At 36.8% G+C, this 144,179-nt stretch overlaps 1 pseudogene; it reads left to right on the top strand.

The window, feature by feature from the left end:
* The first annotated feature begins 31,789 nt into the window (after positions 1-31,789).
* LOC109557875 (protein ILRUN pseudogene) lies at positions 31,790-116,086 on the top strand (annotated as a pseudogene).
* The last annotated feature ends 28,093 nt before the right edge of the window (positions 116,087-144,179 follow it).

Genomic DNA, 144,179 nt, shown 5'->3' with positions numbered 1-144,179 from the left:
ATTCTAAGACAAATTTGCTAACTAACAGACTTGTGGCTGTATGGCAGGAAAGACACGATAATGACTTAAGACAATGTGTCTCATGAAGATGGATAGATTTGAGATGTGTTTTGAAAGTAGTATTAAAGGAATTTCTCAGTCGTTGGATACAGGAATTGATGAAATAAAAAAGTAGCAAGAATGGTTCTTGGCTTTTGATTTGAGCCCCAGACTGAAAACCACCCAAATATTCCTTCAAAAGGTAAATAGTTAAAGCAAAATGTAATCCATTCATACTATGGTATGCTGCTGCTGCTAAGTCGCTTCAGTCGTGTCCGACTCTGTGCGACCCCATAGACAGCAGCCCACCAGGCTCTGTCATCCCTGGGATTCTCCAGGCAAGAACACTGGAGTGGGTTGCCATTTCCTTCTCCAATGCATGAAAGTGAAAAGTGAAAGTGAAGTTGCTCAGTCATGTCTGACTCTTAGCGACCCCATGGACTGCAGCCTACCAGGCTCCTCCGTCCATGGGATTTTCCAGGCAAGAGTACTGGAGTGGGGTGCCATTGCCTCCTCCTTACTACTACTCAGCTATTGTAATGAAGCAACCATTCATGCAAGCAACAGCTTGGATGATGCTGAATTCAGGGGAATTACTTTGAGTGAAAAAAAGCCAATTTCAAAAGGTTATATACACAGTGATTCCATTTATATAGTGTTATGCAACAAAATAAACAGAGGTGAAGATATACTGGTAGCCAGGGATTATGGAAGGGAGCAGGAAGGATGTAGCTGTGGCCTTACAAGGGTTTTATGTATGATCCTAGAGATGAAAATATTCTGTGGCTGTGATGGTCACACACAAAAAAATCTATACATGAGACAAAATTTCATAGAACTAAATACAAGCACAGACAACTGAATGCCTATAAAAGATGAAATTTGAATAAAATGAGTGGATTACATTGATAGGAAATGTATGGTTATAACCTGTAACTATAGTCATGCAAGATGGTATAATGAGGAGGAAATCTTGAATAGTAAACAGAATTTCTCTGTATTATCCTTTAATTGTATATAAATCTACATCTCAAAATTAAAAAAAAAATTAACTCCTGGCATTATGAAGAGAAGGTAAAATTGGATAGCTATAATATCTGTGATCTCAGTGAGAAAATTTATGGAAGGATAACTGTTGGTTTTATGGATTACATCATTCAAATAACTCTTTTAAAATTCTCTTCTCTTGGATTGTGGCTGCTTGTGTTACAAACAAAAATAGAAGTGATTCCCTGGAGTGCCTATCTCTGTTCCCTTAACGACACTTCTTTCACCTTTGCCTTGAATTTCAGCCACAAGGTGAGTTCTGTAAGTGCTTTCATATTGTGGGTGATGCAGCACCTGTAACAAAGTCACCCGGTATGTTAATAGAACAATGCAGAGTCCTACACTACCCCCTGGGCTACTCAGAACCTGGGTGCATAGCAATTACCTCCAAGTAACAGTGTAAGGCTGCTTTTAAATGATTCCAGCACTTTAGTACTAGATGAAGTACCCTATTTATAGGAAGGAAAGGAGTAAGCATCATGGTTGAGGACATGCTTTGAAGCCAGCCAGGCATATGTTGGCTTTCTCTATCCATCACATCTTAACTACTGGAATTCCCTCAAATGTATTGACTTTTTAAAATCACAACTTCTTTTTTTAAATACTAATAATAGCACATGATTTGGTGAGGAGTCAATGTTAAAAATTTGTATTGCTTGGAAAATTGACTGAAAAAAAAACTACACAGTAATATCCTTACCTCTTCACCTCTCACTCCCTCTATCCATGTAGGTATGGATGGATGGACGTATCTATTTGTGGTATTTACTTTTCTTTTTCTATAAATTTGATATGTAAATGCTTATGATATGTTTCCTATTTTAAACTGTAAACATTTTAGGACAAAGACTTGGATATTTGTGGGGTTTTTTTAATATTTCACTAAGGTCCTGGATGCCCTGTTCTTGCTGTTGTTCAGTTGACTTTTTAAAGATATTAACCAACATTTTCATCAACAATCAAAGTTAAATATTAAATTTTGTCTAACATTTTTACAAATATTTTTTCACTCTGTGTACCAACAACTACTTTTAATATAAGAATGCTTTTTATCACTTCCTCTTAAATTCAGACTCTATGTAAGTTTAAGATATTTAATTATAGAAGAAGGGATCAGCAGTAAGTCATAAACAATAAAAAACTATGAAAAGCACCAATAAAACTTTGAAGATTATGTCTGCAGTGAACTATCTTATTTGATAATCTTAACTAGGTAAAAAAAAAAAAAAAACTAGAAAAATTGTTTTATAAAGAAATGCTTTCCATATGCTAGAATTCTTTTTTATAGAACTCTTATTCAACACATGCTATATTTTTAATATAAATTTAATTTGTTCAATTCAGTTCAGTTACTCAGTCTTGTCCAACTCTTTTTGACCCCATGAATTGCAGCATGCCAGGCTTTCCTCCCTGTCCATCACCAACTCCCAGAACTTGCTCAAACTCATGTCTATCGAGTTGGTGACCATCCAACAATCTCATCCTCTTTCATCCCCTTCTTCTGCTGCCTTCAATCTTTCCCAACATTAGAGTCTTTTCGAATGAGTCAGTTCTTTGCATCAAGTGGCCAAAGTATTGGAGCTTCAGCATTAGCCCTTCCAATGAATATTCAGGGTTGATTTCCTTTAGGATGGACTGCTTTGATCTCCTTGCAGTCCAAGGGACTCTCAGGAGTCTTAGTCAGCACCACAGTTAGAAAGCATTATTTGGTGCTCAACCTTCTTTATGGTCCAACTCTCACATCCATACATGATTACTGAAAAAAAAAAAAAAAACATAGCTTTGACTAAATAGATGTTTCTTGGCAATGTAATGTCTCTGTTTTTTAATATTCTGTCTAGGTTTTTCATAGCTTTTTTCCAAGGAACAAATGCCTTTTAATTTTATGCCTGAAGTCACTACCTGCAGCGATTTTGGAGCCTAAGAATATAAAATCTGTCACTGTTTCCATTTCCATTTTTTCCCTATATATTTGCCATGAAGTGATGGGACCGGATGCCATGATCTTAAATTTTTTGAATGTTGAGTTTTAAGCCAGCTTTTTCACTCTCTTCTTTCACCTTCATCAAAAGGCTCTTTAGTGCCTGTTCACTTGCCACTATTAGGGTGGTATTATCTGTGTATTTGAAGTTATTGGTATTTCTCTCAGCAATCTTGATTCCACCTGTGATTCACTCAGCCTGGCATTTTTCATGATGTACTCTGCATAAAACTTAAATAAGCAGAGTGACAGTATACAGCTTTGATGTACTCCTTTCCCAGTTTTGAACCAGTCCATTGTTCCATGTCCAGTTCTAATTGTTGCTTCTTGACCTGCTTATGGGTTTCTCAGGAGGTAAGTAAGGTGCTCTGGTATTCCCATCTCTTTAAGAATTTTCCACAGTATGCTGTGATCCACACAGTCAAATCTTTAACATTGTCAGTGAAGAAGATGTTTATCTGGAATTCCCTCACTTTGTCTATGATCCAATGGATGTTGGCAATTTGACCTCTGGTTCCTCTGCCTATTCTAAATCCAGCTTGAACATCTGGAAGTTCTTGGTTCATACACTGTTGAAGCCTCCCTTGAAGAATTTTGAGCATTACCTTGCTAGCATGTGAAATGAGCATAATTGTATGGTGGTTTGTACATTCTTTGGCATTGCCCTTCTTTGAGATTAGAGTGAAAACACATTTTCCAGTCAGTTTGCTGAGTTTTCCAAATTTGCTGACATATTGAATGCATCACTTTAACAGCATCATCTTTTAGGATTTGAAATAGCTCAGCTGGAGTTCTATCTCCTCCATTAGCTTTGTTCATAGCCATGCCCACTTGACTGCACATTCCTGGTTGTCTGGCTCTAGCTGAGTGACCACACCATCATATTTATCAGGGTCATTAAAACCTTTTTTGTACAGTTCTGTGCCTTCTTGTCACCTCTTCCTAATCTCTTCTACTTCGGTTAGGTCCTTGCCATTTCTGTCCTTTATTATGCTCATCTTTGCATAAAATGTTCCCTTGGGATCTCTGATTTTCTTGAAAAGATCTCTAGTCTTTCCCGTTCTATTGTTTTCTTCTATTTCTTTGCGTTATTCACTTAAGAAGGCTTGCTTTTCACTGGAACTCCGCATTCAGTTGGGTATATCTTTGTCCTTTGCCTTTCACTTCTTTTCTCAACCCTTTGTAAGGCTTCCTTAGATAACCATTTTGCCTTGTTGCATTTCTTTTTCTTGGGGATGGTCACTGCCTCCTGTACAGTGTTACCAACCTTCAACCATAGTTCTTCAGGCACTCTATCTGGATGCTCTGGTTGATTGAAAAAGTTCTTGACTGACATCATCTTTAGTTATAGATGTTGATAAATTTGGAAAAAGATTAGCATGTATGTACTTTGTCCAATATTGTGAGAAGGAATTAACGAAATTCATGAATTATTTCTTTGCTATATCTTCTTATCTAATGTTCAAGTTCAAACCTGCATGTTTGTCACCAGGATTTGATATTGACTTATCTTTCTATTGACTTCCCTGGTGGCTCAGACAGTAAAGCGTCTGTCTACAATGCGGGAGACCCGGGTTGGATCCCTGGGTCGGGAAGATCCCCTGGAGAAGGAAATGGCAATCCACTCCAGTACTATTGCCTGGAAAATCCCATGGACAGAGGAGCCTAGTAGGCTACAGTCCATGGGGTCACAAAGAGTCGGACACGACTGAGTGACTTCACTTTCTTTCACTTTTATCTTTCTAGAACACTTGGGCCTGTTTTTTTTTTTTTTGTCATTTACCTTCTCTCTAAATTGGCCTCAAAAGAAATGTAATTATTAATTAAATATTGACAGGGGATAAGCCATTATATTCCAGCATCTAACTAATATGCTGTTAAATATTATGGATACATGAAAATTAACTCCCTATTTTGAAATAAATAATTTCTGTTATTGATTTTATCTCATTTTCGAGCTTACAAAAAGTCAGGCATATTAACTCAGTTAAATGTGAATATAGTCCTGACAGAACTGGAGGGTTTACCAGCTCTGCACATCTTGGCACACACATTTGTTGAAAACAAATATTTTTTTTCCCTTTCTCATTCTGCTGACATCTTAAGAACCACTATATTTATAGAATCATTGTGGCAAATTAGTCTCTAAATGATGTATGAAATGAAATATCCTTGCCAACTTCAGATAATTAACTGGGATCTGCTGTGCTCAGTTACTTTTTGAATGTGTATTTGTGTTCAATTGTATTTATCGTTCCTCTTTTTTTTACTATATATGTATTTAACTTTTTTTTCAAAAATTAATCTAAGATATTGGGGTAATCATTTAGACCTGATAAACAATTATTGAGATTAACTTCAGAAATTATATTGTGGAATATAAATGCATCCACATATTATTTATGTGCAGAAACACAGTTTTAATTTATTTAGGTTACAGCAACTTCCCAAAGTCACTTAGGTGAATTATGTGCTAGGTATGTAAATTTATTCAAAGAATTCTGAGCCACATTAACAATACCTGAAAATTCTTGCACTGTACTAACATCAAAGAGCTGAGTCACACATGTTTAAGATTGATATAAGATCCTTGAGTTTCAGATTATCCACAGGTTTCAAAATTAATTTTCAAAGCATTAAATATATTAAACCATAGAGATTTGAAAAAGAGAAATGCTCTTTGAACTTCAACTTAAAGTTTGAATAATAGCCTTTTTTCATTGTAAAAAAAGATGCTGATTTTTTCTGAAAATAATGTGACATCATTAGTCACTATGGATATTTTCAAATACCCCAGAAGGATAAATATATATTTAATGTAACCAAAAATATAAGTAAATGTCCAAAGAAGAGACTCTGTTACAGATACGGCAAGGATTCATAACCATTTATCCTCTTTTCCTTGGGCATATTTTAGTTTAATTCATCTTTTCTCAGGGATACAAGATAAAGGAGAAATGGAGTTAGCACCCTCTAGTCATGATGCAAGGAATGAAATCTTAATATCAATTAATAATTCACAATTTCTACCTCATTTCTTGTTAGATTTCAGAGGAGAAGTATTTTCTCTCTTTTTAAAATTGAAATATAGTCAATTTACATTATTGTGTTGGTTTCTGTGATTCAGTTTTATATATATATATATATGTATACACGAACATACTATGTATATGTATGTATATGTATATACACACACTCTTTTTCAGATTATTTTGCATTACAGGTTATTAAAATATAATGAATATAGTTCCCTGTGCTATACAGCAGGTCCTTGTTGTTTATCATTTTTATATAAACTGATTTGTATCTGCCAACCCCAAACTCCTAATTTATCCCTCCCTACCCTTTCCCCTTTGATAGCCATCAGATTGTTTTCTATGTCTCAGAACCTGTTTTGTAATAAGTTCCTTTGTATCATATTTTAGATTCCATGTATAAGATATCATAGTTATTTGTCTTTCTCTGTTTGATGTACTTCAGTTAGTATGATATTCTCTAGGTCTGTGCATGTTGCTGGGCTTCCCCAATGGCCCAGTGGATAAAGAATCCAACTGCAATGCAGGAGACACAGCAGATGTGGGAGATGCAGGTTCAATCCCTGGGGTGGGAAGATCCCCTGGAGGAGGAAATGGCAACCCACTCCAGTATTCTTGCCTGAGAAATCCCATGGACAGAGGAGTCTGGCAGACTACAGTTCATGGGATCACAAAGAGTCAGACATGACTGAGTGATTAAACACTTATCCATGTTGCTGCAAATGGCATTATTTCATTCTTTATTATGGCTGAGTAATATTCCATTGTGTATATACACACACAAAATCTTCTTTATCCATTCTTTTGTTGATGGACATATTTCTGTGTCCATGTGTTGGCTGTTGTAAATAGTGCTTCTACTCACATTGGAATGCATGTACATTTTTGAATTTGAATTTTCTTCTTTTCTGGATATAAGTCCAAGAGTGGGATCACAGGGTCATTTGGTAACTCTATTTTTCATTTTTCAAGGAACTTCCATGCTATTTGCCCTAGTGGCTGCATCAATTTACATGTCTGCCAACAGTGTAGGAAGGTTCCCTTTTCTCCACATCCTCTCCAGCATTTATTGTTTGTAGAGTTTTTGATGATGGCCTTTCTGCCCAGTGTATGATATCTCCCAGTGTGTGATATCTGTAATTTTGATTTGCATTTTTCTAATAATTAGTGATGTTGAGCATCTTTGCATGTGCCATTTTAACCATCTGTATGACTGCTTTGGAGTAATATCTGTTTAGGTCTTCTGCCCATTTTTCATTTTTTCTTTTTTTCCTTTTGAGCCGCTTGAGCTGTTTGTCCCTTTTAAATTTATACAGACAAACTGTTCGATGCATCTTGAGAGACGTAGGTTGATGTCTGTCCCTACCTTACGTTGGATTTCCCATGAAAAAGATTTGGAGAAGAAATTCTTCCTAAGGATTTATTAATAATTGGAGAGTGCTCTTGGGAATAACTTCTGCAAGGAAGTAACAGAAGCAGGCTTGAGTGGAGGAAGCTAATTTCCAGTGCAGTTGGAAGAGAAAGAAAGTGATATTGTTAGTTGCTCAGTGGTGTCCTGTGTCTGACTCTTTGAGGCCCCATAGACTGTAGACTGCCAGGCGCCTCTGTCCATGGAATTCTCCAGGCAAGAATACTGGAATGAGTAGCCATTCCCTTCTCCAGGGGATCTTCCTGACCCAAGTATCACACCTGGGTTTCCTGCATTGCAGGAAGATTCTTTACCGTCTGAGCCACCAGAGCAAGCCCACAATTTAATGAGAGGTTCTAGAATTGGGACAGCTCTTAATATTTGTGCCAAATTGAGGCTAGCCGGATAGGTCTGTATCTCCCCACACTGATTTGCCCCTGGAGAGAGTGAGACACAGAGTGACACAATTCACTTTGGCCAAGTGCAAGTCTCTGTAAGCATCTCAGCTGGGAGTCACTGGAAGCCTCAATCTCCAAAGCTTTAGTGTCCCATTCCTAATGGTCAGAGGTGATATTATATAGTACAAAGTCCTGCCAAAATCAAATGTTCTGTAAGATCTTATGCAATGGTTCTGTTTATTCCACTTTCAATAGGAAAGGATAATCCATACCTGTGTCATATTTATCCAAGTCAATAAGGATTACTGCATGTTCAGGGTATAATGTATTTGTTGTAATCAGTTAATCACTATGTGGATAATTAGCCTCTTCACAGAATAATGTTTGATTAGGTGCTCAGTATTGATTTCTGTTTCTGTAAGATCTGAGATTCCGCAATAGCAGTAGCTAAATTCAATTTGGAGAATGGAAGGCTAACAGTTGATAGCTGTTAGACTCTATTCCAAAGCACTTTAGAATCCACCTCTGGTCATCATGACTACTCTATTCATGAGTCTGCTCTTGGAGAGCTGAAGAAAGGGGTGGGCTGACATCAACTGAATGAGTTGTTGGATCTACATAGCTTTTTAGGGCCTCTTCCATGTGGGTTGCCTTGTACCCACCCCCATAAGGCCATCCATATAACTCTTGTCCACGCCTCCTTATCCTCCCCCACCCTCTTAGTCTCCTTCAAGGCCCCAGTCAGCTAGCCAAGCAAGCCATTTACTACCCCTTTTATTTCACATGCATACTGATTTTAAGATACTTCTATGTAGCAAGTCAATGAGTAGGTGTGACACCTAAGTAAGGCTCAGCACTGTGGGAGGATTTCACCTCATTATAACCTTTCAGTGCCACCTCTGATTGAATGTTAATGAAGTAGCAATACACTTTTTTCTTCACACCTATACACAAAGCCATATCATCCATGAACTGCCCTTAGGTCATATCCTTTTCTATCATAAGAGACTTCTTCCCAATATAGATACAAGCGTGAGCTGAGAGAGCTATAATTTGAATATTTTCAAATACAGATATAAGGATTATGTAATCTATCTTCTAGGTTTATTGAGAGAAAAAATGAGATAATGAATATGTAAAATCTATTGGAATATCAGAAACTATGCTATTATTTGTTTTTTTATCATATAACAAAATGAAAATGATATTATGATAAGCAGAGACTCAGTAACCAGATTAGCTACAATAACATTTGAGATCTTGAGCTAATATAGAAAAAAAGAAAAGGTAAACATTAATATGCTTCCCTGGTGTCTCAGAGGTCAAAGAGTCTGCCTGCAATGTGGGAGACCTGGGTTTGATCCCTGAGTCACGAAGATCCCCTGGAGAAGGAAATGGCAACCCACTCCAGTATTCTTGCCTGGAGAATCCCATGGACGGTGGAGCCTGGTGGGCTACAGTCCACGTGGTGGCAAAGAGTCAGACACGACTTCACTTTCACTTTTCACTTTCAAACATTAATATATATGCTAGGTGTCTACATATATTGTCTTAGAAGACTCAAGAGTTAATAAAAGAAGACTGTGTCAAAATGTAAAGTGACATACTGCTTCTTTCATCAAGGAGATCTTGATATAAACAAACAAATAAATAAAGGAAAGATTACTGCAACAGTTGCAAGGAATAATGCTTCCCGGACAAAGCTCGGTTAAGTCACAAATTTTCTTTGATTCTTTACACCCAGAAGAAAGGTGTTTAAGGCTATAAATGCATATGTTCCCTAACTAGTCCTGTATGTTGATGATCAGGTGAATTTCTCTTTGTAGATTAGCTAATCAATTATACACAGACACACACACTCACACATAGAAACACACACACACACACACACACACCCTACTGCCTACAACTTCTTTCCCTATTTCTAGCCTGTGACCAAATCAAAATTTTGTAATGCATGTGGATTTATAGGAAAAGTAACAGCATGTATAGCTCCAATATATTTTGCTTTAACAGAATTGAATAAAAGTGTGATGAGAATGCCAGATATTTGATACTGATTTATATTAAATAATATTACCATATGTGCATTTCAAGAGAAAAATCCCTTTACTTATAATCAATTTGTATGAATAGTTTACCTTACTATTCTTATTTCAATAATACTAAGGTTGAATAGCATACCTTAGGTCTTATTGGCTAGACAGCTTGTTGAGAAGTGGTATGAAATCCGCTTGGAGTTTATCATTTAAATCATCCTCAAAATGATAGACTTGTATGTGTATAACCAGATTAATGATATCTGTCTGAAGCACTGTAAAGTTTATGGTTTGGAACTGATGAACTCTTAGGTTATTTGCTCTTCTAGAATTTGAATACTGATACCTTTAGTTACAAATAATTCTCTCTGATCAAATGGCTTTAACTCAAAGAATCAAATGTTCAGTCTAAATCAGTGGTAAATTGCATTTGATATTTTTTATTACAAACCTTTTGACATTACATTCTGTTTCCACTACAAAGATTTTAATACTTGCCAGGTTCAGTTAACTGATTTCTGTTAGTGAAATTAGAGAGCCTATATTTTATATTCTTACAATGGGTGATTATGCCAAGATAGATGTTATTTTAATGGTTTGGTGCATAATCTGGCAGTCAGAAGAATGTATCATATGTCATTTGGCAACAAGATCTTATATATAGCCCGTTTTTCTGTGACTTTTAAAATATAGTTTTCTTTAAGTCTTACATCTACATATTGCATCTGTAAGTTTCACTCTATACTGAAATTCATATGAATGAAATATTAAAAATAAAATATAAGAAGTCATACTAAAACTAACATCAATTTTCTTTTTAATCCCCCTGTTTTCTAAACTTCTATATACTGCTTTTTATAATTGTATTATTTATAAACAAATATTGAAACAATTTGGGGTTTTATTGAGATTATATAAAATGATTTTCTTCTGTCTAGGTTTCTAAGCCTACTAAGGAAGCACTGAGACTTCCAATTATGTCAACCAATTTAAATGAACACCATTGACAAAGTATATTTAGAACACAATCTAGTATTTTATGATCACTAAAAATTGTATTTCATAGATACACAGTAAACAACATTTTAAATGAAAGTAGTTTTTCTATCGGAGAAGGCAATGGCACCCCACTCCAGTACTCTTGCCTGGAAAATCCCATGGACGGAGGAGCCTGGTAGGCTGCAGTCCATGGGGTTGCTGAGGGTCGGACACGACTGAGCGACTTCACTTTCACTTTTCACTTTCATGCATTGGAGAAGGAAATGGCAACCCACTCCAGTGTTCTTGCTTGGAGAATCCCAGGGACAGCACAGAGTCGGACACGACTTAAGTGACTTAGCAGCAGCAGCAGCAGCAGCAGCAGTTTTTCTATTTCCTTATAAAAAGAAAGCTAGTTGCAGTTGCCTATTAATAGGTACCACAATAAAGAAAATATCTCACACCTGTTATTTTCTCGCCTAAACAAAAATAAAGTATAGCTACTCCCTGCCTGGTAAATACACTTTTTCTAGAACTACAAAATACGACTTTCAGTGGACATAAGCTAAATCTTGAGTTCAGTTCCTAAGGTACTGTTCCTGGAATCTAATATTCAATCAGTTAGTGAAACAAAGCCAATATAGATATGCCTATTCTTTTAACAGAAGGAATAGACTTACTGGGTGAGCAGAACTAACAAATTACCAAAAATACCCAAACTAAGTCTAAACTAAAAAAATCTACACCACAAATAGGATATAGAATTACTTTGACTGTAAAGACTCTAACATGAGTAATCCACCAAGTCTTAATGAATGGACTGAATGGAAAATTTTTATGATATTGCCTACCATTCATATTATTTTATAAAACTAAAAATTATTCTTAAGTAAATCACTTTTAAATGAATTTAGGACTATTTAGAAGCAAAACTCTAAACTATCTAAACCAAAAGAGACTTTTGAAATTGAGGAATATAAAAGTGTTGAGAGGAGCTCGGGACACAATATTTCCATTTGCTTTTGCTAAGATTATCACCCAAGTATTTTAAATGTTATCTACAATATGCTATATCAAAGAGAATATTAATCTATTTTCACTCCATTAACAATAAAGGTATTGATAGAAAATAATATAAAAAACAGAATCTATCCTTTCTTTGAACATGTACATTTTTCTATGAGACAAACTGAAAGTTTTAGTCACTTGCTTGTGTCCAAGTGTTGCAACTCCCTGGATCCTAGCCTGTCAGGCTCCTCTGCCCATGGAATTCTCCAGGAAAGAATACTGGAGTGGGTTGCCATGTCCTCCTCCAGGGGATCTCCATGACCAAGGGATCGAACCCAGATCTCCCATTCAGCAAACAAATTCTTTACCGTCTGAGCCAGTAGTGTTATGCTATTAGACTGAAACTCATTAAGGATAAGGACGAAGGTCTGATTTTGTCCTTAAGGACTGTAATGCTTATTTCAACAAATCACTACTTATTGGTCCGGCCAGTAGATGATCTCTAAAGTCCTGAGTATTATTGTAAAATTAACCTAGGGATTAAAAATCCCCGATATCTGCTGACTCATCATCATCAGCCATCTGGGAAGATGTGGTCTTCTATTATTCAAGTATCCTAATCCAGATAGGCTTTCATTTCAGTTCAGTTCAGTCACTCAGTCGTGTCCGACTCTTTGTGACCACATGAATAACAGCATACCAGGCCTCCCTGTCCATCACCAACTCCCGAAGTTTACTCAAACTCACGTCCATCGAGTCAGTGATGCCATCCAGCCATCTCATCCTTTGTCATCCCCTTCTCCTCCTGCCCCCAATCCCTCCCAGCATCAGAGTCTTTTCCAATGAGTCAACTCCTCACATGAGGTGGCCAAAGTATTGGAGTTTCAGCTTTAGAATCAGTTCTTCCAAAGAAATCCCAGGGCTGATCTCCTTCAGAATGGACTGGCTTTCTAAATTCCATATATATGCGTTAGTATACTGTATTGGTGTTTTTCCTTCTGGCTTACTTCACTCTGTATAATAGGCTCCAGTTTCCTCCACCTCATTAGAACTGATTCAAATGAATTCTTTTTAATGGCTGAGTAATACTCCATTGTGTATATGTACCACAGCTTTCTTATCCATTCATCTGTTGATGGACATCTAGGTTGCTTACATGTCCTGGCTATTATAAACAGTGCTGCGATGAACATTGGGGTACACGTGTCTCTTTCCCTTCTGGTTTCCTCAGTATGTATGCCCAGCAGTGGGATTGCTGGGTCATAAGGCAGTTCTATTTCCAGTTTTTTAAGGAATCTCCACACGGTTCTCCATAGTGGCTGTACTAGTTTGCATTCCCACCAACAGTGTAGGAGGGTTCCCTTTTCTCCACACCCTCTCCAACATTTATTATTTGTAGACTTTTGGGTCGCAGCCATTCTGACTGGTGTGAAATGGTACCTCATAGTGGTCTTGATTTGCATTTCTCTGATAATGAGTGATGTTGAGCATCTTTTCATGTGTTTGTTAGCCATCTGTATGTCTTCTTTGGAGAAATGTCTATTTAGTTCTTTGGCCCATTTTTTGATTGGGTCTTTTATTTTTCTGGAGTTGAGCTGTAGGAGTTGCTTGTATATTTTTGAGATTAGTTGTTTGTCAGTTGCTTCATTTGCTATTATTTTCTCCCATTCTGAAGGCTGTCTTTTCACCTTGCTGATAGTTTCCTTTGATGTGCAGAAGCTTTTAAGTTTAGTTAGGTCCCATTTGTTTATTTTTGCTTTTATTTCCGATATTCTGGGAGGTGGGTCATAGAGGATCCTGCTGTGATGTATGTCAGAGAGTGTTTTGCCTATGTTCTCCTCTAGGAGTTTTATAGTTTCTGGTCTTATGTTTAGATCTTTAATCCATTTTGAGTTTATTTTTGTGTATGGTGTTAGAAAGTGTTCTAGTCTCATTCTTTTACAAGTGGTTGACCAGTTTTCCCAGCACCACTTGTTAAAGAGATTGTCTTTAATCCATTGTATATTCTTGCCTCCTTTGTCAAAGATAAGGTGTCCATATGTGTGTGGATTTATCTCTGGGCTTTCTATTTTGTTCCATTGATCTATATTTCTGTCTTTGTGCCAGTACCATAAGATGATAACAATAACCCTGTGTTCGAGACAGCAAAAGAGACACTGATGTATGGAACAGTCTTATGGACTCTGTGGGAGAGGGAGAGGGTGGGAAGATTTGGGAGAATGGCATTGAAACATGTAAAATATCATGTATGAAACGAGATGCCAGTCCAGGTTCAATGCACGATACTGGATGCTTGGGGCTAGTGCACTGGGACGACCCAGAGGGATGGTATGGGGAGGGAGGAGGGAGGACGGATCAGGATGGGGAGCACATGTATACCTGTGATGGATTCATTTTGATATTTGGCAAAACTAATACAATTATGTAAAGTTTAAAAATAAAATAAAATTAAAAAAAAAAAAAAAAAGAATGGACTGGCTGTATCTCTTTGCAGTCCAAGGGACTCTCAAGAGTCTTCTCCAACACCACACTTCAAAAGCATCAATTCTTCGGCGATCAGCTTTCTTCACAGTCCAACTCTCACATCCATACATGACTACTGGAAAAACCATAGCCTTGGTTAGATGCACCTTAGTTGGGAAAGTAATGTCTCTGCTTTTTAATATGCTATCTAGGTTGGTCATAACTTTCCTTCCAAGGAGTAAGCGTCTTTTAATTTCATGGCTGCAATCACCATCTGCAGGGATTTTGGAGCCCCAGAAAATAAGTCTGACATTGTTTCCACTGTTTCCCCATCTATTTGCCATGAAATGATGGGACCAGATGCCATGATCTTAGTTTTCTGAATGTTGAGCTTTAAGCCAACTTTTTCACTCCTCTTTCACTTTCATCAAGAGGCTTTATAGTTCCTCTTCACTCTGCCATAAGGGTGGTGTCATCTGCATATCTGAGGTTATTGATATTTCTCCTGGCAGTGTTAATTCCAGCTTGTTCTTCTTCCAGCCCAGCGTTTCTCATGATGTACTATGCATAGAAGTTAAATAAGCAGGGTGACAATATATAGCCTTGACATACTCCTTTTCCTATTTGGAACCAGTCTGTTGTTCCATGTCCAGTTCTAACTGTTGCTTCCTGAACTGCATATAGGTTTCTCAAGAGGCAGGTCAGGTGGTCTGGTATTCCCATCTCTTGAAGAATTTTCCACAATTTATTGTGATCCACACAGTCAAAGGCTTTGGCATAGTCAATAAAGCAGAAATAGATGTTTTTCTGGAACTCTCTTCCTTTTTCCGTGATCCATGGATCATGGAAATCCTTGATCCATGGAAGTCCAGATCATGATCTCATTTTTGCCAAATTCAGACTTAAATTGAAGAAAGTAGGGAAAACCACTAGACCATTCAGGTATGACCTAAATCAAATCCCTTATGAGTATACTGTGGAAGTGAGAAATAGATTTAAGGGACTAGATCTGTAGGTAGAATGCCTGATGAACTATCAGGCATGTACAGGAGACAGGGATCAAGACCATCCCCATGGAAAAGAAATGCAAGAAAGCAAAATGGCTGTCTGAGGAGGCCTTACAAATATCTGTGAAAAGAAGAGATGCAAAAAGCAAAGGAGAAACGGAAAGATATAAGCATCTGAATGCAGAGTTCCAAAGAATAGCAAGGAAAGATAAGAAAGCCTTCCTCAGCAATCAATGCAAAGAAACAGAGGAAAACAACAGAATGAGAAAGACTAGAGATCTCTTCAGGAAAATTAGAGATACCAAGGGAACATTTCATGCAACGATGGGCTCGATAAAGGACAAAAGTGGTATGGACCTAACAGAAGCAGAAGAAATTAAGAAGAGGTGGCAAGAATACACAGAAGAACTGTACAAAAAAGATCTTCACAACCCAGATAATCATGATGGTGTGATCACTCACCTAGAGCCAGACATCCTGGAATGTGAAGTCAAGTGGGCCTTAGAAAGCATCACTACAAACAAAGCTAGTGGAGGTAATGGAATTCCAGTTGAGCTATTCCAAATCCTGAAAGATGATGCTGTACTCAATATGCCAGCAAATTTGGAAAACTCAGCAGTGGCCACAGGACTGGAAAAGGTTAGTTTTCATTCCAATCCCAAAGAAAAGCAATGCCAAAGAATGCTCAAACTACCACACAATTGCACTCATCTCAGATCAGATCAGATCAGATCAGTCGCTCAGTCGTGTCCGACTCTTTGCGACCCAATGAATCGCAGCATGGCAGGCCTCCCTGTCCATCACCAACTCCGGGAGTTCACTCAGACTCATGTCCATCGAGTCAATGATGCCATCCAGCCATCTCATCCTCTGTCTTCCCCTTATCCTCTTGCCCCCAATCCCTCCCAGCATCAGAGTCTTTTCCAATGAGTCAACTCTTCACACGAGGTGGCCAAAGTACTGGAGTTTCAGCTTTAGCATCATTCCTTCCAAAGAAATCCCAGGGCTGATCTCCTTCAGAATGGACTGGTTGGATCTCCTTGCAGTCCAAGGGACTCTCAAGAGTCTTCTCCAACACCACACTTCAAAAGCATCAATTCTTCAGCACTCAGCCTTCTTCACAGTCCAACTCTCACTTCCATACATGACTACAGGAAAAACCATAGCCTTGACTAGATGGACCTTTGTTGGCAAAGTAACGTCTCTGCTTTTGAATATGCTATCTAGGTTGGTCATAACTTTCCTTCCAAGGAGTAAGCGTCTTTTAATTTCATGGCTGCAATCACCATCTGCAGTGATTTTGGAGCCCCCCAAAATAAAGTCTGACACTGTTTCCACTGTTTCCCCATGTATTTGCCATGAAGTGATGGGACCAGATGCCATGATCTTCATTTTCTGAATGTTGAGCTTTAAGCCAACTTTTTCACTCCTCTTTCACTTTCATCAAGAGGCTTTTGAGTTCCTCTTTACTTTCTGCCATAAGGGTGGTGTCATCTGCATATCTGAGGTTATTGATATTTCTCCTGGCAATCTTGATTCCACCTGGTGCTTCTTCCAGCCCAGCATTCCTCATGATGTACTCTGCATATATGTTAAATAAGCAGGGTGACAATATACAGCCTTGACATACTCCTTTTCCTATTTGGAACCCATCTGTTGTTCCATGTCCAATTCTAAAAGCTGAGTTAAGTAGTGACAAATAGCTTGTGGCTCCCAAGGCCTTTCGTGTTTATTCAATTTTCACAGAAAAAGTTGACCAACTACTGCTTTAGAAAAGCAGAATTAATTTTTATAAAATACAATATATGGTATATTTTTATACTTTTGTTACTATTTTTATGCTATCTATAAAAACTTTCTGTATAACACAATACTGAAGTTATTTTCTTTCATTATGACATTAATAATATAATAATTAATAATGTAATACTCTTACATTATTTTCTTTCTTACATTTGTTTCTAGGAGTTTCAGGTGTTAGAAAGCAAAGTTCCTCCCCACCATGAGAATATCAATTTATTTCAGCATTGTTTGTTGAAAAGCAACCCTTTCCCTATTGAATTACCTTAGCACTTGTGTCTAAAGTTAGTTGGCTCTCTGTATATTTATCTATCAAAACTTCTTCTCTGTTATTTTGTGTATCATCATATTAATGCCATATAGTGAATTTCTGTCACTTATAGTAAGTCTTAAAATTATGTAGTCATTTTTTTCTCCAGATTATGTTGCCTATTCTAAGTTCTTTGAACTTCCATATTAATTTTAGCTTAGGCTTGTCAGTTTCTTTAAAAAAGCATTATGACATTCTTATCAGGGTGGCATTGCTCCATATATTAATTTGTGGAAGGTAATTATCTTAGTAGTGTTAATTCCTCCAATCAATAAATATAATATATTTTTTAACATTTATTTGGTATTCATTATAGTACTGGTGAACAGTTTCAAACCTTTTTTTTTTTTTTTGGTGAAATTATTCACACCTTAAACAAATAGTCAGCTAAATAAAACATTTAAAGCACTAATTTTCAGACCCTGGACAATAGACAGCACAAGGCAGTAATCTCTGTGGTAAAGGTCTTAGCAATCTTTAAGTCTCAGGTATAAATTACATTTTCTGTTGCTCTAATGTATTAGCAAATTCTAGAGATCAATCAAATACTTTTTTTTTTAATTGAAGAAGTACATAGTTCTCTTAGGGCAAGAAAGTGAGAAATAAACTACTATTAGTATATAGAAATTTCTTATTTTTTGTTGATTAGGAAGACTGGCATTTCAGATGTGATGATACTGGATACCTGTTGACGGGGATCAATCCAGGCTCTCAGAACTGTGATTTTTGGGGTTGTCATGGAGGCAGTATTGCTACAAGCGCTTTGGACTGATGGGCCTAAAGGCTTATGAGATATAGTATCAATGGAGCTATTTCAAAGTGTTATCCATGATATCATAACCCATCACACTAGGGAAATTGTGAAGCTCTACTCACCACTCTTTGTAGATGGTCACAGTATTGAGTAAATCATTTCTATGTATTCAAATTGGCCAAGTATTATCTAGAGTGCTACTGTCTGAAACTTGTCTTCCCCAATTAAGAATTATAACAATAATAGTTTAAAATGTTCGCCACCATTCATTGCTTAGGTTCTGTCTTCCAGGCATAGTACTAAGCACTTCATTTGTATTTTCTGATTTAAATTCTCACAGCAACACTTAAGAATAATATTTCCCATTTTACAGAAAGGAGAATTAGGTAGCATTAACCAAAGATTCTTGGATGAATCCAGTTTTTGAATTAAAGTCTTTTTTGAAAATTATGTGCTTCAGATTAATATACTATACCACCTCTTTGAAAGTAATTTCATAAAGATCAGTTTACCATGGAAATGTTTCAGAAATTTCATTGGTTCTCCCTAGTATGTAATTGGTTCTGGCCCAAATTCTCAATCTTGAGAGAATAAGCAAAGTCACCTCCATGAGCTTAAGAAGGCTTGAGTCAGCTAACAGAGATTAGGGTATGCAACAGTTGATTAATTCCTTCACAGAAGTGAGATCATAGAGCTTCATGCAGTTCTTCTGTTTATAGTCTTGGACAAAGAGCTAAAAGTTTCCTTGCTTTTTGGGGGGAGTCTATATCATTATTCATTTTTCTTATTTTCCTTCAGTTTCTAAAATGAGAGAAGGGCTTACCTTTCAGCTCCTTCACACTGAACATCCATAAAGCTGACTTTACTGTGCCCTGAATAAATAGCATCTACATACAAAGGAGCACATCTGCATAGAAAAGCTGACAGTGAATCTTTCTGCAGAAAATTTGAGAGCCCTGTTGGTGTTCAGTAGAAGCTTCATTTTTCTTCTGCTAGCTTTGATTACTGCTAGACCTGCTGCTGTCAGAAGAGCTAAAAACTGACACACTTGATTAGAAACTGAAACACTTGATTAGAGAGTCAGAGTCTGAGGCCCTTAACTAGGGCTGAAAATCCAGGCAATTATTTTATTTGCAGTTTTTATTGTTTATATATTTTAAAAGATGGGGACAGACTTAGGTAACTAAATAGGATGAGTCTAAAATTATTTTGAAAACAGGCCTCATGGAATATGAGATTAAAATTTAGGACAGTTAGTAGAAAATTTTTCCCTAATGCTGAGTAAGTGAGGCGTAGGACTACAGAGTTGATAAGGAACTGGGTGTGAAAAGAGATTTGTTAGTATTAACTCACAGTGGCTCTCCTGCGACAAACCCACAACGGCAGTCTTGAGTTTTGCACTCTGAGATAATATGCATTTAGGAAGGAAGTCTGGATCCATAAATCCACAAGAATAGGCACATAGCAGGAACTGGTTCTGAAAGAAAATGTCTAGAATGATACTCCAGCCTAAGAAGATGGAACAAGTGGGGTTTATGAACTAAGACTTGGACCAGTTCTCTGAATCAAGGGGTTAAAATTATTATGAACTAACTATTCTTAAGGTCACTATGATAAATGACCAATTGTAGCACCAAGAATCATTTCATTTATGTAGAGCAGGCCTAAATTTAGCCTGATTTTATTATAAATTAAACATATACATCTTAAAGATCATGAGTGTTTTTTACAAAGTGCATTTCTTGAAAGTTTCTATGTTTTAACATTTAATAAGTGGCCATATTATATGTATATGTATGTGTGTGTGTGTGTATTTGCAAATTGAGAGAGCATTCATGAAATATTCTGACTGGAAGTAGATATTAATGTATGTGGTATAGGAAAAAATTCATCTTGAGAGGCCTGCTGCTGCTGCTGCTGCTAAGTCGCTTCAGTCGTGTCCGACTCTGTGCGACCCCAGAGACGACAGCCCACCAGGCTCCCCCATCCCTGGGATTCTCGAGACAATGAAAATCAATGAAAAGGTATCAGTTGGAATAACAGAGTGGGTTCAGTGAGAGGCCTGCGTGTTTGTTAACTAACAATGAACATATCTATGTCTCCAAAGATGCCAGTGGGTAAGGAGACACATTTGTTACCCACACAAACCTGAAATCAAGTCTCAAGAGTGCACAGTTCTCAGTGCAGGCACGGAATTGAACGACCTCTGTCATTGAAACCAGCTTTGTATGATCTTCCCAAGTTTCTCAAGATTGCTAATGATTCTTCTGAGTAAGGGAGGCCAGCTAGGACAGAATATACTTAACCCACCAGGGAATGGTTTTAGGTCTCCTCATTAAACAGCTATGGATTATGCAGATATGAATCTTTTACATCCAGTTGAAAAATCTGCTTGATGCATCTTTTCCTGTCTCTTTTTGAGGTACTAGAAAGACCTCTAAATTTAGAAACAAGAAATTGGTTTCATACATCAACAGTGTCACTTAACAGCTGTGTGATGTGGAACAGAAAAAAACTCAGTTTTTCAAATTTTATTCAGTTCAAATTCTCTAAGATTCTCTCTTAGGTTCTCTAAGGGTTCAAATTCTCTTACTTTGTAGTTACTTTGATTGTTCAGTGCTGAGAGGGGTAAAATTGGACCCTGGAATTGAACCAAGGAGGATCTCTAAAGCATTTGATCTCAGTTTAGAAGTTCTAGATAGCTAAAGGGGTCATTTAAATTTTTTAAGTCCATTTTTCCAGCTTAAAAAATATTTAAGGATAGAGAGCAGTAGCTTTTTATTCAACAATTGTTCATTATTGGGGCTGAACTACCAACTTTCCATGAGTCTTGAATATGTAAGATTAGGTGCAGAAGCAGGAGGTAAAAAACCTCACAGTGCTCTGTAAGTGTGAGAGAGAGAGGGCACATAAATGTGAGTATACATGTGTGCATATGTTTGAGTTGTACGCATGTGTAAGATTGTGAAGTTGTGTGAATATATGTTAATGAATAATGTCTGTGAGTGTGAGTATAATTAAAGTGAAACAAATTTAAAGCAACTGTGAAAATGGAACCAATTGTTAGTTGAGTGAATAGAGAGGCAGTTCTGAAAAGAAATATGTTATGACTGTTTATTTTGTTACAATGGCTATCAAAATTAAGCCTTAGCTTTAAGGCCAAATACATTTGAATTCATACACCTATTATGAAATAAATAGTGCATGAATTCAAAGGGTAGAGAATTGATAATTGAATTTGTAAATGTACTCTCATTCTTTTGGTAAGCATTTCCATCAGTTTGTGATGTGCATACACAGTTATCTATTATATTAAAATGAGACTGCTCAGGCATTATTTGAAAAGTATAATCAGTAAACACTATCCATAAACATAATGTATTCCCATAAAGACAAGATTGATTAATTCTTCAATAGTTAGATTTTTTTTCAATATATTTTAACAAAAGTCAGTTTCTGCACATGGCTATGTACAGAGTAAGTCCATAAATCTAATGCATAATGATGCATGTGTATTATTCAAAATTCACATCAACAGTATTCTTACAATAAAAATGAATTACTTCAATATTTTTAATTTAATCTTGAAATTCAGTTAAGAAGAAATCTTAGAATTGAACGAATCCAGTCACTTCACTTTATAAGAGGAAATTTAAATTCTCTTATTATTAATAGACTACTAAATGACTCACTCCTTGCGAAACTCAGATCTATCATTAAAGTCACATGACTGTGTACTTTTCAGAGGAAATCTTACATCTTTGCCTTTGAACATTTTAGTATTCTATAAATTTAGAGATCTTAAGCACTTTGTCCCATTTTTCCTAGACAGGGAAATTTTAAGAGCAAAATGTGCTATTGGCACTTGAGTTTTACATAACTCTTAAACATCTTATATTTCATACTGTGTGATGTGAATTTTGATGTGTGGGTGAGATGGAAGGCTCTATATGTAGATATGGGACATACGCCTGGATAAGTTGATGTAGGAGGAAGACTATAATTTTTACTGTATTGAGAAAAGGTATAAAAATTGTTACTGTCTATCTGGGAGATATGAAATATATTGTTGAAACCTGATTATGTAGAACTTTACCAATATCCTGGTGACTGCCAAATTAACATTTTCCAGAAAAAGCCTTCTTGAATTTTTGGCCTCTTTATATAATGTTGTATTTCCACTTGGACGTCTCAAATTCATCACACCAAAACCTCCTCATCTTCTCTTCAAGTCTATTCCTAACCTGGATCTTTGTGTTAATATGATGATTTCTTTAGTCAACCGAGTAAGAAATCCAACATTAATTTAAGATTCACCCTTCATTTCTCTCCTACTCTCAACCCAATTAAACTTTCATATTTTATACCCTAAATATTTATTGTATTTCCTCTTTTTTTTTTTAGTTTACATTCATGAGATTTCTCACTCAGATTAATCTGACAGTCTTAACATTTTTTCCTAATTTTAAATACATTCTCAGCAAAAGAGTTATTTTAAAACATAAATATCTTAATAATTATATTTTCATATAAGATTCTTTAATAGGTTTCCATTTTTGTAAAGAAGCTAAACTTCCCCAAATAAAAGCCAAGTCTTTCATGATTTGTTCTTTTCTTAAGTAATCAGGTTCATTTCCTGCCACTACTGCTACCATTACTCCAATAAAACCAACTGTACTGTGGATGACTGAGTGCTCCACACGCAGCTAGCTCTGTCCTTTGCATCTTCTTCTCTGCTGAGTACCGCTCTATCACTCTTTAAAGATTCCTAATGCATATATATGGAATTTAGAAAGATGGTAACAATAACCCTGTGTAAGAGACAACAAAAGAGACACTGATGTATAGATCAGTCTTGTGGACTCTGTGGGAGAGGGAGAGGGTGGGAAGATTTGGGAGAATGACATTGAAACATGTATAATATCATGTATGAAACGAGTCGCCAGTCCAGGTTCGATGCACGATACTGGATGCTTGGGGCTGGTGCACTGGGATGACCCAGAGGCAGGGTATGGGGAGGGATGAGGGAGGAGGGTTCAGGATGGGGAACACAGGTATACCTGTGGTAGATTCATTTCGATATTTGGCAAAACTAATACAATATTGTAAAGTTTAAAAATAAAATAAAATTTAAAAAAATTGCTATTGATACCTAAAAAAATAAAAATAAAGATTCAGAGAAAATATCCCCCCTTTTAGGAAATATTAACCAATATGTGAAAGGCTGACTCATTAGAAAAGACCCTGATGCTGAGAAAGATCTAGGGCAGGGGGAGAAGGGGGCAGCAGACTATGAGATGGTTGGATGGCATCATCAACTCAATGGACATGAGTTTGAGCAAACTCCAGGAGATAGATAAGGACAGGGAAGCCTGGTGTGCTATGGTTCATTGGGTCACAGAGTCAGACACGACTGAATGACTGAACAACAATGTTTTTCTTTTCCCAATTGCCTGTGTTAGATGTCCCTCTCCAGTGCTCCTTTATTCTCCTTTGCATGCTGCTGCTGCTGCTGCTGCTAAGTCGCTTCAGTCGTGTCCGACTCTGTGCAACCCCATAGACGGCAGCCCACCAGGCTCCTCTGTCCCTGGGATTCTCCAGGCAAGAATACTGGAGTAGGTTGCCATTTTCTTCTCCAATGCATGAAAGTGAAAAGTGAAAGTGAAGTCGCTCAGTGTTGCCCGACTCTTAGCGACCCCACGGACTGCAGCCTACCAGGCTCCTCCATCCATGGGATTTTCCAGGCAAGAGTACTGGAGTAGGGTGCCATTGCCTTCTCCATCTCCTTTGCATACACAGTATTTATTTATTTTTTTTTTAATTTTATTTTATTTTTAAACTTTACATAATTGTATTAGTTTTGCCAAATATCAAAATGAATCCATCACAGGTATACATGTGCTCCCCATCCTGTACCCTCCTCCCTCCTCCCTCCCCATACCATCCCTCTGGGCCGCCCCAATGCACTAGCCCCATGCATCAAGTATCGTGTATCAAACCTGGACTGGCATCTCGTTTCATACATGATATTTTACATGTTTCAATGCCATTCTCCAAAATCTTCCCACCCTCTCCCTCTCCCACAGAGTGCATAAGACTGTTTCATACATCAGTGTCTCTTTTGCTGTCTCGTACACAGGGTTATTGTTATCATCTTTCTAAATTCCATATATATGCGTTAGTATACTGTATTTATGTTTTTCCTTCTGGCTTACTTCACTCTGTATAATAGGTTCCAGTTTCATCCACCTCATTAGAACTGATTCAAATGAATTCTTTTTAATGGCTGAGTAATACTCCATTGTGTATATGTACCACAGCTTTCCTATCCATTCATCTGCTGATGGACATCTAGGTTGCTTCCATGTCCTGGCTATTATAAACAGTGCTTTGATGAACATTGGGGTACACATGTCTCTTTCCCTTCTGGTTTCCTCAGTATGTATGCCCAGCAGTGGGATTGCTGGGTCATAAGGCAGTTCTATTTCCAGTTTTTTAAGGAATCTCCACACGGTTCTCCATAGTGGCTGTACTAGTTTGCATTCCCACCAACAGTGTAGGAGGGTTCCCTTTTCTCCACACCCTCTCCAACATTTATTATTTGTAGACTTTTGGGTCGCAGCCATTCTGACTGGTGTGAAATGGTACCTCATAGTGGTCTTGATTTGCATTTCTCTGATAATGAGTGATGTTGAGCATCTTTTCATGTGTTTGTTAGCCATCTGTATGTCTTCTTTGGAGAAATGTCTGTTTAGTTCTTTGGCCCATTTTTTGATTGGGTCTTTTATTTTTCTGGAGTTGAGCTGTAGGAGTTGCTTGTATATTTTTGAGATTAGTTGTTTGTCAGTTGCTTCATTTGCTATTATTTTCTCCCATTCTGAAGGCTGTCTTTTCACCTTGCTGATAGTTTCCTTTGATGTGCAGAAGCTTTTAAGTTTAGTTAGGTCCCATTTGTTTATTTTTGCTTTTATTTCCAATATTCTGGGAGGTGGGTCATAGAGGATCCTGCTGTGATGTATGTCAGAGAGTGTTTTGCCTATGTTCTCCTCTAGGAGTTTTATAGTTTCTGGTCTTATGTTTAGATCTTTAATCCATTTTGAGTTTATTTTTGTGTATGGCGTTAGAAAGTGTTCTAGTTTCATTCTTTTATAAGTGGTTGACCAGTTTTCCCAGCACCACTTGTTAAAGAGATTATCTTTAATCCATTGTATATTCTTGCCTCCTTTGTCAAAGATAAGGTGTCCATATGTGCGTGGATTTATCTCTGGGCTTTCTATTTTGTTCCATTGATCTATATTTCTGTCTTTGTGCCAGTACCATACTGTCTTGATAACTGTGGCTTTGTAGTAGAGCCTGAAGTCAGGTAGGTTGATTCCTCCAGTTCCATTCTTCTTTCTCAAGATCGCTTTGGCTATTCGAGGTTTTTTGTATTTCCATACAAATTGTGAAATTATTTGTTCTAGCTCTGTGAAGAATACTGTTGGTAGCTTGATAGGGATTGCATTGAATCTATAAATTGCTTTGGGTAGTATATTCATTTTCACTATATTGATTCTTCCAATCCATGAACATGGTATATTTCTCCATCTATTAGTGTCCTCTTTGATTTCTTTCACCAGTGTTTTATAGTTTTCTATATATAGGTCTTTAGTTTCTTTGGGTAGATATATTCCTAAGTATTTTATTCTTTCCGTTGCAATGGTGAATGGAATTGTTTCCTTAATTTCTCTTTCTGTTTTCTCATTATTAGTGTATAGGAATGCAAGGGATTTCTGTGTGTTGATTTTATATCCTGCAACTTTACTATAGTCATTGATTAGTTCTAGTAATTTTCTGGTGGAGTCTTTAGGGTTTTCTATGTAGAGGATCATGTCATCTGCAAATAGTGAGAGTTTTACTTCTTCTTTTCCAATTTAGATTCCTTTTATTTCTTTTTCTGCTCTGATTGCTGTGGCCAAAACTTCCAAAACTATGTTGAATAGTAATGGTGAAAGTGGGCACCCTTGTCTTGTTCCTGACTTTAGAGGAAATGCTTTCAATTTTTCACCATTGAGGATAATGTTTGCTGTGGGTTTGTCATATATAGCTTTTATTATGTTGAGGTATGTTCCTTCTATTCCTGCTTTCTGGAGAGTTTTTATCATAAATGGGTGTTGAATTTTGTCAAAGGCTTTCTCTGCATCTATTGAAATAATCATATGGTTTTTATTTTTCAATTTGTTAATGTGGTGTATTACACTGATTGATTTGCGGATATTGAAGAATCCTTGCATCCCTGGGATAAAGCCCACTTGGTCATGGTGTATGATCTTTTTAATGTGTTGTTGGATTCTGATTGCTAGAATTTTGTTAAGGATTTTTGCATCTATGTTCATCAGTGATATTGGCCTGTAGTTTTCTTTTTTTGTGGGATCTTTGTCAGGTTTTGGTATTAGGGTGATGGTGGCCTCATAGAATGAGTTTGGAAGTTTACCTTCCTCTGCAATTTTCTGGAAGAGTTTGAGCAGGATAGGTGTTAGCTCTTCTCTAAATTTTTGGTAGAATTCAGCTGTGAAGCCATCTGGACCTTGGCTTTTGTTTGCTGGAAGGTTTTTTGATTACAGTTTCAATTTCCGTGCTTGTGATGGGTCTGTTAAGATTTTCTATTTCTTCCTGGTCGAGTTTTGGAAAGTTGTAGTTTTCTAAGAATTTGTCCATTTCTTCCACGTTGTCCATTTTATTGGCATATAATTGTTGATAGTAGTCTCTTATGATCCTTTGTATTTCTGTGTTGTCTGTTGTGATCTCTCCATTTTCATTTCTAATTTTGTTGATTTGATTTTTCTCCCTTTGTTTCTTGATGAGTCTGGCTAATGGTTTGTCAATTTTATTTATCCTTTCAAAGAACCAGCTTTTGGTTTTGTTGATTTTTGCTATGGTCTCTTTTGTTTCTTTTGCATTTATTTCTGCTCTAATTTTTAAGATTTCTTTCCTTCTACTAACCCCGGGGTTCTTCATTTCTTCCTTTTCTAGTTGCTTTAGATGTAGAGTTAGGTTATTTATTTGACTCTTTTCTTGTTTCTTGAGGTGTGCCTGTATTGCTATGAACTTTCCCCTTAGGACTGCTTTTACGGTGTCCCACAGGTTTTGGGTTGTTGTGTTTTCATTTTCATTTGTTTCTATGGAAATTTTGATTTCTTTTTTGATTTCTTCTGTGATTTGTTGGTTATTCAGCAGCGTGTTGTTCAGCCTCCATATGTTGGAATTTTTAATCATTTTTCTCCTGTAATTGAGATCTAATCTTACTGCATTGTGATCAGAAAAGATGCTTGGAATGATTTCTATTTTTTTGAATTTACCAAGGCTAGCTTTATGGCCCAGGATGTGATCTATCCTGGAGAAGGTTCCATGTGCGCTTGAGAAAAAGGTGAAATTCATTGTTTTGGGATGAAATGTCCTATAGATATCAATTAGGTCTAACTGGTCTATTGTATCATTTAAAGTTTGTGTTTCCTTGTTAATTTTCTGTTTAGTTGATCTATCCATAGGTGTGAGTGGGGTATTAAAGTCTCCCACTATTATTGTGTTATTGTTAATTTCTCCTTTCATACTGGTTAGCATTTGTCTTACATACTGCGGTGCTCCCGTGTTGGGTGCATATATATTTATAATTGTTATATCTTCTTCTTGGATTGATCCTTTGATCATTATGTAGTGACCTTCTTTGTCTCTTTTCGCAGCCTTTGTTTTAAAGTCTATTTTATCTGATATGAGTATTGCTACTCCTGCTTTCTTTTGGTCCCTATTTGCATGGAAAATCTTTTTCCAGCCCTTCACTTTCAGTCTGTATGTGTCCCCTGTTTTGAGGTGGGTCTCTTGTAGACAACATATGTAGGGGTCTTGTTTTTGTATCCATTCAGCCAGTCTTTGTCTTTTGGTTGGGGCATTCAACCCATTTACGTTTAAGGTAATTACTTATAAGTATGATCCCGTTGCCATTTACTTTATTGTTTTGGGTTCGAACTTATACACCATTTTTGTGTTTCCTGTCTAGAGAATATCCTTTAGTATTTGTTGGAGAGCTGGTTTGGTGGTGCAGAATTCTCTCAGCTTTTGCTTGTCTGAAAAGCTTTTGATTTCTCCTTCATACTTGAATGAGATCCTTGCTGGGTACAATAATCTGGGCTGTAGGTTATTTTCTTTCATCATTTTAAGTATGTCTTGCCATTCCCTCCTGGCTTGAAGAGTTTCTATTGAAAGATCAGCTGTTATCCTTATGGGAATTCCCTTGTGTGTTATTTGTTGTTTTTCCCTTGCTGCTTTTAATATTTGTTCTTTGTGTTTGATCTTTGTTAATTTGATTAATATGTGTCTTGGGGTGTTTCGCCTTGGGTTTATCCTGTTTGGGACTCTCTGGGTTTCTTGGACTTGGGTGATTATTTCCTTCCCCATTTTAGGGAAGTTTTCAACTATTATCTCCTCAGGTATTCTCTCATGGTCTTTTTTTTTGTCTTCTTCTTCTGGAACCCCTATGATTCGAATGTTGTAGCATTTAATATTGTCCTGGAGGTCTCTGAGATTGTCCTCATTTCTTTTAATTCATTTTTCTTTTATCCTCTCTGATTCATTTATTTATACCATTCTATCTTCTAAATCACTAATCCTATCTTCTGCCTCTGTTATTCTACTATTTGTTGCCTCCAGAGTGTTTTTAATTTCATTTATTGCATTATTCATTATATATTGACTCTTTTTTATTTCTTCTAGGTCCTTGTTAAACCTTTCTTGCATCTTCTCAATCCTTGTCTCCAGGCTATTTATCTGTGATTCCATTTTAATTTCAAGATTTTGGATCAATTTCACTATCATTATTCAGAATTCTTTATCAGGTAGATTCCCTATCTCTTCCTCTTTTGTTTGGTTTGGTGGGCATTTATCCTGTTCCTTTATCTGCTGGGTATTCCTCTGTCTCTTCATCTTGTTTAAATTGCTGATTTTGGGGTGTCCTTTCTATATTCTGGCAGTTTGTGGAGTTCTCTTTATTGTGGCGTTTCCTCACTGTGTGTGGGTTTGTACAGGTGGCTTGTCAAGGTTTCCTGGTTAGGGAAGCTTGTGTCAGTGTTCTGGTGGGTGGAGCTGTATTTCTTCTCTCTGGAGTGCAATGAAATGTCCAGTAATGAGTTATGAGATGTCTATGGTTTTGGGGTGACTTTGGGCAGCTTGTATCTTGAAGCTCAGGGCTGTGCTCCTTTGTTGCTGGAGAATTTGCTTGGTATGTCTTGCCCTGGGACTTGTTGGCCCTTGTGTGGTGCTTGGTTTCAGTGTTGGTATGGAGGCGTTTGATGAGCTCCTGTCAATTAATGTTCCTTGGGGTCAGGAGTTTCCTGGAGTCAGGGTTTGGACTTAAGCCTCCTGCTTCCAGTTATCGGTCTTATTTTTACAGTAGTTTCAAAACTTCTCCTTCTATACAGCACCATTGATAAAACATCTACGTTAAAGATGAAAAGTTTCTCTACTGTGAGGGTCACTCAGAGAGGTTCACAGCATTACATGGAGAAGAGAAGAGGGAGGAGGGAGTTAGAGGTGACCCAAATGAGATGAGGTGGAATCAATAGTGGAGAGAGTGGGGTAGCAGTAGTCACTTCCTTGTGTGCACTCCACAACTGGACCACTCAGAGATGTTCACGGAGTTATACAGAGAAGAGGAGAAGGAGGAAGGAGACAGAGGTGGCCAGAGGGATAAAAGGGGGGAATGAAACGGAGGGAGACAGATCCAGCCAGTAATCAGTTCCCTAAGTGTTCTCCACCATCTGGAACACACATAAACTCACAGAGTTGGGTGGCGTAGAGAGGGGTTAGGGAGGAGACACAGGCAACCTGGTGGAGAAAAAGGAGAGTCCAAAGGGAGAGAGAGCAGTCAAGCCAGTAATCTCGCTCCCTAGTGAAAAATGGGTCCTGAAGATTGGGTTCTTAAAGGTACAAAATTGGTAACAAATACATAAAAGCAAAAATTAAAAATCTAGAGTAGAGTTTGGAATTTCAAAAATACGATGTTAAAGAAAAGAAGAAGGAAAAGAAAGAGAGAAAAAACGAACGAAGAAAAACAATCAAGGTTGCGAAAATTATAAAGAAAATACAGGTACAAAATTGATAACTAATACCAAAAAGCAAAAATTAAAAATCTAGAGTAGAGTTTGGAATTTCAGATATACAATGTTATATAAAAGAAGAAGAGAATGAAACAGAAAAAAAAAAAAGTCACAGAAATTATAAAAAAAAAAAAAACTGTAGGTACAAAATTGAGAACATATACCAAAAAGCTAAAATTAAAAAACTAGAGTAGAGTTTGAAATTTCAAAAATACAATGTTAAAGAAAAGAAGAAGAAAAAAAAAAAAAAAACAAGGTCAAAAAATTATAAAATATATATATATGAAGTTTGCTGAAGAAGAAAAAAATAGGGTCTTTTTTTTTTTTTTGCAAAGTAATAGGTTATAAAAGTGAAAATTAAAGGAACAATAGAGGACTTAAAAAAATTTTTTTTAATTAAAAAAAAAGAAAGAATGATCGTAAAAATAGTAAAAATATATCTAGGACTTTCTCTGGTTTTGTTGTATTGTGGGTTCAGTTCATTTTTGGCTAGTTCCTTGGTCTGATTTATATTTCTCAAGATCTATAGGCCCCTTCCTATGTAGTCCGTAGTAACCACAGGGTTTTAATCTATTGCCCGTAGCTTCCAAGGCGTTTCCCTCTGTTATAACTTCTTCTGTTTGTTGGTCTCTTCAGTGTCTGGCTTCTGCCCTGACACAAAGGGGACGGTGGGGGAAACTTTTTTTTCTTTTTTTTTAGGCTCACTTGTTCAGTCGCGCTGTGGGGAGGGAGGGAGGGATGCTGCAAACAAATAACACTGGCGTGCGCTCGCAGTGCCTCAGCCACACTGGGTCTGACCCTGCTCATGGCGCGTGTAGCCTCCCTGCCCACACTGCTCGGGCTCTAGGTTGTTCCGCCAAGAACAATCCAAGGCCGGCCCTGGGCTACATGTACCTCCCAGGTCCAAGCCGCTCAGGTTCAGGCACTCGGGTAGTCCTCAGAGGTGCAGACTCAGTTGGGCCTGCGTTTTGTGCTCTTCCCAGGTCCGAGCAGCTCAGGTGATGAGGTGTTTGGCGAGCGCCAATGCTGCGACTTAACGCCTCCCCGCCACTCGGTTATCTGGGTGTAAAACCGGCGCACCTTCTCAGGCAGATGTTGACCGTCCAGACCCCCAAGAAGTTTTAGTTATTAAAGAAGCCTGCTTACAGTTTTATAGATAATGTCTCTCTGGGGCTGCGATTGCCCCCTTCCGGCTCTGGCTGCCTGTCACCGGAGGGGGAAGGTCTGCAGCCGGCTATCTCTGTTCAGTCCTTTGTTCCGTGCGCGGGCCTGGCGGTGTCTTAGGTTGGGGCTGGCTTTTCGCGTGGTAGATATCCCACAGTCTGGTTTGCTAGCCCAAATTATTTCTCTCAGATAGCGCTCAGGGTATTCAGGCCAGATTCTTACTCTAAGCGATGCAGCCAGCGCCGCGCCTCCCTGCCCAGCCCCCGCTTGCTAATGGCGTGTGCAGACGTCTGCGCTGCTCTCCGCTGGGGGAGTTACCGTAGGGCTCGCAATCTGCGAGTTTTACTTGTTTATTTGTTCTCCCTGTTATGTTGCCCTCTGTGCTTCCAAAGCTCGGCACAGATTCGGCATTGAGAAGGTTTCCTGGTGTTTGGAAACTTCTCTCTTTTTAAGACTCCCTTCCCGGGACGGAACTCCGTCCCTCCCTCTTTTGTCTCTTTTTTTGTCTTTTATATTTTTTCCTACCTCCTTTCGAAGAGTTGGGTTGCTTTTCTGGGTGCCTGATGTCCTCTGCCGGCATTCAGAAGTTGTTTTGTGGAATTTACTCGACATTTAAATGCTCTTTTGATGAATTTGTGGGGGAGAAAGTGTTCTCCCCGTCCTACTCCTCCGCCATCTTGGCTCCTCCCCCCATACACAGTATTTAATAAAGTTATGTGTTTTAGTATGATTATCTGTCAGATTGATGAGGCAACCTTGTAAAAAATGAATAGAAAATAGAAATTTTATTAGGGAACTCTAACTCTGGTATTGATTGAGTATTGGCAACATTTCCTTGTTTTGTTTTCAAGAAGTCCTAACTTCTTTCATGGAGGAGTTATTTAATGAAAAATCTAGTTAAGATCCAAAATTACATTAATAAGAATCAGGATTTTGAAGACAAGAAGAAAAGTGTGTATGCTGCTCAGAAGTATTTAACCAGAGAACTGAGGCCAAATGAAAATGATGAGTTAAAGTTCCAAAATGTATTTGAGGTTTATAAGAATTGACCCTTAGGTGCTGTGCTTTTGACTATCTTCACTTAACTCATGTGTCTGAAAGAGTGATTGCTTTAGTATGGCGAGGGACTTCATTTACCATGTTTCTGACAATAACTGGGGACAACAACACTAATTTGAAATATTCCTTCAAGTATTTGCTGTACCCATCATATTTCAAATCCAGATCTCTATGCTTTTTCCTTTGGATAGGTAACTTGACCCAGATTATCAGTTGTTCGTTCATGTTATTTAACATTTTTGTTTGGCATACTGTTATTCAGTCTAGAACATCATGGTACTTTTATAAACATATGTTTGGAAAATTTTGGAAGACTGTTTAAACACAAACATAACTAATAATACTTCCTTCAAAATATCTATTGATAAGCATAATAAAGCATATATTGAGGCTTGCAACTTCAAAACTTATAGAATCATGCATGGAAAACTAACTTTTCAATTAAAATTTGAAAATATGATTTCCCTAACTTTGGTACCACAATTCTATTTGAGACATAATTCATCTGTTAGTTTATCAGTTCAGTTCAGTTCAGTCGCTCAGTCATGTCCAACTCTTTGTGACCCCATGAATCACAGCACGCCAGGCCTCCCTGTCTATCACCAACTCCTGGGGTTCACTCAAACTCACGTCCATCAAGTCAGTGATGCCATCCAGCCATCTCATCCTCTGTCGTCCCCTTCTCCTCCTGCCCCCAACCCCTCCCAACATCAGAGTCTTTCCCAATGAGTCAACTCTTCGCATGAGGTGGCCAAAGTACTGGAGTTTCAGCTTTAGCATCATTCCTTCCAAAGAAATCCCAGGGCTGATCTTCTTCAGAATGGACTGGTTGGATCTCCTTGTAGTCCAAGGGACTCTCAAGAGTCTTCTCCAACACCACAGTTCAAAAGCATCAATTCTTTGGCGCTCAGCCTTCTTCACAGTCCAACTCTCACATCCATACATGACCACAGGAAAAACCATAGCCTTGACTAGATGGACCTTTGTTGGCAAAGTAATATCTCTTCTTTTGAATATGCTATCTAGGTTGGTCATAACTTTCCTTTCAAGGAGTAAGCGTCTTTTAATTTCATGGCTGCAACCACCATCTGCAGTGATTTTGGAGCCCCCAAAAATAAAGTCTGACACTGTTTCCACTGTTTGCCCATCTATTTCCCATGAAGTGATGGGACCAGATGCCATGATCTAAGTTTTCTGAATGTTGAGCTTTAAGCCAACTTTTTCACTCTCCACTTTCACTTTCATAAGAGGCTTTTTAGTTCCTCTTCACTTTCTGCCATAGGAGTAACTAGTAAATATTAGAAGGGCTGCAGAAAATTTGTGTGCCAAATAAACTTTTCAGTGGGCAAAAATTTTTAAATGCCAGATCACTTTATTAGAGGCTTACCATCAAAATATCAGTTGTCTGCTAAACTCTTCATGGATAGATGATAATTAAATTTGAACTCTGGGAATACTTTTATAGATTCCCAATTCATCTTTAAGGTAACTAAATATTTCATTGTCTTTGTCTTATATAGTAGAGTGTGTGTGCGTGTGTGTGTGTATGTTGCTCAGTCATGTCCAACTCTTTGTAACCCCGTGGACTGTAGCCCACCAGGTTCCTCTGTCCATGGGATTCCTGGGGCAAGGATATTAGAGTGGGCTGCCATTCCCTTATCCAAGATAGTAGAGAATAGGCTGATACTTTTTAAAGTAATTATTCCAATCAAATAAAATATAAATCCTGTGTTTCTAAAAAGCCTTTGAATAAATCTTAGAAAATCAGATTCCCTTCTCCCATTTTTGTAAACAGAAAGTACCATCAATGTCACTGGAAATGTAATATTGTAGTAAATGTTCTGAAGTTTGTTTTTTAAATACAGATTCATATGTTTCTACAAGCCCTTTATGTGTAGTTTTCTATAGGTTCCCAACAGCCAGCATGCCAACTGACTTAGCTTTCCTCAACAAGGCATGCCAACACTCCTAAGTCTGAGAACGTTAATGTTCTCTAATTCCCTTCTTTAGATGAATGATCATTAGAATTGACCAATGAAAGAAGGTGAAGCAGAAGCCATTCCTCTCAGGAGGTCCTAGCGACCAGATGCAGGGCTTCACACAACTCTTGATACATCTCTTGATAAACTTGCACTATCCTCTCCCCCAACTCTTGTACTTCAGGCTGGAATCCTTCAAGGCTCTTTCTACCATCTTTTCATTACCATCACTCCCACAGTTCCCCCTTTAGCTCTTCCCACATACATATAAACCTGATTCTTCTACATTTGATATTGCTTTATTTCTATAATAACTTTAGTTTCTCCCTTTACCTGACTTAACCCAGACTGATACATCAGTTAGAGATTTACCCTTCATCTGACTTGGATATTCTTCATCAGTGAAAGAACAGCAGCTTGGTAGTTCTCACAAGGGGTTTAGAGGAAGTACAGGATTGCCCACAGAGCAGCTGAATCAGTGGTTGATCCTTAGAATGAAACGGAAAATAGATTGAATGTCAAAGACGTCCTTTATTCATGTAACAACTGGAATTTCAGAAATGAAGCACATTCTGAAAATTATCTATTCCAACATCTAAAACTATAAATGTGGAAAGTGAGATGACTGGCTTCAGTCGAGGTAATTGAGTAACTTGTTTCAGTTCACTCAGTAGGTTAATGGTAGGGCTGGGAGGAGAAGAGGTGATTATCCCTGTGCTTGAAAAGTTCACACTCTATTAACCATGATTGAGGCAGAATGGTACTTTTTCCTTTATGAGTTAAAAGCTCAGAAGTGGTGCACACACATGTATTAATAGGTAAATATACAATTTACATATATATAGCTAATATATAAATTAACATTTTCTATAAATGTATATGTATGTAGGTGCTGAATAGATTCAAGGGGTTAGATCTAGTAAGTGGAGTACTTGAAGAACTATGGACAGAGGTCTATAATATTGTATAGGAGGCAGCGGGAAAAAAAAAAAAAAATCCCAAAGAAAAAGAAATGCAAGAAAGCAAAGTGGTTATCTGAGATGGCTTCACAGATAGAGGAGGAAAGAAGTGAAGTGAAAAGTAAAGGGGAAGGGAAAGGCACACCCAGCTAAACACAGAGTTCCAGAGAATAGCAAGGAGAGACAAGAATGCGTTCTTCAGTGAACAATGCAAACAAATAGAGGAAAACAACAGAAAGGGTAAGACTAGAGATCTCTTCAAGAATATTAGAAATAAAGGAACATGTCATCCTAAGATGGGTATAAAAAAGGACAGAAACAGTAAAGACCTAATAGAAGCAGAAGAAATCAAGAGATGGAAAGAATATACAGAAGAACTGTACAGAAAAGATCTTAATGACCTGGCTAACCATGATGGTGTAGTCTCTTACTCAAAGCCAGATCTTCTGAAGTGTGAAGGCAAGTGGGCCTTAGGAAACACTGTTCCAATAAATCTGGTACAGGTGATGGAATTCCAGCAGAGCTATTTAAAATACTAAAAGATGATGCTATTAAAGTGTTGCACTCAGCAAAAAAAAATAAAGTGTTGCACTCAATATATCAGCAAATTTGGAAAACCCAACAGTGGTCACAGGACTGGAAAAGGTCAATCCTCATCCCAATTCCCAAGAAGGGCAGTAGTAAAGAATGTTCAAACCACCAGGCAATTGCACGCATCTTCATCTCATACTAGTAAGGTTATGCCCAAAATCCTCCAAGCTAGGCTTCAGCATGAACTGAGAAATTCCAGATGTTCAAGCTGGATTTAGAAAAGGCAGAGGAATCAGAGATTAAATTGCCAGCATTCACTGGATCATAGAGAAAGCAAGGGAGTTCCAGAAAAACAACTACCTCTGTTTCATTGACTATGCTAAAGCCTTTGACTACATGGATTGCAACAAATTGGAAAATTCTTAAAGAGATGAGAATATCAGGCTATCTTACCTGTCTCCTGAGAAACCTATATGTGGGTTAAGAAGCAAGAGTTAGAACCCTTTATGGAACAACTGACTGGTTCAGAATTGAGAAAGGTATACAAGAAGGCTATTTATAGCCAACCTGTTGGTTTAACTTACACACAGACCACATCATGGGAAATGCTGGGTTGGATGAGTTACAAGCTGGAATCAAGATTGCCAGGAGAAATACAAACAACCTCAGATATGTGGATGATACCACTCTAATGGCAGAAAGCAAAGAGGAAATAAAGAGCCTCTTGATGAGGGTGAAGGAAGAGATTGAAAAAGCCAGCTTAAATCTCATTATTACAAAAACTAAGATCATGTCATCCAGTCCCTTCATGGCAAATAGAAAAGGAAAAGCAGTGACATTTCCTTTTCTTGGGCTCTAAAATCACTGCAGATGGTGACTGTGGTCATGAAATTAGAGGACAATTGCTTCTTGGCAGGAAAGCTAAGACAAACCTAGACAGAGTGTTGAAAGCAAAGACATCACTTTGCCACCAAAGATATGTACGGTCAAGGCTATGGTCTTTCCAATAGTCATGTACGAATATGAACGCTGGACAATAAAAAAGGCTGAGCACTGAAGAATCGATGCTTTCATACTGTCGTGCTGGAGAAGACTCATGAGAGTCCTTTAAAGGAGATCAAAACAGTCAATCTTAAAGGAAATCAACCCTGAATACTCATTGGAAGGACTGATGCAGAAGCTGAAGCTCCAATAATTTGCGAACAGTTGACTCTTTGGAAAAGACCCTAATGCTGAGCAAGATTAAAGGCAGAGGAGAAGAGGACGACAGGATGAGATGGCTGGATGGCATCACCGATTCATTTGACATAACTTGGGCAAACTCTGTGAGATGCTGAGGGGCAGGGAAACCTGGTGTGCTGCAGTCCATGGTGTCACAAAAAATGAGACATGACTTGGCAACTGAACAAAAAAATGTATGTATAATTTAAATACTTGGCCTTGCTAATAAACTAGCTATGATTGGAAAACCATTAGCTTACTTTAAGAACTTTATGTTCTCTGAGGCAAGAATATTTTCTCCTCTTCTACTGACACTTGGATCATCTGTATTGTGATTTTACATTAGCAAATTTCAGAAAAACTATCAAAGTATAGCTAATTTAATATACAGCTTTTTTTTTTTTTTTTTGGTAGTTCCCATTAGCAATCCGAGGTTTGATGGTTCACTATGAGAATTCACAGGATTCTAATAGTCTTATTAACAGCTCATTAAAGTGAAAGAATACAAAACATAGTTGACAATGAGAAAAGTCTTATGGAGCAAAGTTTGGGGCAAAATAGAAACCAGCTTTCAATGATCTTCTCCTAGTAGAGTCTATAAGGCACACTTACTCACCCCAGTAACAAGTTGTGAACATATATGTAAAATTTGTGAGAGACCAGTGAGCAGAGATTTTGCAGGGAGCTATTCACATAGGCAGGCCCTGCTGGAAGTAATCCAAATTCCAGAGCCCCAGAAAGAAAGAAGGTGTTTATTTAACATAAACCATACTGTTTGTTCAGGGCTTCCCTGGTGGCTCAGACAGTAAAGAATCTGCCTGCAATGTGGGAGACCTGGGTTTGATCCCTGGGTTGGGAAGATCCCCTGGAGAAGGAAATGGCAACCCACTCCAGTATTCTTGCCTGGAGAATCCCATGGACAGTGGATCCATGTGGTTGCAAAGAGATGGACACGACTGAGTGACTAACATAATATAACATAATACTGTTTGTTCAAGGAGTTTAGGCATAGTAAGTCACTCTTATCAATTAATGTCAGGGACGCTTCCCAAATCCAAGTTCCCAAATGGCAGCCAAAGGCAAACCTTGAGAGCAGGCCTTCCAAAGATAGCAGTCAAACCTTCTGTGTTAATTCTTTTCTGCACATCCTAGTATTCACAACTTAAAAATGTAACTGAAAAATAACCAAAGCTGTTGCCATTGATGTTAGCATCTAAAGTTCAGGCAATTCCTGTTACTTTAGGAATGCTGTGGAGAAAGAACAATGCTTCACTCCTTCTAGGATCTGATGAGATCACAATGCTATGTATAATAGCTGGAGAGCAAATGGAACAGCAGATATATTTTCCAGTTGATACACATTGGTTTCACAGTTGATTTTCCAATATTAAGTACTCAATGAGATGGTTTAACTTGACTTACAGTATTGCATTCTGGTTGATTGTTTTTTGGTTTTTGGTTTTTTTCCTTCTGATTTTGGAGTTTTTAATTTTTTACATTTTGTTTTGGTCTTATGAAAATAGAAAAATGTGTATATCACTGTTGTCGCATGGTTCATAAACACTATAAAACCAAAAACACAGTTTTACCATCTTTTCCACACCTGCTTAGCAGTTAGGTATTTCCTTCCCTGGTACCTGCAGCTATCTGAATGTTTCTGTGATTATATATTAAAAATGTTGTTATGTGAAAATTCATTATTGTGTATCTGTCTTCTCCCATCCCTAAGCTGTGAGTTTCTCAGAGATTATGACTGGATCCAGAATTAGTACATCCAGAAATAGTAGCTACTACTAGATGTTCAAAAATACTTATTCTCTAATGAGTGAACTTTATATATATATATATATATATATATATATATATATATATATATTTCTGTACTAAAGTAACAGCTGCTGGAACAAATAATAGTCACTGGAAAAATAATAAATCAGGCCTCATAAACCTAAACTAAAAATAAGGAGACAAATAGAAAACGGATAACAAACTAAATGATATATTGAATATATCCAGTGTCCCTTTTGTGTTACTGCATGATTTATTTCAAATAAGAAAATGACTGATCTTTAGATATTTCAGGATTGTTATAAGAAGTTGATATTACGGTAATAGATGACAAATATTCTTGAAATATTTAAACTGTAAAAATTCAGAGAAAGTAAAATGATAACTTTTATAACCCCAACAACTAGAAAGAATACAGTGCAAATTACTTCTAAGTAAATTGTGGTTGGATAAAGTGGAGAGAAGAAGAGTTCTCTCTCAAATTGGAAGAATGTTCCCTTTCCACCAAGAGCCAGGAAATCTTATATAAGCCCTCCTACAACAGCAGACATTTAGATTCAAACACTCCTTGGTATTTACGAACAGCTGTAGCTAGCAGAACTGGAGGAGAGATCTACCTCCTGGAGTTTTAGAATTTGCAAAGATCTGTGCATAACAAATAGGAACAGAAATAACTAGAACTATGAAATGAACTTGATGAAAACAGTTCTTAAAATTGGTACTTGAATCAATTTCAATCCTGGAGCCCAAACATTCATGGCATTTATAATGAAGATCTTCGTACAACAACATGACCAGTTGATAAGGCGCTTTATTGGATGCATCAAAACAAGGGACATGACAGATTAGAAAAATGGACCAACAGATTGTCTATTTCAATAAGCACACCCTGGTTGAAGATTTTTATAGATACCTAGTATATAATTTTGGTAATAAATATCAGAACCCCATTACAATTACATTTGTTTAAGTTCATTTAAAAATGAGTAGCCATTAGTTCTTTCTTCCCCACAAACCATATACTATGGCTGGGGTTTTACTGATGGCTCAATGGTAAAGAATCTGCCTCCCATGCATGAGAGTTGGGTTCAGTCCCTGGGTCAGGAAGATCCCCTGCAAAAGGAAATGGCAACCCACTCCAGTATTCTTGCCTGGAGAATCCCATGGTCAGAAGAATCTGGTAGACTACAGTCCCATGGTGTCACAAAAGTGTTGGGCAAAATTTAGCAACTGAACAACAATACTGCGGCTGCAATCTGCCCAGATTCTTCAGTCTTCCAGTCCCCTATACCCCAGCTTTATTGAGGTGATAATTGGTATGTAACTTTGTGTAAGTTTAAGGTACACAATGTGTTGTAATGCAACATAATTACCACAATAGGGTTGGTTAAACATCTGTAACTCAATTATTTACCTTGGTATATGTGTGTGATGAGACCATTTAAGATCTACTCTCAATAACTTTCAAGTATGTACGGCAGTATTGTTGACTATAGTCACCAAGCTGTACATTACATCCCAAGAATATATTTATCTTATAACTGAAACTTTGTACACTTTGGCTGACATTCCCATTCTCCACACCCTGAGATCATGCAGTATTTATTTTTCTCTGATTTATTTTGCCAGCATAATGGCATCAAATTTCAACCCTGGTGTTGCAAATAGTAGTATTTCCTTCTTTCTCATGGTTGAACAATACCTTATTGAATAAATGTGAATATTCATTTATCCATGGATAGGCTTAGGTTGCTTCCGTGTCTTGACTATTGTGAATGGTGTTGCAATGAACATGGGGTGCATATATCTCTTCAACTTAGTGATTTCATTTCCTGAGGAAATTCCTTAATGATTTCATTTCAGTCCATACCAATGTGTAGAGCTGCTGGGTCATCTGGTAGTAATATTTTTAACTTTTTGAAAAACCTCCATACTACTTTCCTTAGAAACTGTACCAGTTTATATCACTACCAGTTGTATACAAATGTTCTCCTTTATCTACATCCTTGCTGACATTTATCTTTTGTCTTTTTGCTAAAAGTCATACTAACATTCTAACAAGGGTAAGGTGATACCTCAGTATTTTACATGCCTTTCCCTGATGATCAATGCCATTGAATACCTTTCCATGAACCAGTTGAACATATGTATAACTTCTTTGGAAAAATGTCTATTCATATCTTTTGCCCACTTTATAATTTGACTTTTTTTCTTTTCTTTTCTTTTTTTTTTTTTTTTTTGCTGTTGAGTTGTATGACTTCTTCACATACTTTGCATGTTAACCTCTTGTGGCATATATGGTTTTCAGATATTTTCTCCCTTTCTGCAGGTTGTGTTTTCACTTTATTAGCTTTTTTACTTTCTGTGAAAAAGCTTTTTATTTTGATGTAGTTCAAATTGTTTAGTTTTTATTTTATTTCTTGTAATTCTGCTGTCATATCCCAAAATTTGTTGACAAGACCAGTATCAAAAAGATTTTCCTTTTTTTTTTTCAAACAATTTTATGGTTTCAGGTCTTGTTCCACTTTGAGTTAATTCTTGTGAGTAATGTAAGATAGGAGTCCAGTTTCATTCATTCACATGTAGATATCTAGTTTTCCCTGTACCATTTAACAGTCTACTCTTCACAGTAAGTATTCTTGACTCTCGGCAATTATGAGTTAACTTAAGTGTTCAATTTTATTCATCTTTATATGCTTAACACATCTTTTGTTTCTTTTCTTATAAAAATCTAGGTATAAGCTATGTGTTTTCATCCACTTGAAGGTTATTTTTTGGGGATAGAGGAAAATTTTCTTATATTGCACTGGACTCAGTGACTTGGTAGCTATTCCTCCTTCTGCTCATTAGATCCCCCACCACCATTGCTTACCCTGTGGCCTTTGCTCTGGGAATTCCTGGATTTCAGTACTCCTGATATTATGCTAAAATACTTTTTGGGGCCTTCGAGGGGTAGAAGTGTGGGATAGACCATACCTAACATAGTCTATTCATTCACATGTTTAACTAAAAAATATCTACAAACTAGTAGAACTGAATAGTTTATATTTAAAAAAAAAACAGCAGTTTTCTTCTAGATTCCTCTTTCTTTACTCTCACTTCACTTTGAGAATTTTTGTTTGTTTGTTTTTTGATGTAGCTGCATCTAAATCTCTTTAAAAATGTATTTGTAGTATTATTCTTTAAGTTAGTACATTCTGACTTATCTATTGGTTTTTCTATGTCAGATGAGGCTTTAGCTACTGAATTATTACTCTTCTCTTGGAATGCCTACCTTCGTAGTATTGCTGTTACTTTTTATTCACTTTTCCATTTTTATAGGTTTAAATGTTTATAATGTATTTCTATTTCCTTTAATGCCAACTGTACAGAGTTGGACACGACTGAAGCGACTTAGCAGCAGCAGCAGCAGCAAACAATACTGTTTTACATTTCTGTTTAGTCCATTTTGTCCACTATAACAAAATACAGTGAACTGAGTGGCTTATACAACAGTTATTTATTAATATTTCTCACATTTCTGGAGGCTGAAAATTCAAGATGGAGGCACCAGCAGATTCAGTGTCTGGTGAGAGCCTCCTTCTTGATTCACAGATGGCTAACGTCTCCTTTTGTCCTCATATGTGAGAGAGACCAGGGAGCTCTCTGGCACTTATATATGGATACCAATCCCATTGGGGTAAAAGTGAAAACAGTAACAGATTTTATTTTCTTGGGCACCAAAATCACTGTGGCCTGTGACTGCAGCCACAAAATTAAATGATGCTTGTTCCTTGGAAGAAAAGATATGACAAATCTAGACAGCATATTAAAAAGCAGAGATAACACTTTTCTGACAAAGGTCCATATAGTCAAAGCCACGGTTTTTCCAGTAGTCACATATGGATGTGAGAGTTGGACCACAAAGAGGCTTAGTAATGAAGAATCGATGCTTTCAAACTGTAATGCTGTAGAAGACTCTTGAAGGTCTCTTGGACTGCAAGGAGATCAAACCAGTCAATCATAAAGGAAATCAACCCTGAATATTCACTGCAAGAACAGATGCTGAAGCTGAAGCTCCAATACTTTGGCCAACTGATGAGAAAAGTCAACTCATTGGAAAAGATCTTGATACTAGGAAAGATTGAGAGCAGGAGTAGAAGGGGGAGACAGAGGATGAGATGGTTGAATGGCATTCACCAACTCAATGGACATGAGTTTGAGCAAACTCCAGGAGGTTGTGAAGAACAGGGAAGCCTGGGTTGCTACAGTTTATGGGATCCCAAAGAGTCAGATACAACCTAGAGACTAAACAACAATCCCATTCATGAGGGCCCCACCCTTGTGACTTAATCATGTCCCAATATCATCACTTTTGAGGTTAGGTTTCAACATGTGAATGACGGGTGGACACAAACATTTAGACCATAGTGACTTTACTCCAGAAAACAGATAGTAGTATTCTTTTACCGTAATTTTTTTTCCTTTTCTTGCCATTTATTAAATTCTGTCATCTGTGCTTGTCCTTTAATATGCCTCAAGTTAAGTCATATTTCCATTCTCTTTTAAAACCACATGAAATCTTTTTTTATGTCTAGTCTGATTGTAAAATTCCCAAATCAACAAAATTGTCTAGCTAAATATGTCTATGTAAAAATCAAGGGCATGTGTGCTATGTATCCGACTCTGTGATGCTATGGATCATAGCCAGCCAGACTCCTCCATCCATGGGATTCTCAAGGCAAGAATACTGGAGTGAGTTGCCATGCCCTCCTTCAGGAGACGTTCCTGTCTTCCTGACCCAGGGGCTGAACCTGCATCTCTTATGTCTCCTGCGTTGGCAGGCGGGTTCTTTACCATTAGCACCACCTGGGAAGCTAAATATATCTATGCAAAAATCAAGGACAATAGAACCAAATGATGTACTGTGATAAAAAGGTGAAATATGGCCATATATGTATACACACATACACACATATATATATGTATATATTCACATTCTTTTCATTGACAGTGTGGTTGAAGACTCTTACTTGAGTCAGTCTGGGCTTTGTGACTATTTTGGCAAATAGAACATGGCAGAAGTCATGGAATGTTGGTTTCTAGCCCCAGAATTTAAAAGATGGCAGCTTTCATTTCTGTGTCTTAGAAGATCATCTGAGATCCCTCATGTGCCAATGAAATACTTCCTGCTTCACTGCTGGAAGAGAGGATCTGTAAATACTTTTTTGACAGTCACTGTGGGACCTGCACTTTCATCCATTTCTTCCAAAATAATAGATATATGAGTGAATCAGTCTTGTACCCTCCATACTAGCTCATCTACCATCTGAGCACCACTGAATGACCTCAATTGATACTACATGGAATAGCAGAATTATCCAGCTAAACAGTGTAGGCATTCCTAATCTATAAAATTGTGAGATTAATACACTGATTGTTGTCAGTCACCAAATTTCAGTATTTTGTTCTTTTATGTTGCAAAACATAACTAGGAGAGTTATTTCCTTATTTGTTCAAGATTTTTCTTTTCCCAAACTCTTTATTGGATTTTCCTTTTAAAGTTGCCAAACTTGTATCTATTATATCATGAATTATTTTCAAATGATCCATCATAGCACCTATTCTCAGGATTCCTCTTAATTCCTGGAAATCCCCTTCCACCTGCTTGCCATCTTCCTTCTACAAACTAAAATATTCGATTTTTAGATCTGTTACAAATCTGTCACCTTGGGACTTCCTTTTGCTTCCCTCTTTAAATGAAGTGAAAATTTCCTGAATCCTATATCTTCCACTTTCATGTTTTACTTACTTGCTTTGATAGAGTATGTTCAGGAGGAATTTGCTGAGAGAATGCTTCCAAGGTAAATGTTCTTATTCTTTTCATATTGAATATATTTTTGGCTCTTGCCTGTGACTAAATGGATTTGGAATTTAAGATTCAAGTATATTTTCTCTGATCTTTGAAATATTTTTTCATTGTATTCTAGAATACTGCATGCATTTTATATGAGAAAGTCAACGTTAGTCTTATTTTTATTCCTTCTAGATAATCTCTTTTGTGCCTCAGGTGTCTCTTTTCATTTCTTATACTGGGCTATTTTATTATTTTGTTAATAGCAAGTGAATTTTAGCAAGTGAAGAGGTTTTCTGGCACATTCAAGTAATAGATAAAAGGAGAAAAGTATCCCTGCTACTTTTCTCTCTCTCTCTCTCTCTTTTTTTTTATTGTTGTTTCTTGCAGTGTGTAGAAATTGTTTTAAAATTGTGTTTGAAAAAATTAGTGTTATGGATCTGCTATGAGTTGATGACTGATTGAGGTGGTGATTACTGTAAAAATAACTTTTGAAAAAGTAGAAATTAAGAGCTATTCCACAGGCTATTCCATTAACATCATTACACACAGTCAGCGGCTAGCGGCCCTGATTAAAATCAAGATGCTTTACTCTTGAAATACACCATCTCACTTTACTAGACAGCATGATGCCCTCTCAGAAGAGATGGTATGTTGTTTCTGAATGACTTAGTGGATCACTGGAAGGACTGTGAGTAATGACAAAGATTTTAGGAATTATTTAATACATTTTCCATGCTTATATGAATAATCTTGAGTTCCCCTCGCCTCTCATTTCTGTTATTAAATATTTGCTTTTCCTTCAAAGCTCATTTGAGAGAGCTTGGCAAGGTACATAAAGTCCTACATTTGTGAGGGTTTAGCATTTTGGAGTTGTAGACCACTCTGCTTTTCACACTTTAAAGGGCACTAATGCTCAAGAGAAAAGAAAAAAAAAAATAAAATGAATTCAAGTGGAAGATATATAGGATTTCAACTCCAAGCAGATGTTGGTAACATAGACAAAAATAACAATAATTAGCCAAGACACATAAAAAAAAGAGCCAATGAATCAACTGGTTATAAAAAAGAGAAAATGAATGCAATGCAAGTCAGAATAAAAAGAGGTAAAACTTTCAGTTGCACACATTATGATTAATGTGCCTTGTACACACAGAGTTAATTGTTTGGCATTACCAAAGGCAAACCTCATGAATAGAGGTTAAAAAAATCAAAGTTACAATGAATTAAGAATGCATTCAACATTTCTTCTTCCCATCTTTTAAATGAACTTTTTTTTTTCTTCCTCCTTTTGCTTTTTAAACCATTTTCCTGTCTTCTAAGCTAAAAAGTAAGATACTGATTGACTCTCCCCCTTAAATAAATTTTTTTTTTGTTTTGGTCTTCAAAAATGACTGCTTTTACAGTTTTCAATCAGAAAACAATTTACTTCCATATCTGCAACTTCTAGTCCTCCATTAGAAGAGAAAATATGGAAAACTCACTAATGATAGAAGATGTAGAAAATAGATTATAGTTATCAGAAAGGAGGAGGGTTAGGGTGGTTGAAATGGGTGAAAGGGACAAACTAAGTGGTCGTAGATGACAATGGTGATGATCACTTTGTAGTGTTTATACATGCTGAATTATAATACTGCATATTTGAAACATATATTTCAAATTATATATTAAAAATAAATGAATATGTATAAATGAAAATTGATGCTGAGATACTGATAGAGGTTTACAGGGTTTTGTATGATGATTATTTAAGCAAACTGATTTTTTATAGATCTTTTAGCAAATTTCCATCTTCAGTCTTCCTCATTCTCACCTAATACCCAATACATATTGCAAACATTTACAAGTATAATTATCAGTAAGGTTTTGAGCTACAAATTTAAAAATATCAACCCTTATGTGAAATGCCATTAATTACATTCCTTCTTCTAACTTGAAAAAATATTAGTTGCTCAGTAGTGTCTGACTCTTGGTGACCCATGGGGCCTATAGCCCGCCAGGCTTCTCTGTCCATGGAATTCTCCAGTCGAGAATACTGGAATGGCTAGCCATTCCTTTCAACAGGGGATCTTCCTGACCCAGGGATTGAACCTGGGTCTCTTCCATTGGCAGGCAGATTCTTTGCCATGGGAGCCATCAGAGAAGCCAATTCTAACTAGAGTCTCCACCAAATAACTGTAAGGATTATAAAATAATATATAAGTGAAAAACTTTTAAAATACAAGTATCATATCACTCTAAACTGTTTTCTCTTTTATTATCTAAGATTTTCAGCAAAAGTTTTGAAGAGAAATCATGCTACTAATGAAAAGGAAGGCAGATAAGATCCCTGATCAAGTCTATTGAGAATGCTAAAGATCTTTGTAGACTCTTCCTTGGACTGAATAAGGCCTAATTCTTGTAAGCCTCCTCACCACACATGTATCCACTGCTCCTGGCTCCCAAATATAGGTTATTAGTGAGGTGTTAGGGCCACTTTAGAACCCTCTTAGTCTTTATTAATAGTTGGTCTTAGAGTGTACCCTGACACTTGAAGTCAGAGGAAGGCCATCTGGGTTTCAATTAACTTGAAAGGCATATTAGAACGTATTTGAAATACCCCATCGAGTTGTAGTGGTTGTTTTACTAGCATCAACTAAAATCAGTTACTCTTTTAGTACATATATCTTCTCCAGCAAAATGAAGGATACATAATCTCCACAAGTAGGAACTATTTGATACACTAAAAAAAAAAATAAAGGCAGCCCTAAAATTGTGTCCAGTGATATTATTAGAGTAATAAATACTTATAAAAACTGTATTGCCAGGCTGTAAATATTAATGGAAAGCTATCCATGTCTTCAGTCAAAGTAAATTGACCTTTAATTAAAATGAAATACTTTTTGTCTCTCCCATGACTCTGTACACAAGTGATGAGTCAGTTTGTTCTTGATTTATCCCTCTTTCACTTCAGTGTATACCCTAGTATTCCCTGAATACCCAGATCCTAAATACTGAATTTAACACAGCGTCAATAAATATTAGTTGAATTGAACTGTGCTTATTAGGCACTTAATGAACTTTAGGATGGAGACATTATACTTTGAACCTTTTGGGTGAAGGATGGAATTATATTGATTCTCTTGACTGAAAGCTACCATGCTCACATATTTGTACTATTTGAGATTTCAAAAGTTCGCAGCAAATGATTACTAGCAAATCCATTTCTTACAATTAGTCTCTTTTCAGCCATATCTTAATAGCTGCTCCTGTTGCTGACAGGTGATCTATCACTTTGTCTCAAGATATTGTAGCGACAGAGTGAAAATTGCTAAGTGAAGCACTGGTATGATGTAGAAAGAAGGGGGAAAGTGAATGGACATAGTTTCTAACTGCAGTGCCACTTCACAAATCCTGAGGCATTGACATTAAAGAAAGTACTGTTTACTGGTTTCTAGAAACCAAGGTACATGGCAAGCCTATTATCCTTTTAGATATTATGGATTACTTAACCTGATTCCAGAACTATTTTCTACGTATTTGAGGCATTTTTATGAAAAGAACACTATTAATTATTGATAAACATGGCAGACAGCCAGCCCACCTGGTTATAATCCATGTCTTTATTGTCATATTCTTTTCCATTTCATTTAATGAATAGTTCTTTTTCACTTGATTATTTCCATTTTCTTCCCTCCTAAATAATTTCTAAAAACCTTTAAACTTTTTTATTTATTTATACTCCAATCAGTTTCTAAAGGAATTTAAAGCTGCTCCATTCAAAAAGAGAGAAATAGCCATGCACAGACTTCTGCATGGTAATGTTAAAACACCATATTTGAAATTACAATAGCAAGGGAACATTATTAAAAATATACATTTAATTACTATTAATTTTTTTCCTGAAAATATTTGCAGACCACTAATTTTAAGATGGTGAAATTTAGCAGTTAGTCTAAAGACATTGAGATAAAAATGACATTGTGCTGAACTTTGAATCTAGGTTCCAAAATGCCTTGCTGTATGACTTTACACAAGTCATTTAACCTTCTTGGATCAACTTCCTTAGGAGAACAATGAATGAGTTTATAATAAAACCTACCTCAGATTCTTTTTTTTTTTTTTTCATGTGGGTGAAATACACATCAGCTTCTTAGAATGTTATTAAGTCTTTAAGAAGTTAATGAATATTTTCTGCACTCATGTTACTTATACTTGATTTGAGTTGTATATCCATTAAAAAAGATATTGTCAGAAAAAGAAGATAATAAATGTGAAGAATGAGGGTTACATGGAAATGCATGCAAAGGCTAATACCTTGCATGTTGAATGCAACCTTAATACTGATTTAGTTTAATTAAACTAAACCAACCTTGGAAAACCCAGAAGTGGCCACAGGATTGGAAAAGGTCAGTCCTCATCCCAGTTCCCAAGAAGGGCAGTACTAAAGAATGTTCAAACCACCAGACAATTGCGCTCATCTCCCATGCTAGTAAGGTATGCTCAAAATCCTGTATGCTAGGCTTCAGCATTATGTGAACTAAGAATCCCAAGATGACCTAGAGGGGTGGGATGGGGAGGGAGATGGGAGGGAAGTTCAAATGGGAGGGGAGATACATATATATATATATATATATATATATATATATATACACATATACCTATGGCTGATTCGTGTTGAGGTTTGACAGAAAACAACAAAGTTCTGTAAAGCAATTATCCTTCAATTAAAAAAAAAAAAAAGAATTACAAAATGGTTTGAGAAGAGGCAGAGGAAACAGGGATCAAATTTCCAACATTTGCTGGATCATAGAGAAAGGAAGTGAATTCTGGAAAAACATCTACTTCTGTTTCATCGACTATGCTAAAACCTTCAACTGTGTGGATCATAACAAACTATGGAAAACTTTTAAAGAGATGGGAATACCAGACCATTTTACCTATCTCCTGAGAAACCTGTATACAGGTCAAGAAGCAACTGTTAAAACTGTGTATGGAAGAACTGACTGGTTCAGGATTGAGAAAGGAATATGACAAAGCTGTTTGTTGCCACCCTGTTTATTTAATTTACAGGCTAAGGGCATCATGAGAAATGCTGGTCTGGAGAAGTTACAAGCTGGAATCAAGATTGGCAGGAGAAACATCAACAACCTCAGATATGCTGATGATACCACTCTAATGGCAGAAAGTGAAGAGAAAATAAGAGCCTCTTGATGAGGGTGAAGGAAGAAAGTCAAAAAGTCAACGTAAAACTAAATAATAAAAAAAAAGATCATGACATTTGGCTCAATGACAAATAGAAGGGGAAAATGTGGAAGCAGCGATAGATTTCCTATTCATTGGTTCTAAAATCACTGTGGATGATGCCTGCAGCCATGAAATTGGAAAATGATTGCTTCTTGGCAGGAAAGCTAAGAGAAAACTAGACTGTGTTAAAAATCTTTGCCAACAAAGATACAAATGGTCAAGGCTATGGTCTTTCCAGTGGTCACATACAGTTGTGAGAGCTGAATCATAAAGAAGGCAGAGCACCAAAGAATTGGAGCTTTTGAACTGTCGTGCTGGAGAAGACTCTTGAGAGTCCCTTGGACAGCAAGGAAATCAACCCTGAATACTCATTGCAAGGATTGATGCTGAAGCTGAAGCTCCAATATTTTGGTCACCTGATGTGAACAGCCAACTCATTAGAAAAGACCCTGATGCTGGGAAAGATTGAAGGCAGAGGAAAAGAGAGTGTCAGAGGATGAAAAGGTTGGATGGCATTACTGATTCAGTGGACATGAACTTGGGCAAACTCTGGGAGATGTTGAGGGACAGGGAGGCCTGGCATGCTACAGTCCATGGGGTTGTAAAGAATCAGACACAACTAGGCGACTGAACAACATCAACCACAACAACCTTGTTTGAGTATGTGTTACATCCTGGTCCTTGCATTTTTCAGATGAGAAAACTAAAGCTTGATATAACATAAGCACTTTCTCAAGTTAGTAGAAAATGTATAACACCACTATAAGCTACAGCCCTCACTTAGCTGCCTTTTAGGTAATCTCCTTCTGTAAACTTTACGTGGACCACTGGGAAGGCCACATTAGCAAATTTTCTTTCAAAAGCCCCAGAGCAATTTTCCTGAAGCAAAGAGAAAATGCACTTGCACTCTGAAAGTATCGCATATTGGATTGCATATGCTACTCTGGTATTTGAACTTAAACAGGTCATTTAGCTTGTTTGGATCAATTTTCTGAATAAAAACAACCACCATAAAACAGGAAAAGATAAACCTAAGAGTAGATATCTCAAATATTTCATAAAAAATTGTTGTTTAGAAAAGGGTGTTAGCCTCAACAGGGGTAGTATGAAAGTCTTACTTGAAGTAAAATGATTTTTTCACCCCAGGATTCATTTGTACTATCAAGGGACTTAAGATCTCCCTGTAAAGTATTTGAATTTTTTTCTATATTTGTCATTGCTATGAAACAATGAAATTGCATACTGTTTCCAATAGTGCCAATATTCATTTATTATGTAAATCAAAGAAGTGAATATTTTATACTGCTAAATAATCTTTAAATGAATAGTCATAATAATGCATCTAATCCATTTTAAATCTCATTTCAGCACATTTGATTTCTCAATAAAACAACTTTATAAAGGAAAATATTTAACTGGTTCTGTAAAAAATATAATATTCATTTACATGAAAAACAAACTATTTTATGTGCTTTTATGATGGATATTATTAGTCTCATATAGGCTCTCTATATATCCATATACATATTATTCTTATATCTGCTTACAAAAAATACTTTTCTATTTTAAGTTACTGAAAGCATTTAAAAAACAAAGTTCATTAATTGTATATATTTCAGCTATACAGCTGGAAACTCGTTTTACCTGTACCAGAAACTCTCCTAAACTGTGCTAAGTCACTTCAGTTGTGTCTGACTCTTTGTCACCGCATGGACTGTAACTCGCCAGGCTCCTCTGTTCCTAGAATTTTCCAGGCAAGAATAGTGGAGTGGGATCTTCCCACTCCAGGGATCGAACCCAAGTCTCTTATGTCTACCAGTACTGGCAGGTGGGTTCTTTATCACTAGCACCACCTATGGAGCCCCTCTCCTGAAAAAGATTCAGTTAAAGAAAATCAAAGATCAGTAAGTTAGAAAACCAAGAATAGGTACATTTTTAAAAAGCTGAGAGTATGTTTTGATGTCGCATAGATCTCAGCTTAAAATATGTTTGTTGCTACTTTAGGCTATTTGAGCCTCAATCTCCATCACTCTAGAATGTGAATTATAATGTAAGCACACTGACTGATTCCCCAGAACCAATTTCTCTCTTGCCTCTTTCCAGTAATCCATGGTTTTAACTTGCAGAATCTGGTGGTGGCTCTATCTTCTTTCTAAGGGTAGAAGATAGACAGAGACTTAATCAATTAGTGCATCCCTTCTCCAGTTCAAGTTTATGACCTAAATTGCTCAACTCAGAGTGAAAGTTAGCAGCCTGGCTTGATATGTGGGAGCACAAAGCACTGCTTCTCTCTGTAGACAAAGCAGTCCCCACAACTGCTATGAACTGTTGATCCTTGAGCCCTCCTGAAAACTCAACTGGATAGGGGCAGAGCTCAGAAAATTCCAGGGGGAAATTTAGAGCTTTGATATCACTCTGATCCATCTTTTGTGAAGCCCATTCTACTTCTAGTCTTTTCAGTAATGTGTACCAGTACTTTTGCTTTATCTTTTCAGAACATTTGAGATGAATTTTCAGGTATTTGTATTATAAACACTTGACTTAGTGAGAAAATAATCCCTCCAGTCTGTGGGTTGTAAGGTTTAACAATACAGGTTGACAGTCCTCATCTTTATTCTCAGAGTAAAGGTATGCTTTAGAATTCTTTCTTTTTTTTTCCTTATTTTTAAACAGGCGATGTAGCTCGTATACTATACAATAGCTAACACCGCCAGAAGGATAAGTGGCAGAAACCTATAATCAAACTGAGCATTTCTGCAGGAAAATGTGTGAGCAATCACAATTAGTTTTCCTCTTTTTTTTTTTTTTTTAAAGGCTACAAATAGCCTAGTGATTGTTCATTTCAGGCTTTGCTAAAATGTGAATTTTGAAGAAAATTCTTGATGCATAGCTCTCTGGATTTTATATTTACATCTAAGGATATGTATTCCTTCTCTGTCTCTCTCCTCTCTATACACACACACATGCACATATCTACATATGTAAACATATGTGTGTGTAAATGTAATACTATATGTTCTTATTTGGTATATAAAAATCATTTTATTAGTTCAGTTACTCATGATAAAGAATGCTTTTTATGAATAAAATTTATAGCCAAATTACATCATTATTTTCTCATCATCTATATTATCAAAAAGATGGATTATAATTTACTCTATCCTGTTTCTGAAATGTACCTAGACTGAACTAAGAGCAGAGTTTGCTGCAATGTTAAAAAAAAATGTTTTGGTCAGATATATTTTAATTGGAGTTTTCACCGTTTCCTTCCTTTGACACAAATCCTATTAAATATCATTCTGACATTCATTATGATAAGTAACTGAGCTCTTGGCAAACATTTGCCATGTAAGCAATTTTGGATCTGTTTCTAATGACTGGTAAAATGACACGTTAGTCCTTGTTAACAAAAATTTTCAGCAGATGAAAAATAAGATTTTTACTCTTAGAGCAGTTTTTTCCTAATAAAATCATATGAATTATGCTAAAATAGATATAACATTCATGATATAGCTAAGAAAACTGGGAACAAAGGAGTAAATATTGTTTTCAGAGAGTAATAGATAAACTAAAACTTTGTATTTTTTTCTATTATCTATATTGATCATTTTTAAAAATTTAATCTGTGTATTAAGGAATGATATCTTATGACACTTAACCAGAGATAAACAATACTTTTTTCAAAGTTTTCTAAAACTTTATTAGTTACTCCCAATAATCCTGGATTTCTCATTATTATTTTTTTATATAAAGAACTACTAAATAAGAAAACAAATGGCAGTATACTTACTCTGAATGTATTTTCTTATATAAATTTAAACAGTATTTGTAACCTAGAAGAAAAGAAATTTGCCCTAAAAGATTGTGGTTGTCCTTATTAATAAAATTATATGGCAAATATCTAGTTTTAAAAAAAACACCTGTCAGAGCAGCGTTCTAACCTAGCTTGAATTTTGCCTTTCAAATAGAACTAATTTGCTTTTTATACTATTTTGCTCTTTGAAGGGCTTTTATTCAAGTCTCTACTCAAATATTTAGTATTCTAACTATAGCTGTCTGGACATAATTAAAAATCATAAATCCCACTTAGCTAGTTTAAGCAAGACATAAATTCATTAAAATGTCAAGAGGGTCTAGCCAATATCCTATACTGCAGAGAACGAGGCTGCCACTTACACAGCCAAGAACAATGAGCACGTGACACCACTTGTCCGCCCTAATGAGCAATCTGCTTCCGTGGCTGCTCAAGAGATGAATGACAGCCTCTAGCAGCACTGCCAGTCTGACCTTCACATTGCTACACCTGCACATTGGCTGTTTCTCCACCACACTCATGAAAATGGATTCCCCTGTAGTGTCTCATTTATGTACCTCTCCTCTTAACCAATATTCCAGGGGATGTATGCAAACTCTGAAGCCGGTATCAATTATCTGAGCTTGGCCTCAAGGGAAATGGAAATATGTTGCTGGATTTAACTTTACAGAACAGACATTCTTAAAATGGATATTCCTAAAATTTAGAAAAGCATTTCAAATTCCTGGATGACTAGATAGCAGAGGCAATTGTGGTCAAAGGGCTTCCCAAGGTTCACTAGTGGTAAAGAATCCACTTGCCATTGCAAGAGACATAAGAGATGGGTGTTTGAACTCTGGGTCGGGCAGATCCCCTGAAGGAGGGCCTGGCAACCCACTCCAGTATTCTTGCCTGGAGAACCCCATGGACAGAAGACCCTGGCAGTGTATAGTACATAGATTTGCAAAGAGTCGGACATGACTGAAGCGACTTAGCAAGCACGCATTGTGGTAAAAATAAGAAGACTTGAAAATGATTTACAGCTAAAAAGAAAAAGCCTAAAAATGATATGATTACAATGCTGATGTGGAAACAGCAGTGTTTGTAGTAGAAATATTAATTATAAAATTGCCATGTTGGTGGTGGTGTTGTCTATGCAAAGCCCATGCCAGGTTGGACGGTCATGGCATTCTGATGACAGGGTAAGTGGATATGTTGGGTAAGTTGCATATGTTGTTCCTGGGCTTCATTGCTCTTACCTGAGCAAATTTCAGCCATATCTTAATCTTGGGCAATGATAAATTTGTCTTTGACATCAGCAACAAAACCATTGTTTTGACAGTAATGAGGAGTGATGGCATTGTTTTTGATGGTCAGTGGTAAAAGAGCCTCATGTTTTCCCAGAACTAAAGTGAATCATCCATAGGCAGGCCAGCATTGCAATTACAAGTACTTGACATATTGAAAAGAATTGTTTCTTGGTGAACTAACAGGACTCCTCTGAAGGACTCTAGCATTGTTTGGAAGGAAATGGTGGGAAAGTTAAAGTCCCCACCAAACAGCTAATGTTCATTTTGTTTCAATCCCATGATACATGAGTTCTGACATTCACATTGATATCAGTGTTTCAAAGTGACTGCATTTACATTATGAGGAAAATTATTACCAGTAAGACACAGTCTCTGAATCTCTAAGTGACTTGAAAATATTTAGAGTTGTGATATACTATACTGACTTTTAAATACTTTTAATAAAATTGAAATCTCATATGTGAGGCCAATTTAGAGAAGAGCTAAATGCAAAGGGTCTAAGTGCAGAACTTCTCTGGAAAAATCAGGATTTAGGGGTGTGAGAAAGGATATCACTCCCTCCACTAACCTCCACTTCCCAATGTCTTTCTCTCTTCATCACACTCTCCATCTCCATTTCTTTCTCCCAACAGAGGTTTCTGGGACACTTCTCAGGAACATCTGCAAAAATTAAAAACAAGTAAAAAACACAGAATCCCCAGTGGCAAAGTAGATTGAAACTGGAGCCTCAAGGATGTGAAATGCAATGTGGAAGGGAGGAGTCCCGTTTGTTCTGTGTGAAGAGTATAGGTTTTGGAATTCAAAGCCAATGGGAGTATATTTCAACTTAACAGAGAGATGTTGATAACTTACAGAGCTTTCTAAAAATGAAATTGGTAACTTTATGAGATTAATTCCCTGACTACTAAAGATACTCCAAGACCAGACAGTCACTAATGGTGTTCAAAGAGATTTAGATCTCAGAAAGTGGTTGTCTTTAGGTTCTAGCATTATATGGAGTCATTGTCTATATCATCTGCAAAATGATCATACCTTAACTTCCTGAATGAACATCAAGTAAATTAGAAATATTTTAAAAAGTGTTTCCATGTATTTTATACATCTTAAAATTCCAGTGGTACACTAAACTCCACTTGGCTTTTTTTCTTTCTCTTTTTTTTCACTACATGAAGACCTTTATTTTTTGATAATCTTAATTATTATTAGAAATAATAAGTATTGTTTTGTAGATGCTTCTAAGAAAAGTAAACTGTAGGTAGAAGTATAAAATGTCAGTGCATTTTCCCACAAATACTGCACTACTATGCCTATTTTTCTTATTTGAGAATCCTTCCAAAGGAAAGAGAAGAGAACATTTGTGAACAAGATGAGATGAACTGAGAAGCACAACAGCATTACACGATAACATCAATTTAACCGATAAACCAATTCAGGAAGCACTTTAATTCTGAAAGTAATAGATACAGAATTGCCAGATTACAAAAACACATTGTGTCTTTCCTGTTTTGGAAAAGATAGGAATCTTTTTCATCTGTGATTATGCCACATAGCTTTGCTTTAGGAAAAATACAAATTCTTGCTCCTATACTGTCTTGCACCACTATAATATGTCTATTTCTCCATGAGTTTTTTGGAATAAAGTATTCATTTTATGTAAGATATAAGAAGAAACATTGTAATCACAGGATAGAAAATTTATCAGAGAAACATGAAAGTATGATAGAGCAAACATTTTACTTGTTGATGTATAGCTTTCATTGATTTGTTATAACAATCTAAGATTTAACATTAATTTTTAAAATTTCTTTGAAGGTGTATTCTTAATTCTGCCTTTAATCAAACTTTAGTTCATTAAAAATAAAAGTGATTATATTTCACATTTTGCTTTAAATTGATATCATTTTCTGTTTCTAGAATATATTTGTATACAGCTAAGGATGTAATAAAAGAGTTATTCTAAGAACCAAGAAAATAGTGATTGAAAATTCTTTAAAGAATGAAAACTTAATACTTGTGAGAATAAGACCACTGTTTTAAAATATCATTACTCTAAGGTACCTCTGTCAGTGGGGCTATTAGGTCATAGTATACATACATGCATACAGGAGGTATCATGGAACAGCATGGTGGAGGGCAATTTTATAATAGTGGTTTTTCCAATAAAAATATAATAGTGATTTTTCACTTTGCTTTAGAGTTTATAGATATCCTATTACACCACTGTAGCAAACAAACAAACAAACTGGTATTTGATGATTGAATCATACCCATTTTTAGCATCCTGTGATTTTATCTTTCAAATCCTTCAAGTTTGTTAATTCCCTTCTCTTTTACAAATGTTGAGGGTACATGACTAAAGGTCTGGATATTGTCATAAATATATTGAATAAGTGACTTAAAGTTTTATGTGCCCTCTCACTAATGCATATAAGCATTTATATATTTTAAAGTTAAATTCCATATTAATTAAGTTTTAGTTGCACATCATAGAAAACTACTTCGATATAGGCAAAAGTGCATTCTATTAGCAGAATACCCACTTGCAGATGACAAGAACCATTAGAGAAGGCGGGACCTAAATACCATCCAGAACCACTGTAGCAAAAACAGAGGAATCTCAAGAGTGTGATTTAGTTTAGTTCAATCCGTTTGTGTCTTCTGTCAAGCTTCAAATTTCATAGAGTGATAACTCTATTTGAACCAGTTTGGGTTGGATATTCTAACTCCACATTAATCTTTGGAGGATTTAACTACTGGAAAGAACAATTAGAAATCAGTGAATCAGGCCAAACTATAATAGGTCTTTACCTTTCATTTGTTTTTTTGAACAGCTGTATTGAGATATAATTTACATAACAAAAAAATCAACCACACTAGTATACAATTCAGTCATCTTCAGTATATTTATAAAATTGTGAAACTAGATCTAGAATTTACTTTTAGAACATTTCCAGCATCCTTAAAATTCCCCGTCAGCTAGCTTACAATCTAACCTTGCTTCCATTTCCAAACCCAGGCAACCACTGATCTCTTTCTACCTCTATAAATGTGCTTGCCAATTGTATGTAAACATACAATATGTAGAATTTTGCATCTGGCTTCTTTCACAAAGCATGAGTGTTTTCAGTTATGTCCATGATGGATGAGTATTTGGCTCTCTGTATTGCTGAGTAGTATTTTACTGTAGAGATGCATCACATTATGTTTACCAGTTGATGTTTATATCAGGTCCAGATTTTAGCTACTATAAATAACATAGTTATGAGCATTCACACACAAAGCTTTTTGTGAGCATAAACACTTTTTTTCCTCTTGGATAATATTCATAGAAATGAAATTGCTTTATCATATAATAAATTTATGCTTAACTATTAAGGAAACTGTTAGAGGACATTTGATTTTATTCCAAGGTGATTATACCAGTTTACATTTCCACCAACATTATATGAAGATTTTAGTTTCTCCATATTTCTGGCCAAAAATTAGCATCGTCTATTATTTTGGTATATCCCTTCTAGTGGGTAGAACGTTTTTGTCATTGCACTTTTAATTTGCATGTTCCAAAAGAATAATGGTGTTGAGGACCTTTACATGTGTTTATTAACTGTTTATATATCTTCTTTAGAGAAATGTCTATTGAGTTATTTTCCTCATTTTTACTTGGAATATTTGATGTTTTGATATTAAATTTGGAGGTTATTTATGTATTCTCTATCCATTTTTATATAGTTTAGAAGATATATGATTCATTTGATTTATATAGCTTGATAATAAATTACCACAAATTTAGTGGCCAAACATCACACACATTTATAATCTTGCAATTTCCATGGGTCAGAAGTCTGGGCATGGCTTAGCTGAGTTCTCTGCTCAGGGTCTTAGAATGATGAAATCAAGATTTTGACAGGACAGTAATTTCCTCTGGAAGCTCAAATGGGGAGGGATCTGCTTCCAAGTTCATTCAGGTTGCTGGTAGAATTCTTCTTATTTTTGATGTATGAGTGTTGGTCCTGGTTTATTGCTGGCTGGTGGCTGGTGGCTGGTGTCTTCTCAGTTGCTTAATACATGAACTTCCTCATCACGGCTGTTTAGTTCATCAACCCAGTAAGGAGAAGCTTGCCATCTGCCAAGAAAGAATCTTACCTAACATAACTAACACTGAGTGTTATTTCATCACTGTTAGATATTTTAAGTTGCAAGCATGAAAATGTGCTACCTACACTGAATAGAAAGGAATTAAACAAAGATATAGATATCAGGAGGTAACTATGGGGGTGTTATCTAATGTCTTTCTCCATGTATTATTTGCAAATATATTCTCCCAGTCTGTAGCCTGTGTTTTCATTTACCTAAGGGTACTTTTTGAAGTGTAAGATTTTACTGAAGTCCAACTCATCTTTTTCTCCCCTTCATTTAAAGTTTATACTTTTGGTATTGTATCCAAGAAATCTTTACCAATTGAAAATCATGAAGGTTTTATCCTTTGTCTCTTTCTGGCAGGTTTGATATTTTAGCTCTGAAATTTAGGTCAATGATCCAGTTTAAGTTCATTTTGTATATAATGTAAGCTTAGTGTTTAGTTCATTTTATTGCAGTTGGGTATAAAAATGGTCCCAGAACTATTGATTGAAATGGCTGTCTTTCTTCAATTATGTTTTTCTTAGTACCTTGTCATAAGTCATAAATGTGAGGGTTTATTTTAGACTCTTTTTTAAAATATAAATTTATTTATTTTAATTGGAGGTAATTACTTTACAATATTGTAGTGGTTTTGCCATACATTGACATGAATCTACCACGGGTGCACATGTGTTCCCCATCCTGAACCCCTCCTCCCACCTGTCTCCCCATCCCATCCCTCTGGGTCATCCCAGTGCACCAGCCCTGAGCACCTTGTCTCATGCATCGAACCTGGACTGGCTATTCATTTCACATATGATAATATGCATGTTTCAATGCCATTCTCCCAAATCATCCCACCCTCACCCTTTCCCACAGAGTCCAAAGGACTGTTCTATACATCTATGTCTCTTTTGCTGTCTTGCATATAGGGTTATCGATACCATCTTTCTAAATTCCATATATATGCGTTAGTATAGTGTATTGGTGTTTTTCTTTCTGGCTTACTTCACTCTGTATAATAGGCTCCAGTTTCATCCACCTCATTAGAACTGATTCAAATGAATTCTTTTTAATGGCTGAGTAATATTCCATTGTGTATATGTACCACTGCTTTCTTATCCATTCATCTGCTGATGGACATCTAGGTTGCTTCCATGTCCTGGCTATTATAAACAGTGCTGCGATGAACATTGGGGTACACGTGTCTCTTTCAATTCTTGATTTCCTCAGTGTGTATTCCCAGTAGTGGGATTGCTGGGTCATATGGCAGTTCTATTTCTAGTTTTTTAAGGAATCTCCACACTGTTCTCCATAGTGGCTGTACTAGTTTGCATTCCCACCAACAGTATAAGAGGGTTCCCTTTTCTCCACACCCTCTCCAGCATTTATTGCTTATAGACTTTTGGATCGCAGCCATTCTGACTGGCATGAAATGGTACCTCATTGTGGTTTTGATTTGCATTTCTCTGAGAATGAGTGATGTTGAGCATCTTTTCATGTGTTTGTTAGCCATCTGTATGTCTTCTTTGAAGAAATGCCTATTTAGTTCCTTGGCCCATTTTTTGATTGGGTCATTTTTCTGGAATTGAGCTGCAGGAGTTGCTTATATAGTTTTGAGATTAATTCTTTGTCAGTTGCTTCATTTGCTATTATTTTCTCCCATTCTGAAGGCTACCTTTTCACCTTGCATATAGTTTCCTTTGTTGTGCAGAAGCTTTTAATTTTAATTAGGTCCCATTTGTTTATTTTTGCTTTTATTTCCATTACTCTGGGAGGTGGGTCATAGAGGATCCTGCTGTGGTTTATGTCAGAGGATGTTTTGCCTATGTTTTCCTCTAGGAGTTTTATAGTTTCTGGTCTTATGTTTAGATCTTTAATACATTTTGAGTTTACTTTTTTGTATGGTATTAGAAAGTGTTCTAGTTTCATTCTTTTACAAGTGGTTGACCAGTTTTCCCAGCACCATTTGTTAAAGAGATTATCTTTTCTCCATTGTATATTCTTGCCTCCTTTGTCAAAGATAAGGTGTCCATAGGTGCATGGATTTATCTCTGGGCTTTCTATTTTGTTCCATTGATCTATATTTCTGTCTTTGCGCCAGTACCATACTGTCTTGATGACTGTGGCTTTGTAGTAGAGACTGAAGTCAGGCAGGTTGATTCCTCCAGTTCCATTCTTCTTTTTCAAGATTGCTTTGGCTATTCGAGGTTTTTTTGTATTTCCATACAAATTGTGAAATTACTTTTTCTAGTTTTGTGAAAAATACCATTGGTAGTTTGATGGATATTGCATTGAATCTGTAGATTGCTTTGGGTAGTATACTCATTTTCACTATATTGATTCTTCCAATCCATGAACATGGTATATTTCTCCATCTATTAGTGTCCTCTTTGATTTCTTTCACCAGTGTTTTATAGTTTTCTATATATAGGTCTTTAGTTTCTTTAGGTAGATATATTCCTAAGTGTTTTATTCTTTTCGTTGCAATGGTGAATGGAATTGTTTCCTTAATTTCTTTTTCTGTTTTCTCATTGTTAGTATATAGGAATGCAAGGGATTTTTGTGTGTTAATTTTATATCCTGCCATTTTACTATATTCATTGATTAGCTCCAGTAATTTTCTGGTGGAATCTTTAGGGTTTTCTATGTAGAGGATCATGTCATCTGCAAAGAGTGGGAGTTTTACTTCTTCTTTTCCAATATGGTTTCCTTTTCTTTTTCTTCTCTGATTGCTGTGGCCAAAACTTCCAAAACTATGTTGAATAGTAGTGGTGAGAGTGGGCACCCTTGTCTTCTTCCTGACTTTAGGGGAAATGCTTTCAATTTTTCACCATTTAGGATAATGTTTGCTGTGGGTTTGTCATATATAGCTTTTAATTTTGTCCTATCCACATGCTATTTTTATTACTATAGCTTTGTGATAAGTTTTGAAATCTGGTAGCTTAAATCTTCCAATTTGCTCTTCTCTTTATAAGTTGTTTTGACTATTCTAGGTCCTTTGCACTTCTCTCTCTATGTATAAATATATATACATACATAAATATGTATGTACATATACTTTAGAATTAACTAACCAAGTATATTAGAATTCTTACTGGAATATAGATAGTGATTCTACTATATCAGTACATTAATTTGGGGATAATTACTATCTTAATATCAAGTCTTTAGCATACAGTATTAAATGTTTTTATAATTTTTCTTACATATTGATTTTGTTATTATGAATAAAATTATTTTGTTGGTATTAATTTTGTTGTTAGTTGATTTTTTTTTCATTGTTCAGTTGCTAAGCCATGTCCAAACCTGCAACCACAGGGACTGCAGTACACCAGGCTTCCCTGTCCTTCACTATCTCTTGGAATTTGCACAAATAAATATCAATTGAGTTGGTGATACCATCCAATTATCTCATCCTCTGTCTCCTTCTTTTCCTCCAACCCTCAATCTTTCCCAGCATCAGAGTCTTTTCTAATGAGTCAGCTCTTCGCATTACATGGCCAGAATTTTGAAGCTTCAGCATCAGCCCTTCCAATGAATATTCAGAATTGATTTTCTTCAGTATTGACTGGTTTGGTCTCCTTGCTATCCAAGGGATTACTAAGAGTCTTTTCCAGTACTACAACTCAAAAGCACCAATTCTTTTGCACTCACACTTCTTTATCATCCAACACTCACGTCCATACATGACTATTGAAGAAACTACAGCTTTGACTATAGGGACTTTTGTCAGCAAAGTGACATCTCTACTTTTTAATATGATGTCTAGGTTTGTTATCATAATAGGTCTGTCTAGGTTTGACATCATATGTCTAGGTTTGGAGAAGGAAATGGCAACCCACTCCAGTACTCTTGCCTTGAAAATCCCATGGACGGAGAAGCTTGATGCAGGCTACTATCCATGGGGTCACAAAAAGTCGGGCATGACTGAGTGACTTCACTTCACTTTCTAGGTTTGTCATAACTTTTCTTCCAAGGAGCAAGCACTTTTAATTTCATGGCTGCTGTCATTGGGCACAGTAATTTTGCAGATCAAGAAAATAAAATCTGCCACTGTATCCACTTTTGCTCCATCTTTTTGCCATGAAGTGATGGGATCCGATGCCATAATCTTTTTTTTTTTTTTATTGTTGAGTTTTAAGCCAGATTTTTCACTCTTCTCTCTTACCTTCATCAAAAGGCTCTTCAGTTGCTATTCGCTTTCTGCCATTAAGATATCTGCCATCTGCACATCTGAGGTTGTTGATATTTCTCCCAGCCATCTTAATTCCACCTTAAGATTGGTCCAGCTCAGAATTTTACATGATGTAGTCTGCATATTAGTTGAATAAGCAGGGTGACCATATACAGCCTTGACATACTCTTTTCCCAATTTTGAACTAGTCCTTTGTTCCATATATTGTTCTGTTGCTTCTTGACCTGCATACAGGTTTCTCAGGAGGCAGGTACAGTGTTCTGGCATTCCCATCTCTTTAAGAATTTTCTACAGTTCATTGTGATCCACACAGTCAAAGGCTTTAGCATAGTCATTGAAGCAGAAGTAGATGTTTTTCTGGAATTCCCTTGCTTTTTCTGTGATCCAACAGATGTTGGCAATTTGATCTCTGATTCCTCTGCCTTTTCTAAATCCAAATTATACACCTGGAAGTTCTTGGTTCATGTACTATTGAAGCCTAGCTTGAAGGATTTTGACAATTATCTTGCTAGCATGTGAGATGAGCACAATTGCACAGTAGTTTGAACATTCTTTACCATTCCCCTTCTTTGGGATTGTAATGAAAACTAACCTTTTCCAGTCCTTTTGCCACTGCTGAGTTTTCCAAATTTGCTAGCATATTGAGTGCAGCACTTGAACAACATCATTTTTTAGGATTAAAATAGCTCACCTGGAATTCTATCATCTCCACTAGTTTTGTTTGTATTATTGCTTCCTAAAGCCCAATTGACTTCACATTTCAGAATGCCTGGCTCTAGGTGAGTGACCATATCATCATGGTTATCTGGGTCATTAAGAGTTTTTTTTTTTTTGTACAGTTCTTCTGTGTATTCTTGCCATGTCTTCTTTTTTTTAAATTAATTAATTAATTAATTTTACTTTACAATATTGTATTGGTTTGGCCATACATTGACTTGAATCCACCATGAGTGTACACGTGTTCCCCATCCTGAACCCCCCTAATCTCTTCTGTTTCTGTTAGGCCCTTCTGTTACTGTCCTTTATTGTGTCCATTTTTGCATGAAATATTCCCTTGGAATGTATGATTTTCTTAAAAAAAGATCCCTAGTCTTTCCCATTCTATTATTTTCTCTATTTCTTTGCATTGCTTTCTTAAGAAGGCTTCCTTATATTTCTTTGCTATTCTCTGGAACTCTGCATTCAGCTGGGTATATTCTTTCCTTTTCTCCTTTACCTTTCATCTCTCTTCTTTTCTCAGCTATTTGTATGGCCTCCTCAGACAACCATTTTGCCTTTTTGCATTCCTTTTTCTTGGGGATGATTTTGATCACCACCTCCTGTACAATGTTATGAACCTCTGTCCATAGTTCTTCCAGCACTCTATCAAATCTAATCCATTGACACTTACACTGTATAATCATAAGGGATTTGATATAGGTCATACCTGGATTGCCTAGTGGTTTTCCCTATGTTTTTCAATTTTAGTCTGAATTTTGCATTAAGGAGCTCATGGTCTGAGCCACAGTCAGCTCCAGCTCTTGTTTTTGCTGACTGTGTAGAGCTTCTCCATTTTCAGCTACAAATAATATTGTTCCTATATATAAATATATTTTGTTTTAATATGTGTGTACACACACACACACACATACACACACACACATATGTATGGCATTCTGTGACCTCTCTAGTGTATTAGTTCTAGCAATACTTTTGTGGATCCCTTAGGATTTTCTACTTATAAAATAGCTTATCTTTCTCTCTCTCTCTGTCTTTCTCATTTGTCTCTGTCTCTGTCCCTCTCTCTTTTTTGTTCTTTTCTCACATCTTCTAGTACCACCAATACAATGTTGAATAGAAATGTCAGGAGTTGACATCTTTTCCTTGATGCTAAAGAGAGTGGGAAAACACTGCCCCCATTCAGTGTAAGCTACATGCCTTTCAAAAGTGGCCATCCTCAGGTTGAATAAGTTCCCTTCTAGGTCTAGTTTGTTAAATATTTTTACCATGAAAATATAGAGAATATTTTCAAATGCTTTTTCTGAGCTTATTGGAAATATCATGTGGTTTTGTCATTTATTCTATTTCTGATGCTAATGTGACCTTGCATTACTAGTAGAAATTATGGTTGGCCATAATTTATAAACCTTTTTATGTTGCTGGACTCCACTGGCTAATATTTTATTAAGAACTTTGATTCTATTTTCTTAAGGGCTATCTATAATTTTCTTTCTTTTAATATCTATATCTCTCTTTTTTATGTAATAGTAATACTCCCCTCATAGAATGAGTTTGTGAATGTTCCATTTTTTGTGTGCTTTCTGAAAGAGTTTTTGAAGTACCAGTATCATTTCTTTAAATACTTCATTTCTTTAAATACTCTAGTAGAAATATCTGGCTTGGGGTTTTCCTTTGTGGCAAGATTTAAAAAAAATAATTCAATATCTTACTCCCTGCTGCTGCTGCTGCTGCTAAGTCACTTCAGTCATGTCCGACTCTGTGCGACCCCAGAGATGGCAGCCCACCAGGCTCCCCCATCCCTGGGATTCTCCAGGCAAGAACACTGGAGTGGGTTGCCATTTCCTTCTCCAATGCATGAAAGTGAAAAGTGAAAGGGAAGTCGCTCAGTCGTGTCTGATTTTTAGCGACACCATGGACTGCAGCCTACCAGGCTTCTCCACCCATGGGATTTTCCAGGCAAGAGTTCTGGAGTGGGGTACCATTGCCTTCTCCGTCTTACTCCCTAGGAAATTCAAAATTTTCATTTCTTCTTTAGTTAGTCAATCTTAGATTTTGTATTTATCAGGCATTTGTTCATTTCATCTAACTTTTTGCAGAATGTTGGTCATAATATGTCATTATAATCTTTTTGACTTCTGTACCTCATAGTGGTTCCTCTTTCATTTCATTTTAATCTTTTAAATGTCAGTATGCTAAATGTTTGGCAGTTTTCTTGATTTCTTAAAAAAAATCTTCAGTGTACTGATTTTTCTCAGTTTTCTCTGTTTTTCTCTATTACATTGCATTCTGCTTTAAGCTTTATTTTTTCCATTATTCCTGCTTGCTTTGAAATGTGTTTATCTTTTTTTTTTCTATTTTTCCTTCAGTGGAAATGTAGTTTATTGATTTGTTTTATCTTTATTGATAGAGGAGATTACAATTATGAATTTCTCTCTAAGCACTGCCACAGCTGTACCTAATAAATTCTGATATATTATATTTTCATTCTCACACAGATTAAAATATATATTTTAAGCTTATTTTGTGATTTCCTTTTTTACTCATGGGTTATGTAGTAGTGTTTTTAACTTCTAAATATTATAGGTTTTCCCTGATATTAATAGAACCATTCTCTCTCTTTTATAGTCATCACATGATTTCTTTTTTCCTTTAGTTTCAATTTTCTTTCTCACTGTATCTGAGTAGTGTTTCTTCTAGATATCATATATTTGAGGTTAGCTTTTTATTAAGTCCATTAATATCTCTTTTTTCCTTCTGAGTGGAGTATTTAGCCCACTCACTCTTTGTGTCATCACTTTAATGGTGGATTTCAAACCAGCTATGGCCTCTTTGCTTTCTATTTTATTCATGCAGCTTTTGCTCACTTCTTCCTCTAAAAGAGGAAGAAAAAATATCCTATTTTGTGTCAAAAATATTTTTGTCTATTTCTTCTGCTGATTTAAAAAAAAACAAAAACCCTTTCCATTTATTTTCTTTCTCATTTTTGAGGAATTAAAAATAGATCTTAGCATATCATACTCTAATTAGGAATAATACTGACTTAATTCTGTTAAAGTATAGCACTGTTGTTTCAATATATTTTCTTCCCCTCTCCTTTGTGCTTTATTCATATATGGTACATCTATATATATAATAAACCCCACTATAGACAATTATACTTATTGCTCCATACAATTTTATAATGTTAATGAAAAAAATGAGAAATATATCTATAGATTATTTTATACTCACCCTATATATATGATGTATCTGATTTTCTTCACTTCTACTTAGAAATTCATGTTATTTCCTGATATCACTTTCTTTAGCCTGAAGGACAACCTTTAGTGTTTCTTTTAAGATAGGTTTGATAGTGACTAGTTCTCTAAATTTCTTTTTCTGAACATAATGTTATTTTATCACTTTTTAGGGGAAGGGGGTGTTGCATGTGGGATCTTAGTTCCCTGACCAGGGCTTGAACCCATACCCTCTGCAGTGGAAGCACAGAGTCTTAACTACTGTACAACCAGGGGAGTCCAAATTTTACCTTTATATTTTATAGATAAAATACTTTCCTTCCACCATTTAAAAAAAATCTTTGCAATACATTTTAACTTCCATTTTTTTTCTAATAGAAAGTCAATCCCAAATTACAGTTTTGTTTTCTTATACATGATAATTTGTTTTCATTTTATTGCTACTTTCAAGATTTTCTTTTTTTCTTTGAATTTTATCAACTCATCTGTGATGAATTTCTGTGTAACTCTTTCTTAGTTTATTTTCTGAATCTTATCTTTTAAGCCTGGTTTCCTGAGGTTATCCCTGTGTCAGCACAACTGGTGACCAGCCAGAAGTTGACAAGAGACTGTGCAAACCCCTAAAGTCAACAGGGCTCACACTCTGAAGATAAATCTGTGTGTGTCTTATAGAATGTATTCAAAAGCCAGGCCATTTTTAAATCTTTCCTTTAGTATTTTACTTTCTCCCAAGCAGTCTCATCTCTCGTTCTCTCTCTCTCTCTCTCTCTCACACACACACACAGACACACACACAAGTTGTTCAACCACACAGAGAGAGTTGGGGTGAGATATGGGAAGAGTCTTCCTCAAAGACCACTGTAAGACTAACCCATTTTTAATGCAAACTTTTAACAGTTTTCAAGAATAAATACCTCTTTGTATATCTTTAGTTAATTTCCAATATGCTGAAATACTTGTTTATGACAGTTTCATCCATGTTTACAGTTGCTTTCTGAAAAAAAAAAAAAAAAAAGACTGTCCATTTTCTCTTCCCATAAGGTAAAGGTTCTCTACATGTTCAACTAATTAAGGTTTAATAAAACTAATTAAAATCTAATTAAATTAGTTAAAATCTAATTAACTAATTAAAGCCTACAACTCTTAATTACTGCAATGATACCAACAAACAATGTGAGGAACATGAAGAGCCCAAGCAAAGATTGTGAGTAGCCAAGGTGCAATACTACAAAGAGGTCCTATACTAGTAGAAATTTTTCTTGTTAGAGGGAATTAAGCACATAAAAAAAAGTAGGGGATTTTGTTACAATTAAAAATGTTTTTTTTTTTTTTTTTATGGACTATGTTCCTTATGCTGTACATTACATTCCCATAACTTATTTATTTTATTTTATTTTTTTTTGATTTTAAGTAGACTTTTTATTTATTTATTTTTTTAATTTAATATATTCCTTACAAATTTAAGAACCCATCCTGAACCCTCCTCCCTCCTCCCTCCCCATACCATCCCTCTGGGTCGTCCCAGTGCACCAGCCCCAAGCATCCAGCATCGTGCATTGAACCTGGACTGGCATCTCGTTTCATACATGACATTTCACATGTTTCAATGCAATTCTCCCAAATCTTCCCACCCTCTCCCTCTCCCACAGAGTCCATAAGCCTGTTCTATACATCAGTGTCTCTTTTGCTGTCTCGTATACAGGGTTATCGTTACCATCTTTCTAAATTCCATATATATGCGTTAGTATAGTGTATTGGTGTTTTTCCTTCTGGCTTACTTCACTCTGTATAATAGGCTCCAGTTTCATCCACCTCATTAGAACTGATTCAAATGTATTCTTTTTAATGGCTGAGTAATACTCCATTGTGTATATGTACCACAGCTTTCTTATCCATTCATCTGCTGATGGACATCTAGGTTGCTTCCATGTCCTGGCTATTATAAACAGTGCTGTGATGAACATTGTTTTTTATGTACATTTCCTAGTACTTCTTGCTGGTATTTAAGTATATAATTAGATGTCATATATTAACTTTTTATACAATAATTTGTTTTTAATTCTTTATTTTTTTCAAGTCCAATAATTTTCTTTTGCTTATTTGAATCAATAGTGTGAAATTTTTCATTATTTGAGCCAATTTTACTTCTTATTTTTGCATTCTTTTTGTTGGTTATCCTTTCTTGTCTTCACATATTAATTCCAATGTCCTGTAACTGCTAAATACAAATGGTGTGAGCAAGTATGTTAATTTTTCCCCTTGTTTTTAAAAGAATGTCTCTAACATATATTATCATTAAATATGATACTAATTGTAAATTTAGGATAGACACATTTTTTTTCCAAGAGAAGGAAGTCTTGGTTTCCTGAGAGATTTTATCATGAATAGATGTTATATTTTAACATCTCTATAACAACTGAGATAATTATGTGCATTTTTTTCTTTTAATTTATTAATGTGCTAAATTACAACTTATGATTTTGTCTTTTTTCAGTTCATAAAATTTATTGCAGTTAGCATACAGTTTAAAAATTCACCAACACACCAATAATACAAAAACAAACCAGCATTATAAGTTATTCCTCCCTCAGGAAAATAGAACATACAATGACAGTTAAAGCTAGCTGTCAGTCTAAGTTTTAGAACAAAGGAAAAAGTGAAATTAATAAAAGGAAGAGGTCATTTCACTCATAATGACCATGAGAGGAAATCCAAAAGCCAATTTTTTCATAGACATTATCTTCTTTATATTAATGACATTTTATATATATATAATATATATTATGTTTTAAATATAATATAAATATATAAATTATATAGGAATGCAAGGGATATAAATATAAAATAAATATTAATATATTTATATTAATCGTATATTAATTAATATGTTCATTAATTTTAACATAAATTGTATTTTTTAAAAACGAGAAACTCTGCAAGTAACTAAAAATAATACTCCAAGGCCATTTTCACAGATTTTTTTGTTTATTTTAAAGGCCATTACTGCCAAATTAACACACATTTGACCAAATATTTCCAAAACAGTCCAGCAACACACAACGGAGTTTTCCATTCAGTATCTTAAGCACAAAAACAGGCTGTTTACAGAAGTGAAGGTGCTCAAATTCTAATATTAAATTATCCTTTTATTTTTCATGTAAATCAAATGTTCTAATGTGTATTTCTATATACATTTTAGTTATACTATTTATGAATATTTTATTTAGAAATTTTGCATCTACGTACATAACAGGGTAGGTCAGAGGTTATCTATTCTTCTGCTAATCCTATACTATATTGTTTATACTATACTTGTATTAATTTATTCTTTAAATATCTACAAGAACTCTTTCATATATATTTGGATGAGTAATTGTTAACTTTGTAAAACTTATTTCTAGATCATTTTAACCTGGAATAGTTTTGAGGTGTGAGATGTATAGGCATATATTTTCAGTTCAGTTCAGTTCAGTCATTCAGTCGTGTCCGACTCTTTGCGACCCCATGAATCACAGCACACCAGGCCTCCGTGTCTATCACCAACTCCCAGAGTTCACTCAAACTCATGTCCATCAAGTCAGTGATGCCATCCAGCCATCTCATCCTCTGTTATCCCCTTCTCCTCCTGCCCCCAGTCCCTCCCAGCATCAGGGTCTTTTTCAATGAGTCAACTCTTCGCATGAGGTGGCCAAAGTATTGGAGTTCAGCTTCAGCATCAGTCCCTCCAATGAGCACCCAGGACTGATCTCCTTTAGATGGACTGGTTGGAACTCCTTGCAGTCCAAGGGACTCTCAAGAATCTTCTCCAACACCACAGTTCAAAAGTATCAATTCTTCAGTGCTCAGCTTTCTTCACAGTTCAACTCTCACATCCATACATGACCACTGGAAAAACCATAGCCTTGACTAGACGGACCTTTGTTGGCTAAGTAATGTCTCTGCTTTTTAATATGTTACCTAGGTTGGTCATAACTTTCCTTCCAAGGAGTAAGCATCTTTTAATTTCATGGCTGCAGTCACCATCTGCAGTGATTTTGGATGTACTGATTAAATGTATTTAATAGTAATGTGTGGATTTTACTTTTCAATTAACCTATTGCTTACTTGATATATATTGTTGAGGTCCTTTAATGGACCAGAACCTGGTGGTCCAGGATTGACGATAAGAAAGTAAAGGAGAGACAGAGGCTGATATTCCTTGGTTTATACAGAAAACCAATAAAGTCCCTGACATGGGGCTTGCTCTGTTCACGAAGGCCTCAGGCGCCCTCTTGATGGGGTGAAGCCGCAGAGCACCTTCTCGAGAGGGTCTTAGAAGCCGGAGCAGGAAAGTGAACCCAGATGGCCTCTGTGCTCCAGAGAATTAGCCTGACAAAGAGAGAGAGAGAAAGAGAGAGAGGAGGAGAGAGAGAGAGAGAAGACACAGGGACCAAAGCTCTGATGGAGCAAAGGTGTTTTAATCAACATGGTGTGGGCATATATACTGTCTTACAAGGTAGCTATTCTCAGCAAAGATAAAGATTACAATTTCAGACTTACAAAACATAGGCGATCCATATTAAAGAAAGAGAGTTGTAAACAATCACTTTTACTGTATGCTTCATAAGAAGGAAGAGGGAACTTATTACCGTATTGAAAAACTAATGAAGGAAATGCCTGGATTCCTCAGCCCCGGGAGAGGCTTGCCGCTCCTCTTAATTCCTGAATATTCAGGAATTAATAAGGAACAGAGGATTCCTGACAGATCCAAAACAGCACACAGGGAGCCTCCTGTTAGATGCTTCCTGACAATATATAGTATTTAATTAGTGTTACAACTGTGTATGTTTTTGTACTTATTTGCTTAAACTATTTTATATATTATTACTCATTTAATCTATCTGTGGTTTATTTTTTTTAATAGTTTAGAAGATGTATGTTCCTCATTCTGTCTCATCGAAATTCTCAGTTTTTTGTCCATTTCGTTGATCCTTTCAAAGAACCAAACTTTGGCAGTTTTGAACTTCTCTGTTACTTCTAAGTTTCATATGCATCCTGTTTTGATGTCATAACTTTTCTTTTTATGCTTTTTTCTCAGTATTTTCAAGTTTTATTATCATGCTTTCTTTACACTAGCAATTATATAAGAATGTTTACTTTGTAACTTATATATACACGTATGTATGTATCAGTTCAGTTCAGTTCAGTTCAGTCGCTCAGTCGTGTCCGACTCCTTGCGACCCCATGAATCGCAGCACACCAGGCCTCCCTGTCTATCACCAGCTCCTGGAGTTCACTCAGACTCACATCCATCGAGTCAGTGATGCCATCCAGCCATCTCATCCTCTGTCGTCCCCTTCTCCTCCTGCCCCCAATCCTTCCCAGCATCAGAGTCTTTTCCAATGAGTCAACTCCTCACATGAGGTGGCCAAAGTACGGGAGTTTCAGCTTTAGCATCATTCCTTCCAAAGAAATCCCAGGGCTGATCTCCTTCAGAATGGACTGGTTGAATCTCCTTGCAGTCCAAGGGACTCTCAAGAGTCTTCTCCAACACCACAGTTCAAAAGCATCAATTCTTTGGCGCTCAGCCTTCTTCACAGTCCAACTCTCACATCAATACATGACCACTGGAAAAACCATAGCCTTGACTAGACGAACCTTTGTTGGCAAAGTAATGTCTCTTCTTTTGAATATGCTATCTAGGTTGGTCATAATTTCCTTCCAAGGAGTAAGCGTCTTTTAATTTCATGGCTGCAATCACCAGCTGCAGTGATTTTGGAGCCCAAAAAATAAAGTCGGACACTGTTTCCACTGTTTTCCCATCTATTTCCCATGAAGTGATGGGACTGGATGCCATGATCTTCGTTTTCTGAATGTTGAGCTTTAAGCCAACTTTTTCACTCTCCACTTTCACTTTCATCAAGAGGCTTTTGAGTTCTTCTTCACTTTCTGCCATAAGGGTGGTGTCATCTGCGTATCTGAGGTTATTGATATTTCTCACAGCAACCTTGATTCCAGCTTGTGCTTCTTCCAGTCCAGCATTTCTCATGATGTACTCTGCATATAAGTTAAATAAGCAGGGTGACAATATACAGCCTTGACATACTCCTTTTCCTATTTGGAACCAGTCTGTTGTTCCATGTCCAGTTCTAACTGTTGCTTCCTGACCTGCATACAGATTTCTCAAGAGGGAGGTCAGGCAGTCTGGTATTCCCATCTCTTTCAGAATCTTCCACAGTTTATTGTGATCTACACAGTCAAAGGCTTTGGCATAGTCAATAAAGCAGAAATAGATGTTTTTCTGGAACTCTCTATATAGGTATTTATTGAAATAACTATATATATATGTGTGTGTGTATACATATATATGATTTTAAAGTATCCTATATGCATACTAATTTGAGGATACTGTTATAACAGTTACTGTGATTGTTGTGCTATAATTTCCCACTATGTTTGTGTAACACTCCATTTTTCTTTTAACTGTGTCAATTTTTTTCTCAAATCTTTCCATATTCTGTGAGGCCAGAATAAGGTTTCTCTCTCAAGAGGATTTCCCTCTACCAGCACCCTTCAGTTCAGTTCAATCACTCAGTCATGTCTAACTCTTTGCAACCCTATGAACCGCAGCACGCCAGGCCTCCCTGTCCATCACCAACTCCAGGAGTCCACCCAAACCCAAGTCCATCGAGTCGGTGATGCCATCCAACCATCTCATCCTCTGTCATCCCCTTTTCCTCCTGCCCTCAATCTTTCCCAGCATCAGGGTCTAGCACCCTTACAATGCTATAAAACATTAACAAAATTTAAATTGACTTTGACTGATATATAGTCAAGAATTGTAAACTCAAACTAATGTCTACCTGAGGTCACCCATAGCATTATGAATGGTCAACAAAATTTACTTTTCTATATTTTAAAATCCGCCTTGATATAATTTGTTGTTGTCAGATATTATCTGTAGGAGGACTTTTTTATCCATTCTTTCCTGACGTTGCATGTCTGCAATGTTCTTCTTTTAGGCAGAAGTCTTGTTTCTAAGTAACCACCTTACTGTGCCTGAAGCCTTGACTTGTGTCCCTTATACAGATGCTCAAACCCAAAATTCAGCTACCAAACTCAATAAATGCCCTCAGGGCATTCCTGATTTCAGGGCTCACTAAATGCTCCAGTTTTCAGCTTCTTCTTCATTTTCTGCTTCTGGGGATTTCACTCAACATTTTACAAAGTCAGCTATGCATTTAGAAATGGCATTTCTAGACATTTTATACCAGTAGTTTTGTTTTTGCTTTTGTTTTTCGGGGTGTATGGTCAGCACTGTTACTGGAAATAGAAGTTACAATACAGCTTTTCAACCAAAACAAAAAAGTTTTTTTTCAAGCTGTGAAAATAACTATTTTTAAAAATCTTTTATAAGTTCTCATTTTTAAAATTGTAGACACTAACAGAAAGAAAAGATAAAATATAATGAAGAACATTTGTAGATTATCACTTGTGACTAAAGTGGCATTCTTATTCCATATAACTGGATATTTCCTGTTTGATTTAGGAATTATTCACAGAACTTTCCTCGAGATTAAGATAGGACTTCTGGGGACATAGGGTAGAGTGATAAATCTGATGTGTATTTAATTCCATACTAATATTTGTGATTAATGATTACAGTTTAAATACCTTTAGCATGCTTTCTTATTATGTGTAAATGGTTTGACATTTTACAGACAATTGAAATGGGAAGCTCTCAGCATAAAACTTCACTCCTTCTCTGTCCACCCATATCCCTTGGTAGAAGAAGTTCTCTACATAGGATTTCTAAGCCATCTCAATTATCACTCTTTCAATGAAGCCTCAAATTTTTCATATAAATAATTATGATTACTTTCTAAATAACCTCTAAAAACTCATAAATATCAACAATATCAGGCTATATGGAATATATATATATATATATATATATTACTATTCAATATCTCTGTAAGAAATTAGTTGCTTACATCTCATATGTTCTAACATATTTGGCTGATGCTGGGTTATGTTATTTTTCCATATCTACCATCGTCAGAGGAAAACGATGTTGTTTTAAGCAATAGTAATGTATTAATAATAAGACTTTCCCTTGTTTCCCACTCCTCTATGACCTAGGCAGGTGTCCCGGAAAGACTGATATAAACAACCAAGGTGAGCAAATAAAGCAGCCTATCATGCCCTGCTTTCACTGCTGACAAAAGGAGAGCAGTAAGAAAACATTGCATTCAAATAAACTTTGTAGATTTGACTGTCCCTGAAATGAGATTATACTTGTGATCAGAAATGACAGGAGGAATTTTTGTCATCTGAGCACGACTGTGTAAATCATTGAACATGCCCTAGATTTTTTCTAAGGTCAGGAGAAAATGGGACAGAGGAAAGGAAAGAGAAAATAATAATCTTGGTTTCTATTCATACCCTTAGGATTTGATTTATAACAGTTACTTCTATAATGCTAGGACCCAGCATAGAGTATGACATGTAATAGACACTTGAGAAATTATTTATTGATTGAATGAGTTATTCTATTCTGTACCATCTAGACCAAGTTTCTGTTCAAACCATAAAAGCCATTTGAAAATTAAGATAATAATATTTGGGTACATTAATGAAGAAAGCAATACACTTCTCCACTTTCCTCTGTTAACATATTCATCCTAGGAAACCAATCAACATGTGGTGGGCGCAGGTCACCTGGAGACACTGCATATAGGCCTTGCAGCAAACAGCCTTAGCTAAGATCCAGGCTGACAGCCAGTGTCATTGGCAGGTGTGAGTGCTCACGTTTGAGTGAATGAACTTTCAGACAACAGGCAGCCTTTAGGCACTGAGTCACCCTCTACAACCTAGTGTAATTATCTCAATAGGAAACCTATGAACTCATCTCAGAAGTCAAGAATTAGAACACTGACAACATCCCAAAAGCATCCTCATCACTATGCCCCAGTCCTCTGAGGCACTAATTACTACTTAGACTTTTGGCACTATATTTGAATTTTGCTGTTTTTCAACTATGCATCAGTTCAGTTCAGTTCAGCAGCTCAGTCGTGTCCAACTCTTCATAACCCAACTATATATAAACTATTTCAAACAGTGAGAACATTTTTTATTTCTAGTTACATTTGCTGAATATTTTTAAAGAAATCTCTTTCTTTTGCCTATAATTTTGGCTTATTTCCATTATGGTATATTCCCTTTTTGAGTAATTTATGATTTTTGTGCATTCTGCTATTTAAGGATATTTGGTTTCACATAAATAGTTTTGGTATACATCTGTGTGTGCAAATGTTCAATATGTTGTTGGATGTACCTAGTAGTAGATTTGTTGTCTTGGGAGCTGACTGTGGCTCAGATCATGAACTCCTTATTGCCAAATTCAGACTTAAATTGAAGAAAGTAGAGAAAACCACTAGACCATTCAGGTAGGACCTAAATCAAATTCCTTATGATTATACAGTGGAAGTGAGAAATAGATTTAAGGGCCTAGATCTGATAGATAGAGTGCCTGATGAACTATGGATGGAGGTCCCTGACATTGTACAGCAGACAGGGATCAAGACCATCCCCATGGAAAATAAATTCAAAAAAGCAAGATGGCTGTCTGGGGAGGTATTACAAATAGCTGTGAAAAGAAGAGAAGCGAAAAGCAAAGGAGAAAGGAAAGGTATAAGCATCTGAATGCAGAGTTCCAAAGGATAGCAAGGAGAGATAAGAAAGCCTTCCTCAGTGATCATTGTAAAGAAATAGAGGAAAACAACAGAATGGGGAAGACTAGAAATCTCGTCAAGAAAATTAGAGATACCAAGGGAACATTTCATGCAAAGATGGGCTCGATAAAGGACAGAAATGGTATGGACCTAACAGAAGCAGAAGATATTAAGAAGAGGTGGCAAGAATACACAGAAGAACTGTACAAAAATGATCTTCATGACCCAGATAATCACAACGGTGTGATCACTGACCTAGAGCCAGAAATCCTGGAATGTGAAGTCAAGTGGGCCTTAGAAAGCATCACTACAAACAAAGCTAGTGGAGGTGATGGAATTCCAGTTGAGCTATTTCAAATCCTGAAAGATGATGCTGTGAAAGTGCTGCACTCAATATGCCAGCACATTTGGAAAACCAGCAGTGGCCACAGGACTGGAAAAGGTCAGTTTTCATTCCAATCCCAAAGAAAGGCAATGCCAAAGAATGCTCAAACTACTGCACAATTGCACTCATCTCACACGCTAGTAAAGTAATGTTCAAAATTCTCCAAGCCAGGCTTCAGTAGTATGTGAACTGTGATCTTCTAGATGTTCAAGCTGGTTTTAGAAAAGGCAGAGGAACCAGAGATCAAATTGTCAACATCTGCTGGATCATGGAAAAAGCAAGAGAGTTCCAGAAAAACATCTATTTCTGCTTTATTGACTATGCCAAAGCCTTTGACTGTGTGGATCACAATAAACTGTGGAAAATTCTGAAAGAGATGGGAATACCAGACCACCTGACCTGCCTCTTGAGAAATCTGTATGCAGGTCAGGAAGCAACAGTTAGAACTAGACAAGGCACAACAGACTGGTTCCAAATTGGGAAAGGAGTACGTCAAGGCTGTATATTGTCACCCTGTTTATTTAACTTACATGCAGAGTACATCATGAGAAACGCTGGACTGGAAGAAACACAAGCTGGAATCAAGACTGCCGGGAGAAATATCAATAACGTCAGATATGCAGATAACACCACCCTTATGGCAAAAAGTGAAAAGGAACTAAAAAGCCTCTTGATGAAGATAAAAGAGGAAAGTGAGAAAATTGGCTTAAAGTTCAACATTCAGAAAACGAAGATCATGGCATCCGGTCCCATCACTTCGTGGGAAATAGATGGGGAAACAGTGGAAACAGTGTCAGACTTTATTTTCTTGGGCTCCAAAATCACTGCAGATGGTGATTGCAGCCATGAAATTAAAAGACGCTTACTCCTTGGAAGGAAAGTTATGACCAACCTAGATAGCATATTCAAAAGCAGAGACATTACTTTGCCAACAAAGGTCCATCTAGTCAAGGCTATGGTTTTTCCAGTGGTCATGTATGGATGTGAGAGTTGGACTGTGAAAAAGGCTGAGCACCAAAGAATTGATGCTTTTGAACTGTGATGTTGGAGAAGACTCTTGAGAGTCCCTTGGACTGCAAGGAGATCCAACCAGTCCATTCCAAAGATCAGTCCTGGGTGTTCTTTGGAAGGACTCATGCTGAGGCTGAAATTCCAATATTTTGGCCACCTCATGGGTTCACAAAGAGTTGGACACGACTGAGCGACTGAACTGAACTGAATGTACATATTCCCTTAACCTTAATAAATAAAACTGTTAATGATGTCTGAGATGACTTCACAGTGTTCCTCCTGAGGTCATTATGTTGTGGGAGGGTGACTCAGTACTTAATGGCTGCCTGTTATCTGAAAGTTCATTACTTCAAATGTGAGCACTCACACTGCACCAGTGATATTGGTTGTCAGTCTGGACCTTAGCTAAGACTGTTTGTCGAATGACCTTTATGCAGCCTTTCCAGGTACCTGGGTTCATCATATGCTGATTGGTTTCCTAAGAAGAATATCCTAACAGAGGACAGAGGAGAGTCTATTACTTTTCATACTTAATCCAAACATCACCATTTCTGTTCTATTATCTCTGTAAAAGGAGTCAGGATACCCCAGCAAGTTTCAATGGGAAGGAGAATTGTTGTTTTTCAATCACTGAGTTGTGTCCAACTATTTGTGACCCCATGGATTGCAGCACACCAAGGCCTCCCTGTCCCTCACCATCTCCTGAAGTTTGCCCAAGATCATTTCCATTTCATTGGTGATGCCATCCTGTCATCTCATCCTCTGATGCCCTCTTCTTTTGCCTTCAATCTTTCCCAGGATCAGGGTATTTTCCACTGAGTCAGCTCTTTGCATCAGGTTGCCAAAGTATTGGAACTTCAGCTTCAACATCAATCCTTACAATGAGTATTCAGGGTTGATTTCCTTTAGGATTGACTAGTTTGATCTCCTTGCTGTCTAAGCGTCTCTCAAGAGTCTACTCCCTTGACAAATAGCTAAAAGAGAGAGAATAGAAGCCAAATAAAGATTAGGAAGTGACAAGTTTCTAGAAGGTCATGTATGAACTGAATATTGCTTGATCTGTAAAAGAACTATCAATTATTGATAGAATTTAGTAGTACAGACACAGGGTCTTTTGTGTTTGAATTATAAAATTCTGAGAACCTTTTTAAGTGTTTAAGACATGGCAAAGAAAATGCTAGAGGAGTCTCTAGCAATAATCAAGGGAAAGGTAAGAGACTGAAATAAGTCAGTAACCTTTAAATTTTACATAAGGAGATGGAATTGCAAGATATCAGGTAACCAGAAGCAGTCAAACCTAGTCATCTATTTATGTCAAGATTTGAGTGAAGAGGAAAAGAAAAGTTTTCAGTTTTCTGACATGGGTGATTGAACAGATGGTAATGCCATGTGTTCAGATACAGGAGAAAAAAATAGATATTTTTAGATATTCAAATCGAGGATTTCCCAGGAAAGCCCAGAAAGAGATGTGAACAGCTAGATATGTGAATCAGAAGACTGAAAATTTTTGGATGTAGCAAATTTCCTGTCTTGAGAATACAGATAGTTTTTAAAACCCCAAGAACGCATTAGATAATCCAGAGTCTGTGTAGAGTAAGATGATCAAAGACCAGGCTTTTGTGAACAACAGGTAAATAGATAAGAAGCCTGCCAGAAAGACTGAGAAGGACCTATAAGAAAGAGGAGAATCATGGCAGAGAGAAATAATGAAGATAAGAGAGGGATCTTTGGCAGGGAACAGTCACTGGTGTAAAATATTGCAGTGTAGTTAAAGCCCGAAAAGACCATTAACCTTTTTTTTCCTTTTTCTCCAAAATTTCTGTAGAGGATTAAAAATAGTTCAGGTGGCAAAATATGCATTCTTCTGGATTGAAGTGAATATCTAGAGTGAGAAATTAGAGACTGTAAATGTATATTAGTTTTTTTAATCAATGAATGTGTGAATGAATGAATGTATAAATACATACATGAATGAATGAAAGTAAGTGTTCATAGTTATTTCATGGTGGTTAGAAAACACCTTAGAAGGTCACAGTGGAAAATTTTAAATTAAGATTATGAGTAACGTTATAACAGGAAATTTTGTTTTACTTTATTTAATTCAAAAGTTCTCCAATTTAAATCTTGTCATTTTGTGATGAAATATTTGTAGAAGTATTATTTTCCTAAAAAAAATACTGACATTAACTGGGCTTAACATTTTTTGAGCCCAGCAACTCAACACTTTGAGGAAGAAAAAACAGCAGTAGATAAATGGTGTTTGTTAGAATGCAGAACAAATTCATTTCATTTTATTTTATTTTGTTTTATAATGGGAGAAATTTAAGATTATCATTATCTCTGGGGAAAAACAAATAAATTTATAAGGAAGTTGGAAATATGGGGGCAAAATTACCTGATAATGCAAAGTTCAGGGACCAGACTGGCACCATAATAAGGGTGCATAGTGCTCTTTGGCAATTTGAAGTTTAGGTATTTCATGGGAAAATAAGTTACTTAAGTGATCAAGAATTTCACCATGCACTTCACAGTTATAAATCCAAAGTTGTCTCTAGCCAGAGGTCAGAGTGACAGCTATAACCCACTCTTCACGTAACTCTCAGAAGAATGAACACTAGGACACAAGCAAAATTATTTAAATGTTTATCACATGAAGAAGGCCAAGCAATTAAATACCAAATAAGAATTGATTGTCGTAATCCTGTCTTCCTTAAAAGTTTCTCTCCAGTTAGACAGCAGCATCTGCCCCATTCCTTGAAAATATCTCTTCCAGAGAAGTTGGGAATTGATGAGTTCTTTTTTCAAAGCTGACTATCCTTGTTTCTCAAGTCCACCTAGCAGTGAGCTCTCTCTTGGTAACTATATGTTAGAAGGGAGAAGACTAACTTTTGCTACCAAACCAGCAAACCAGCATTACCTGCACATATGTACGTTTGTTTGTATGAGTTTCGATTCTTAAGGTGAAAAGACCACCTAAATATAAAAATAAAAATGGGTTCTTGTTTTCAGAAACATTCATATATAATTATTTGATCAATCAAGGCTATTAAAAAATAATATGATTCTCATTGAATTTATGAAACATTTTAAAACAACTTGATTGCTACCTAAATTGCACTTAAGTGCTTGCACATTTAACCTTTTTTAAAAAATTTTATTGTTTAGGTATAGTTGATTTACAACATTGTGTTAATTTCTGGTCACGGCAAAGTGACTCAGTTATACATATATATTATTTTTCACATTCTTTCCATTATGGTTTATCACAGGATGTTGAATATATTGCATATGTTATACAGTAGGATCTTGTTATTTATCCCTCCTATATATAACAGTTTGCATCTGTAAACTGAAGCTCCCAGTACTTCCCTCCCCCACCCCCACTCCACTTGGCAACCATAGGTCTGTCCTTTTTGTCTGTGCTTCTGCTGCTGCTGCTAAGTCACTTCAGTTGTGTCCCTGCGACCCCATAGACGGCAGCCCAACAGGCTCCCCCATCCCTGGGATTCTCCAGGCAAGAACACTGGAGTGGGTTGCCATTTCCTTTTCCAATGCATGAAAGTGAAAAGTGAAAGTGAAGTCGCTCAGTCATATCTGACCATTTGTGACCCCATGGACTGCAGCCCACCAGGCTCCTACATCCATGAGATTCTCCAGGCAAGAGTACTGGAGTGGGATGCCATTGCCTTCTCCCTTTGTCTGTGAGTCTGTTTCTATTTCACAGATATGTTCGTTTGAGCTGTATTTTAGATCCCGTATGTCAGTGATATCAAGCGGTATTTGTCTTTCTCTTTCTGACTTACTTCACTTGGTATAATAATCTCTAGGTACTTCCATGCTGCTACAAATAGCGTCATTTAATTATTTCTAATGGCCAGGTAATATTCAATTGTGTATACTGACCGTATATTCTTTACCCATTCATCTGCCAATGGACATTTAGGTTGTTTCCATGTCTTGGTTATTGTAAGTAGCACTGCTATGAGCAGTGCATGCATGCATCTTTTAATTATAGCTTTGTCTGGGTATATGCCCAGGAGTAGAATTGCTAGATCATATTGTAACTCTATTTTTACCTTTTTGAGAAACCTCCATACTGTTCTCCATAGTAGCTGCACCAATTTACATTCCCACTAACAGTGCAAGAGAATTCTGTTTGCTCCACACTCTGTCTAGCATTTATTATTTGTAGACTAGGGTGGTACCATATTGTAGTTTTGATTTGGCTTTCTCTAATAATAAAGGTGAAAAGGAAAGATATATATACCCATTTGAATGCAGAGTTCCAAATTTAGCAAGGAGACATAAGAAAACCTTCCTCAGCAATCAATGCAAAGAAATAGAGGAAAAAAATAGAATAGGAAACACTTGAGATCTCTTCAAGAAAATTAGAGATACAAAGGGAACATTTCATGCAAACATGGGCACAATAGAGGACAGAAATGGTATGGAACTAACAGAAGCAGAAGATATTAAGAAGAGGTGGCAAGAATACACAGAAGAACTGTACAAAAAATATCTTCATGACCCAGTTAATCAGGATGGTGTGATCACTCACCAAGAGCCAGACATCCTGGAATGTGAAGTCAAGTGGCCTTAGGAAGCATTGCTATGAACAAAGCTAGTGAAGGTGATAGAATCCCCGTTGAGCTATTCCAAATCCTGAAAGATGATGCTGTGAAAGTCCTGCACTCAATATGCCAGCAAATTTGGAAACTCAGCAGTGGCCACAGGACTGGAAAAGGTCACTTTTCATTCCAATCCCAAAGAAAGGCAATGCCAAAGAATCCTCAAACTACCTCACAATTTCATTCATCTCACTGCAGATGATGATTGCAGCCATGAAATTAGAAGACACTTATTCCTTGGAAGGAAAGTTATGACCAACGTAGATAGCATATTCAAAAGCAGAGACATTACTTTGCCAACAAAGGTCTGTCTAGTCAAGGCTATGGTTTTTCCTGTGGTTATGTATGGATGTGAGAGTTGGACTGTGAAGAAAGCTGAGCACCGAAGAATTGATGCTTTTGAACTGTCGTGTTGGAGAAGACTCTTAGTCCCTTGGACTGCAAGGAGATCCAACCAGTCCATTCTGAAGGAAATCAGCCCTGGGATTTCTTTGGAAAGAATGATGCTAAAGCTGAAACTCCAGTACTTTGGCCACCTCATGCAAAGAGTTGACTCATTGGAAAAGACCCTGATGCTGGGAGGGATTGGGGGCAGGAGGAGAAGGGGATGACAGAGGATGAGATGTCTGGCTGGATGGCATCACCGAGTCGATGGACATGAGTTTGAGTGAACTCCGGGAGTCGGTGATGGACAGGGAGGCCTGGCATGCTGTGATTCATGGGGTCGCAAAGGGTCGGACACGACTGATCAACTGAACTGAACTGAACTGAACATGCTAATAAAGTAATCCTCAAAATTCTCTAAGCCAGGCTTCAGCAATACATGAACCGTGAACTTCCAGATGTTCAAGCTGGTTTTAGAAAAGGTAGACAAGAGATCAAATTGCCAACATCCTATGGATCATTGAAAAAGCAAGAGAGTTCCAGAAAAATATCTATGTCTTCTTTATTGACTATACCAAAGCCTTTGACTGTGTGGATCACAATAAACTGTGGAAGATTCTGAAAGAGACGGGAGTACCAGACCACCTGACCTGCCTCTTGAGAAACCTGTATGCAGGTCAGGAGGCAACAGTTAGAACTGGACATGGAATAACAGACTGGTTCCAAATATGAAAAGGAGTACGTCAAGGCTGTATATTGTCACCCTGCTTATTTAACGTATATGCAGAGTACATCATGAGAAATGCTGGGCTGGAGGAAGCACAAGCTTGAATCAAGATTGGCAGGAGAAATATCAATAACCTCAAATATGCAGATGACACCACCCTTATGGCAGAAAGCAAAGAAGAAATAAGAACCTCTTGACGAAAGTGAAAGAGAAGAGTGAAAAAGGTGGCTTAAAACTCAACATTCAGAAAACGAAGATCATGGCATCCGGTCCCATCACTTCATGGGAAATAGATGGGGAAACAGTGGAAACAGCATCAGACTTTATTTTTTGGGGCTCAAAAATCACTGCAGATGGTGACTGCAGCCATGAAATTAAAAGACCCTTACTCCTTGGAAGGAAAGTTATGACCAACCTAGACAGCATATTAAAAAGCAGAGACATTACTTTGCCAACAAAGATCCGTCTAGTCAAGGCTATGGTTTTTCCAGTGGTCATGTATGGATGTGAGAGTTGGACTATAAACAGAGCTGAGGGCCCCAAAATTGATGCTTTTGAACTGTGGTGTTGGAGAAGACTCTTGAGAGTTCCTTGGACCGCAAGGAGATCCAACCAGTCCAACCTAAAGAGATCAGTCCTGGGTGTTCATTGGAAGGACTGATGTTGAAGCTGAGACTCCAATACTTTGGCCACTTGATGCAAAGATCTGACTCATTTGAAAAGACCCTGATGTTGGGAAAGATCGAGGGCAGGAGGAGAAGGGGACGACAGAAGATGAGAATGTTTCATGGCATCACCGACTCAATGGACATGAGTTTGGGTAAACTCCAGAAGTTGGTGATGGATAGGGAGGCCTGGTGTGCTGCAGTTCATGGTGTTGGAAAGAGTCAGATGCAAGTGAGCAACTGAATTGAACTGAATAATAAGCAATACTGAGAATCTTTTCATGTGCCCATTGGTCATCTGTATGTGTTCTTTGGAGAAATGTTTGTTTAGGCCTTCTGACTATTTTTTGATTGCTCTTTTTTTTCCCCGCTGAATTGTATTAATTGTTGATATATTTTGGAAATTAAACCCTTATTGGTTGTATCATTTGCAAATATTTCCTCCTAGTATGTTATCTTTTCTGTTTATCTTCTCGTTTGCTCCTGTGCCAAAGCTTATAAGCTTAATTAGGTCCCATTTATTTATTTTTGCTTTTATTTATATTGCCTTTGAGTCTGACCTAAGAAAATACTGGTGTGATTTATGTTAGAGAATGTTTTGCATATGATCTCTTCTAGGAGTTTTATGATATCTTGTTTTATATTAAGTCTTTAAGCCATTTTGAGTTTATTTTTGTGTGTGGTGTGAGGGTGTATTCTAACTTTATTGATTTATATGTGACTGTTCAGCCTCCCTACATCACTTGCTAAAGGTACCATCTTTTCCTCATTGTATATCCTTGCCTCCTTTGTTAAAGCTGAATTGTCCATAAGTGTGTCTGTCTTTCATTTGAATTATTTAATACCAGATCCATAGCATGTAACAGTTCACTTATCTAAATCCACTAAAAAGGCAAATTATTGTGAGAAATTTGGCTCCATAGAAAACATATAGATTTTGACAGTTTCTAATCAAATAAGAGTTTTACAGTTTGAACTTTCATAGCAACATTTTCTTAGTATAGGTAAGCAAAGCAAGGTGAGTAGTGTTGTATCAATCAAGGGTCTGACTAGTAGAAGCTGATGGGATCAAAAATGCCTTGAAACTATTCACCTAGAGTGAAATGCTAACAACTGCAGTGAAGTAATAATTATCATCTTTTGATTTTACCAGGGAACACGTTCTTGACTGAATAATCAATGAAAAAATGACCTTTTGTTATTTATTTTTAGAGATGTGTGGTCCTTACTGAGGTTAACATGGCAATAAAGTTGTGTTTTTTATTTTGATTTGTGGAGTGTTTGGTGGAATGGCAGGTTGAGAAAAGTCCAAAAGCATTTCCTTCTACAGTGTGAAGGCAGTCAATTCAAAACCACGAGGCTGATTTAAATTACACGTATGGTGATCTAGATAGTACGTTGATGGCTTTGAACGTTTGTACTGGCCAGAGTTTTTCACAGAATCAAGTGGGATGAAAATAAGATAGAGTTAAGGGGTAAAACTGAGATAGCAGATACATTCAAGTGAAAGAGGAGTGATAGAGATTGAAGCAATGTTTTCTTTCAGATACTCTGGGGTCATGACTGTTCTCTCTACTTCCTTAATGATCTATACATAGGTAATCGGCTTGATTTGAAATTCTGAGTATCTAGGGGTCTGGGAAAAATACCTGGAAAATCTGTTAAAAAATAAATTGAAAGTAACAGTTGGTCAAAATTCTAGATGAGAAGTTAGCTAATAAATAGAGGGTATGGGAGAGAATTCAAATGAGTAGGCTAAGTCCTGAAAATACTTGACGCAGGTTGTCATACAGAAGATTATAGACTGTATTTAGTAAATAATATAAAATCAACTCCAAGATGCTGTACATATTTACAACTTTCAAATATATTACAATATTATTAAGTATAATCACTACGCTGTACATTAGCTCACTAGAACTTACTCATCTTTTAAATGTAACTTTGCATTTTTTGACCAACATATCCCCCTTTTTCCCACCCCCCAGCTCCTGATAACCACCATTCTAACCATGATACAAGTGTAAGCTAATATTATGATGGTAGTTATTTTACAATGTAGAAGCGTATCAAATCAGCACTTTAAACATACATAATGTATCAATTATATTTCAATAAAGCTTGAAAAAATGGGTGCTTACCTCATAGTGTTGTTTCAGGATTAATAGACTGCTTGTTATAGTGCCTAGAATATACTAAGCATTCATAATAACTCTCGTTTTTGCAATGACATCAGGACTTGGAGTTGAAAAGCATTAATATTAACTGAGAGAGTGATAAAATAGGCCAATAGGAAAGTACATCAAAAATAGGCAGTGGTGAAAAGAGAACAGAATCCCCTGGTCTCTTGATGAAATGCCATATACTGGAAGAATATTATGTTAACTGTCTTTTTTCTTCCTCATTTTTTGGGTATATGGAATAAGAACTATGCTTCCATGGAAAGGGGTGTGGTGGGATGTGGTATCATGGTAATTGCATTACAAAGTTTATGAGGACATAACAGGAGGTGAATTTTGGAGGAGAGTTATTTTTAGTATTCTACTGTAAGCACAATTATGGGGAGGGTCTGAGGCACAGTTGTTAAATTGATGACATTATGCCTGGATGGAACATTGAATTAGAAGGTCTTTTTTTAATTTTGTAGCCACATCTCAATAATCTGTAGAAGAACATGGAAAATTTAAAATTTTCCAACTGTCTATATCTTTAGTCACTCATTTGCTTCTTTCAGCTGCCTAATAGTGTCTACTTGATGAAAGATGAGCTAAGCTGAGTTGTGGATTTTAAGGACATTTACCATGTCATAAAATAATTAAAAAATGGGAATATTGTGAAGAAATAGATTGGCTTCAAGAAATGGGTAACAAATGTAGTACAGATATTAGGTGCTATTGTAATTAAAGGGAGAGAGAGAACTAGCATTCTGGGTTGCACACCTTGAAAGTCTTCACCAAAACAGAGGAACTCTGAATTGTTATAAGGCGGATCTGAACAGTTATATCTAGTTTCTATTCTAGGTAGAAAATATTTAATAGAAGGTCTTGAGAGCAAAGAAATTGAAACTAAATCAAAACAAGACACCAGGTGTCCCCTCCTAGACACCCCCACTCCTCTAAGAAAAACCGCCACCTGACTTCTAACATCAGAGATTTGCAACTGAAATTTCTAAAAAAATAATGTTTCTGATATTTGTAAGTCAGGAAATCTGCATTTCTGTCATTCTTTGAGGCAATCAGATGCTGTAACTCTGGGCCATGCATGCCCTCTGGGCCGCTGCCTGCAGCAGAGTGGTCCCTCAGTGGCGGCATGGCCTTTCCAGGCCAACCCGACTCACTTCCTCCTTTTGTCAGTGTAGGCTTCCTTGTGGAAGAGCTTGCAACATCTGCTTTTCTCCATCTCTTGATCCCGATTTCAGTGTCTTTGTAATTTTGACCACCCTGAGCCTTCTGTATAAAAAGGTATTATTAGATAAGTAAATAAGTAAATTAAAAGCTAGTAAAAAAGTATTTCCTGTCTCTTTTTTCACAAACTGCACACACCCATGTTCTCAGCCCGGATTCAAACAGGACACATTCCTGGCAAAACCTCCTGGCTTCAGGCATTCAGATCCTGTCACTATGGGCCATGCATGCCCGCCAAGGGGTTTTGCTAGGAATGTTTTGTGTCTGGATTTAGGTTGAGAACATGGGTGTGTGCAGTTTGTGAACATTTCATGGAGAACCACATTTACAATTTGTGTCTCCCCTGAGATAAAAAGGTGAAAAAAAGAATAAACAGAATCATTCTAAGATACGAACACCGCAAACATAAACGTTCAGTGTTTTGCAACTGTTGAGTTATTGCTAGTTTTATTGAAACATTAGACATTTGAATGCTTTATATTATAATTATACACAAGCCTGCAGGTCATGTTTGTTTACTCGTGACTCTCATTTGAATGAGAGAGTAACATAAGCAACTGAACAACATCCTGAACAAACACAGAAAGCAACAATCTTAGTGCTAGACCCTTTTTTGGCTAATATTAATACTTATCACTACTTGTTGCTGTTCTCTGTGATTCTTTTGGATTGTCTGCTAACCATTTAGCCTCAAACTGACTAAATTCCTGACTAGCCCTTTGTTGCTACTTAAATAAATTGTGTGTGTGTGTGTGTGTGTGCGCGTGTGTACCCAGTCACTCAGTTGTGACCGACTCTTTGTGACCCCATGGACTGCCATGGACTGCCATTTATAGACATTCGCATGAATTAGTTTGCTGAGTCATCTTTATTGTCATTTTGATTTCTGTTAATGGACCAATTTCTGCCTTGACCTTCACATTTCACTTGATATTCACTTTCTTGGTTTCCTGTGATATTGAAACCTTAGCAAATTTTATCATGGATACTCTTTTGATAATGTCCAAATTAAGTGTTGGAGAAGGCAATGGCACCCCACTCCAGTACTCTTGCTTGGAAAATCACATGGATGGAGGAGCCTGGTAGGCTGCAGTCTATGGGGTTACGAAGAGTCGGAGACGACTGAGTGACTTCACTTTCTCTTTTCACTTTCATGCATTGGAGAAGGAAATGGCAACCCACTCCAGTGTTCTTGCCTGGAGAATCCCAGGGATGGCGGAGCCTGGTGGGCTGCCGTCTATGGGGTCATACAGAGTCGGACACGACTGAAGCGACTTAGCAGCAGCAGCAGCAGCAAATTAAGTGTAGATTCGTGGCAGCTCTGTAAAAATGACACCTAAAGGAAGATGTGACTGACAGTTTGTCCACCCCAATCATTGAGAACACTGACAATTTTTACATTTCAGCAGGAGGCTAGAAAAAATATGGATAAAATGAATGTTTTTATGGCATTCTGTTTGAAAAAGAATAAACAGCATGTAAATAAATGAACAGCGGCAACAAAGATAGAAACTTGAGCAATCTCTCTCTTTTGATAATCTAAAAATGTTCCTTTTGATCAAAAGAGCCAAAGTAGAATATAGCTCAGAGAGCAAATTGCACACCTAACCCTGACAAAACCTGAGAGAAGGTTGAATAGAACTGAACCTGGAGGAATGCACACATGCATATGCACACGCACGTACCCATAGAATTAAGAGTGAATGTATTCAGGCATTCATTCAACAGATAGTTGTTGAATGCCCAATATATGTCATCTGCCCTACTAGGCATGAAAAATTTGAAAAAAGAAATATGAATAAAACAATTCCTAATAAAAGGGAACTCAAATATGTGTCTAGAGATAAGCACACACATTAACAAGCAATGCAGCTTTTACAGTAATAGATAAATATATGTATTAACAAGGGAGCACTGTGGAGAGGCATGTAATTTAGTTTGGTGGTACTAGGGGAGAAGCACGGGAGCCTTTCTATAAGAGTAGACCAAAAAAGTTAAACTTTAAAGGTTTCTTTCATTTATTCATTTCTTGAAAAAAAATTTTTTTGGAGTACCTACTATATGCCAGACAATGTTGCTGGTAATATGGCAGTGAAATAAACATTCTAGGGGATGACTTATATTTACAGTTTACAATTTAGTGGATGAGAGTAGAATGAGGCAAATCACAGGATATAAGTGAAGGGAAATCACCAGGTGATTTAATCTGGGCCTTAAAACACAAGACAAGGAGCAATGAGAAATTAAGCAGGAGGGTGGGGAAGGAGAGTGACATTAATGTGGAAAGCATGTAGCTCATGTGAGTGTTTAGTATTGCTAGGAATTCAAATCACATATGGTTATGCATATATAATAGTAAATATTTATTAGCAACTGTCAGAGTCATATTATTTTTCTGATTGATTCCCTTAGGAATTATATGGAGTATGACAGGAATTATGGAAGAAGTGTATAAGAAGCCATGTAACAGTATATTTCAGCATCTGCATATTAAATCTTCACAAGTTGTCATCAAGTCATCTGCTCTTTAAATGATCTCTTAAGAATGAGGCAAAATATGAGAATCTCTGGTTGAGGAGATAAGAACTACATGGACGCCTAATGCACGGTGTTCTCTCAAGGTACTGTAGTAATTTATAATTGCAGGATTGCAGAAATCTGATGTAGAAGGCTTTTACAGAATATGAGCAATGAGAGGGTGTTATAGCACCCAGAGTTTACTAAACGGATATAGTTTTCTTTCCATGGCTCCATGTTATTTTGCAACAATTATATAAAAAAGAACAAAGTAAATATTTAGATGCTGATCACTGGACTAGATCAAAATATAATCTGATGTAGTGCTTATAACACTTGCTTTTCCAAAAACTTTGAAGTGTTTGGGTATAAGAGCACATCATCCAATCTTGTCCCTGAATCGATCCCATCACATATGTTTAAAAGAGTTCAGGCCAGACAGCATCTTTTCCAGAAACCTAAGATGTTTGATTGCCAGAGAATTATATTCAGACTTGTTTCAAGTGTATCATTTAATAGGATACAGAAGACATCCTTCTAAACTGCTACTGGGAGAGGGCAGTCCTGACCAAGAAACTTGACACAATGTGGTTGAACTCTTCCTAAGAACTCTTTAACTGCAAATTGTCTAATGATGGCATGTCTAACATAGAACAGGACTTCAAAGAGTAAGCAATCAATAAATGTTGAGCTACAGCAGTCCACAGTAAAATGGTTCTTAAAAAAAAAGTGAATCAACTTCACTGCCACCAAGATCTACTTCTTAAAGAGCAAAGGTGACGCACACAGATATTCATCAAGGCATATATATTGAAACAAAACAAATGAAAAAAGAAAATATTTATAACGTTAGGGATTGAATACCTAAGTTTTCACCAAGTTAGAGCTTCTTGTTTTTTTTCCATGGAATATGACCCTTTTTTAGTGATATCGGTGTTATGGCTATTTCACAGATCAGGATCTATTTCATAGATCTTTAGATGTTTGATAGGCTCTGGCATACATGAAATAAATTTCAGATAATTCATACCTGTATCTGTCTATCAGTCTAGTCTTGATAACACTTTCATTTCCCGGCTGTCAAGGGCAAGATATTTGAGAAACACTGACAAATTTCCAATGGAAAACTGGTTATGATTTTTACTACTTAATTTTTACCCAGTATCGCACATATAAAGAAGGGCTCTCTTACATATACTACCCGTATGTATCATAGTTAGTTCTAAATATCAAGCTGTAGTTTTACAACTTGAGGGAATGCCATAGTCTTTACTTATTTAAGGGTCATCTGGGGAAAAAAATCAGGAAACCTGTAAACTTGTAGAAAATCAAGAAGCATCTTTTATTAATGAATATATATTTTATATTCTGTCTCATAAAGCTTCAACACAAAGTTTATTCTTATTGTAATAGTTCAAAGTTTCAACACTAAAATAGTCTGTTATTCACTACCTCTTTATTGTGAACCTTTGTAAATGCTTGGAAATAGATTTTATTGACTCATGTATCATTCTTCCACTCACTTTTTCTCATCTTTTTAAAAAAGTTTTTAGAATGTATTTTACGTTCCTACATACATAATCAACTACCTTTATACTTCGTTTTGCATTTAAATTCTCAGCTTTTAAAACTCAATTCATTAACATAAACTGTCTACCTACTTCTCAGCATATTTACCATTAGTAATTCCTGTTATAACATTGTTAAAATACTCACTATTTGAAATGCTACTTTATATAACTCATAATTTTTGAGGTTGCACTCTAGTTCATGGTGCCAGCATCTGAATTATTCAGCCTTCCCTGCACTCTTCACAGGAGGAACCATTAATACACATAGCTTATTTTATTTCCCATCTGTGCCCAGTTCTCAAAGTTGGTCTCATTGGTTCAGAACCAGTTCTTACTAATGCTGGAAGCTATTGTGTTGCTCTAATCATAATCATGTGATATCTAGACAGTGTCGCACTAAGACCTGGGCTCCTCAGTGATAATCAAACTGCTTAGATATTTGCTACCAACAGGAGTGATGACCCAGGTCTCTTGGAGTGGGGCTCTTGGGAGGATCAAAGCTTTTCCTATTTCCAAAATTTTCAAGTAAAATAATCTGCTTTTGTATCCTAGAACTAGAGACATATCTTGAAAACTTGTCCTTGTTTTAAGATGATCAGTTTCCTTTCTTTTTGTCATTTCCTCTTATTAGAAGATAGCACTATTTTTCACTTCCAAACTCTTTAGAAATTCAATTCCAGGTACTTTATTTTCTCAGATTAGAAAAGTGAGTTAAATGACATTTTGGAAATGTTTCAAAATGATGAGACTTTAAATAGAGATTTGTGAATCAGATTTATATCCTATAGATTACTTGGTTCAGAGAGGTTCATAGTAATTCTGAATATTAAAGGGTTCAATTTTCATTGAAATAATATTCATAAATCTTACAGAAAAAATCAGATAATAAGAAGGTAGAGAATAAGGTGGATGCGAAGCAGTAGGAGGGGAAAGGCGAGAAGGAAAAGAAGGAAAAAGAGGGAAAGCAATACTCTTTTTAGTTCATTCTGAGAGTCCTTTTTATCCTTAAGCTTTATATATTGTGTAATACTAACATCCCTGAGACATTAGCCACTGTCTCCACTACTTTAAGGAAACATAAAGTTGGGAGTTAGGATGTGCTCAACACTACTAATTGGTAGTATCTATTTCACAGTTGGTTTCCAGTATTGGAAAAAAGTTCAGAACTTCATAGTCTATCATTTACTACATGAGTAAGCAGCTGGGAGCTATTCATCATGAATGTGACTGAAAGTAGAGGCAATTCAATACTTCCTTAAAGATTGCAGTGTGTATTTATGATTTTAAACCTATTGATTTTTGAAAAGTGTACCATCTTTCTTTGATTTTATATAAATTTGTCTTTAATTATCTTGTAGTTCATGTTCTGATATATCATTACTGTGAAATGCCACTGCTGATCTTGTTCTCAGACTGAAATGACTTTGTCTACCCAGTCATTTCTTATTTCATTTATTTTTCTGGGATGGTGAAAATGACAAGTGCTAGCCAACTTCTGTAGATTGATGGAAAGGAAAATTAAGAATGATTTGGACTGGCACTAAAAATAACTCACTAAATCCTCAAAGTGTCAAAACACTATATTCATGTCCTCTGAAAATTTGTTTACTTTAAGGGATACATGTTTAACTTTTTTTTTATTATTTTAAAGAGTAGAGCTGCATTTAGACAAACTGACATAAAGGTTTACAACTTCATTTATGCATTAAAATAAACTGTCATTTAGGGAGAACGTAGTAACATAAAAAATAATACAAACAACAATATGATTAAACCTCATATATTTAACCAGTAAGTGATATCACACATGTAACTCGCTTCAGACTATTATTTTTTTCTTCCCTCTTTACTGTATTTTACCTTCGTTTTTGTTGTTACGAACAACCCTGAATCAAAAAACACACAAGTAAATAGCAATTGTATCCTCAATGAGCACAATATGGAAAAATAAATCCATAGTCCTCCAAAGGATATGAAATGCTTTGATTGCTATGAATGTCTCTTCTCCAATCACTTTCAAGCTTCTAGTATGAATGTCCCCAAGAGATTCAATTTCCCAAGTATATCAGTTAAATTTTGTTCAGTATGCCACCACTCCAACACTTGTGGTTTAAATCAATAATTTTATTTTGGTGGGAGGGGGTGGTAGTGGCGGTCCCAATTCTATGAATTCACTGGAAAGTTCTAATTCAGATAGTCCAGCTGATCACGGGTTAGTAGGCAGCTTGACTGGGTCACTGATGTCCCAAACCATGTCTGACAGCATATTCAGTGTCAGTTTAAGAATGAGGATGATTCGGGTAGTGTTTCTCGTCATCCAGGTGCTGCTTGCCTCACTCACAGAGTAGCTGGTTGTGGAGTTCCCAGGAGCAGCGAGATCAGGCATGCCTCGCTCAAAGCAGGAGCTCTTTTTCTTTCTCTGTGTCACATTTCCATGAATCCAGTTAAGTCACAGGGCTAGAGGTACAAGTCAATATGGGACAGGGATATGCAAAGGCAGAATGAAAGGGTGGCTTATTGCTATTTTTTTCAAATTCATTTTTACATTCATTGGGAGATACGATTGCTAGAAATATTTACTTAATATTTATTTAGTATTTAATAATTCTATTACAATTAAAATATTCCTAACATATGCTGGGCTCCAGAGAAACATTGGTAAAGATAAAAAATATGCAATGGATAGCCTGGGAATTATAGGTTTTAGTATCTTCAATACCTTTGACAAAAATACATCTTACATGCCAAATGACAGTGTGTTCCCAAGATTATATGATTATTGAAAAACTCTTTATACTAAAATGTCACTAACTAAAATGTCTACAGAAGCAAGATAGCATGAATTTTGTCAGTCAAACAAGGTATACGATGAGGAGGATAGGTGAAGATATTTTGATCTATTGAGTATGGGTTCTGTGTATTATTTTAAAAGCAAAGTTTTCAAATATTGAGACCTCTGAGAAAAATGTGATGACAGAATAAGATTCACATGCCACCAGATGTGATTTATATATATATATACATATACTGAATACATATATTCTTTTTCAGATTATTTTCCCTTGTAGCTTATTACAAAATATTGAATATAGTTCCCTGCATTATACAGGAGGTCTTCATTGGCTATGTATTTATATATAGCAGTAGGTATCTGTTAATCCCAACTTTCTAATTTATCCATCCCTAACCCCTTTCCCCTTTGGTAACTATGTTTGTTTTCTATGTCTATGGGTCTATTTCTGTTTTGTAAGGTCATTTATATCATTATAAGATTGTACATATAAGCAATATCATATATTTGTCTGGTTCTCTGTCTGGTTTACCTCACTTATATGACAATCTCAAGGTCTAACCACATTGCTATATATGGCATTATTTCATTTTTCTTTGGCCAAGTAACATTCCATTGTACATATATATCCCATCTTGTTTTTCAATTCATCTATTGATGAGCATTTAGGTTGTTTGCATGCCTTGGCTATTGTAAATAGTGCTGCTGTGAACATTGGGTGCTTTGTTGTTGTTCAGGCGCTCGGTCATGTCTGACTCTTTGCAACCCCATGGACTGTAGCACGCAAGGCTTCTGTGTCCTTCACCATCTTCTGGAGCTTTCTCAGACTCATGTCCATTGCCATCCAACCATCTCATCCTCTGTTGTCCCCTTCTCCTGTCTTCAATCTTTCCCAGCATCAGTATCTTTTCCAATGAGCTGGCTCTTCACGTCAGGTGGCCAAAATATTGGAGCTTCAGCTTCAGCATCAGTCCTTCCAATGAATATTCAGGGTTGATTTCCTTTAGGATTGACTGATTTGATCTCCTAATACCAGAGTTCAAAAGCATCAATTCCTCGGCACTCAGCCTTCTTTATGGTCCAACTCTCAAAACTGTACAAGACTAATGGGAAAACCATAGCTTTGACTGTATGGAGCTTTGTTGGCAAAGTGATGTCTCTGCTTTTTAATATGCTGTCTAGATTGGTCATAGTTTTTCTTTTAAGGAGCAAATGTCTTTTAATTTCATGGCTGCAGTCAACATCTGCAGTGATTTTGGAGCCCAGAAAATAGTCTGTTACTCTTTCTATTGAAGTGATGGGACTGGATGCCATGATCTTAGTTTTTTGAAAGTTGAGTTTTAAATCAGCTTTTTCACTCTCCTCTTTCACCTTCATCAAGAGGCTTTTTTGTTCCTCTTTGCTTTCTGCCATAAGGGCAGTGTCATCTGCATATCTGAGGTTACTGATATTTCTCCTGGCAATCTTGATTCCAGCTTGTGCTTTATCCAGCCTGGCATTTCACATGATGTATGCTGCGTGTAAATTAAATAAGCAGGGTGACAATATACAGCATTGACATGCTCCTTTCCCAATATTGAACCAGTCTGCTGTTCCATGTCTGGTTCTAACTGTTGCTTCTAACCTGCATACAGGTTTCACAAAAGGCAGGTAAAGTGGTCTGGTATTCCCATCTCTTTAAGTATTTTCCACAGTTTGTTGTGATCCACAGAGTCAAAGGCTTCATCTTTTAGAATTTGAAATAGATCAGCTGGAATTCAATCACCTCCACTCGCTGTGTTCACAGTGATGCTTTCTAGGGCCCACTTTATTTTGTATTCCAAGATGTCTGGCTTTATGTGAGTGATCACACCATTGTGGTTATCTGGGTCATGAAGATCTTTTTTTGTATAGTTCTGTGTATTTTTGCCACTTCTTCTTAATGTCTTCCTCTTCTGTTAGGTCCATTTTGCTTCTGTCCTTTATTGTGCCCATGTTTGCATGAAATGTTCCCTTGGTATCTCTAATTTTCTTGAAGATATCTCTAGTCTTTCCCATGCTATTGTTTTCCTCTATTTCTTTGCACTGTTCACTTATGAAGACTTGCTTATCTCTCCTTGCTATTTTTTGGAACTATGTGCATTCAGATGCACATATCTTTCCTTTGCTCCTTTGCATTTTTCTTCTCTTCTTTTCTCAGCTATTTGTAAGGTCTCTTCAGATAGACATTTTGCCTTTTTAAATTCATTTTTATTGGGAATGGTTTTGATCACCACCTCCTGTACAATGTTAGGAACCATTTATCAGATCTAATCACTTGAGTCTATTTGTCACTTAACTGTATAATTGTAAGGGGTTTGATTTAGGTCATACCTGAATAGCCTTTCTCTGGGATTGGAATGAAAACTGACCTTTTCCAATCCTGTGGCCACTGCTGAGTTTTCCAAATTTGCTGGTATATTGAGTGCAGCACTTTCATAGCATCATTTTTCAGAATTTGAAATAGCTCAACTGGAATTCCATCACCTCCACTAGCTTTCTTCGTAGTGATGCTTTCGAAGGCAAACTCGACTTCACATTCCAGGATGTCTGGCTCTAGGTGAGTGATCATACCATCATGATTATCTTGGTCATGAAGCTCTTTTTTGTACAGTTCTTCTGTGTATTCTTGCCACCTCTTCTTAATATCTTCTGCTTCTGTTAGGTCCATACCATTTCTGTCCTTTATGGAGCCTATCTTTGCATGAAATGTTCCCTTGGTATCTCTAATGTTCTTGACAAGATCTCTAGTCTTTCCCATTCTGTTGTTTTCCTCTATTTCTTTGCATTGATCGCTGAGGAAGGCTTTCTTATGTCTCCTTGCTATTCTTTGGAACTCTGTATTCAGATGCTTATATCTTTCCTTTTCTCCTTTGCTTTTTGCTTCTCTTCTTTTCACAGCTATTTGTAAGGCCTCTTCAGACAACCATTTTGCTTTTTTGCATTTCTTTTCCATGGGGATGATCTTGATCTCTGTCTCCTGTACAATGTCACGAACCTCCATCCATAGTTCATCAGGCACTCTGTCTATCAGATCTAGTCCTTTAAATCTATTTCTCACTTCCACTGTATAATCATAAGGGATTTGATTTAGGTCCTACCTGAATGGTCTAGTGGTTTTCCCTACTTTCTTCAATTTAAGTCTGAATTTGGCAATGAGAAGTTCATGATCTGAGCCACAGTCAGCTCCCAGTCTTGTTTTTGCTGACTGTAAAGAGCTTCTCCATCTTTGGCTGCAGAGAATATAATCAATCTTATTTCAGTTTGACCATCTGGTGATGTCCATGTGTAGAGTCTTCTCTTGTGTTGTTGGAAGAGGGTGTTTGCTATGACCAGTGCATTTTCTTGGCAAAACTATATTAGCCTTTGCCCTGCTTCATTCTGTACTCCAAGGCCAAATTTGCCTGTTACTCCAGGTATTTCTTGACTTCCTACTTTTGCATTCCAGTCCCCTATAATGAAAGAACATCTTTTTTGGGTGTTAGTTCTAAAAGGTCTTGTTGGTCTTCATAGGACCATTCAACTTTAGCTTCTTCAGCATTACTGATTGGGGCATAGACTTGGATTACTGTGATATTGAATGGTTTGTCTTGGAAACGAACAGAGATCATTCTGTCGTTTTTGAGATTGCATCCAAGTACTGCATTTTGGACTCTTGTTGACCATGATGGCTACTCCATTTCTTCTAAGGGATTCCTGCCCAAAGTAGTAGATATAATGGTCATCTGAGTTAAATTCACTCATTCCAGTCCATTTTAGTTCACTGATTCCTAGAATATCGACGTTCACTCTTGCCATCTCCTGTTTGACCACTTCCAATTTGCCTTGATTCAAGGACCTAACATTCCAGGTTCCTATGCAATATTGCTCTTTACAGAATCGGACCTTGCTTCTATCACCAGTCACATCCACAACTGGGTATTGTTTTTGCTTTGGCCCCATCCCTTCATTCTTTCTGCATCTCACACACTAGTAAACTAATGCTCAAAATTCTCCAAGCCAAGCTTCAGCAACACATGAACCGTGAACTTCCAGATTTTCAAACTCGATTTAGAAAAGGCAGTGGAACCAGAGATCAAATAGCCAAAATCCACTGGATCATCAAAAAAGCAAGAGACTTCCAGAAAAACATCTATTTCTGCTTTATTGGCTATGCCAAAGCCTTTGACTGTGTGGATCACAATAAACGGTGGAAAATTCTGAAAGACATGGGCATACCAGACCACCCGACCTGCCTCTTGAGAAATCTATATGCAGGTCAGGATGCAACAGTTAGAACTGGACATGGAACAACAGACTGGTTCCAAATATGAAAAGGAGTACATCAAGGCTGTATATTGTCTTCCTGCTTATTTAACTTCTATGCAGAGTACATCATGAGAAACACTGGGCTGGAAGAAGCAAAAGCTGGAATCAAGATTGCCAAGAGAAATATCAATAAACTCAGATATGCAGATGACACCACCATTATGGCAGAAAGTGAAGAGGAACTAAAGAGTCTCTTGATGAAAGGGAAAGAGGAGAGTGAAAAAGTTGACTTAGAGCTCAACATTCATAAAATGAAGATCATGGCATCCGGTCCCGTTACTTCATGGGAAATAGATGGGGAAACAGTGGAAACAGTGTCAGACTTTATTTTTCTGGGCTCCAAAGTCACTGCATATGGTGATTGCAGCCATGAAATTAAAAGACACTTACTGCTTTGAAGGAAAATTATGACCAACCTAGATAGCATATTGAAAAGCAGAGACATTACTTTGCCAACAAAGGTCTGTCTAGTCAAGGCTATGGTTTTTCCAGTGGTCATGTATGGATGTGAGAGTTGGACTGTGAAGAAAGCTGAGCACCGAAGAATTGATGCTTTTGATTATGGTGTTGGAGACGACTCTTGAGAGCCCCTTGGACTGCAAGGAGATCCGACCAGTCCATTCTAAAGGAGATCAGCCCTGTGTGTTCATTGGAAGGACTGATGCTAAAGCTGAAACTCCAATACTTTGGCCACCTCATGCGAAGAGTGGGCTCACTGGAAAAGACCCTGATGCTGGGAGGGATTGGGGGCAGGAGGAGAAGGGGATGACAGAGGATGAGATGGCTGGATGGCATCACTGACTCAATGGACGTGAGTTTGAGTGAACTCTGGGAGTTGGTGATGGACAGGGAGGCCTGGAATGCTGTAATTCATTGGGTCGCAAAGAGTCGGACATGACTGAACGACTGAACTGGAACTGGAACTGGATAGCCTAGTGGTTTTCCCTACTTTCTTCAATATAAGTCTGAAGTTTTCAATATGGAGTTTGATCCTGAGCCAGGGTTAGGTCCTGGTCCTATTTTTGCTGACCATTAGAACTTCTCCATCTTCAGTTGCAAAGGATATTATCATTCTGATTTTGGTATTGACCATTTGGTGATGTCCATGTGTAGAGTCATCTCTTGTGTTTTTGGAAGAGGGTGTTTGCTGTGACCAGTGCAATCTCTGGCAAAATTCTGTAGCCTTTGCCCTGCTTCATTTTGTACTCCAAGACTAAACTTTCCTATTACTCCAGGTATCTCTTTACCTCCTACTTTTGCATTCCAGTCCCCTGTAATGAAAAGGACATCTTTTTTTTGGTGTTAGTCCTAGAAGGTCTTGTAGGTCATCATAGAACTGTTCAACTTCAGCTTCTTTGGCATTAGTGGTTGGGGCATAGACTTGGATTGTTGTGAAAGTGAATTTTTTGCCTTGGAAATGAACAGAAATCATTCTGTCATTTTTGAGATTGCATCCAAGTAGTGCATTTCAATGTCTTCTGTTGACTCTGTGGCTACTCCATTTTCTTCTAAGGGATTCTTGCCCACAGTAGTAGATATAATGGTCATCTGAATTAAATTCGCCCATTCTAGTCCATTCTAGTTCACTGATTCCTCAAATGTCAATGCTCACTCCTGCCATCTCCTATTTGACCACTTCCAATTTACCTTGATTCATAGACCTAACATTCCAGGTTCCTATGCAATATTGTTCTTTACAGCATCAGATTTTACTTCCATCAAGAGTCACACCCACAACTGGGTGTTGTTTCCTCTGGCTCAGCCTCTTCATTACTTCTGGAGCTATTTCTCTGCTCTTCTCCAGTAGCATATTGTGCACCTACCACCCTGGGGAGTTCATCTCTCTATGTCATATCATTTTGCCTTTTCATACTGTTCATGGGGTTATCAAGGTAAGAATGCTGAAATGGCTTGCCATTCCCTTCTAAGAGGATCACATTTTGTGAGAAGTCTCCACCATGATCCATCCATCTTGAGAAGTCCTACACAGAATGGCTCATAGTTTCATTGAGTTAGACAAGGCTATGATCCATCTGATCCATTGGTCAGTTTTCTGTGATTGTGGTTTTCCTTTTGTCTCCACTCTGATGGATGATGATAAGAGGCTTATGGAAGCTTCCTGGTGGGAGGGACTGGCTGTGGGAAAAACTGGGTTTTCTCTGTTGGGCAAGGCCATTCTTAGTCAATCTTTAATCCAGTCTTCTGCTGATGAATGGGGTTGTGTTCCTTCCCTGTAGTTTTGCCTTCAAAAGGACTTATGCCAGCACACAACTATTGTAGTCAGTGCCCCTGACCCTGTGGCACAGCACTATTGACCCATGCCTCTGTCGGAGACTCCCAGACACCCACAGGCAAGTCTGGCTCAGTCTCTTATGGGGTCATTGCTCCTTTCTCCTGGGTCCTGGTGTGCCCCAGGCTTTGTTGTGCCCTCCAAGAGTCTGTTTCCCCAGTCCAGGGGAGGTTCTGTAATCAAATCCTACTGGTCTTCAAAGTCAAATTCCCTGAGGATTGTCAGTCCCTTTGCTGAATCCCCAGGTTGGGATATCTGTTGTGGGCCCTAGAATTTTTGCAACAGTGTGAGAACTGCTTTGGTATAATTGTTTCCAGTTTGTCTACTCAGCAGCTCCATAGTGGAGCTTATGGATACCTCCTCCAAAAGGACTTATGCCACAGGCCATGCTTCCCAGGCCTGCAGCCAGAGCCCCTGTCCCTGCGGCATGCCACTGCTGACCCGTGCCTCCACAGGAGACACTCAAATACTTAAAGGCAGGTCTGGTTCAGTCTCTTGTGGAAGTGACTGCTCCTTTTCCCTGGGTCCTGGTGTGCACAATGTTTTGTTTCCACCCTCCTAGTATCTCTGGCGTGTCTGAAATTTGATTTTAAACATGACTGTGTCCTTCCTACAACCTTGTTGGGGTTTCTCCTTTGCTTTTGGATGTGGGGTATTTTTTTTGGTGGGATCTGACATTCTCCTGTCCATGGTTGTTCAGCAACCAGTTTTGATTTTGGTGTTCTCTCAGGAGAACATAAGCGCATGTCCTTCTACTGCACCATATTAGATTATCATTGGAGTGCATGCATCTTTTCAAATTAGAATTTTCCCCAGATATATACCCAGGAGTGAGATTGCAGGATCATATGGTATCTCTACTTTCAGTTTTGTCAGGAGTTGCCATACTGTTCTCCACAGTGGCTTTACCAATTTGCATTCCCATCAACATTGCATGAGGGTTCCTTTTTCGCTACACCCTCTCCAGCATTTATTATTTATGGACATTTGATGATGGCCATTCTGACTGCTGTGATGTGATACTTCATTGTAGTTTTAATTTGCATTTCCCTAATAATTAGTGATGTTGAGCATTTTTCCATGCATGTGTGTGTCTATTTAGAATGATACAATAACTTCTAAGTACAAAATCATTTCATAAAATGTATGATGAGATGATTGCAAAGATTAAAAACTCTCAAAAAGAAGTAGCCAGGTAGTTTTGGAACATTTACAACTAGATAGGCAAAAACCATTGCTTAAAAGCACAAATATGTTTGTTAGTCTTATTTAGGAATGAAAGGGCTTCCCAGATGGTGCTTGTGGTAAGGATACCTGCCTGCCAATGTAGGAGGCATAAGAGATGCAGGTTCAAACCCTGGGTTGGGAAAATCTCCTGGAGAAGGGAATGGCAACCATTCCAGTATTCTTGCCATGGACAGAGGAGCCTGGCAGGCTATACAGTCCATATGATCCCAAAGAGTTGGACACAACTGAAGTGATTTAGCACATAAGGGATGAAAGAAAGTGAAAAATCAGAAGATCCAAAAGTCTTCATTAGATTTATGAGGAAATCAGGTTCTTTAAGATTTTTAATATTTGTACTGGCTGACCTCCTTGTCCTTCCCCCAATAAATATATCCCCATAAAAATAAAGCTGAGAGATACATGTGTATAGATTAATTTATGAAGCTTATATAAGTAAGATTATTTATTTTAATATACTTTATCTTAGAACAAATATAGATGCCACAGGCATACTGCATGTGCCAAGATAGTAGAGCAGAATGTTTTTCTAGACATTTTTTTGTGCTCTAGTTTGTTGCATATGAAAGAATTTTCTATCCTTCCTGTATTAGTGAGGATACTTATATTTGGACAGAACATCAACTTAAATTGGCTTAAACAAAAGCGATAATTTATTGATTTATTTAATTAGAAATTCAGAGAACAGCCTGGCTTTCACCATGTCTGTCTGTATCCAGATCCTAGGACTTGCTTTCTTTTCCTGTGGCTTACTTTTCAGGCATGCTTCCATTATATTTATGCTGGCATAAATAGGCAGCAGTGGCTCCAGACTTATCTGTAACAATGTACCAAACTCAGGGAAAGAAAGAAGCAAAATTTGGGGATGGAATCTGATTTGGTTTAGACTGGATAACCCAGCACCATCTGACCTAATCAGCAAGACCAGCATAATGAAATGTGCTGATTAGCCACGTGGTATGTTGCTCATGTCTGGAGATGAGGGGTGTTTCAAGCACCATTCAATCCATTAGAAATGAAAATGGGAAAGAGAACCAGAGTATTGTTACCAGAAAGGCCACAGAAATTCGTCAGGCAAATACACTAGGCTTTGTAAAAAATATAAAAAAACGATATATATTCAAATTCATGGTTTACATTTATCTTGGTATTAAATGCCATAACAGAAAAATAAACAATAGAAGAATGAAGTAGTGTATCACTTATAGTGCATTTCCACTAGTATGAATAAAAAGCTGGTATGGTGGGATTTGTATAGATATATATTGAAAAAATAAATTCCAGTGAAATACAACTGTACACTAATATGAGGTATTTTTCAATCATATTATTTTTCTACTCTGTTGCTTCTATTTTAATAGGCTAGTCAGCACAGTATTACTTAAGGGTATGGCATGATACTTAATAGCTGCTAAAAACAATACTTCCTATTTTAATTACATGAATACTCTAATTCCCATCATATCAATATATTTTCATTTAAGAAGCTGACAACTCTTTCATTAGGAAACACAATTAATTAATTGAACTCTCACCTAATTATGTAATTGTTCCTTTTGACACAAAAACTAAAGCTTCTATTTCAGAATGTAGCTGAGAAATAGAACTCAAGAGGTCAAATATTAAAAATTTTGACATCTTACATGTATTGGATTTAATGATTTAACATCATTTAATATTGTACATTCTGGGGTATGCAATCATTAAGTCTTTCATGTGAGTATATTAAAAATAAAACACATCAAAATGAAAAAAATCTACTGTATTTAGTGTAGTAATACTTAGTAATTATACTACTTTTTAATCTTAAAATCTAAATGTCTATGATTGTCATCTTTCTCCTGCTGCCAAAAAAATTCTCAGCCAATCTACAATGTTAAGTAATAACTAATCCCCAATTTCTTTTTTTTGTGTGGGGGAAAGTACATTTTGATGCAGATGCCTTTCATTCAATTTAAAATATGTAATATTTATAGAAATATTCTAATGCACTTTCTTTACTTAAAAAAATTTAGAAAGTCTTAGATGATGAGAAACCATATTTACTTCTCTACTGAGGCTGATAAAATTCTTTATTTTCCCTACTTTTATATATGTACTATATTTATTTTAAAATGTTAGGTACCAAGCACACAATTTGAGTACTCAGCTACTCAAAATTTATTGGTGTCTCCAGCATTCTGCTATTGCTTTTAGTATTCTGAACTATTAAAAAATAAAAATGATGTGCATATAATGCTTACATAGCTCATTTATCAAAGATATATCGTGTTTATTTATCAAAGAGAAAAAATGAAACACATTTTGGCATTTTATCATATGCCAGAAGAATTGCTTTTGGAAATATGCACTGAAGAGTAGAACTCTTTAATGATTTCATGATACCCCTTCTAAAAAAAGTAGACTGATATGACTTTCATATTCCTTGTCATGACAGTAATAGGACACATGCATATTTTGGTTATTTGAGAATTTGAATTACCACATGCAGTATATTTATTTGGTTCTCTTCTAGGTATATGATTTTTGTCTCTCATAAAAAATCTCTCATACTCACACACTATGAGTATGATGAATGCTATCTCTTCTCTTATGTGTATGTATCTTAAATGTGTATTTCTCCTCTGATACAGATGTTCTTAAATCTGTTTTTGTCCTGATAACAAATAAGTGAATCTGCTGCCATAAATACTATATAAAAATGTATTGAAAATTTGTTTCTCCCATGTACGATGTGAGAAAGTCTACATCATTCATGATTTCTGTCACAAAAATTAAAGATATGAATTACAATTTCTGTTTTACACATAAGGAAACCAAGCTTCACAGAGGTCAAGCAACTTATCTAACTTAGATGTCTTACTAAATCCTGGAATTAAATAATAATCCAAGTTTCAGTGACTAAAATCTACCTTCCTTCATGTGACATCTTTCCTCTTCTGGAAAACACATGCCTATATTAAAAAAGAAAGATGTCAAATCAGTAAACTAAAAAAAAGAACAAACTAAATTTAAAGCAAACAGAAGGAAATAATTAAAAATATTAGAATGGGAACTAATGAAATAGAAATAGAGAAATAGTGCTCAGTAAAGCAACAAAACTGATCTATTTTTTAAAAGATTAATAAATTGATAAAACTTTACCTGGCTTTACTAAGCAAAGATAGTGAGATAGCAAAAGAGCAAAAAAGCAAGGGAGAACAAGGCTAAATATTTAAAGTCAGGAATGTAAGAGGAAAACCTATTACTAATATAGAAACAAAGAATGCTATGAAAATAAGGGGATAATATTGAGTTTAATTCAGTTCAGTCACTCAGTCGTGTTCAATCCTTTGTGACAACATGGACTGCAGCAGGCCAGGTTTCCCTGTCCATCACCAACTCCCTGAGCTTACTCAAACTCATGTCCATAGAGTTGGTGATGCCATCCAACCATCTGCTGTCCCCTTCTCCTCCTGTCTTCAGTCTTTCCAAGCCTTAGGGTTTTCTTCAATGAGGTCAGTTCTTCACATGAGGTGGCCAAAGCACTGGAGTTTCAGCTTCAGCATCAGTCCTTCCAATGAATATTCAGGACTGATTTCCCTTAGGATGGACTGGTTGGATCTCCTTGCAGTCCAAGGGACTCTCAAGAGTCTTCTCCAGCACCACAGTTTGAAAGCATCAATTCTTTGGCTCTCAGCCTTCTTTATGGGCCAACTCTCACGTCCATACATGACAACTGGAAAAACCATAGCTTTGATTAGACAGACTTTTGTTGGCAAAGTAATGTCTCTGCTTTTTAACATGCTGTCTAGGTTGGTCATAACTTTTCTTCCAAGGAGCAAGTGTCTTTTAACTTCATGGCTGCAGTCACTATCTGCAGTGATTTTGGAGCCCAACAAAATAAAGTCTTTCACTGTTTCCATTGTTTCCCCATCTATTTGCCATGAAGTGATGGGACTGGATGCCATGATCTTAGTTTCTGAATGTTGAGTTTCAAGCCACCTTTTTCACTCTTCTCTTTCACTTTCATCAAGAGGTTCTTATTTCTTCTTCTCTTTCTGCCATAAGGGTGGTGTCATCTGCATATCTGAGGTTATTGATATTTCTCCCAGAAATCTCAATTCCAGCTTATGCTTCATCCAGCCCAGCATTTCACATGATGTACTCTGCATGTGAGATAAATAAGCAGGGTGACAATATACAGCCTTGACATACTCCTTTCTGGATTTGGAAACAGTCTGTTTTTCCATGTCCAGTTCTAACTGTTGTTTCTTAACCTGCATGAAGAGGCGGTCTGGTATTCCCATCTCTTTCAGAATTTTCCACAGTTTGTTGTGATCCACACAGTCAAAGGCTTTGGCATGGTCAATACATCAGAAGTAGATGTTTTTCTGGAACTCTATTGCTTTTTTGATGATCCAACAGATGTTGGCAATTTGATCTCTGGTTCCTCTGCCTTTTCTAAATCGAGCTTGAACATCTGGAAATTTACAGTTCACATACTATTGAAGTCTGGCTTGGAGAATTTTGATCATTACTTTGCTAGCGTGTGAGATGAGTGAGATTGTATGGTAGTTTGAACATTCTTGGGCATTGCCCTTCTTTCGGATTGGAATAAAACCTGATCTTTTCCAGTCCTGTGGCCACTGCTGAGGTTTCCAAATTTGGTGGCATATTGAGTGCAGCATTTTCACATCATCATCTTTTAGAATTTGAAATAGCTCAACTGGAATTCCATCACCTCAACTAACTTTGTTCATAATGAAGCTTCCTAAGGCCCACTTGACTTCCCATTCCAGGATGTCTGGCTGTAGGTGAGTGATCACACTATCGTGGTTATCTGGGTCATGAAGATCTTTTCTGTACAGTTCTTCTGTGTACTCTTGCCACCTCTCAATATCTTCTGCTTCTGTTAGGTCCATACCGTTTCTGTCCTTTATTGTGCCCATCTCTGCATGAAATATTCCCTTGGTATCTCTAATTTTCTTGAAGAGATCTCTAGTCTTTTCCATTCCATTGTTTTCCTCTATTTCTTTGCACTGATCACTGAGGAATGCTTTCTTATCTCTCCTTGCTGTTCTTTGAAATTCTGCATTCAAATGGGTATATCTTTCCTTTTCTCCTTTGCCTTTAGCTTCCCTTCCTTTCTCAGATATTTTTAAGGCCTCCTCAGACAACCATTTTGCCTTTTTGCACTTCTTTTTCTTGGGAATGGTGTTGATCCCTGCCTCCTGTACAATGTCGCGAACCTCCATCCATAGTACTTCAGGCACACTATCAGATCTAATCCCTTGAATCTATTTGTCACTTCCGCTGTATAATCATAAGGTATTTGATTTAGGTTATACCTGAATGGTCTAGTGGTTTTCCCTACTTTCTTCAATTTAAGTCTGAATTTGGCAATAAGGAGTTCATGATCTGAGCCACAGTCAGCTCCCAGTCTTGTTTTTGCTGACTGTATAGGGCTTCTCCATCATTGGCTGCAAAGAATATAGTCAATCTGATTTCGGTATTAACCATCTGGTGATATCCATGTGTAGAGTCTTCTCTTGTGTTGTTGGAAGAGGGTGTTAAAGTATACTAACAAATTAGATAACTTAGATAAAATGGATAAATTCTTGTTAAGATACAAACTATAAAAACTGACAACCTGAAAGATAATCTAATTAGATCTAACAAGTAAAGCAATTGAACTGATAATTTAAAAACTTCCAAGAAAGTAAAGCTCAGGCATGGACAGCTTAATTAGTGAATTCTACCAAATGTTTATTGAAGAATTAATAACAAACCTTCTCAGACTTTTCCAAAAAGTACAGGAGGGTCACTTTCCCATGGAATCTAAGAGATCCATATGTAATCTATACCAAAGTCAGACAAAAACCCAAAATTATAGTCAGTATTTTTTAGACATAAAAATCTTCAACACAATACTAGCAAAGTAAATCTAGCAACATATAAAAAGGATTATACAACATGACAAAGTGAAGTTTCTCCCAGAAATGTAAGGTTTGGTTAGCATATGAAAATCAATGTAATGCACTATAGGACAAAAATCTGCATAATCCTCTAGATAGACTCAGAAACAAATTTTGACAAAATATACACCTCTAAAAAAAAAAAAAGGATTCAACAAAATAGAAATAGAAATTAATTTCATCCTGATAAAATAATGTATGAGAAAACCACAGCTAGCAACATGGGAAAGACTGAATATATTGCCCCTAAGATCAGGAATGGGACAAAAATGTGCTCTCCTGTCACTTCAGTACACAGCTGGATTTACTAAGCAGCGCAATTAGACAAGAAAGAGAAAAATGGTCTAGGTTGGAAAGGAAGAAGTAAAACTATTATAGAAATACAATGAGATCTATGTATGATCTCATATACAAAAACTCCTTAAAACCCATAAACATTTGTTAGAAGTTATGTATGAGTTCAGCGGATTTGCAGGATAAATATCAATGTATAAAAAACAATTGTTTTTCTATATACTAGCATAAATACTGGAGAAGGCGATGGCACCCCACTCCTGTACTCTTGCCTGGAAAATCCCATAGATGAAGGAGTCTGGTGGGCTGCAGTCCATGGGGTCGCTAACAGACAGACACGACTGAGTGACTTCACCTTCACTTTTCACTTTCATGCATTGGAGAAGGAAATGGCAACCCACTCCAGTGTTCTTGCCTGGAGAATCCCAGGGATGGGGAACCTGGTAGGCTGCCGTCTATGGGGTCACACAGAGTCGGACACGACTGAAGCGACTTAGCAGCAGTAGCATAAATACAATGATGAAATCAATTTTATCTGTAAAAATGCCTAAAGTGCAGCTTCTAAGTAGTATGACAAGTAATTTTTTTAATTCTGTAAGAAACAACCTTACCCTTTCCAGTTGCATTCAGTTTTACCAGCTTTATGTTTTGAGTATCTATTACAGGCTAGGCTTATTTCAGACTATACTTTAAGGAGCTTGAAAAAAAGCAATGCATAAAACATTTTTCGTGTAACATTTTGTTGGAGGAGATACTTAACAAAATAAACAAGCAAATAAAATATATCAGATCTTAAAAAATGCAATACAGATAAAAAAAAAAAAAAGATGAGCGAGGAGCATAAGGAATGTGGGAGTTTGGAATATTTTTATAGTAAGGGCAAGGAAGAGCTTTGGGAGACGACATAGGTAGAAATTAATCTCATGTAGTATAAAGTTTTAAATGTTCCTATTTCCTGATGCTTCAGTATCCCAGTGAACATCTGGTGAGCACCCTGCCCAGGTAACCAGGTGCAGCACTGTGATAAGTTCCCCTTCTCACTCTCCCTGACTTTGACCTCCTGACATTCACATAGGCCCATGAAATCCCCTCATGCCGCTTCCTTGTATATTTCACTCTGCCCCACAATAAAGGCACTTGCCCATAGTCTTCACTCTCTCATGGCTCCTTGGAACCCATTTCACTCACATGGTCCTACCTGACAGTTCATCTTAAAACCCATTTAAATTATAAAAAGTATTCCTTACAACACACCTAGGCTATTTGAAAAAATCAAGTTCCAGATATTCCTTGACAAGTATAGGGTAATTTCCTCAGAAAGCTTAAGGAGCAGGGCTCTCCTGGCCACCAGGCCCTTGAGGCAGAGTGCCTGGAGCCCACAACATTTTTTAGGGACCCATAAAATTTTTACTATTTAATTTCTTCTAAAATCATGGAAAAATTAATGTATCAGGTCTGATGTATCCTGGAAAGAAGCTGAGTGCATGAGGGGAGTGAGGTATAGAGAAATTCAAATCGTTGAGAGATTACTGGGAGAGATCTTTAAGGCTATATTTACACTTGAGTTTTTACCCTGAGAGAGATGAGAAGCAATTAGAGAATTCTGAGCATAAATTAACATTTTAAAACAATTATTATTGCTGTGCTGTAGATAGTAGATTGCAAAGGCAAGTGTAGTATTGAAGATGCAAAATCAAAGTGAAATCATGCTCTGGCAGAGATGACATAAAGTAGTCAATTACTGAATGCATTTATTAGTGTCCAACATCCAGAAATAGCAAGACTAAAATGACCATATCATTAAAATAGTAATTAGCAATAGTTTATTGTGCATATAAAAACAGTTCCTGGACTGGAAACTCTCAAACCCTCATGGGAATGAGGCTCAGAGGTATTGCTATAGGAAAGCTTGCAAACAGGGGCTGTTTATGCCGTATAGTAATAGGTGATAGCACTGGCTCTGCTCTACTGACAGGGGATTGTTTAAATGTGGACACCACATGCCATTTTAGGGGAACAGCTTAAGTTCTGTTTATGATTTTTAGGGGCATTTGCAAGAAGTCAGTATGTTTTGTTGGTTCTGTAAAGTAAGCTAAGTTAAGTTATGCTTATGTGGCTTAATTGGTTTTGCCTGTTTATGGAATTTTCAAGTCTGGTCTCTAATTTGTACTTTAGCATAAGTGAGAATTAAAAGGATTTGCAAATTGTTTTAGTCTGGAGTCATAAAAAGAACAAGAGTGTAAAGAGATGTACTTAGTTCTTCCACTAAAGGAAAACTAAGGTCAAACACTGTCTGCTTTTAACTTCTCCAGTAAAAGGCCAAAGATCTTTAGCATCAGCTGCTTCTTCTATATTCAGACAAATAAATGCAGAAATATAAACTAAAAGTGTGATAATGATTGAATAGTGACAGTGACAACAAAAACTGTGGTCCTTTCTCCAATCAGAAGGCATTTTTGCATTTAATTTAATGTTTAGTCGCTCATGATGGTGTTAGAAGCAGTATTGGTGCATATCAGATGTTATCAACATTGATGTCCATGCCAGTGATTTTCAAACAGAAGAACACTATTGTCACTGCAGAGGGAATGGGATTGCTGAGAGAAGTGTATTAAGGGCATAGCCCAGAGGGAGTAATTGGGGGACAAGGTGGTGATGGGAGAAAAAGATGGGGTGCCGTGTGGAATAGAAGAGCAGAATTGCTAGGGGAAGCACACTGACTGAAACCGCCCACTCTGACCAGGCACCATAGTAACTATTTGCATGAGTTGTTTTATAACAGGAGGTTCTGGTAAGGAACACGGAACTAATAAGCCACCACCAACCAGAAGAGTTCGGGAAAGGCAAAAGGAGACACCACAAGTCCGACCACTTCCCAGAATCCTTCTCACTGGCATCCATCTTGGCTGAACAAGGCATGTACCACCAGGAAGGACTCTGAGTCAGAATGATTGGCTAAAGACAACCTGAAAACTAATTCTATCACCATAAAACTGCGAGCCATGTGGCAGAGTGGTTCTCCTGGGCTCCCTTACCCTACTGCTCTCCGCCAGGGTGCCCTTTCCCAATAAAATCTCTTGCTTTGTCAGCCCAGGTGTCTCCTTGGACAATTAATTTCTGAGTGTTGGACGAGCCCACTTTGGGGCTGTGGAAGGGGCCTGCAACAGAATGTCTGGTAGTATCTGAACATTTTATTTAGGATGTGCTCGTTCCATTATAAGTAACAGCCCACTATCAGCATTTGTATTAGGTTTCATAGTGTTTCTTTGATCTAACTCATTCTCTTCCCCTCTTGTGGGAGAAAAAAATATATTCAATAGTATTCAAGTCAGATTTCCAAGGGAAAGAAAAAGAACAGTAAACTCTCTAAAATGGACATTGAAATTATAGTTTCATTAGCAGAATACTCAATGAACTGAACCACAAACAAGACTCACTTTTCTGTAGATTAAAACACAATCAGAATGACTTCTGAAACTTAAGGTTTGCTTGAGAGTTGTGGGCTATCGAAATTGTTGCCAAGAGATTATGAATTTACATTGTTTTCTGGTTAATGATGGAAAGCCTAATGGGAAAAAAAAAATCCTCCAGGGGATGACATTCTTAAGCCTAACCCAGTCAGCCGGTCAAGAAACTTCTATCATCTTGCCGTAAATTGATTTGTTTTAATTATAGCTTAAAGGAATTATTGAGGAAACACCTAGAAACACAGTAATTAGTCAAAAAAGATAGAGATGCCCCATTAAATGTTTTGTTTTTAAGAAGATATGTTTCATATAGAACAAGGAGCCCCAGGTGCTGATGATATAATGAGAGTTTACAATATTAAGGCATGCAGTCTCCAAAAGAGAGAAAGACTCTAGCCACTTCTGACTTTTATACATATTTTGCCACTTGCTGGCTTTAGTTTCTGGCTTTTCTGTTGACCTGATTTAACTTGGTATTTAAATTTTATTTATTTATTCATTACTTGCTTCTGCCAATTTCCAAAGAAGGATTTCAGGTGAACTTAACTGGAAGGGCCTTCACAGAATGCTGGCATTGTTCCTATTTGTAATTCAGAAATCATCCACACCTTTGTAGAAGATGGCCTTATCAGATCTCTGGAAGTTTGCATTTTATACACGGTATTCAGACACGACTGAGCCACTGACCACCTGAGATGTTCTCTCTGCGCATTTCCTTGTAGTTCTGATGTTTCATTTGGCCTCTTGGATTTACCTGTTCCACAGGAACACTTTCATTTGTTTGAATGCTTTCGCTCATGCTCTCCTACCTCCAGTGGGCGTGGTGGGGGAGGAGGCGGAGTCAGCGGAGGCAGAGGTACTGGGGTGTTGGGGGCGGGTTGCAGGGAAGCCAAGAACTAGAGAGCCTGCGGCTGGGCAAGTTTACTGGCGCAAGGTGGTGAGAAGGAGGGGCCTACCTCAAAGGAGCCAGGTCTCCAGGCTGGCCCGCAGCAGGCACGGCGGACCAGGAGGACGTGCTCACCTCTGAGACCCAGTTTTTGCCGAGCTTCCAGCTCAACTGGACTGGCTGCACCTTCTTCCTGGACACGACCAATTGGAAGCTAGGAGCAGCAGTTATATGACTTTGAGAGCCCAAACATCACTGTCCCCTCTGCATCCTTTGTTGAAGATGTCACCCTGGGAGAAGAGGAGTCCATACCTCCTGATGCTCAGTTTATAAAAACCTGGCAGACGGAGAATTCTGGGGCAGAGGCCTGGCCTCTACGGGTTTGTCTTAAGTATGTCAGGGGAGACCAGATTGGATGTATGAACGTGGTGATAGTGACATCGCTGGAGTCCCGAGAGACTGCAGGATTCAGCGTAGGGTGTACAGCCGGGGAGCAGGGATGAGTCAGGACCGGCGCTGATGAGCGCTGCTGCAGGCTCTACCGTGGAGGCGCCAGCCGAGTCCTCCTTGTGGAGGTGGGTGGACTTTTAGGAGTGAGAAGTGTCACCTTTTGAAACAGTGTGCGACACGCAGCCGCATCATAAGGGAGAGCGAAACTTCAATCTGTTTGCCTCGCCCCAGAAGAACAGAAAGTCAGGTGAAAAGAATTTAAAAGACGCCGGGGATTCTGGTTGGAGTCCATCAGCAAAAACACCTGGGCTCCCGCACCTGACCAAACCCAGCAAGATGAGAAGAGACACTCACAGAGCTCTGTAAATCTGTCCCCTGGCCGACACACACACAGCTTCTCAGTAAGGTAGGTTGAAGACGAGAAGGGGGAGGTGGTGGGCCTTGTATTTTGCGGTACTCCTTCATGGCAAACTGAGAAGCCTAGAATGTTCCTTAAGACGGCTTAGCTCTCCTGCCAACAGCAAAAAAAAAAACCTCCTTCCACCCTATCTCCATGTACTGTGGATATACTCACTCCATCCATGTTTGTAGTTTACTTCTGCCTCTCTGCTCTGGTTTGGGTGTTGAAAGAACAAAGTTCTTTACCTTTTGCGTTAAAAAAGAAGAAAAAAAAAAAAGTCAAAAATATCACCAGCCATTCTCCCAGTGTAAATGTGTACTAAGTGTTGAGCAACAGCACTCCTTTGGAATTCATTCCTACTGTTTCTTGTTTGTTTTTTTGGTGTGGGGTGGGCTATTTTTTCTGAGGAAAAAGGCTCAGTTATTTATCCTAAATGTTGTTGAGCTTCCCCTTGACCTTGTTGGTGTGTCTTTTGTTGATACCCTCACCCACAGTCTGTCTGGAATGGCTCAAAAGATATTTTATATTTTCATGTGTGACAAGTTAGTGTGAGAATTGTTTGAGTTAATCATAATTTTAAGTACTCTGATTCTTCTATGACAATCTTCTGGGTATTTGATTTCTTGTTCTATTTCTGCCTATGCTTCCTGATTAAACAGTGCCTTACATGCTCTGCTAAAGTAATGGTGGTTGGTTCCTGGTGGTTGATTTTGGTTAGTTGAGTAAAGCCCCTGATGCTGAGAGCTTTAAAAAAAGAAAAAGTTTTTAAAATTCATAATCTCTCTGACAAATTATTTAGTAGAATAGCAATTTATCTTATTTAATTTGGCATGCATTTGGAGAAAGAAGAAAAAAAGTTTAGACCTTAGCACTCAAAGAGCATCTGACCTAAGTTAACTATATTGAATTCTCCTTCCGTGAATTTAGACAGGTAGAAGCTGCTGAAACTTTTATTTCTATATTGTAGTGCAGATTGTGGTTCTTAAACTTTGACATAGCTTAGAATCTCTTGCACTGTTTGTTAAAACACAGATTGCTGGGCTCCACACTTACTGTTTTTGACTCAATATCAGAGTTGGGTTTGGGAATTTGTTTTTCTAGCAAGTTCCTAGGGGAAGGTGATATTGCTGACCTGAGAACTGCTGATGGCTGTCGATTATATCAAGGTTTAGGATAAAAATTTCACTCTTAAAAATTGTCTCTTTGCTGAAAAAAAAAGTATATTACTCCATGCAGGCTGTTTTCCATGGTAAGTCTATACTGGGTGGCTGAAGTTGTTTAGCATTTAAATACTAAATACAAAGCAGTTTATTTCTAGGACATTTACTAGGTACAGAGAGAAAAAAGCCTTGTAAAGACAGAATTCTGCCTGTTGTAAGAAATAAATCATTGATTTACTGACATTTTATGAATAATCAGTAACAGTTAAGAGTAGGTAAATTTAAAATATGGTGTAAAATATAATATAAAACCAAATGTTTATAACTTCACACACCCAGAGATATTGATTTTAAATTTTAGCATTTAACATTACAGATTGTATATGTGTATATTTTGTATACATTTATTTATGTAATATATATAACATTTAAATATTTTACTCCTGATTGATTTTACTGATAATTACATAATAATTAGTTGTAATTACATTTTTTGCCAAAATATTCTTAAATAATTTTTAAGTAGTTACATAGTAGTTAAAATATATCAAAATTCCATTTCTTTTTTTTTTTTTTTTTTGCTATTGTAAACAGTATTGAAGTGGACGCTGGAGTGCATGTATCCTTTTAAACCATGTTCTTCTCCAGATATATGCCCAGGAGTGGGATTGTGGATCATATGGTAGCTCTATTTTTAGTTTTCATTATTCTGAGAGATGAATCAAAAAAAGATATTGCTGCAATTTATGTCAGAGTACCTATGTTTTCTTTTTTTTTTTTTTTCAGCAGAACTTTGTCTCCTTCTTGTTTGTTAGTTTTAAGTTATTGTGATTTTGGTTGTGGAGGAGGAGGAAAAATTCAAAGATATGTACTCTCCTAGGACAGCAATAGCTTAGAAGAAGCCATAAAATTTAGGAGCTTCTTAAGTTGACCTCAAGAACTCTTGAATTCAAAATTCCATTTCTAAACAGATTTTGGCTATTAATATTTAGGCTGTAATGAGAATTTTATCAAACACTCTTATCACATACTTGTTGTCTATACCTGTGAAAATATCTACTGAATGCCTCATCTCTGTCTAACCAAAACTGTTTAATCCAGATCCATCACAGCCTGTAGAACTCTCTATGACTCAAAACTTGTTATTTTCTAGAATGATACTCTGATCACTTGTGAGATTTTAAATTATTTTGCTAGTTAAGTCTCTCCTCCTATGTAAAGTAAGATCTCTGTCCACACAGATCCATAGCAGCCTCAAGTAAATGTATCATATTTCTACCTGTCAATGAGCTTTGAGAACATTTCTGCTCACTTGCTCTATGACAACCTGGACACCGTGTGTCTTTGGGAAAATATAGTCCCACTTAAATGTCTTCCTTCTAAATCTCCTGTTCAAGGACAGCCAAGGTACCCATTACCATAAGGCCAGGGAGTTTTGACAATAGATCATGGCAGGGTCTTGTCAGAAACAACTCATTTAGCAAAACTTCTGGCATATGGCATTTATTCAGCTAGATGAATTTATACTCACGAGGAATGAAACTTTTCTGTCCTTATAATTTGATATTTTTGCTTTAACCCATTTAGCTCTTGGTAAGATTCTTGTATGTGTCATCTCTACAAAGAAAACATTATTTATAGTGAAGCTCTTCCAACTCAAAACTCAGCATTACCAGTAGACCCCCCTCTTTGATATACACCAAATTAGACAATGATACTGTCTGTTATCTGGCCCACTCTCAGTACAGCAAGGACATTTCTTCTGGTGATCCTTGTCCTTACAGATTTGAAATTGCCTTGAGAACTAATCTGAGAACATCAAGATTTATCTCCCATCTTGATTTGTATCCAAGGTCTAGGAAAAACTGTCCTGGAATGGTGCTTGGCACATACTAGAACAACCAATATTGGTTGAAGGAATAATTTGTTAACACTATTAAAACTTAGCAGACGTTTATTTTTTTACAAAATTAGCTTTCAATTAACAGTGGTTCTACTAGATTTTCATGACATTGTTTACTTATGTATGAATTTACACATCATCTGCTTCCAAAAAGAATTTGAAGTACAGTATATCAATACAAGCATAATGAATGATTAAAGAACATATTATATTCCTCTTGAATTTATTTAAAATCAAAAATAGGTTTAATTTGTCTTCCACATGCAAAATCAATAATGAATGGTGGCTATTTGTGGTTAGAAAAAACAGATCAACTTTAAATAAAAATACCACTTAGTGATGGTAATTACAACACATTTTAAATATGAGTTATGGGCTTCCCTGGTGGCTCAGATGGTAAAGAATCTGCCTGCAATGCAGAGATGGGAGTTTGATCCATGGGTTAGGAAGACCCCCCTGGAGAAGGGAATCACAACCCACTCCAGGATTCTTGCCTGGAAAATCCCATGGACAGAGGAGCCTGACAGGCTACAGTCCATGGGGTCACAAAGAATTGGACACGACTAAGCTGGAGAAGGAAATGGCAACCCACTCCAGTACCCTTGCCTGGAAAGTTCCATGGATGGGGGAGCCTGGTAGGCTGAAGTCCATGGGGTCGCAAAGAGTTGAACACGACTGAGCGACTTCATTTTCTTTCTTTCTATAGCTCCTTTTGGAGAAGGAAATGGCAACCCACTCCAGTGTTCTTGCCTGGAGAATCCCATGGACAGAGTGGCCTGGTGGGCTACAGTCTATGGGGTTGCAAAGAGTAAGATACAACTAAGCAACTAATACACAAAAGCTATTAACACACACACAATGTGTATGTTTAGCATTTATAGAATAAAAATTATGAAAGATTTAGATATAGTGATGTTTCTAGTTTTAAAATTGTAGCAAGTCTAATGTCATCAAAATGTACTGTTCTTGGCATTGGGCATGAAAATACTGCCGAGCCATATATTTTCAAAGTGTAATGTTCATTTCAGCCAATCTTAAATGTGGGGATTAAGACAGTTCTTTTTCAGAATAATAAATTTATAATTCAATTGGCTTGCATCCACAGTTTCCCCCAATATATGCAAAGGTGTTCGGATATTGAATTTGAAATAGCTTGACTTTCTATTTGAATGTTGGTGAGTTAATAACAGCAAGAGATTAAAAAGAAGCAAGTACCTTGGCCAAATGCCAATGTTCTGTTGGAGTTTTGTTTTAATGGAAGTTTATTTTTTATTTTTTTTCCTCCTGGGAGATGAGGTTTAGAGTTTAACATGACCCCTATAATTTATCAGTTACTTTATGAAGTAATTTGCATTTAATTTTGAGTCTCAGTTTTATGTTTCTCTTATTCCCTTTTTTAATGGCATTTATTCTCTTTCTCCTTTTGCAAGCAGTATGTATTCATTGCAGTCACCTAGAAATACATAAAAACATAAAGTAAAATTAATAATCACCCATTATCCTCACCCCATAGAGATAACAGTCATTACCATTTTAATTCATTTCCTTGCAGTATCTACATATTTTTTAAATTGACCTACAACATTATCAGTTCTAGGTATACAACAGAGTGATTCAGTATTTCTATACATTATAAAATGACCACCACAGTATGTCTGGTTATCATCTGTATCATCATACAAAGATAGAGCAGTTATATATTTCTAAATGTGCAGAAAATAAATGCCAGCTCTATGGACAGTTATAATGATTGAATAAATTGTTACATGAAATGATTTTTCTAAATACATAAAAGATTAGTTGTCATAGTATTTCCCCCAAGTTTTATTTTATTGTCTTCTAGGATTTCTGAGGATGGGAATGGTACTAAAGCTACTTCTAAAAAATTCAGAATACTCAGAGAGAAAATTAATGCAGAAATCTTGAAGAGACAAAATAGCATGGGATTTTTGAGGAACACATGTAAATTGGTAAAGCTAGAGAGAAGAGATAATGAAAGGAAGTAATCTGAATACAGTTGGAAAGTGAGATACCTTCCATTCATACCCTTTGATGACTAAATGTGTCCCACAGCGACACTGTATTTACTGATCCCAGAAACTATCCCAGTTTTCCCCCTATACCTGGACTGCCATTGGTCATCTCTCTATCTGTGAATCTGGTACTGGGTACACAAAAATCCATTCATTACCTAACTTTTCATTGAGGCTTCACAGATAGAAGTAGCCTTAGCTTTTTCTTCATAGTCTCTTATGTTTTAAGGTATAACTCATTGTATTATTTAACACATCCTGTATGTTTTATTTTTAGAGATTCAGCTGTATGGTCACCTCATAAATGTAAGCTTGTCTAGTACAAGTACTTAACTCCTAATCATTCTAATATTTTCAAAGCATAGATCATATTGCAGGAAGTAGATACAAGAGACATTTTTAAGCTGACTTATAAAATTTGTAATTTTATTAACAAATTGTATTATTTTATATTATTTTTATGTAGCTAATTTTTATTATTTCTGTATCCAGAGGCATGCACAGTTACTATGTGTGTGCGTATGTGCTAAGTTGCTTCAGTCACGTCCAACTCTTTGCAACCCTATGGACTGTAGCCCCCCAGGCTCCTCTGTCCAAGCGTTTCCCCAGGCAGGAACACTGGAGTGAGTTGCCATGCCCTCCTCCAGGGGATCTTTCTGATCCAGGGATTACACCAGTATCTCTTTTCACCTCCTGCATTGGCAGGCAGGTTCTTTAATCACTAGGGCCACCTGGGAGGCCTGTACAGTTACTACTTATTTAAAATCAGTGGGAGAGGAAGGCCATTTTGCAGGGCATTTCTGTTAATGTTCAGTACATACAGGAATTTCACATATATGCATGCACACATATATACACACACATATATATATAAACTATGAATACATTATTTACAGAGCATAAGACCTATCTTGTGGACTCAGGTTACAGCATTGTGGAGGAGCATTAGTAAACTTACTTGCTTGGAGAAAAATATCACCTTCTTAATCTAACTTTATCAGGAATAATAGTGACATTTTAGTCTTAATACTTTTGATTTCTCTTCCACTGCCTTTTTTCATAGAAGGGATTCATGCTATATATAGATTCCCTGCTTTGGTCAATATCATCTCAAGAAAAAACTATTATTTTTTGTTTTAGATTTATGTTTGCTTTTTAAAACATTTTATTTAATCCTGGAGTATAGTTGATTTACACTGTTGTGTTAGTTTCAGGTATATAGCAAAGAGGTTCAGCTATACACATACATATATCCATTCTTTTTCAGATATTTTCCCATATAGGTTGTTACAGAGATTTGAATGTCCTCTGCTATACAGTAGGTCCTTGTGGTTATCTATTTTATATATAGTAGTGTAGATTATCTATTGTATATATAATTGTATGCATATGTTAATGCCAGCGTCCTAATTTATCCCTCTGTTCTACTTTTCACCTTTGAAAGCCTGTTTTATTTTTTTTTCCCGAAGTCTCTGAGTCTGTTTCATAAATGTTTATTTGTATCATTTTTTTTAGATTTCACATGTTCATGTTATCATATGGTATTTTTCTTTCTCTGTCTGACTTAAATCCCCTTCACTTACTATGATAATCTCTAGGTCCATCTGTGTTGCTGCAAATGGCATTTTTTCATCCTTTTTATGGCTGAGTAATATTCCATTGTGTATATGTACCATATCTTTATCCATTCATCTGTCGATGGACATTTAAGTTGCTTCCAAATCCTGGCTGTTGTAATGAACATTGGGTGCATATCTTCCTGAAGTATGGTTTTCTCTGTATATATACCTAGGATCGATTGCTGGACCATAAGGTAACTATTTTTTGTTTTTTAAGGAACCTCCATACCATTCTCCATAGTGGCTATACCAGTTTACATTTCCACTAACAGTATAGGTCGGTTGCCGTCTCTCCACACCTCTCTAGCATTTATTATTTGTAGATTTTTTTGATGATGGCCATTCTGAACTGGTGTAAAGTGATACCTCATTGTAGTTTTGATTTGCATTTCTCTAATAATTAGTGATAATGGATCTCTTTTCATGTGTCTTTGGTCATTTGTGTGTCTTCTTTGAAAAAAAAATGTTTATTTAGAACTTCTGACCATTTTTTGATTGGGTTAGTTTTTTCTTTTTTTGTTGAGCTGTATAAGCAGTTTGTATATTCTGGAGATTAATCTCATCAATCACAGCTTTTGCAAATATTTTCTCCTATTCTGTGGGCTTTTTATTTTGTTTATGGTTTCCTTTGCTGTGCAAAACCTTTCAAATTTAAATTTAATTAGGTCCTATTTGTTTATTTTTAAAATGTTGTTAATCTAGGAGGTGGAGCCAAAAGATAGTGCTACAGTTATGTGAAAGAGTGTTCTGCCTATGTTTTCCTTTAAGAATTTTGTATATACAGTTTTACATTTGGGTTTATAGTACATTTTGAATTCATTTTTGTTTCCAGTGCTAGAGAATGTTATACTTTCATTGCTTTATATGAAGCTATCTAGTTTCCCAGCAACCAGTTACTGAAGAAACTGTCTTTTCTCCATTGTATATTCTTGCTTCCTTTGTCATAGATTAATTGATGATATATCTGTGAGTTTATTTCTGTGCTTTCTCTTCTGTTCCATTGATCTGTAGTGACTTGGACTCTAAATCCACAAGAAGAAATAGAGAAACCAATACTCATAACTGGTTATTTTCAGAAATATGGGGATCTTTTATATAGGTCATCTCATGATGTATTTACCAGTGGAACTAAGGGTTATTATAGGATATATTTGAACTCTTACAGGGATGATAAGCAAGGTGCATGTTTTTTTAGCACCTAATAATATTTTGTTAAAATAAAAGAGAGAAAGATACATGATTTTTAGTAAGCATATCTTCTCTATACTGAATCCATTTTTGGATTCTCTGATTTTTTAATGCTGGGAGAAAAATTAGGTACTTATATTTATATAAAGTATACTGAGTCCAACTAGATGTGGGCTCAAAAATCCAGTTTAGCCATTGACTGCCTAAAAATGGGCAGAGTAAGACAATATTCTCAGTTTTTTCATATGTTTATCTCAAATTACACATAGAGGACTGTTCATTATATCTATCTCATAGTAAGTAAAATAGGCAGTTTATGGAAGGCATATAAAGGCATTGTCTGGCACAGAAATGCTGCCTAAAATATCATCATCATTATTATTATGCTGGAAATGTGGAAATTACAAAACATAGATTTTGGAATAATAAATTTAAGTATAAAAAGAAATAAATAATAAATGATTGCATATGGCATGTTACCTTATCCTGTAATATCCAAAACAAAGAATACTAAACAAGATATTTTGTAGGCAATAAAGAATCTGAATAGGGGAACAGAATTGGAGTAGAGTAGAAGAGGAACACATAGAATAAGTAAATCGATGCCAATATGTTAGTCCTCAGACGAGAGGGCTAAACTAGTGCCAGTCATTGTGATTCAGTCTCTCCTGTTTACCCATGCAAACTACAAAAGGAATATGATTAAATTGCTGTGCGAGAAAAGGATATGAAAAGTGATTGGAAGGGGAATATATAAACATATTTTTTTTTTAAATCTAGTGTTTCATAAAAGAAAGGATTCAATATTATAGCTAAGTTGTGGGTCCTGAAAAAGTCCTTTCAAAAACCCATAACAAGAGAATTGCAGCTTATTGTTCATGAATGAAAAATATGTAGGCCAGTTATGTAGGTATTTATGGTCTGACCTGCTTCAAGTTAATGATATTTTAGGAATTAGAATGCCCGAATCTAAAAAGTTTTAAAAGGGCACAGTGTTCAGCTGAAGATACTTTATGATAAAATGAATATATTTGAGCAATTGTAATTCATTGCTTTAAAACAGTTCTTATCTAACAAATCACATGAATGACTCTGAACTAAAATAGAATTCCTGCCAAGAGCATGATTTTATTGAACTTCTCTATTATAACTTGTACTGTTTTTTTCAAAGTATTTGACTTAGAACATTATAACATTATAGACAGAAACTTTTTAGCTCAGTGAATTCTTCTTTAATTATTAAGTGACATATATCATATGTTTTAAAAATGGATTATCACTAAAATTACTTTGGATGGTTTTCATTTTTTTAGATGCTTACTGAACAGAGTTTTTTTTTAAAGCATGACACTGTGGACATTGGGGCCAGAAATTCTTTGTTGTGGAAGGCCATTTCACTTACAGAAAGATGTCTAGCAACGTCCCTAACCTGAAACCACTAAATAACAGCAGAACATACCAGATGTGACAACCAAAAATGTCTCCAAATACTGCCAGTTTTCCCTTAAGGGCAAAATTGTTTCTGTCCCTGTTGAAAACCACACTCTAGTGATGGACTCTCAGATAAACCTTTTCAAGTGTATGAGAGAAGAAGGGTTAAATATAGATGGGATTTCAGGAAAACAGGTAGTATAGAGTCGAATGAACAATGTAATAGATATTTTCTTAATTTCTATAAAATAAGCTGTTTATGTAATGAAATTTAGACCAGATACAGTCTAAAAATGGAGAATGAGGGAGAAAAGGGTTGAAGTGGCAAGTGATTTCAGAAAGATAACCTGTGAGTTATAAGACATTGATTTGAATAGCTCAGCTCTCATTCTGGGTGATCTACTCAACCTTGAAGGAGGAACTGCTGAAACCTAAGATGAAATGGTCCCCTGGAAAGAAAAGATGTACTTTGACTCTTACTGTTGGCTGCTGTGGGGCCCTCCTCCTGTCTCCCACCCAGAGAAAAATTCAGGAAAATTAATAATTTTTCATGAACTGTTATGGTAAAGTTTTTAGAAGTAATAAGCAAACCTCAGAGGAAAACATTACCCCAGAAAAAGGAAAACAAACCCTTTAAAAAAATTTTCAAAAACATCACATGTAAGAGAAATACAACTTTCAGAACATGTATTATAAAAATAAATATTGAGCACCTGCAATATGCCAGGAACTGAAAAATGTGGAATGCAGCAAAGAATAATGAGAAAAACAACCTTGTTTATAACATGTGTATTTTTGATAGAGATAAGAAAATAAATTGTATCTCGTCAGCCTTCTATAACCTCAGGTTCCTCAACCACAGATTCAGCCAGCCAGATTTTGCACTAACTTTCTGATTGGTGGTTTGATGAATCTGTAGATTTGGATCCTAAAGGATATGATAGGACAACCCTGGGACTTGAGCATTTGTGGATTTTGGAATTTCTGTTGGGTCCTGGAACCAATACCCCACTGATATGTAGGGACAACAGTGGTTTATCAGGAGGTGATAATTGCTAGTAGAGAAGTAAAAATAAGGAGTGAAAGGGTAAAGATGCACAAAGTTTTAATAAAATTACTCACCAAAGAGGTGTTATCTATACCAGCATTAAAAGGGGGGAAGGAGAATATCAGGTACCAGTCTGAGAAAACAGCAGGGGCAGAAACCCTGAATGGGAGTGTGTCTGGACCATCCAGAGAACCCCAAGAAAGGCAGAATTGCTGGAGTGGACCATTAGTGAGTGAGAGTAGTGGAGTACTAAGTCAGAGAGGTAACCCTCTGCTGCTGGGAAGGTCATTGTAAGGCCGCTGGGTTTTACTCTGAGTGAAGTGGAGAGAAATAGAGGGTTTTGAACAGGGCTTAAGCAGGGTCTGTGTTATATAGGCTCATCGTGGCTGTTACTCTGTTGATTTCAAAAGGAAGATGTATCAAGCTTAGAGACAGCATAGTTACTTAAGAGATAAAGCAATAATTAAGTGAAGCATTGAGGCTTAAGCCTTGTTGTAGCAGTGGAGGTGATGAGAAATTTGTGAATTCTGGCACAAATATTTTGAAAGCAGAATCATTTTATTTGCTGACAGATTAGATCAGGGAGATGAAAGGGTCGACCAGAACATCACCACAGTTTTTGGCTTTAGGTAGAGTTAACATTGTAGCATTAGGGGAGATTGCAGGTGGGGCAAATTGTAGGAGTGAGAGGTGATTTCCAGCTTTAAATTATATTAGAGAGGCTTAGTAGACTCCCAAATGGAGTTTTCAAGGAGATTGTTCACCACAAGTATAAATATCAACATACAAGCATTTAAGCCAGGGTCTGGATGGTATAGAAAAGGGAGAGCATGTTCAATGGAGGAGATATTCAAATAGGGAGCCCTGGGATTGTCCACCATTGAAAGGGAAGACAGGAGGAGGAGGAGAGCATATTGTCTCTTAGAAATCAAGTGAAAGCAGTGCTTCAGTGTCCATGGAACACTGGCAGTGTATTCCTGTTTCAAATACTGGTGATGGTTCAAACAAGATGGAGAATGAGAAGTCATCTTTAGATTTGGCATTTAGAAGTCTTTGGCAAGCACTCATTAACAGAATCTATGTTTTGATGCCAGTAAAAGCCTCATAAAGGGAGGTTTATGAGAGAATAAAAAAGAATTTGAATACAGTGAGCACATGTAATTATCTTGAGAATTTTCCTGTAAAGGAGAACAGAAGAATGGAGTAGTTGCTGGAGGAGACATGAAGTAATGGGGGTGCTTATCAAGACAGAGTAGAGTGTGATTCAGAACTGATGAGAAAACCTAATGGACAGAGAAACCATGATTATGTGAGAGAATTCTGAAGTTTTGTTCTTAAGTAGGTTGACTGAATGGGATCTGGTTCTTAGGTGGAGGCACTCACCCAGTGCAATGGCCCTGCAGCCTTGGTTACTGAAGGAAACAGAGTACAAGTGCTTAAAAGCAGTTATCAGTTCATACGTAAATGTGATGTGAAAGGATATGGGTGTTCTCCTCTATTTTTATTGTATTGGTTAAAATAATAAAGTGAAGAATAAGAGTTGAATGCCTGAAGAGAGAGAAGGTAAGAAGTAGTCATCCAGAAAAGGAGGAAAGTGACTGACCAGAGAAATGCAATGTTGTTAGCAGCTTCAGTAGTCTCATGGACGTAATAATCACAGTTCTGTATTTTTCTCCAGTCATATTGTTTCGTGGAAACAGGCTTGGGGTAAGTGCCAATTGCATTAAAACAAAGCAAGACAAATGGCAGAGGTTTCTTGACAAAGCCAAGAAGGGCAAGGGATTTAAGGTAATGTACAAGGGAGGATTATAATAATTGACTATGGATTTTAAAATGAGGAAAGAAAAAATTGAGAATATGTGGCTGTCTGTTGTCTAGTAAGTTCAACTTTGGGGTCATATCATCTTCATTTTCTATTAACTACTTATATGTAGTTGACTGTGGATCAAATTTTCTTTCTATATATGCTTATTTGTATTGAACACTGGCCATTGTAGAGACTTTGGATTCTGTTTTCTTTTGAGCATCTTGATTCTTATTCAGATGGCTAGCTAATCACTTTGAATTTGTGTACTCATAGATTTATACTTTTTAATGTGAATCTGTGTAAAGTTCCAGGTATTCCCCAAACTGCTCAGAACTCATTCTCCAAAAGGCTTAACTTTCATAATACCTTATTAATCCCTATTTTAAGCTTTGTTAAAATCTAGTAGAGTGTGTTCTAGCAAATCCTTCTATAGTAAGGATTTTCTATTAATTGGTTTTTAAAGGAGTTAAGGAGGTTATAATGAGGATTCTGCAATCTGGCAGGACCAGAATTCATGTCCTCAATACTGCTCTTCACTTTAGTATCTCTGTTGTTAACCCACAGCGGCTACTCTCAGGGAAGCCTTAAACAACTTCACCCTGTCGATGTAGAACCCAGCCCTGAGCCACAACTCTGACCCCATTACAAATATTATTAGAATCTGATTCTTGTTACTTGAGTAGCAGTAGAATATAGTTCTTGTCACATTTCATTGTGGTTTTTATAAAAAGTTCCTTGATCAACCTGTTTTTATTTGGATTTTTTCTTCTTCCTTGCTAAATTTTGAGCCATAAATATTTTCTATTTTGTGATAATTGTCCAAGTAGCATTTTTTTCATTGTCTACTTATATTCAAATATGAGTCAGAATACATGTTAAAATTAATGTTCATGGATAAAGAGAAATACTTTTTATAAAAATAATATATTCAGTCAATAACCATCTGCTTTTATTTAGCTTAATTTTCTTTTAAGTAAATATACTTTTCATTAAAATATTAGTCTACATTTAGAGTTCAGCCTTTGTATGTTCTAGTTACTTTCAAAAACATTTGTTAAGTCAGGAGAACAATAAAAATAAAAGGGCTAAAATGCATTCATAAGTCTTAAAATTTATATTTAAATACTATAAAAGTGCCAATTAAAACTAACCCACTATCTTATTTTAACCTTTGAAAAAATATGGTGGGCTATGATGAATGTATTTTTTTTTTAAACATGAGCTCAATCGAGAACTTATCTGCCTGTATATTAGTCTATGTCAAATAAAAAATAAGATAGTGTTGTCTTAAAACGTATCTTAATAAATCTGAATATTATGTTTTTTCCCTTACCAGATAATTGTACAATACTCTTCTTGTTACACTGAAAGATGCAAGTAGTTTTAAAATGTCGTTTTATTGTAAGCATGTATATTTATATCATCAATAATAAGCAAATATTTCTGTGACATAGTGACTCGTGATTAATTTCTGATCCAATCAATCATAAACATTTGGAATATCTCTAGACTTATAAAAATAAAGAAAACATAATTTCTGCTGATTTTCTTTGTCTCTGTAACTTATATTCATCAATCAAATTTTGGGGTATCACAGAGAAGCTTCTGGCTAAGTTCGTGATTCCCACCTCATTGCAATTATGAGCATGTCTTCAGGCTTCCTTTTTCATTCCGTACTGTTAGAATTAGGTTTTCATAACCCTCACTTTTATGACTAATTAAAGATTTATCTAGCAAGCCTGGAACAAGATAGTATTTGTCTCCCTCCCTTTCTTTGACTTGTCCCTTTTTCATCCCCTTCTTTCCTTTTTTGTTTCCTGGTCTCCCACAAGGAAGTTGATTTTTCCCTTTGTAGGAAGGTAAAGCTTTCGTGGATTTATTGCATGGTACATGTGCATGATCAGTTGTGTCCAACTCTGCAACCCCATGGACTGTAGCCCACAAGGCTCCTTTGTCCATGGGGTTTTTCAGGCAAGAATACTGAAGTGGGTTCCATTTCATCCTCCAGGAAATCTTCCCGACCCAGGGATCGAACCCACGTCTCCTGCATTGGCAAGCAGATTCTTTACCACTATGGCACCTGGGAAGCCCTCATAGATACTTTAGTGTTCCTTAAAAAGTCCAAGCTTGCGAAGGTTCTTGATATTCCAGGAGAATTACATCACTAATCATTTGTCTAGCTAATTAATATAAAAGAATAATAGAATTATCTTAACCTGTAATAAAGTGAAAGTGAAAGTCACTCAGTCGTGTCCAACTCTTTGTGACCCCATGGACTGTAGCCTGCCAGGCTCCTCTGTCGATGGAGTGCTCCAGGCCAGAAACCTGGAGTGGGTAGCCATTTCCTTGTCCAGGGAACCTTTGCAACCCAGGGATTGAACCCAGGTTTCCCACATTTCAGGCAGATTCTTTACCATCTGAACCACCAGAGAAGACCAACCTGTAATAAGTGCTCTAAAAAGAAAATGAAAGACAGAATAGTAGAAGTTATCTACTTCCAAGAAGGTAAATGGTTACAGCCCAGGAATAAGCTCCTTCTTTAAGCCTCTGAGTTTCCAGGAAAACGGAGGGGCCTAACCTTGTATGTATTTACATTTCAAGGTCCTTGAAGACCTCAGTGTGTCCTAAAAGACCTGACATATGGGGCTATGATTAACTTGGCTCCAGATTCTGTAGATTACTGGAGGAGGAAATGGCAATCCACTCCAGTGTCCATGCCTGGAAAATCCCATGGATGAAGAAATCTGGGGGGCTACACAGTCCATGGGGTCGCCAAGAGTCAGACTTGACTTAGCAACTAAACTTCACACTATCACCAAGATTTTAGGGAGGCCAAGTGCATTCCACAATTAACTGTAAAAAGAACAATCTCTGCTTCTGTCGTCTTAGCTATAGAACCACCCCATCCTTTTTTTCTTTTTTTTCCTTCTGTCAATGCTGAGAATATTTTAGATTCGTGTAGAGAAGAGAATCAGGGACTATGGCTCTACTATTCATTAAATAAGCAGATGAGGCTCCCAAGTCTTGTTGTTCCAGTAGCTTTGTTTTAGTTCAGCTGTAGAGATACTGGAAACCTAAAGGGCTGCAAATAAAAATGCCTGTCAACCTCAAATCAATCAGTAACAGATCATTCTATGGAATTCAATTGTTCTTCCCATCACAGTAAGTGGAAATAGGGATAGTAAAGTCACCCATTGGCTGAACTTTGAGCAGTGTAAGGAAACTGCTACCAACTCTGGCAGAATCAAACTATGTATGGGATTGATAATGTGTGTCAAAATAAAAGTTATGATAGCCATCCCATGACAGAGGGGGTAGGCAAGTAATAAGTTTGATACTGTCAAGTGTGAAATAATACTTAGTTGAAAGTATAAAAAGGTAGTGTCTTAAATGTAATTAGATTCTGATAAGTAAAGGATGCACATTGTTAGCTCAAGATTAGTCACTAAAATTGTTTCAAATCATCGGAAGATAAGAAATAAAAGTGATACTCTAAAAGCTAATAATTTGCTCTTTACATAGCAGATTAGTCAGGGTACTTTTTGTTTAAAGACTCAGTAATTTAACTGGAACAAGCCGCAGCCAAAAGGTAAATTTATTGTTAGCATACTGAGGAATCTCAAATTATCCACAAAAAGTTTGAATTATAAAACAGCAGAAAGGTCCATGATGCAACTAGGGGTTAATTTGGTATACCATTCACCCTGTTTTTCTGTCTTTTGTCCTTGTGCTCCATGATTGTCAGCTTTATTTTCTCTCAGTGTTCAGTGGCTTGGTGATGGAAAAAATGGCTGAAGAGAACTTCTACTTCTCATATCCCAGAGCAGCCACTCATAAGTGAGTGACCCTTTCTCCAGTGGCACTGTGACCAAGGATGAGGAAGGACTTTGATTCACTGCTTTTATGTCATGGTCACCAATGGACAAATTGGTAGTGGCCAGTAAGAGGGTGCCATGTGTGCTAACTCAATCATTATCACACTTTTACCTTATATTTCTACATTTACTTGTCTGAATATGGAAGAAGCAGCTGATGCTGATGACTAAACTGTTGAAGTTAGCAATAGGAGCTGTTCACTGAAACAGCTGGCAGAATTACCTGAAGAAAAATTGAGGGTGAACGAATTGTCAGACAAAAAATAGTTCTCCAGTGCACACAGGGAGATGGGAAGAACAAACACCAGGACCCCTATGCAAGACAGACTCTGTTTCTTACTAAATGGTAGATTTTAGTTGAGTCAAATAATCATTCTGTCTCATTCTAATCTATAAAAGGATATAGTAGGACTTTTCCCTTGTAAACCTAATTTTGTTATCATGATGAAATGAGAGAATGTGAGCGAAAGTGAAAGTGAAAATCACCCAAATACCATAAAGTTGAGCTATTTTGATGTCATATTTTTATTATTTATGATATTCTGTTATTCTTTACTGATATATTATCTCCTATATACTAAAGTATAAGGTACTAAGATTCTGTTCCCCTTTAATTAAGAATTTACTGGTGTCCTCTTTAGTTATGAAGATAATAAAACTAATCAAGAAGTATTCAATGAAACTGTCAGAGAGATTTTGACCTGCAGTTAAAAATATTTAGGCAATTGCTGTCATCAAAAGCAGAAAAAAAAAAAAAAAAAAAAAAAGAGGAAGAGAAGGAGAAGAAATCTATTCACATATATAGGCATCAAACTAAGATTGAATTCTGTAATTGAATGGAAGGTACTGTAGGCCAGAGCACTATGATAAACTTGGAGTTGAGCTGAAAAGATGGCATATAAATAATTATCTTCAAACTCACAACTGTGTTTTTTTAATGGAAAAAATGAACTGATTGAATTAGCCTCAGTTGTAGGACATATTAAAATACAGTCTTTCATACATATAGGATACATTCATAAAATCAGCAAGTTAATGTTTTGATAATGGAAACATGGTATGACTTTGAAAGACAACATTTGCAAAGTGAGGCACAGTGTACTCAATAGTAAGCCACGGTTCAACAAAAGAACGACAAGAGAAATTGAAATAGAGAAGCTTATTACAAGTCCTAAAGGAAGTACATGCCACACCTCAAGGGGTGAGCCTCAAGAGGTTACATGGTGAGGTCAGGGTAGGCAAGGGAGCAGGCAGAGAGAGAGAGACCTGGGGCCCATGCCTTTATTAGGTCCACAAGTGAAGTGTGTTTGGGTTCCTGGGCTACGACTGGATTGGTCAATTCAAACCAAAAGGAATGTGGTTTTGGTAGTCTCCTGCAGGGGTCTTATCTAAGTGGTGTATAATGAGAAGGCCTGGGAGGCGGGGAAGACTGTTTATGACAAGGGCTATTGGGAAAGTCATTTAAGAAATGTACATTTACTTATGACTCTGTGGACTGTTACCCAGGGTTTTGGCTTGCGTGATGGAGTTCTCGTCAATTTAAGGTGCCTACAGGCCACTTGGTCAGACAAAATGGATACCTTAGCAGCAATACCACAGAATAGTTTAGCTGAGCATTAGACAGAACAAAACCCAGTTCAAAGTTGGTGATATTAGCAGTTCTTGCTAATGGATTAAGAAAGATTTCATAAACCAAAAGTATTTTATATGTAACTGATACTAGAGTGAAACATGCTTTCTGATGAAGGAAAATTAAAAACTTGCTATATAACTTGCTTAAAGGCAGGGATTTACTAATGCTGTTGGAGACTTCTTGAGTGAGGTAGGATAACAGTGGTGAGGAAGAATAGCTCTTGGGAAACCTTGTGATCCAGAAGTACAACTGGCATGTTTTCTCATGGGATACCGTTTAGCCTGCCAAGAGAGCGTGTTAACACAAAATGCTGAAGACACATTTATGATCCAAGCTAACCCTGCATCCAGAGGGCAGCCTGGTATTTTGTTGACCCCTGTGTACCTATGGAGTGTTTCCAGAAAGCAAGGAGCGTCAGTGGTCTTGACTGGCAAGTATGTGAACCAAAATGCTGAGCTGTTCCATTAGGACCTGCCATAAACCACTGAAGTAAGAGTGCAGAAGCACAAGAATATAAATCATTAACAGTGATAATCCCACAGATTATCCAGATGGTTATTAAAGCAAGTTCAATGATGTGTGGGGCAAGGGGTATATGTAAGTAATTACTCTCCCCTCAGTGTAGCTATAAACAGCTTCTCTAAAAAGTAAAGTCAAAATATTAAAAATAGATATTGAATTGCTTCTTACTGGAATTAAGTCAGCGATCCAGTATAGAATATCTGAAATGCAAAATGAACCCAAAGCACTTCAGTGTTTTCCTAAATATGATCTATTCCAACAGATTTTGTTATAAATATTATCTGTCTTTACTTGCTTGTGTCCTTTCTAACAAATATTTGGAGAGCTGGTTAAATATAAACTGTGTGACTAAGCAACTTCTGTGACACAAACATTCTGGCATACACTGCTGATGATCTCCAGACCGAATCAATACTTTAATAATTTATAATAAGTAGCCTAAAATGCATGTAGAAACAAACGTACCATAGTTCTGAGATTTAAAAATTAAGTGCTCATTAAAACTATTCACTACAAGTCTTTAATATTGTTAAAGCTGCAGGTTCAGAACAATTGTTGGAAAACCAAGGAGGTTTCATAATATAATTTGGGAACAGCCATAATTAATAGGCAAGCTGCTTTTTTATTGTCTCCTCCTTTAAAAATGTCAGATTTTATTGAATGTAATCAACAGGAATGCAAATGTCATCCTAACAGCATCTTGAATAATGAGAAGGTCAAAGAAGCACAATCCTCAATCTTTAATATTTCAAATATAAAGCATTTAGGGAATTTGAAATGTTAGACTTCAGATGTTCTCTGTTTATGACAACATTATCAATGAGGGAGCAAAGTGGAAACACAGTAATATATTATCCTGACAAAGATTGTAACTACAGTGGAAAAGGGAACATTTTCCATTCTAATTATTTCTGTATCTTTTAAAATTGTTGCTCCAAAATGGCAGAGCACAAATGAAAATGAGAACCTGAAATACTTTATTAAAAGTAGATTGTAGTTAATATGTCAGACAAAAACATAGACCTTCATTTGGGCATGGACAGCATTTTTCAACTTTTTATTTTGATCTAATTTTAAATTTATTATAGAAGAGTCACAAAAATGTAGAGATTTCTGTTTACCCTTCATCCAGCCTACCCTTATGGTATCTTTTTACATAACAATAGAATCTTTATCATAATCAAATAATTAATTTGGGATAATAATACTGATTAAAGTGCAGAAGTTTTTGGCTTTTACAAGCTTGTTCACATTACATTTTTGTCTTTTTTTTTTTTTTTTTTGCATCTTGAAGGTAAATGATGAGGTACTGTGTAGAGTGTATCTGAATTTGTTTTTTCATGAATTTTTTATGATTAAAATGAAAGTGTTAGTCACTCAGTTGTGTCCAACTCTTTGTGACCCCATGGACTGCGGCCCAGCAGGCTGCTTTGTCCTTGGAATTCTCCAGGCAAGAATACTGGAGTGGGCAGTCATTCCCTTCTTCAGGGGATCTTCCCAATTCAGGGATCAAACCTGCATCTCCTGCGTTGCAGGCAGATTCTTTACCATCTGAGCCACCAGGGAAGCCCAATGAAATAAAGGTTATGCATTGTTGGGAAGGATACCAGAGAAGTGGTATGCCCTTCTTATTTCTCAAATTACAGAGTATAATGATGTCAACATTCATTACTGATAATATTAACCATGACCATGTGAATAAAGTGGCATATTTCAGCATTCTCTGACTGTCAGCTAACCACATTTCCCTTTTTAATAACTAAATGTTTTGAGGGAGATACTTTGAAATTATGCAAATATCCTGTTTCTATTTAAAATCTCACCATTTTAGTATCCATAGTAGTGTTCTCATGGCAATTTTCTATATCCCTCTTTCCTTCTCCATTTAATCATTGGAATCCATTTATAAGGATTATCCATTCATAATCCATTTATTACTTATCCCTTAGTTATTTGACTTCAGCATTGATTTGAATTGGTATAGATTTATGGATATTTATCTCTGGTGGGTCAGACAGTAAAGAATCCACCTGCAATGCAGAAGACTAGTGTTTGATCCCTGGGTCGGGAAGATCCCTTGCAGCAAGAAATGGCGTGTGAAATCCCATGGACCGAGGAGCCTGGAAGGCTATAGTCCATAGTGGTCTTAAAGAGTAGGACACGACTAAGCAACTAAGCACATAAAACAGCATGCATTTTATTTTAGATTATAATTCAATACTGTTGTTACTGATTTTGTGGCTCAAGCCATTCCAACTTTGGGCATTTGGAACTTTTTCCCCTAGTTTTATTGAGTTATAATTGGCATATGATATCTGTGCCCTTTTAATTTACCATTACCAACTTACCACCCACCCCCAAAACAAACATTGTTTTAGCACTTTCTAGTGACACAAGAGACTCCATGCTCATCTTATACTTCCCTTGCTCTCCTTCTGGATATCTTTTTCTAAATTGCAGTATGATATTTAGACACTGGGATTTGGGAACAGATAGGTTTGTTGCTATGGCAGTGTCACTGATTGTTACTTTTCTTAGTGAATTGAGCTAGGAAATACATGTGTATGTGCACACAAGAACCCAGGCATACATACAATTATACATACAGTCACACAGACCTTTGTGTATTTGTTTGTCTGGATATATATTTTAATATTTTCAGGAATCAGTATTGACACCTCCACCTTAAATTAAGTATTCCAGTGTTCAGTCTTTGCCCTTTTCCTTATAACTTCTTTTTCCTACAGTGAGAGATCTGTGCATTCTTGTCTGTCCTGCATTTACTTACACTTTCCAACATGTTTTATTAATAAAGATTCATAAACCATACCCCTGTTTGCAACAAATTTGCCCAGGAAAATACCCATGCAGTTCTTTTTGTTTTTGTCTTTACAATATCCAATCAAAACATTTTTTTTTCCTTTACATAGGTTAGCTACTTTCTTCCCCATACTCTTCAGTTTAGTATTTGATTCACAGAAAAACAGTTTGAGTCATTTGTGACAGATTATGTTTCACTTTCCCCCTACATCCTAGTTGCTATTTTAAAATCTAAAATAGAGTAAATCTCATCTTTTTGTAGTGTATTTTTCTGTCAGTTTTGACAAGTGCATAGACTGCATAAGCAACTGGTGTATTGACCCCCCAAGTTCCCTATGCTAACTCTGTGTGCAGTACTTTATCCTCTCAGTCCTTGGCAATCACTTGTATTTCCTGAACTCTGCCTTTTGTAGAGTTTCATAGAAGTGGAATCACATGACAGGAATCTTTAGATAGCCTTTCACTTAGAGAAATGTACTAGGATTCATCCATGTTGTTCAGTTCAGTTCAGTCGCTCAGTCGTGTCTTACTCTTTGCAACCCCATGATTCACAGCACTCCAGGCCTCCCTGTCCATCACCAACTCCTGGAGTTCACTCAAACTCATGTGCATCCAGTCGGTGATGCCATCCAGGCACTCATCCTCTGTCATCCCCTTCTCCTCCTGCCCCTAATCCCTCCCAGCATCAGGGTCTTTTCCAATGAGTCAACTCTTCACATGAGGTGGCCAAAGTACTGGAATTTCAGCCTCAGCATCGGTCCTTCCAATGAACACCCAGGACTGATCTCCTTTAGGATGGACTGGTTGGATCTCCTTGCAGTCCAAGGGACTTTCAAGAGTCTTCTCCAACACCACAGTTCAAAAGCATCAATTCTTTGGCGCTCAGCCTTCTTCACAGTTTAACTCTCACATCCACACGTGACCACTGGAAAAACCATAGCCTTGACTAGATGGACTTTAGTTGGCAATGTAATGTCTCTGCTTTTCAATATGCTATCTAGGTTGGTCATAACTTTCCTTCCAAGGAGTAAGCGTCTTTTAATTTCATGGCTGCAGTCACCATCTGCAGTGATTTTGGAGCCCCCCAAAATAAAGTCTGACACTGTTTCCATTGTTTCCCCATCTATTTTCCATGACGTGATGGGACCAGATGCCATGATCTTTGTTTTCTGAATGTTGAGCTTTAAGCCAACTTTTTCACTCCTCTTTCACTTTCATCAAGAGGCTTTTGAGTTCCTCTTCACTTTCTGCCATAAGGGTGGTGTCATCTGCATATCTGAGGTTATTGATATTTCTCCTGGCAATCTTGATTCCAGCTTGTGCTTCTTCCAGCCCCGCGTTTCTCATGATGGACTCTGCACAGAAGTTAAATAAGCAGGGAATATGTCTCAATTGTTGGTCCCTGCTTGTTTTTCAAGTAACATTTCCTTGGAGAGCATGCCTTTCTGTGTTTACCAGTTGAGGAACGTTTGAGTTGTTCCCTGTTTGGGGAAATTACAAATAAAGGTGCTATTCAGTTTAGTCATATTTGAATCTTTGCACTCTTTAAATATTTGTGTTGTGATGGTAAAACTGCATTCTAAAACTTTTTCAGTGAAATAGAAAACTTTGAGGGCTTTCATTTGTGTTTGTGAACAGATTTCAGAGCTACTCTATCAAATTTATAAACTTTGTGTCCCTTTTACATCTTTTATGACAATATAATTTAAGAACAAACTAAGATTTGAGCCTCCGTGGTACTAAGTATTTAATTTTCTCAAGAAATATTGACAGTGTTGTAAAAGATTACTGAAAATAATATTCATACTGATTTTATTAACTCTAGTAATAATAATTAGTTTTTAATTATGTAGCTACTGCATAAAGTCTGAATTCTTTATACAAATCTGTACTGGTATTTAAAGTAGTTCAGATTCCTTGTGTATAATTTGAACTAATTATTTCAGAAAGTTAAATTACTTTGTAAAACCTATTTCATTCCAATTCCCCAAACTATTTTGGGAACAGGGAAGATAAGCTTTGTCTTCAAAAACTTAGTCACTATCTATCCTTTTCCTCCTAAAATGCATTTGAGAAATAAAGATTTTTAAAAAGCTGGTTACTGTTTCACAATGCAGCTGTTTAATAACCTTACAAATCATACTGATTGAATGGTTACAAGACTGAGAACTAAGGAAAGATAATTTTAATAATCCTTCCTTTGTCTAGACACACTGGTGCTTTTTATTTCCTAAATGAAATTTTTCCTTGATTAACATTGTAAAAAGTTAAATGCCTTGCAGAAGCTAACATTTGTCAACTTCAGTTAAACTTCAGCATGACTTCTCTGTTAAGGACATTCCTAGAAAAGATTTATACACATACACAAACACATATACACACATATTTATTTTTTGCCAGCTTCATAATTCTTGTATTGCTCTCATTAATTTTTATGTGATAAAAAATTTAGTAAATTTCTGTGCTTTTTGGCATTTTCACTTTTAAACTGGCTATGAATCTATGAGTTTTAATGTTATTTAAAAATCATTAATTATAGTGTTTATTAGATATAAACTTAAAAATAGGTAAATGTTTTTAGATTATACCAAATTACTGATGGATTCTTTTATTTTGTGTAAAGTGAAATAGTAATACATTATTAAATGGAGACATTAAATACTGGAGAATTTCTATTTTATATCATTTTCAAAATTGGGCCAATTATTTTTCTTTAAAAATCTATTATTATTAAACTATCTTTGAGTGTTGTGGGAAATATTATATGAGTTCTATAAATGTCCCAAAGATTTATAATACAATCATTTAATTTCTTATAAATTATAAAGTTAGATATATTGAGCAAAATTTAGCCTGGGAATTTCCCCTTAAATGGATGTATTTATATTTACATATGTATATATATATTTCATTTCAGCTAAAATTCAGCAGTGCTCAAAGCTCATATAATCTGTGAAATAAGAGTATATGTTTTTAAATAATTGACACCAAAAAATAGGGATAAAAATAATTTCCCACTGACAAGAGATTAAAATAATAAATTTACTCTAAAATACTATTAAATTATGAGTTCATTTCATAATTATGAGTTCATATGGTAAGCTCACTTCACATTCCTGTCATGCTATCTGTGTACTGTTTTTTCCTTTTTAAATATTATTATCAATATTTAAACCAAACACTGCTAATGTTATTGGTATTCTTAAAATATTTGGTCAGTAATAATCTCCTCACATATTTATTGTTGTGAATAATGAGTTACAGCAATTATAATCCATAATCACATGCTGACATACCTAGATGGTGTACTTAACTTCGTTGGATGCTCTGCGTGAATAACAAAAGTAACTGTATAAGCTCTTGATTGGAAGCACTATCAAATTTTGCAGTGTTCACATTACTCTGTTATCTAATGCTAATAATAGAGAAAACTGAAGATAGATTAATTCTGCTGCCTAAAAATACTATTTTATATTAAATGGCTCAAAATATTGTAATATAAGCTAATATGAATAGAAATGATTTTGCAAATATTTATAAACTCATTCGATGTTCTTTTAAAATGGTGTATGTTGAGAATAAGTACTGTAAAGAAAAAGCATAACAATTTCCTCTACACTTTAGCCTCAGAGTTTCATTTTTTGCTATTCTTTTCTGCCTCTTTAATTGCACTGGTAGGTGGTCCCTGCCATTTCGCTAGCTTTCATACAAATAATATGAAAGTTGGCAAATTGTTTTTATAATTATAGAGTATCTGTCAAATATCCTTGTCAGCACCATTTGAGATCTTCTGTTCTTAGCCCAAATGATTTACAACTTAGACTGTTCCTTATTCTTGTCATCTTAAAAACTTTGGCCAAATTTCTTGATAACTGACTAAAATGGTCTCAAATTTATGAGTTCTTTTTTCTGTTCTTTCAGCTTCATTATTCCTAATTCAAAAACTATATTTTCTTATTTTTAAGAAAAGTAAAATCATTTTGAGAATGCCAAAAAATCAGATTGTAGATTCTTATAATAGGTAAGAAAAGCATACAGTCTGAGATGAAGATGATAATCTTAAGGTTTTTAATTTTTTCAATTTCCTGAATTTTTCTAAATGAGCAAATGTTACTTATATTTTTGTACACTATCATATGTTTCCTGAATTCAGTGAGTATATATTCCTATACTGGAAACTTTTACTATATGGCTGGTGTCTTTCCTAAATAAATGCATTATATGGCATCTTTTTGCTTTCATTTCTGATATACAAGTCTTGATCATTTGGTTTTCAGTTGTAGGTTCTTGTTTGTTTGTTTGTTTGTTTTTTGGTTGTGTGGCTCCACATGTGGAATCTTAGTTCCCTGACCAGGGATTGAACCCACACCCCTGCTTTGGAAGCTCGGAATCTTAACCACTAAACCACCAGGAAAGTCCCAGGTTTATGCTATTTTGATGGACTTCTAGTATTCCTTACTTTTCTGTAACTTTGAGTGCCAGCACACTAAAATCCATTACCATCCCACTTCCCCTTTGGAGCAGTAGGGAAGCATAGTTAATTGCCTTTTTCTAAAAAATTGCCCTTCAGTAGAGAGGCAGCCATAGTGGCAGCCTTAGGGCAGACATGCAGAATACTTAAAGATTTCCTTTTGGACAATAATACAACTTCGGGTTTGAATGTTGTTGGTCAGTCGCCAAGTCAAGTCCAACTTTTCGTGACCCTGTGGAATGCAGCAAGCCAGGCTGCCCTGTCCCTCACCACCTCCTGGAGTTTGCCCAAGTTCATATCCATTGAATCAGTGATGCCATCCAAATATCTCATCCTCTTTGCCCTCTTTCCTTCTGCCTTCAATCTTTCCCAGCATCAGGGTCTTTTCCAGCGAATCAGCTGTTCACATCAGGTGGCCAAAGTATTGGAGCTTCAGCTTCAGCATCAGTCCTTCCAAAGAGTATTCAGGGTTGATGAACGTTGAGATTGACTGGTTTGATCGCCTTGCTTTCCAAGGGACTTTCAGAAGTCTTCTCCAGTACCACAGTTGGAAAGCATCACTTCTTCGGCCCTCTGTCTTCTTTATTGTCCCACTCTCACATCTGTACATGCCTATTGGAAAGAACATAGCTTTGACTATATGGACCATTTTTCGGGAAAGTGATGTCTTTGCTTTTTAACTCACTGTCTAGGGTTCTCCTAGCTTTCCTGCCAAGAAGCAATCGTCTTCTAATTTTGTGGCTATAGTCACCATCTGCAGTGATTTTAGAGCCCAAGAAGAAGAAGTGTGTCACTGCTTCTGCCTTTTCCCCTTCTATTTATCATGACATGATGGGACCAGATGCCGTGATCTTAGTTTGTTTAATATTCCATTTTAAGTGCGCTTTTTCACTCTCCTCTCTTTACCCTCATCAAGAGGCTCTTTAATTCCTCTTCACTTTCTGCCATTAGAGTGGTATCATCTGCATATCTGAGGTTGTTGATATTTCCACTGGCAATCTTGATTCCAGCTTGTAACTCATCCAGCCTGGCACTTTGCATGATTTGCTCTGCGTATAAATTAAGTAAACGGGGTTACAATAAACAGCCTTGTCAAACTCCTTTCTCAATCCTGAACCAGTTAGTTGTTCCATACAGGGTTCTAACTGTTGCTTCTTGACCTGCATACAGGTTTCCCAGGAGACAGGTAAGGCAGTCTGGTATTCCTGTCTCTTACAGAGTTTTTCACAGTTTGACTACCTCAGGAACAAGATGGCGGAGGAGTAGGTGGACATGGAGTACATCTCTCTCCACGGATACATCAGGAATACACCTTCAAACACAGAAGTGCATGCAGAACACCAGCTGAGAGCAGACAGGAGTATCTGATCAGCAGAAAAGAATATAGAGAACCACACAAAACTCGATAGGATGAGGGAAATAGGGGGAAAAACAGGAGTGTTATTAGGAATGGCCCTGCCCTTGGCGGGTGAGGGAACTGAAGCAGGGGTCCGATCCCCACATTAGGGCAATTGTCTGAGTCAGAGGAAAAACATTTAAGGCTGACAGTGAAACACCTGATCTCTGGCAGCCTAAATGGAATTAGAATCAGGCAATCCTTGCCATAGCCATAAATACCTGAACAGGAATGCAGGTCCCTTGAAAGGCACCGAAGCTGGGAGCTGGAGTTTAGGGACAAACAAGGACAAGTCTACTGTTGACTGTGGAGAGATGGAATGAGGGGATGTGAAGCAGGAGATTGTGGTGGGAAATACCTGTGGAGGAAAGCTGTGCTGCTGAGTCACACATACTGGGTGGAGCCGTCAGCTTCACCTCTCTCTCCCCACATACCAGCATTGGCAGCTGAACCGTAGAGAGGCTTGCCCATCAAATCCCTGGTGCACTGAACTACACAGTAAGACCCCACTCAGGGTACTCCTTTAAGTGACCAATATGCTGAACTACAGAGTAGGACCCCATCCAAGGGGGCCCCTCTATGTGCCTGACACTCTGAACAACAGAAGGACACCAGGCAGGGGAGCCCTCTAAGTGCCTGAACAGGCAGAGCTACAGAGAAAAGCTGGCCAAAGAGGCCTTCTGATTGCCAGCTACAAGAGACTCAAAAAAAAAACTCTGATAGGGCCATAACTCCTACTGCAGAGGCAGTCCAAGTCCCGGCACACTTGGTACCACCAGGGTACCCACAAACCAAGCAGTTGCATTACTTTCATGCTCAACTCTCACTGGGACAAAAAAATATCTTGTGTCTGTGCGTTCAGGGTTGCTTTGGTCATGTCCATCTCTTTGCGACCCTGTAGACTGTGGCCTGCCAGGCTTCTGTGTCAGGGATGGGGGGTCTCCAGGCAAGAATACTGAAGCATGACGGCCAATACTGGTTGGCATACCCTTCTGGAACATTATATTTCCTGCTGTCCTAGCCGCCGACTCCCCCTGAGTACCTGGTGCTGCCAGAACCCCTGCAACCCAAGCAGCTGCACCACTTCCACAGCTGGCCTCACAGGGGCAAACCCCAGTGGACGATCCACATGCAGAGGTGGGAATAAAACACAATTGAAACCAAGGGGCAGTGTGGCTAAGGAAGAAGACCCAAAACCTTCCCACCAGCTGTACAAGCTGCATATTAAATCCACATGATCAACTAGGCAGATTCTGTGTCTATGGAACATATAAAAGGACATTGAGTGCTCCTACAAAAGAAAATACACTAGTTCTGATAGTTGTGGATCTTGGAGGCAAACACACACAGGAGTAGGACCAGATTAGAATCTGAGCTGCCCCCACAGCAGGTCCAGAGGTCAGCAGAGTGTTGGGGTCATCCTAGGGAGGTGAGGTGGACTGTGACCCCGACCGAGGGAAAGGACTCTGACAGCAGTGACTCAAGAAAAACATATATTATTCTTATAGTTTGACTTGTTCTGTAGATTCTCCCCCCCGCTTTTTCCCCCTTCTGTTGTAGTTGTCGATTTTATTGGCACTATGAAATCTAATGAAACTTTTGAGCTTTTTTATTTCTTCCTCAGTCACATTTTTTATTGTTATTATAAACCTCTGTCTCTACATTGGGCTTTTGTAGTTTTGTGAAGTTTTCCTTTTTTTTTTTTCTATTTTCTCTTTTTTTAATTTTAATTTTTTAGACCTATTATTTTTTATACATTTATTCCTTTGTTTGCTTTTCCTGCTGTTCTTTTCCCCTTGCAATTAATCTTTAAAGTATATAAAATCTTCTTCTGCTGAGTCCCTTCAGTCATGTCTGACTCTGTGCGACCTCACAGATGGAAGCCCACCAGGCTCCCTTGTCCCTGGGATTCTCCAGGCAAGAACACTGGAGTGGGTTGCCATTTCTTTCTCCAGTGCATGAAAGTGAAAAGTGAAAGTGAAGGGGCTCAGTCATGTCCAACTCTTAGCGATCCCATGGATGGCAGCCTACCAGGCTTCTCCGTCCATGGGATTTTCCAGGCAAGAGTACTGGAGTGGGGTGCCATCGCCTTCTCTGATAAATCTTCTTAATCTACATCTATTTAATTTTGCATATCTACTTTTTCTTTCTTTACATCTCAACATATTTGTTAGTTTTATTTTCATAACTTTATTTCCCAATTGGCACCTTGGTTTAATTTTGTTTTCCAGTTTGTGCTTTGCTTAGTTTTGTTCTTAACTGGTATATATAATTTTGGGTTTCTTTTCCTCTGGGTAAATCTATTGTACTTTATTTTTTACACTTTGGATTTTGCTTATGTATATGTATATAGGTATATTAAATCACACTTTTTATTGTTTTTATAAATCCCTGCCTCTATGTTGGGCTTTGCAGTTCTGTGGAATTTTCCTTTTTCCTTCCTTCTTTCATTTTTTAAATTTTATCTTTATAATTTTAATTTTTAATTTTTTAAAACTATTATAATTTTTCTACAGTTATTCCTTTGTTTTCCTTTCCAACTGTTCTTTTCCCCTTGCAGTTAATCTTTATATAAATATTCTTCTTCTACCTCTATTTAACTTTGCATATCTATTTTTTCTTTCTTTCCAG

This window comes from Bos indicus, chromosome 4 (genome assembly GCF_029378745.1).
Source record: "Bos indicus isolate NIAB-ARS_2022 breed Sahiwal x Tharparkar chromosome 4, NIAB-ARS_B.indTharparkar_mat_pri_1.0, whole genome shotgun sequence".
Taxonomy (NCBI): Eukaryota; Metazoa; Chordata; class Mammalia; order Artiodactyla; family Bovidae; genus Bos; species Bos indicus.
The sequence above is the reverse complement of the archived record's forward strand: the minus strand, read 5'-3'. Positions and strand labels throughout refer to the sequence as shown.